Source organism: Chrysemys picta, chromosome 3, assembly GCF_011386835.1.
Source record: "Chrysemys picta bellii isolate R12L10 chromosome 3, ASM1138683v2, whole genome shotgun sequence".
Classification (NCBI taxonomy): domain Eukaryota; kingdom Metazoa; phylum Chordata; order Testudines; family Emydidae; genus Chrysemys; species Chrysemys picta.
Window position 1 is genome coordinate 205,387,980 of NC_088793.1, and position 121,896 is coordinate 205,509,875.

General features: G+C 45.0%; 1 protein-coding gene and 3 long non-coding RNA genes across 6 annotated transcripts; 1 reads left to right on the top strand and 3 right to left on the bottom strand.

Annotated features, from left to right (window-relative positions):
• Nucleotides 1–27,417: 27,417 nt before the first annotated feature.
• Nucleotides 27,418–80,849, bottom strand: LOC135982578 (uncharacterized). Its single transcript, XR_010599991.1, has 4 exons — nucleotides 80,707–80,849; nucleotides 76,683–76,784; nucleotides 74,139–74,269; nucleotides 27,418–32,338 (listed from the first exon to the last, which is right to left on the bottom strand). It is a non-coding gene; the product is annotated as an uncharacterized LOC135982578 (long non-coding RNA).
• Nucleotides 80,850–83,870: 3,021 nt separating this feature from the next.
• LOC112061490 (uncharacterized) lies at nucleotides 83,871–98,521 on the bottom strand. The gene is made up of 3 exons (XR_002890274.3): nucleotides 98,284–98,521; nucleotides 86,954–87,216; nucleotides 83,871–86,262 (listed from the first exon to the last, which is right to left on the bottom strand). It is a non-coding gene; the product is annotated as an uncharacterized LOC112061490 (long non-coding RNA).
• Nucleotides 98,522–101,765: 3,244 nt separating this feature from the next.
• Nucleotides 101,766–105,819, bottom strand: FOXA2 (forkhead box A2). Of its 3 annotated transcripts, none has more exons than XM_065589841.1 (3): nucleotides 105,470–105,819; nucleotides 104,439–104,508; nucleotides 101,766–103,547 (listed from the first exon to the last, which is right to left on the bottom strand). In XM_065589841.1, exons 1-3 carry the CDS (start codon nucleotides 105,484–105,486, stop codon nucleotides 102,321–102,323), a joined length of 1,314 nt encoding a protein of 437 aa, XP_065445913.1. In that variant the 5' UTR covers nucleotides 105,487–105,819; the 3' UTR covers nucleotides 101,766–102,320. The 3 variants fall into 3 exon arrangements, with proteins under 3 accessions (XP_065445913.1, XP_065445914.1, XP_065445915.1); XM_065589842.1 differs by having other exon boundaries at nucleotides 105,372–105,818; XM_065589843.1 differs by lacking the exon at nucleotides 105,470–105,819 and adding an exon at nucleotides 104,955–105,328.
• LOC135982579 (uncharacterized) lies at nucleotides 102,345–112,033 on the top strand. The gene is made up of 3 exons (XR_010599993.1): nucleotides 102,345–102,479; nucleotides 110,280–110,373; nucleotides 111,716–112,033. It is a non-coding gene; the product is annotated as an uncharacterized LOC135982579 (long non-coding RNA).
• The last annotated feature ends 9,863 nt before the right edge of the window (nucleotides 112,034–121,896 follow it).

Genomic DNA, 121,896 nt, shown 5'->3' on the forward strand with positions numbered 1-121,896 from the left:
TATGTATACTGCAAGAGCTGTGCAAAACAGCCTTAGTGTAAACCGGAATCAAGCCCAAAGTATATAACTGTATTGTCAACTCCTCCAATTTTATCTTGTGTCTTGTGATTTTTGGTGTTTCTTAAGGTCCCAGCTCTTGGAGTCCTGTGATTATGTGAGAATCACAGGTTTTTAAGTTTTTTTTAAATGATTTTCTAGGCCTTATTATTTCAGAGAAGAGCTTGAAAACGTGACCCAAGTATACTCTAAAGGCTTAAACAGAAAGCAAATAAAAAGAACACAGCTATTTTTATTAATTAAAAAAAACCCCTCATAATTAACAGTTTTATTATTTTGTCATGCTGTGACTCATAAGTTTTAGATCTTTGGGGCTGGCAATACTGGGAGAAGGACACAGGGAGCGGGGAGAAGAGAGGGTTAAAGCACATTTTTCTTTTCTCCTTGTCTGGTGTAGCATTAAAAATAACAAATATTTTAGGAAAAATGTTAAAGGTGTGCAAAATGCAAAACCGCTCAAAAATTTCGGCTGAAATGTTCAAAGCTGCTAAGGGATTTGAACACTCAGTTTTACTAAATTCATTTCATTTAATTAATGTTAAAGGGAAATTGGTTTCCAAAACGTATGCATCTCTGAAAATCTCACCTTCGATTTCTTTCATATTCCATCATGAACTCAGAAATGAGCCCATTTGAACCAAAACAAAAGTAAATTCCCAGCCAAAAAGAACCCATCTAAGCCCTGTGTTATCTAGGAAAAAGGATATGTTCTTTCCTAGAGTCGTCTTGTGGTGTTCAGAAATCACTCTGGGCCCAAAGTGTTTGAAAGAGCTCCTCTTTACTGTTTCTGCATCACACAACATGGGGCAGGACATCTACAGCCCCTTTCCAGACCGCCAGTCTACCAATATATATTTATAGTTTTGATTTCTACTTAAGTTCCTATCCCTGGCGTTAGGTGCTTTTACAGTTAATATATGCAATACAATGCAAAGAGTAAATGTTTTGCCCAAAACCACACCGCAAATCAGTGGCATAGATAGGATTAGAATTCAGGGGATGACCTGTGCTTACTCCACTATCTAACACCTTTCAACAGTGCTAAATTCACTTTGGAATGATGGGGTACTGCCAGTCAAGCATTCCAAAATCGTGAGTCAGGGCCCCAAAATCATGGGATTGGCTTAAAAATCATAAGATTTCTATAAATCTGGGGTTTGTTCATTTGACTTCTGCTTTCTGAGCCGGTAGAGTTCAGGTTGTCAGGCTTTTCTCTGCAACCAAGAGGGCTAGAAACATGCTTTTTAAGCAGTGAAAACTGAGATTCTTGTAATCACATGACTCCATGAGCTGGAGCTTTAAGAAAAATACTGAAAACCATGAGACTTGTGATAAAATCACATGAGAGCAGGCAACACTGGAATTACTAACTGACAATGGTGGATCTTTTGTTGTACAGCATGCATGACTGTCTGGCACAGCGATACTCAGACCTCAGTGGTTCAGGAGCCAAATTAGCATTCAACATTACCCAAAAGAGCCACCATTGTGTGAATTCCTTGTTTCATTTACTATAGCACTATATATTCAACAGCTCTCCATGAGCAAGGAAACAAGTGACCATAGTAAAAGCATCCTGATTGGTTAATAATTAAATCACACAGTGTTTTAATAGCATGCTCTGCAAAGACAAACATTAAAGAGCCACCTGCAGCTCGCAAGCCTCAGTCTGAGTATCCCTAGTCTAGCATGTTATGTTTCATGGGAATTAGCGCTGTGTCAGAGCAAAGAGAAAGCAAATTACATTGGCAAGCCACGGCTGAGAGTTTCATTGAGCATTAGAGGAGAAATTAAATATGGTGAAAAGAGGGGGATAGAAAATCCAGCAGGAGGTTATAACCGGATGAGCAGGATCGGAAAAACAAATTGTTTAATGACTGTACTATGGACTTTCAGTCTCATGGCCTCTCTTCTCCATCCCTTTCCTAGGAAAGCATCTGGCACATGGAACATTGTGCAGATAGATCAGCAATGCCCTAAGCAAACACACACACACACACACTGTGCCTATCCGGCACACAGGTGTTTGATTTTGTACTTGATAGCTAGTCAGTAGCAGCCAGATTGCCTATGCATAAACTGAGCAGATGGTGGTAGGGTGGTCAGAGACACTAGGACTCTCCTTACAGTCCCCAAAATAACAACTGGGCCCAGAAAGGGAGCCCATGCAATCGATTAAGGGCCTGATTCAAAGCCCATTGAAGTGAATAGGAAGATTCCCATTGACTTCAGTAGGCTTTGGATCAGGCCCTGTGGAAATTATTTGAATGAGCGGTTGTACATGTCTCTCTTTAGAATTGTGAATGCTTGATATCTCCTAGCCTTCTCATTTGCCCGTATGCCTCACCCCATCCTTTGTTTACTGCCATCCTGTGCTGTGTTCTCAACAGCTGGTTGGGAAAAGGATTTTTGACTTGCAGGAAATTGAGATGAAAATGGGGGGGAAAAACTTCATTTTTGTTGAAATGTTCAGCAGAAAACGGAAAACCTGGGAGAGGCGGGGGCAGGATTACATTTTGGTCCCCAAAGTATTTGTTTTCCCATCCACAAATCTTTTTGTTTGAGGCAGCTTTTGGAAAAAAACCATCTGTTTTCATGGCTTTTTTTTTTTTTTAAAGCAAAATCATACTTTGAGGTCTTGATATTTGTATCTGCTTTTTGAGCCTATAGAGTTTATATTTTCAAGCTTTTCTCAAGTATCTTCCTTGAGGAACGCCAACACTTTCTGTGCAAATATTTTTTTAATCAAACACCCAATTTTACACTGAAAGTTTTCAGGGGACCATTTCGATCAGCCCTAGTTATGTCTAAGCTTGGGTTCACTCCTGCAGTCCTTACCTGCATTCATAGCCCCATTGCAGTCGAGGGAACGGTGTGCTTGCAACTCCTGAGAATAAGGATTGCAAGATCAAATGCCTCATGGGTAAGCACCTCAGGGCACAGATCTGTCATTTCATTTGCTGTAAAGCATCATGTAGTGCCTTTGTGCGATGTGTAAAGCCACGTCTACACGACAAAATTAAGTCGGCCTAACTTACGTCTGCATACGGCCACCACAGTAATTAAATCGCTCATGGAGGTCTATGCTTTGCTGCATGTGTCGGCAGTGTGCGTCCTCACCAGGAGTGCTTGTATCGATTGTACTGTCGGTGTGGGGCATTGTGGGAAGGCTCCCGAAAGCCAGTTGACGTAAGCAGTGCAGCATCTACACGGATGCTGCGTCAACCTAACTACATCGACCTTGACTCTCCGCCGCCTGTGGAGGGGGAGTTTTTAAGTCGGCGTGGTGGGGTGGTTATGTTGGCAGGAGTGAAATTTAAGCGTAGACACTTCCATAGCTAGGTGGCCGTAAGCTACCTTGCATCGATCTATAGTGTAGACCAGGCCTAAGCATTATGCAGAGCAGTGCAGAGCCTCATAACTAATTAAATGAATCTGAGCTGACAAATCTCCGCCTAGTACAAATGCAGAGTGCAGCAGCTCCTGCTAGCAAAGGCCGTGCAGTTTGCAGGGTGGTGAGAGGAATTAGACACAATAACACTAATTGGATGGCTTTCTCTCCTGGGCTAGTCAAAATTAGGGCAGTCCGAACTTCGTGGAGTCTGCGGTTTTGTGAACGTCAACTGGTTTTTGTTTTTGCTTCGTGAAGCTAGTTTGAGACTCCTGGAATGTAAATCCTTTGGGCTTGCCAGCTCCTCAGCCCAGCTCCACTGAAGTCCATGGAGTTACACCAATCACGGAGCTGGCCCCCGGATGGCTTCGTTTTCCCAAAGTAGGAATCCGTTTTTAAAAAGGTGATAAAAGCATCTTATACACGTCAGAAACAGAACAACCCTCCAAACTAGTTTCACAAGTGGGGGCTGTATGTGGGCCTGAATCAGTGCCCATTAAAGCATGGAGCGGAAGAATGACCCAATGGTTATGGCACTAGCTTAAGACTTGGGAAACCAAAGCTTAATTCTCTGCTGTGCCACAGATTTCCTGTGTGACCTTAAGCAAGTCACTTAGCCTCTTGAGGCCTCAGTTCCCCATCAGTGAAACTCTGATAATAGCACTATCCTACCTCACAGGGGCTGTATAAAGATAAATACATTAAAGACTGAAAGCTCTCAGATACTATATTAATGAACATAAGACCGGCCAGACTGGGTCAGATCAAAGGTCCATCTAGCCCAGTATCCCATCTTCCGACAGTGTCTAATGCCAGGTGCCCCAGAGGGAATGAACAGAACAGGTAATCACCAAGTGATCCATCCCCCGTCGCCCATTCCCAGCTTCTGGCAAACAGAGGCTAGGGACACCATCCCTGCCCATCCTGGCTAATAGCCATTGATAGACCTATCCTCCATGAACTAATCTAGCTCTTTTCTGAACCCTGTTATAGTCTTGGCCTTCGCAGCATCCCTTGGCAAAGAGTTCCACAGGTTGATTGTGCATTGTGTGAAGAAATACTTCTGGGGACCACAGAAGATAGAAAGAATGAAACTTAATCACATGCATGTAATTAAACACAGGCTTTAATGACTAGAGACTGACCGGTGAATTGGGATCTATATGGACAAGCTCAATCTTCAAGTGGTTTTCCTGCATGCTATGGCATTGGGTCAGGCCCTTAATGATGTATATGCTCCTATTTGCAATTTGAATTCATTCTATACTGGTGTTAGAAAAGGTTCAGAGAAGGGCAACTAAAATGATTAGGGGTTTGGAACGGGTCCCATATGAGGAGAGATTAAAGAGGCTAGGACTTTTCAGCTTGGAAAAGAGGAGACTGTGGGGGATATGATAGAGGTATATAAATCATGAGTGGTGTGGAGAAAGTGAATAAGGAAAAGTTATTTACTTGTTCCCATACTATAAGAACCAGGGCCACCAAATGAAATTAATAGGCAGCAGGTTTAAAACAAATAAAAGGAAGTTCTTCTTCACACAGCGCACAGTCAACCAGTGGAACTCCTTGCCTGAGGAGGTTGTGAAGGCTAGGACTATAACAGGGTTTAAAAGAGAACTGGATAAATTCATGGAGGTTAAGTCCGTTAATGGCTATTAGCCAGGATGGGTAAGGAATGGTGTCCCTAGCCTCTGTTTGTCAGAGGGTGGAAATGGATGGCAGGAGAGAGATCACTTAATCATTACCTGATAGGTTCACTCCCTCTGGGGCACCTGGCATTGGCCACTGTCGGCAGACAGGATACTGGGCTGGATGGACCTTTGTTCTGACCCAGTATGGCCGTTCTTATGCTCGTGCTCTCTCTCTCTATCTCTCTCTCACACTCACACTCACACACACACACACACACACACACACACACACTCTCCTCTCTCTTAGACCTAACCTGAACACACAGCCCCGAACTTTGAAGTCCATCTTTCATATTTGTCATGTTTAAATGGGTTTTAAACGAGGCCCAACCCTGACTGAGTGTGTTAAATACACAGGATGAAACCCTGGCCCCATTGAAGTCAATGACAAAACTCCCATTGACTTCAATTGGGCCAGAATTTCACCCCAGGTCTCCCAAACAGGCTCATTCCCTGGTCGTCCTCTGTGTCCGCTTTACTCTGTATTGCCTCAGCCCTGTAATTGGATCCATACAGGGAGATCCTCTCTCCTGCACAGAGACCCATCAGATGCGGCGGGATTTAAGCCTGATCTTAAAATGAATCATGTGCCGAAGTGCTGCCCTGATTCAGGGCCATGAACTTGTGACATCCTTGAAGGGGGAACTGGGAGATCTTGTCTATCAGCTTTGCAATCCACAGAAGGAACAGCAGCCCGAGGCAGTGTGCCCATTGAAGGATGGAAATATGGCTATCCTGAAAGTAAATACCAGCTGTTCCTGAGGCTAGCAGGGAGATATTATTTGTATGTATTTTTTTTCTCTCGTTGCGCTCTGTGACACAACATCAGGATCATAATGGTGTTAACATGTCTCACTGGTCAAGAAAAAATGATGGTCAAGACGACCTCATGAGCAAGAAAGGAGAAGAACTAAGACAATGAGAATCCAGCAAAAATTGTTATTGTGTGCCTAAGCAAAAGCCGCTGTCTGTAAATTACTGCTGTGAATAAGAGTCAAAAGCAGGTGCTTAGAAAGCAGCTGTCACATAAAAGCCAATATTTAAAGCCAGTATGTTTACCTTACAATTATATTTACCTTTAACATCTTCTGGGCATTATTAATTTCCTCCATTATCGCCCAGTTTAACATTTTATTTTACATAAAGAGGCATTTACTCCTCACAGGGTCTCTAATTACGAGCTGTCAGACTAACCGAGACTGTTGCAGCAGCAAATAACAGCATGTATTCGGAAGGAGGGGGCATCTCATCAATGGGAAAAATACATTTAAAGAAAGCAGAAATATTTATTTTTCTTGGCAGCCTGGCAGGACAAAAGAATAAGGTTTATTAAAGTGAGGTTTGATACAAGCCACTTTTCTTCGAGTGGAAAGATTGTCTTATAGTTAAAACTCAGCATTAAAAGAAATGAGACCCAATACAAGTTGTGTTTATCTTGTGTGATCTTGTGTAAGTCATTTAATGTCCCTGTGCCTCAGTTCCCCATCTGTAAAATGGGAATAATGCTGCTGCTTTTGTCCAACTTGACTAGTTAGAGCATAAGCTCTTCAGGGCGGAGACTGTCTCTTATTACGTGTATGTGCAGCACCTAACACCATGGGGGTCCTGATCTCAGTGGGGGCCTTGAGATATTATTGTGATACAAATAATAGTCTTGAATGACTGTATAGGCAACTAATATGGAGATAGCACATAAGCCTGTTTTCTTGTCTTCCTACTCTCTTTCCATAGGTTAAAACCGCTCCAGGTTTCAGCATTTCTAGGGTTGTGTTAAAATGAAAAACAATTTGAGTGGTGCAAGATGTGAATGAATAAAACTCTACACAGTGTAGGATGGCTGCATTGCTCACCAATGGGTACAGCTCTCCGTGAGTTCTACAGGTCACCTCAAACTAATGCCAATAAAATCTTTATCCCACATCTCATGATCATCTCCTCTTTCCATACCTCATATTACAGAAGAACTATTTAAGGAACATTCAAGAGAGTTTTTCAAATGTTTATTCATACCATTTTTCCATCCCTCTGCCTTAAGCGCTGAGTCAGCAAAGCACTTAAGCATGTGCTTAAAGTGAAGCAGGTGAATTGGGAGGGACTTCAGCACATGCTTAAGACTAAGTGCTTTGCTGAATTAGGGTTAGTTACCATGGGTCTGATCCTGTATTTTCTAAAGTCAATATCAAAAAGCAAAGAGCCAGATTTGTCACCACAAAATTATTTGAGGTTTTGGGGGTGGAGGAAATTGTCCCCGATCAGGAAAAATGCCGACACCGCAAACATTGTCATGGAAGTGAAATCCTGCAATATTTCATTTAGAAAACACCTACGTTCCCACAGCAAGAACATTCTGGAGTTTCCCAGAAACCCCAGCTCCCTGGTAGCCTGCCAGGGGAGCGGCCGGGTCAGGCAGGTAAGCTGGCAGGATACCAGGTGGGTTTCCCAGTGGCAGAAGCAAATGCTATATGTTTCCTTTGAAAAACAGACAAACTCCTCTTTTGGAAGGTCCCAGCTCCCATTTCTAGCTCTGCAGGGAAAGGAGAAATTGGGCCTTAACTTCATGACTGGGGTTTTTTACATAGGAAAGCCATCTCCAGGGAAGGACTGCCTAAATCCCTTTTGAAAATGAAACATAGGCTCCTAAATCAGTTAGGTGTTGCAACCCCGAGTGCAGCAATCCCTAAATGCCTTTTAAAAACTGGGCCTTAACCTCTCCGTGATTCATTTCTCCATCTGTACTATGGGCATAACAGCACTGCCCTCCCTGGTAGGGGGGTTGAGAGGATCAATGCATTGAAGATTGAGAGGCTCTCAGATACTAGGATGATGGGGCCATGTAAGTACCGAAGACAGATTGCATTGTGGGATGCTAGTCTTAGACCATAGTCGTGTTTTCCTGGGAACAAATATTTAAAGCAAGTTTGAAAGCGCCTTGCAAGTTACCCTTGCATCTCTTCTTTGATCCCGAGCATCGCCAACACATTTCTGCCCTTCTCGTTTCAGTCCTCTTCTTTATTTCCACATGTTGCATTTTCCCTGGTGGCTTCCGCATAAAGCTGATTGTTCAGCTCTTAAGTAGGTTCACTGTTCATCTACAATGAAAGCAGGCTGCTAGGTACAACAATTAGTGAAGGCAGCTGACTGAGAGTGAATTTGGGTGAGAGCCATCTCTGCCCTTGCCCGAGGCACGTACACCTGCCACATAAGTCTGCTAAGCACGACTTTAATTGACTGAAAAAGAAAACAAAACAAACCCTGATCCCACATATGCAACTCCTATAAAACAGTAATAGATAAAAGCATCTGTGGAGAAAAAAGAAGGTAAAAGTTTTTTGACTAATTGAAGGCTAGTTTTACAAAACGAAGTGCCTTTATTAGTTTGTGTCTTTCATATATTGTGCTGTGTTTGGTTAAGCTAAACAAACACCTGTGCTGTGATACAGGAAAGTGGGTTTTTTTTAGTGTTGTCTTTAATCTTTTGAGTACTGAATTTATTGGTCTGTTCTTTCCTGGTGTATTATTCAAGCCCTTTCAATGGTCTGCCAAAGGAAAAGCAATCCATAGTGGGGAAGATGAGTTAGACACAAGCAGAACAGCTGACCTCAAAAAAGGAATGGGCCCGATCCTCCTCTCCCATACACTGGTGTAAATGAAGAGTAATTTCATTGGAGGCCACTTAAAACTAATGTGAGACCCAGAAAGGACTCTCACAAAGGGACCCAATTCAACACCTCTTAAAGGCAACCGGAGTTTTCCCATTAACATCAGTGGAAGTCGGATCTGGCCCTAGACCCCCAGTTCAGCAATGCACATAAGCATATGCGTTATATTAAGCCAATAAGCAGCCCCATTCATTTTATGCACGTGCTTAAGAACCCTGGTGAATCAGGGCCGAGTGGCTCAATTCTGCAAGGTACTGTGTCCTCTGGCCCTGAGCCAGCATTGTATGTAAGCATGTGCTTACTTTTAAGCACATGAGTAATCCCACTGAAATCAATATAGCTCCTCACATGCTTAAACACCTACTAAATTACTTTGCTAGATCAGGCCCTAAGTAAAGACCCAGCAGAATATAATTGCATAGGGTAAGTACAGTATATCTCCATTATATTGCAAGCACTCAGATTAGACTTGTCCTTGCTCTGATAAATTATTCCAGTGACTGAGTTAAAATATAGCCGCAAATCAAGCCTCTTTTGACTCGGACCCTACAGACACAAGAGTCCCCGAGGGTCTCAGTCTTTTTCTGCCCACTTGCCTTTATTTATTGCTAATTTCCCCCCACTGCAATAAACACATCCAAGGTCAAACGATCCCCGTACTGTTCGTGTTTTGCAGACAGCATAAACCATGATCCAGCCGGCTGCATTCTCCTTCCCTGGTTGCCGAGAACCAACAAAAAGTTCTTTATGAACCAGAGGAGGAGACAGAGGGTGTCAGAAGAAGCAAAGGTTGCTGAATGGATTGCATTTCTCTTTCCCTTTTCATGGGCCTCCCTGAATAGATTTGTTACAGGATGGCTGGGATCAGTAATAAACAGGAGGGAGTCGGAATGTTATGATATGGAAATATATTTCAATAGACCGGGGAAGCATTATGGACTCTGACATTCGTGTGTTTTGAAATCAAAAGCAGACAAATCCATTTGTGATTATTATTTACAGAGATAGTTTAGTGCCTGGTGGTAGTGATTTTTTTTCTAAAAAGATTTTTATCACCATCCAATACCATACAGATGGAGAGGCATATATGCAGATAATATACCGACACCGAGCACATGTTTTAGGTTGAGGCGTTAGAGCTGCAAACTGGAGCTTCAGAGCAAAATAATATGGGATGCTGTCCAATATCAAAGATCTATTGAATACAACAACAGTTTGTATCCTGGCCGCGTATTCATTTTAAAATTGGATTTCGATGCAGTTAGGAAAGAAATTCTGCTTCTGTGCAATTTTATTTCCTCTTGGGCACTGTGGGGGAATAGAAGGTCTTTGTGTGGAGCTGAATATGTCCTTAGTATTGTTAAAGAAATAATCTGATATTAAAACATTCTTCAAAACAACTTTAAACAATTATCCCCAAACTAATGTACATGAAATAAATTATACCAATGGATTTTTCAACTACTTTGGTGTAGGTGTGAAAATACTTTCTTTGTCGAATAAAGGAAAGGGACTCTGCTAAATTTTAACTGAGATTGGGGTAACATTTTGAAAAATGCCTACGTGATTTAGCAGCCTGAATTGGGCTGACTTTCCTGGGGATTTAGGGTCCCAGCAGCCAGATTCTCAAAGGTGCCCAAAGATGAAGAGGCACATTCTAAGATTTTCAAAAGTGCCCATATGGAGAAGCCATTTTAAAATCCCACTAGGCGCCTCGCCCCATCTTTAGGCAACTAAATACCTTTTTAAAAATCTGGACCTAGGTGCCTAAGTCACTTGAAAATGAGACTTGGGCTTCTAAATCACGACAGTGCTTCTGAAAATTTTACCTGAGGTCTCAAAATGAAGTTTTAAAAAGTGTCTGCGGGGAAGAGAAGGGTTAGGCATAGAGGGAGGTCATGGGAGAGGATCTGTTTAGTGAAATTCCACCTTGCTGGTGGACTCAAAGGTGAAAAGGGGTGAAGATAATTGAGCTCAATCCCCCAGAGCCAATGTTTGTTATAACAGGGTGATGGGAAGACTGCAGGATGGGATGTGTTTACAAATCCTATTGCCAGAAAATGATTTAAAAAAAAAACCCATTGCAAGTTTTTAAATGTAAGTCCCAATTCAGGAAAGCACTTAAGCATGCACTGAACTTGAAATACATGCTTGGATCTCATTAGAGAGGTTGATGTCAATACAGCTGCTCTGAACTGACACTGGCTGAGGCTCTGACCATAGGCTTGCTCCCTATCTTCTCTCTCAAGGATTTATACTGCTGCACATCCTATAGTCTCTGAGGCCCGGATCCTCAGAGGTATTTAGGTGCCCAACTCCCATTGTTCCCTTTGAGGAACAGGGCCTGAGCACCGTTCATGTAAAATCAATAACGAAGACCCTAGTGGATTTCATGGTCTCTCTTTTTAAGGTAAAAGCTCTGCTTGGGGTAAGAGGTTTGGGTTTCATTTTTGTAGTCTCCTGTTTTTATTTTTTTTCTGGCTCAGTCTTTACTGACTAGAAGGGGTGTCAGTGTTGTGTCATTCTCATGGCTTTTCTCTGTGTCTGGAAACATGACACACATGCCTTGTGAATGGAAGTGCTTATAGACTTCTTAATGAGGGGAGATCCAGCCACTGCGATGATGCAGGACCTGACAGTGAGCAAAGAAATTCTAAAACCTGACAAGCAGCCAGCGCTAACATAGTGTTTAGTGGCTTAGGTCTCAATTCTGCCTTCAGGGTCACTCCGTCACTCTGACATCAATGGGAGTTGCACACAAAACTCCCAAGGCAGAATTGGACCCTGGGTTTGCTTTCCAGAAATGACCTGCTGCTAATATGTGAAAGAGGGGTTCGTGCGCCTTATCCCCAGAGGCAACTCCTCAGTGCAAGGCTGAGACTGAGCATCTGGGCTGGGGGCCAGACAGAGACACAGTGGAGAGAAGGGGAGGCATGCTACCACCCAAACCCAGGGAGCTGATCCAACAGGGCTACTTCAGCCTTGTACACCTTAATGCTGCCTCAGTGTGTGGAGGTGGAGGACTGGAAGACCGTGCCCCTGTCCCTGCCTTGATGGACCATGTCCCACTTGGGCACACCCACTGCATGCTGTCATCCAAGAAGTCCGCATGGACCTTCACAGACTTTGCATAGCCCCTTGGAATCAGACTCCCTCCCTTTCCCATCGGAGCCACTCCTGCATGGAGAGACTTCAATAATGACAGAAGTGGAGACTGGATTTGCTCCTTAGCAAATGTTAGGAGATTTATTAGGCTCATTAATAGTCCTTTGAGCAAACGGTGCAGAAGCTATGCTCCAGCAGCCATGAACAAGAAGGGCCCAACCCTGCAAATCCTTACAAAATTAGCATCAGATTTTCTGGTCTGGCTGAGCAACAGCTGGTGCAAGATTAGAATGGAGGGCAAAAAGTGGTTTTGCACAGCCGTTGCTGTCCTTAGCTCTTGGGGCTGGCAGGAGGACCTGTCTGGTCCCTGGTACAAGTTAGAGCGGCCCCAAATCTGCTCTAACTTCTGTAGCTAGCCAAAAATAGCTGGATCCCAGAGCAGGGCCGGCTCTAGGTTTTTGCCGCCCCAAGCAAAAAAATTTTTGGCTGCCCCCCACCCTAGCCTTGGGCTCCCCCACACAGACCCCTGCCTCCCCAGCCCTGGGCTCCCCCCCAGTGCTGACTCTGCTTGCTCCCCCCTCACCTCCAGCTGGTCCAGCGCTGGCAGGGTTGGGGTAAGCAGCTGGGGTCCCGGGCCGTGCCTCAGCCCAGGGTCCCTCCAGCCAGGGCTTTCTCCTCCAGGACCGGCCGGGACCCGGGAGGGCAGAGCTGGGGGACTGCCCCAGCAGGAGACTGAGGAGCTGACGCAGGGTAGCCCCAGAAGGAGCGGAGTCCTGGAGAGCGGGACGCAGGCCGCGCACGGCAATGCCCCGGGCACCGGTCCCCACTATGGCCCCGCTGCTGCTGCTGCTCCTGGTCGCCCTGCCGCAGTCCCTGGGTGGCTTGGGCCACTTCACCCAGCCCCGGCTGCAGTGCTGGGGGGCGGCTGCCCTGCGGCACCTGCAGGCAGCTCCGTGCGCCCCACGCGGCGGTCCCCAGCCCGAGTGTCCCACGCTTGGAGCCTGCTCAACCCAGTCACAAGGTGCGGGTGCTGCTCCCAGACACAAACCGCAGTGGTCCCAGGGCGCCCCCCCCCCGCCCCCCCCCCCCCCGCACTACTGTTTGCAGGGCTGGCTCTAGGCTTTTGCCACCCTAAGCAAAAAAAAAAACGATGGCCGGAATGCTGCCCCTGAAAATGTGCTGCCCCAAGCACGTGCTTGGTTTGCTGGTGCCTAGAGCCGGCCCTGTCCCAGAAGCATTTCATGCCACTCCTCCTGTGCTGGGGGATGGGATGGGGAAGACCTACAGCAAGGGAAATGCCCAGTTAATGCGTTAAACAGTGTTTATAGCTTCTTTGAGCCAGCAGAGCAATGCAAAACCGCCAAAGCATAAATAGTCCGAGTGATTAATTTGCTTATTCACATGAGTCACTGCTCTTCCTGTGAATAAGGGTTTGCGGGATCAGGCCCTTTATTTGTCAAGGAAACTCAGCAGCTACCGTAACACACAACCCTCCTCTTGCATTATAAACATGCTCCTTACGAGCACACGTGTCACTAAGACACTGTTTCCTGGCTCCAGGTCTGTCAAAATAAATTTGCTTCCTTAATGAGCTATTAAAGAAAGTTAAGTTTAAAATTCTCACCTTCTGCAAACAAGTCAGTAACTACCAGACTTGACCTCATTAGAAATTCTGCCCACAGCATCAGGCACTTCCTGGTTCAAAAATCATAACAAACTGGGTTTTACTAAGATAAAATATTTTAGACGCTCCATTTCATCTTCTGGAATAAAATTAATATAGCTGGTCAGGAATTTCTTGAATTTTTTTCATCAAGAAATACCAATTTGTCAGAACTGAAACATTTTGAAGAAAGGTCAGTTTCAACAAATTTCTCAGCTTGACTAATTTTTGATGGGGGAATGGTTCAAACATCCCATTTTTGACATTTTCTAAATGGGGGAAAAAATGGGCTTTCCAGCTTGAAACAACTTTGAATTTAGAAATTTAACCTAACTAAAATATAACTTTTTTTGAAAATGGTTGACATCCAGATGAAACATTTTGAAATTATCCAAGTGAAATGTTTTGATTGACCTGACGTGACTTTTTTCTTTCCAAATTTTCCATTTGTGAAAATTTTGAATTTTTGACTTTTTGGGGGGAAATTCTGAAATCTCAAAATTTTTCATGGGACAGCAAAACCATTTCCCACCCAGCTCTTGAAACGAAGTTCTTTTCCCCGCTTCTGGACCGACTGGATCATACCCTATTCCAGCACTCTTGTCCCAATCTCTTGCATGTGTAAAAAGACACTGAAAAGGAATTCCCATTGTTTCTTTGTGGGATGCCATTAAGTACGGTAAATGTGCATGGTCTGTGCCCTCCTCAGGAGGTGCTCAGTGTTTACTGAATAAAAAATCCCATAAAAGCCAAAGTGAGATGTAAAATATAACGTCCTCTCAGCACAACTCATGGCCCAGAGGCAACGCACCTCAGGTTCTGATCTCCCAAGCTGAGGCAGGGTCAGGCAGGGTCATTTCTAGTACTGGAGTCTCCCATCACTTGCCTGTTACTACAAGGAAAACTGAGGGTGTCAATTCAGAGAGTCTAATGCCAGAAAGGATAATCTGATTTGACCTCCTGCATTTCAAAGCCTGTAGAACTTCCCTGAATTTATTCCTTTTTGAACTCGGGCATTTCTTTTAGAAAAACAGCCAGTCTTGATTTTAAAATGGCCACCACAACCTTGGTAAGTTGTTCCAATGGTTAATTAGCCTCACTGTCAACACTTTGCACCTTATTTCTAGTCTGAATTTCTCTAGCTTCAACTTTCAGCCAGTTGATCTTGTCAGATCCTTGTCTTCTGTTATCAAATTGCTCTTCCCCATGTAGGTACCTATAAACCGTGATCAAGTCACCCCTTAGCCTTCTCTTTGTGATGCTAAATAGATTCAATTCCTTGAGTCTTTCACTACAAAGCATGTTTGACAATCATTTAATCATGCTTGTGGTTCTTCTTTGAACCCTCTCCAATGTATCAGTATCTTTCTTGAACTGTGAACACCAGCATTAGACAGTGTTCCAGCAGTGGTCGCACCAGTGTCAAATACAGAGGTGTTTACCTCCCTACTTCTCCTGGATATTCCTGTTTATACCTCCAAGGATGACATTAGCCCTTTCGGCCACAGCGTCACATGTCCAGCTCATGTGCAGCTGTTTATCCACCGTGACCACCAAGTCCTTTTCAGTCACTGCTTCCAAGGATAGAGTCCCCCACTCTAGAAGGATGGCACAGATTCGTTGTTCCTCAAGGTATGACTTTACTTTTGGCCATATTTAAAAGGCCTAGTATTTGCTTGTGCCCATCTTACCAAGTGATGCAGGTCGCTTGGTATTGGTGGCCTGTCCTCTTAATTATTTAGCACTCTCCCAAACTTTATACAGAAGAATGGCCTTGTGGTCAGGCACAGGCTTGGAATTCACAAGACTTTGGTTCAGTTCCTGGCTTCCTGTGTGAATTTTTAGACAAGTCCCTTCATTTCTTTGTTCCTCAAGTCTCAAATAGGTGTAGTACTCCTTCTTTTGCCCCCCTGGTTTGTTTAGCATAAGCTAAGTATCATGTGCATCCTATTATTTTTGTTATTTTGTCTTCCCACCTCCCATCCTGATCCATTTTTTTAATCCACCTGTTATGTCTCATCTTTTAGACTGCAAGATCTTTGAGGCAAGAACTTCCATTTTCTATATGTGTGCACTGCGCCATGCACAGTGGGGCCCCAAATCAGTTGACCTCTAGGAGCAGTATAATCATAATAATAGAAAGTCCTTTGGGTCAGGGACCATCATTTTGTTCTGTTTGTACTGTGCCTTACAACAGTGAGGTCTTGATCTGTGACTGGGGCTCGTAGACACGGTAGCAACACAAATAAGGATCATCAATCATCATCTTTTCAAGGTGTGGACTGTCTCTCGTGATGTGCCTGTACAACATCTAGCACAACAGAACCTGGAGCTTAGCTGGGATATCCAGGTGCTGCTGTAATGTAATTGGTAAGTAGCTTTGGGGATTTGAAGATGAAATTCTTACCTTGGAGTCACTGTTCTGTCATCGCGTTGTGAGGACACGGCACTATGGAAGGTGCGGTGTGATGTAAAACTGAGGTTCTGACCACTTTGGGTCATTAAGATCCCCAAGTATTTTTCTTGAGATTAGTTTTAGTCTAGCCAGCTTCCAATGTGAGCAATTATATTCTGCCTACTCGCATTCCTCTGAAATACACTTCCTCACTGCTCGTCCTTAATTGTTCTGCTGTGTGCTTGCTTCCTGCTATCCTGCCAACACATTCCACTCTAGAGATGGCTACATTTCAATGGAGGGTAGTTCCAGAGGTGCTCTATAAATATACAATTTTATGAATATAGATGTTAGGGATAAGTGGCTTTATTTAACCTCCTCTCAAATTCACTCCAACATCAGGGGGTTCAAAAGTTCAACATGAACTCTCACGTGATCAGGCTTGTTTCCTGCTTAGGAGAGACTGTGAAGGAAGGAGTGGAGAAGGGGCAGAAAGAAAAGAAAAATCCAATAAAAATCTGGGTGAGAACAGAGGAGAAGGCAGTGAGGAAAAACAAACAAACAGCCTGTGAGAAAAGGAGGCAAAAGAGGACAAGGAAAGAAATCAAACCAAACAGTTTAAAAAAAAAACAGTTATATACAATATTAGAGGTAACCGAAGACCTCCAAAACTATTCCACCAATATCAGAAAATCAGCAGTCAATAAGTGGCAATGGCATTTCATCATTTTAAATTGTTTGCTGACTCTCTCGTCAGAAAGGGGGTATGTTTTCAACAGGCAGAAATGTGTGCACAAAAAGAAGGCACCGTTCTGAGAATTTCTCCATCAGGGTGAACGCTATGTCCCTGCACAAAGCCCTTAGTAAACAGAACAGGGTTTTTTGTTTTATTTTTAATAGTGGCTCTAACGGAGCTCCATCTGTCTACCTTATCAAAGACAAGGTTAAGAGGTGACTTGATCCCACTCTAAAAGTACCTGCCCAAAGAAGGGCTTTTTAATCTACCGGACAATGGCATAGCGGGATCCAATGACTGGAGGCTGAAGTCAGCAAAATTCAGATGGGAAATAAGATGCAAACATTTAACAGTGAGAGTAATTAAGCATTGGAACAGATTACTAAGGGACATGATGGATTCTCTATCATTGAGAGTCTTTGAAGCAAGGCTGGATCCAGTCCCCTGCACTCATGGCAAGACTAAGTATTATCTAGACCATCCCTGACAGGTGTTTGTCCAACCTGCTCTTAAAAGTCTCCAATGATGGAGATTCCACAACCTCCCTGGGCAGTTTATTCCAGTGCTTATCCCAGATCCCTGATCCCTGTGGAACCTCACTCAATATGCCCTTCCAGTAGGACTGTGAACCACTGATAACGACTCTCTGGTTTGACCCACTCTAATACTGCTTATCAAATACTGCAACTAACCTACCCTGGTGTTTTCCTCTTTTCCTCTGTTTCCTCTTTGGTTTATTGCCAGATACTTGCTTGGCCGACGCATCTCTTAGATTCCAAGCTTCATTTATTTGGGCTGAGTTTTATCCATTCTGGTATCTTCCGCCTTCTTCTGTTTATGAGGCTGGATGGCTTGTAATAAAATGAAAACCTGTTTTGTCATGTGCGATTGTGTTAAAGAGAATTCTGGGTGTATGCCTGTCTGTCTTTTAGACTGAACAAAGCTTTTATGACCCCTCCCCCCCCATTTAATATACAGCAAGCCTCGCCTATAGCCAGCCCTGTGCTTTAATGTGACCTTGCATCTTTATTATCTCTTAGAATGGATCCTTTATAGACTCCAGATGGAAAGTGTAAAGTTAATAACCCCTGGTAGGCAAGTGACCATATGTTTTTCACTTACTCCAGAGATGCAATTTGTAGTGACCTTTTTTCTAAAATGCAAATTAACATATAAATGAAGATACATGGTTCTTCCTGTGGACTTGCAAAAACTGGTTTGTATTAAGGTAAAGGAAATGTTGTTAAAACATGTCATTTATCAAGTATTTGATAGGAGGGTTTTTTCCTCATTTAGGGGATGATCCTGAGAGAGGCTGGGTACCTATAGCTCACGTGGTAGTCAAGGAATTGTAGGGGCTCGTTACATCTCAGTATTAGACCCTGAGTAGTGTTGAAAAGGCTCCCAGAGCCTAAGGAACCAAACATTAGAATGATGATATAACGATTAAAAATCACAGGTGCCCCATAGGATCTACCAATGTTTGAGGCTCCAGAGTACCCAAAGTCATGTAAAAAGTCTCTGGTGGAAATGAACATGATCTCCTGAAAAAAGCAACAGAGGGTCCTGTGGCACCTTTAAGACTAACAGAAGTATTGGGAGCATAAGCTTTCGTGGGTAAGAACTTCACTTCTTCAGATGCAAGCCTGCACCCACGAAAGCTTATGCTCCCAATACTTCTGTTAGTCTTAAAGGTGCCACAGGACCCTCTGTTGCTTTTTACAGATTCAGACTAACACGGCTACCCCTCTGATACATGATCTCCTGAGTCTCAATCCAGAGCTTTCAGAAAAGCCCATTCTTCCTCAAAACAATAAAAATAGTCCCCCATGCCCTTTTTTCATATACAAGGAATATTTTATACTTTAAAGGCCAGATCCTTGAGGGCATTCATCAGTTTTTATTCAATCCTTACATTTCCCTGGAGTAAGAACTGAGAAATGTCCTCTTGCTTGAAGAATTGTGCATTACTTTTTTTAAGCTTATGTGCAGAATTTCTTGTCTTTCATTTTCAAGTGATACGATCCTTTGTGGTTATTAAAATGTGACTTCTGGCCTAAATGTTCCAAAGTGAATCGTGATATTATGTTCCCAACTCAAAACACCTTTAAAGGGCCTAATTTTCAGACAATGCAGAGTATCTTCTGAAAATTAAGCCCCTTTGAAGGCAGTATGGGCATCCAAAATCACTGGTTGCTTTTGAAAAATGTAGCCCTTTATTCTTGTTTTCAGTCATAAGGGATTTATCTAGCACCCTCCCAGAGACCTTTTCGTCAACAATAAATGTGAATTTGAATTGGAAGGTGTTAATTACTTTAATCTGAATGACTAAACTGAATGCTTTTAGATGATCTAAATCCCCTTATGCCTGAGACCTATCCATGATGGAAGGAATACAATGAGTCAGATGGGAGTCTCACAAAGGATATTTACTTGGAAAAGGCTAAAGATATCGCACAAGACCCCAGGCTTTTAATGGTACTCTGTTAACTAGTGAGGGCCAAACCACAAAAAGGTTTGAAGGCTGGATTCAGATAAGCAACCCAAGATTTTGATTCTTATCTGAATTGAGCTGTACCTCCTTGAGCTTTAGAACAGTCTGGTTTCAGACAAGCAAAAACTGGTATTTTGGGTATTTCCTCTTTCAGGTCTCAGCCCACAGCAGGAAGTGCAGAAGGAAGCAGATACCTGAACCATTTCAAATGTTAACTGTTTCAAATGTCTTCACTGCAAAGTGAGCCCAGGTTCTTACCCCTGGGTTGCCCTGAACTTCCATCCCATTCACATACAAAAACCTCTCAATGGCATTTAGTGGGGCTTTCAGTCCAGGCTAGCTAGGGCTGTGGGTTAGAAGACGGGTTCCACTTTCACTCAGATTGGTAAACTGCCAATTTTGGAGTGAGGACACAGTCTAAGTCAATGGAGTGTTGATGTCCTCGAGTGCCTACCCAAAGTTCCTCCCCCACCCGCCATGTGCCCAGAAGCACAGACAAGTTCTCCCACGGATCACTGGTAAAGAATCATAGAGCAGCTCATCTTACTGCAGTACAATGACCCCTGGAATATACCTCCAGAAGTCCTAGCAACACACACAAGTGAGTGCAACACCAGTGAGGACCTGGTAAGCCAGGTATGGCTTTGCAGTGTGGCTGCTAGGTTAACCCAGATGCTTAGACCCTGGTACCAATTACCCAGGTTTACACACTGCAGTGACGACAGCCTTAATCGAGCCTCAAAGAAAAGTTCAAATTGGATTTAAGTTATAGGTGGATTTTGGGGTGTGTTGCTTCCAAAGAGGTGCCTGGAACCCAGCAGACTACCTTTCTCATGCAACATACAACATGAAAGGGATGACTCCATTTTTAGATGTCATGTTAGTTTCATGTGGTATTTACCTTTTCCATTTTCCTGTCTCCGAACCTAAAAATCTCCTTCTCAAGCAGTCTAGAGTAGCTGACGAATGTGAGTACCAACCTCAGGGCAGATTGTTACAAATCAGGGTACACACTCCCAGCTGGTTGTGGGTTCTGTGCTTAGATTTCAGCAACCAAGCATCAAGCGTGAACGCTTCAAACACTATAGCATCCTTAACATGGAGTCACAGACCATCCCTTTGAGCACTCTGGTCTATCTTGCCACCTACGCAAGTTTGCCTTTGTGATGGATGGTCCCTTACACCAAAAATCACAACAATATTCAGGTCAAAGGACCAGTCAATTGTGTGAGATCTGAGGTACAAGACCACGCTTGTAGCAAAATGTATAAAAAACAATCTAAAGATTTCTTTTCATAGTTAATAAATAAGAATTACTTACAAGGTGAAAGCAGGTAAACGTACACCCACAAATGAGTTACAGTCTTAGGTTTCAAAAGGTCATAGAAGCTGCGGTAATACGCAAGCTGTATATGCCCTTTAGGGCTAACCCAAGCTGAACAGCTGGGGATCCCTTGCTTATGCTTAGAAGTCTTGCCCTCTCCCTGAAGTCCAGGCAGCACAGGGATGCAGTTTCTTCTTGTCAGGGGTTTTTATTTCCTTCCACCAGAGTTCAAGCTAATGGGATGAGTCCTCGTGCACGTCTCCTCTTCATGGGTATGGGGGGAGCAACCAACAAAGTCTTTGTCCTTTGATGTTTTACAATAGCTCATTTGGTTTCAAAGGGCCTTCTTGTGTGCAGGACCTAACACCTTCTGTAGGAACCCAGCCTTTCCTTGTATTAATGCTTCTTTCCTGCCTGATGATTTACAGTTAGAGGTGTACAACACAAACACTTAATATAACCTGATAACGTGGGGTACAGATGTTAAGGGAGATTAACATATGCACCATCCTACAAGCATTTCATCAAGACTAAACACATTCTTATAACTCTAATATGTATTTTAACAACACTAACACACAGGCCAGCCAGACTGGTTTCCAGCTGTGCGTTTGTCAGGGTTCAGTGAGGCCACTCCTCCCACCCACCTACTGCCAAAGCAATTCTTAGGCAACCAAAGCTAAGTATCTTCTAAGGCTACTGTCCGTGATAATCAGGGTACTGAAAGGAAAGCTCGAGTTTCAAGTCCAAAGAGATTTGAACAGGTTCCAATAAGCTGCTTGGGCCAGAATCTAACCTTAAGTACGTTCTATTCGCTCATTTATCTGGCCGCACATCTTCTGGAGCCTTATCAGACCAAATCAAGTAGATTTTAGCTTGCAACAACTTCCTACCTTTCTGTTCTCCGATGGTCTCTAATGCTAAAGCTGATGCTTTCGATCCAACTTGATAATACAAAGTTGTCAAGACAGTGCCTTCCTATTTGACTGCCAATTATTTCATTTGTCAATTATATGCAAGGCAAGGGATTTTCAAATGAGCCCAAGTCACTGTGCTGCTGACATTGAGTTTATCTCATCCAGTCCAGTAGGTGTAGTCTAGCATCTCTCTCGGTATCTAGTAGGGATTGGGCAAGGGAGGAGTGGAAGATGGTTAAAGCTCAGTCGAGATAAAGGGAGGGAGATGACTGTAGGCTGGGGGAAGGCTGGGAAATCCATTCAGAAGTGGAAGCTGATATAGAAGGTGGCTGCTAGCTTGTTAAATGGATTATCTTGCTGTGAGCACACAATGCCAGTGGGGTGGAATCATCGCTGGTCCCCTGTTGGTTTCTGGGTGGCGTTTAAGGTGTTGGGTTTGATCTATGACGATCTAAATGGCCTGGGATCTGCTTTGCTGAGAGACCACCTCTTTTCTGGTCCATAGGACGGCAGCTGTATTCACATTAAATGTTCTAACTGTAGTCCCCTCTGTTGACATGAGAGGGAGCTGCTGGTCGGGCCTTCTCCACAAGGACCCCTTTGATCCTGGAATTCATTCTCCCTGCCTGCTCTGAAGTAGACCTTTAGAGCACGCTGCAAAGCCCATCTATTGCAGCAGGCATTTGGGGTGGGCTCAGGAGGTGGGGGACAGCTAGATGGCTTCATTGGGCAGGTGCGTTGTTTTTTTGGTACACTTTTGGAGGTTGGCCTCCGTTCCGCTACAGCTGGTTTTGTCCTTGTGATGGATGGCACTTTTTATTACTAGTAGTTAGGTGCCCAAATACCTTTGAGGAGCTGGGCCCTAGAGCCTGGGAGAAGCATCTTCTACGTGCAGAAACTTTTAAGAAATAATAGATAGAAAGTGTGTGAGAGAGAGACCCCAAAGATGAACGTGAGGTCTCTACCATATCTCCCCCTGGGCGAAGTCCCCTGATAAAGTAGTTTTTGTTCCTACACCCTGTGGGAAGATGCTGAAGGAGCAGCTCTTGCTAGTCTCTAGTGTAGAAGGCCCAGCTTTGTTACTCATGTAGAGCCTACTCCTGAGACATGCTGAGCACCTGATGTAAAGTCAATGACATCAGGTGCTCAGATCCGGAGCCATCTTCAACATTGGCAACAGAAATACTCTTTTTATCACCTTTGACGCTCGGAGCGTGTCTATGTTAGAAAATGTACACTGGTTTCACTACATTGATTTAAAATTGATCTAGCTATACTGGTGGAACCCCGATATAGATGTACTTAAACCTACTTTAACCCTTGCGTAAGGTAGTTTAACTTGGTTTAGTAAATTAGGCCTTGGGTCAAGTTTTCAAAAATGTCTAAGTGGCTTAGGGTCTTAAGTGAGTATTTTTGAAAATACTCAAAGGTATTTAGGAGCCTACCTGGCACTAATTTCATTGGGAGTTCAGTGCCTAAATACTTTTGAGACTCTGGGTTTTAGGCGCTTAAGTGCTACTGTCTTTCAATGAGACCTGGGCACTCTTTGACTCCTACATGCTAAAGAGACATGTTTGTGAAGGTATTTAGGTGCCCAAAGTTGTAAATAGGTGTTCAAGAGTTTCTAGCCACATCTATCGAAATCAATGGGAGTTAGGCATCTAGGCATTTTGAAAATACCACTAGGCATCTATCTACATTTTCAGACATCTACATGTACTTAAAATTTTGGCCCTAAGTATGGAATCCCTTTTGAAACTTTTACTCCTTGTCTACACACAGTTGCACCTGTTTAACAAAAATCGGTTTAAAAACTGATTTTGCTCAACTTCCTGTGTGGATACTCTGAATATAGGGTAGCCAGATGTCCAGTTTTCGACTGGAAAGTCCAGTAAAAAAGGGGACTTGGCAATGTGTGGTCAGATCTACTGACCAGACACCCAAAGTCCAGTTACTGCGGGCGGGGGAGGCACCAGATCGCCACCCAGGCCAGCCCCTACTCAGCTGCGGCCACCTTGTACCTGCATTGGGCGGCTGCAGCTCCCAACCCCGGCTCTGCAGGTGAGTCTCTCCTGACCCATGAGGGAGAGGGGAAGAGGAGTGAACTGGGGAGGAGGCCTTGGGGGGAAGAGGTGGGGCAGGGGGAGGTTCCGTCACTCCTGCTGGAGTGTCCAATTTTTAAATATTACAAAGTTGGCAACCCTATCTGAATGCAAAGACAACCTGGTTTAGTTTAACTCTATTCCTTACCAAATTAAGCTAATCGATACAAAATGGTCTTAAAATTGATTGAGTGTCCCTATTGGGGTTTGCCCCAGTTTAACTAAATAGATTTAAAGCCATATCAGGGCAACTTTGTGTCTACACAAGGCCACACTTAGATTGGTTTACATGATGCAAGCTAAACCATACAAGTCACCTGTAGATCAATATAGTAACTGTATAGAGTTCTGTACCTGTTTTAATTAATTCAGTTTGGAAGCCAATTTTAATTAGCTAAACCAGTGCAACCGCTGTGTGAAGACCAGGCCTTAATGAAATAAGCAGAGTCGATTTCAGTGACGGTTAAGCCAGTTTTAGTGTATCTATATTAGGGGGTTGCATCATTTGAATTAGATTGATTTTAATTGCTTTAGTTAAACCAGTGCAAGATTTCTAATGCAGACCTGGCCTAAGCCTTTAAAAAACAGCAGACATTCCAGAAAAGCAGGAACTAGGTAAACATGGCAATTGGCAGGTTTTTGCAATGACCACATGCCATCATAATGCAGAAAAAACTCCATCTCTATTAGGGCTTTTATTTAACATGAATTTGAATAGATTCCAGCCACTGATCACATAAGCAATCATACTGTGGGTAATAAAGAAGTGTTTACCACGCCTTTATTTGCATTCTACCTGCAATAAATCTTTATCACACATTGCATTGACTGCAACAGTATCACTTCCCTTGTTTCCCCGTCTGCAAAGCAGAGAAAATAACTCAGTATCAAGCACACCCAAACCTTCCAGCTTGTTGGCCAGTGCTGCTAAGGAGTCACTTGGGTCACAAGTGCATTCTGAGTAGTTACTTACCTGAAGAGTTGATATCATACAATGGTGAGTGAGGCCAGCAGCAGCGACATTGCAACACCAAAAGTGCCTTGGGAGTCATTCAAGAGTCAGGACTTCGGAAAATGACAATGAGCCGTGGGGGCAGCTGCACTGTTTAGGATTTTGCGTCAGTTTGTGCAGATATTTTGAGGTCCTCTGCTACTGCAGGAGAAACTGAACTACATCATAAAGATTTCCTGCACAGGGTCACTGAACCTCTCTTGCGAGTCTCTCTCTGCAGGGAATTCCTCTTTCCAGCATTCGGCAGACTGGACTGTATGGGAGTCTTACTAGATTTGGAGACTTTTAATATAATCCATTATAATCATCTAGCCTGACCTCCTGAACAACACAGGCCAGAGAATTTCATCCAGTGCTTCCTGCATCAGGCTCAGTAATTTGTATTTGAGCCAGAACATCCCTTTTAGAAAGAAATCCCGCCTCAATTAAAGACTCCAAGTTATGAGAACCTACCACGTTCCTCGGTAGTTTTTCCAGTGGTTAATTATCCTCACTGTTAAAAACAAGAGGGTTAATTTCTAGTTTGAATTTTTCAAGCTTATTATTTATTTGTATTACCGTTGTGTCTATGGGCCCTCGTCATAGACCAGCACCGGATCTTGTTATGTCTTTGTTTGCTAAATTAAAGAACCCTCATTACTATTATTGGTTTTCCCTCTGTAGGTACTTATAGACCATGGTCCAGTTACCTCAATCTTCTTTAAGCCAAATATATTAAGCTCCTTAACTGTCTCATTTTCCAGACCTCGAAATCATTCTAGTGGCTCTTCTCTGAACCCTCTCCAATTTCTCAGACCCCTGAACTAGACACAATATTACACCAATGCTATATGCAGATGTAATATAATCTCTCTTCTCCTACTCAATCTTTCCCAGGTTACCCAGCCAAGAATCGCATTAGCCTATTAGGCCACAGCATCACAGTGTAAGCTCCTGTATAATTTCAGATTAGCCACAATTACTCATGGTTTATTGTAGATCCTAACAAAACAACAACCAAAAATCACAGGATACACAATGAAAACAGAAAACAAGCCGTCACACTGTCTGGAGTGGCTCACAACTGTGAGTGCCTTTGTCAAGGCAGACTGTCAGAAAACAAGGGCAAACACCCCAAACTGATAGTATATTCTATTATTAGATTTCAGCAAGCCAGTAACAAATGTGAACTCCTGGATCACTGTACCAGTCTTACCACAGATAGTGCCCTTAGCTTCTCTCTCTCTCTCTTTTTTTTTTTTTTTTATTATTATTATTCCCAGAATTGGTTTTTTGTTTTTTTTTTAAAAGGTACAATATTTACTACCCTACAACCCTCCGGTATAGTAGCTGATTTTAAACTTCATAATTTTGTTACACCTTAGCTACTTCATTCTTATGTTCACCTGGAACTCATGGATAGATACTATCTGGACTGGTTTTACGTAGTTTCATCTCCTCTGGTGGCCTATTCTATAATTGAACACTTTGGACTACGCAATTCTCTCTCTGGTACTCATTGTTAAAATTTGAAGGAATGGGAACATTCCCCTTGTTTTTTCTCTAATTCCTGCAGATTTCAAACAATATTTTATAAATGACACCCAACATTGTTTATCTTTATCACTGTAGTTTTTCCATTTAGCAGCTATTCAGTGGAGGTGGGGGGTAAGACATGAAAGTTGAACATTCCCTGGTTGCATTGAATTCTGTCTTGTAGGAATTCTGTATTACTTTTTCAAGCTCAGTGGACATTTGCCGTTTCATTTTCAGCTGAGTCTCAAATGAGAGGTTTGGCTTTCAGAAATGCTGCTTGGTTTAACATGATTGAAATTGTTTCAAATAATCAAATTCCATTCAAAGTATATGCGCAGGGAATTGGATTGAGGGTGGACACTGGGCAAGAAATTAAGGTTAAATAGTTCTTTATCTCTACAAAACAGTCTTGGGTTTTGGTCATGTAAGGTCCTGATCCAATGCTCATTAGAATCAATAGAAAAAGTCCCTTTGACTTCAATCTAATAGCCCAATTTTCAAACCATTATGCACAGTTAGCTACACACCTCCCATCAAAATCAAAGGGAATCTTGGCTAACATCCCATTGCAAGATGGAAAAACTAATCTGACAGGGCCTAGATGCACCTCTTTATTAACCTGAGCAGAGGGGAACAAATCCCAAGGGAATCTGGGGTGAGGTGTGTGAGAATATTTATAAATTTGAATGGACACATTACTCATGAGTGGCAAAGCCACAAAGATCCAGATGCAAAGCCCATGAAGTAAATGTGAGTCTTTCCATTGAGTTTAATAGCCATTGGTTAGGGCCCCGAATGAATTATGTAGGTCATCCATAATAAGCACCAGTGGAATCTTTACAAGCCCTCACACCATTGTGCACTCTGTGTATTACTTGTATTCTTTTTTCTTAGCTGATAAACAGTAAAACTTTCTTCATACTAGGAAATTTTAGTTAAAAATAGAATTATATGAGATCTAGATGATCATGAGATGCAAAGGAAAAATTGTACTTCTCTAAACTATTATTTTTTCCCACATATACACAAATATAATGGATAAAGGAGAACATGTTGACCTAGCTTATTAGGACTTTCAAAAAAAATCTTTGACAAAAGGTGGGATTTCTAAAGCACCATAAAGGAGTTTGGCCACCAGCTCCCATCAAAATTTCCACCCAAAGTCCATCACAAGAGGTTACATAGGAAAGTAAGGACCAGATCCTCAAAAGTACCAAAATCAATGGGAATAGACACCTAAATACCTTTGGAAAAAGCAACAGAGGGTCCTGTGGCACCTTTAAGACTAACAGACTGTTAGTCTTAAAGGTGCCACAGGACCCTCTGTTGCTTTTTACAGATTCAGACTAACACGGTACCCTTCTGATACTAAATATCTTTGAGGATCTGGACTTAGGTGGCCATGGAGTGAGAGGTAAGATACGGTCATGGATCAGAAACTAGCAAGACAGTGAAGTACAGGAGTAAATTGTCAGTTTACAACATGGCAAAAGATTAATAGTAGGGTACTGCAAGGTTTGGTACTGGTGCTGTTTAATATAGCCATTAGTGACCTGGGAAAGTTAATGAACACTAAGACGGAAAAAAATTGTAGAAAATATTTTTTTAGGTTACTCTAGACAAGAGAAGACTGAAGAACTTCAGAGGTAGTTAAAGCTATGTGACTGGACAACATGATAGTGGATGAAATTATATTGACAAATCCAAAGTGCCACACATTTGAACAATACATATACGTTTCTGGGTGCTAAATTAATTGTAACCACCTGAGAAAAAGATCAGGGCATCCCTGTGGATAACTCACCGAAACTTGGCTCGGTATGTAGTGCTGGTCAAAAGAGAAAACAGGCTACTAGGATGCATAAGAACTAGAATGAAGAGCAACAAAAATATTATAAAATCAATAATACTCATCTAATAGATATTACCCTGTCTGGTTAATAAAGTCAGGTTATCCCATGATGCACCATCGTCAAGGACTCCCATGAAGCACTGCCTTCCATCTCCAATAGGGGTGAAAGTGGTGCATCATGGGAGATGTAGTCCAACCAGGGAGCCTGGTTGTTAGAGGAGAATGATAGCATAAATACCCAAATTACAACTCCCATGAGCTACTCTGTCAGCATTTCCAAATCAATATATTTCTGATTTTGGCTGAAATATTTTGTCTTTGGACAAAATGTTGTGATATTCAAATGTCTATCATTAGCTCACCCAGACCACCAGCCTGATTAGCTAATTATCTGTAATTACAGCTTTCTCTGAGAGAACTAATTGGTATCAGAGTGCAGGCTCACCTGTTAATTCCTGTCACACTCTCTGAATAGAAGAACAAGCGAACATTAGATGAAACTGAAAGGCCGCATGTGTAAAACAGATAAAAGGAAATGCTTTTATTACATAAGATGTGGAATTCATTTTCACAAGGTATCAATGAAGCCAAGCGCTTAGTAAGATTCATAAAGAGTCAGACACTTCTATGAATAATAGAACACCTATAACTACATTAGACTGGATATAATTTTAGAAAATAAGGGACATTTAGAGTTGTTCAAACATTTTTTGACAAAAACAGGCTTTTTCAACAAAATGGAATTTTTCACCAAAAAAAATATTGTTTTTGTAGAAAACTGTCAGGTTTTCATTGAAAAACTAAAAACCCAAACACTGAAAAAGTTTGCTTTTCAGCAACCAAAAACTGAGGGGTTTTTAGGTTTTTATCAACTGGATACAGAAACTATTTTTGGTTTTCAAATTGCAGTGGGAGAGGGTCAGGAAAATGTGACACATTTTGAAGAAAATATTTTATGAAAAAAACAAAAATTGTCATTTTGGGTGACCTTTTCCATGGGGGAAAAAAACATTTCCCAACCAGCTCTAGATATAAATACTCCTGCTTCAGTGTATAAATTGATCTCTAACTGCTCTATGAGCAACTTGATCCATAATTGTCCACTATAGATGTTTTGTTCACCTTTCTCTGATGCTGCTGATACAGCCCATTGTCAGAAACAGGCTGCGAGAATGGATGGACCAAGGGTCTGATAATTTCTGTGTTTCCTGCTATAATAGAGAACAAGGAGAAGAAATAAAATAGAGCTTTCAAGAATGTAGTAGAGCTGAGGAGCAGAATCCACAGTGAAGACCACCTCTGTGGATAGTAGGAGTACTTGTGGCACCTTAGAAACTAACAAATTTATTTGAGCATAAGCTTTCATGGGCTAAAACCCACTTCATCAGATGCATAGACTGGAACATATAGTAAGAAGATCTGTACACATACAAAAACAACAAGGAGTCTGGTGGCACCTTAAAGGCTAACAGATTTATTTGGGCATAAGCTTTCGTGCATCCGAAGAAGTGAGGTTTTTACCCACGAAAGCTTATGCCCAAATAAATCTGTTAGTCTTTAAGGTGCCACCAGACTCCTTGTTGTTTTTGTAGATACAGACTAACACGGCTACCCCCGATACTATACACATACAGAACATGAAAAGGTGGAAGTAGCTATACCAACGCTAAGAGGCTAATTAATTAAGCTGGGCTGTTTATCAGCAGGAGAAAAAAAACTTTTGTAGTGATAATCGAGATGGCCCGTTTCAGACAGTTGACAAAAAGGTTTGAGGATACTTAACATGGGGAAATAACAATTTGTGTAATAACCCAGCCACTCCCAGTCTCTATTCAAGCCCAAATTAATGGTATCTAGTTTGCATATTAAATCAAGTTCGGCAGTTTCGCGTTGGAGCAGACCTGAACGACTAGTTCAGCAGGTAGGGCCCAATCCTGTTCCATTGATGTCACTAGGCGGTTTGTCATTGACTTGATTGTTCCTGATTTTCCTCACCAAGTGTCTGATCCATAACCCACGGATGTCCATGAAAGGACTCTCATGGATTTCAATGGGCTTCGGATCAGGCCCCAAGGGCTTAGAATACCATATTATAAATGCATAGGCTACACAGATGCCTTTCCATGGTCCGTAAAGTGTAATACACCATGAGTCCTGGGACATTTGTTAACGGCTTATGCAGATGTAGGCAGAGTTTTGCCAAGTTCTTTAAGTATCATAGTTTCTAACACTCTTGGTAAATATCACTAGAGCGGTATCTTATTCTTTCTAGACTTTCACTTTCTGGAGTTCATTCTCTTATCCCTCGTACTTAATCTGTCTCATTTGGATGATTTACATCCAAATCTCTCCAATTTTGTCCTTTCATTCTCCAGCACGATTTGTGATGTTAGTTCCTGCTAATACAAGGGCATCAGTCTCCTCCATCTCTTCCTATTTAATGATATTTATCCATCATCGCATGGGAGAGAATTGGCTGCCGCTCAGTCTGGCAAAATAAATTGGTACTGATTCAAGCATAATCTTGCTAAATACACAGATTTTAATTTTTCCCCGAAGTGAACTACACTGCAGCTGTAGCCATTGTCCTTCATTCAAAAGCTAGGCGCTGGTTCTGAGCCTCTGTTCTTTTCAGCATTTGTGGAGTCCTTGTATATGATTGAAATTGTCTTCCCATTTTGTACCTTCAAATATTTCACATGTCAGGCCCCTAGAACATTTCTATTAAAATACTTTAGTAGAGACAAAAGGCATGTCTACACTTCCCGGGGATCAACACTGCAGCGATCGATGCACCGGGGGTCGATTTAGCGGGTCTAGTGAAGACCCGCTAAATTGACCGCAGATTGCTCTCCCATTGACTCGGTACTCCACTGGAACAAGAAGCATAAGGTAAGTCAACGGGAGAGTGTCTCCCATCGACCCAGCATGGTGTAGACACCACAGTAAATCGACCTAAGCTATGTCAACTCCAGCTATGTTATTCACCTAGTTGGAGTTGTGTAACTTAGGTCGACTTACCCCCGTAGTGTAGACAAGGCCAAAGAGACAATAGAGCCCAGACAACAGGGCGCTGGCATAGCATACAGCAGACCTGTGTTCTGTTCCTACCTCTGCTACTGACATGTAGCAGAGCCTTGGGCAAGACCCTTCACGTCTTTGTGCCTGTGTTTCTGCTCCCACCTCTTGTCTCTCTTGCCTACAAAGGAAAGTTCCATCAGTTTAACCTAAGGTGTGAATGTAGACTGGTTTAGTTTAAATTCAAACCCATGTGGACGCACTCATTTCTGCTTACATGTGGTTTATTTCAGTGTAGCTGACACCTGCTTTAAACTGAAATGAGAGTTACAAAAAGTGGGGTACAGTTTAAATTCACTCCTTAGGTTAAACCAGAGCGGCTTGCTCCTACACACGAGCCCACGTCCAGGCACAGTCCCTCATTATGGGCATGTGTAGCACCTAGTACCATGGAGCCCTGATCTCAGTTGGGGCCTCTAGGCCTCTCCAGTAGTAGTAGCAGTAGAATAAATAAATAATACACTGATGTATTTTAATAGCAAAATGCTACTATCCGAGAAAAATTAATGATAATCTCACCAGTCATATTACTCTCATTGTCAAGAAGTCGCTACGCTGTGGTACATTCATTGCCGTATTGACTTATTTACACGACCTTTTCAGATTTAGCCATATCGGCCTATTCCTAAGAGACGGGTGGTTCCCTGAAAACTGTGTCTGCAGATGGCTTCAGTATAATAACAATAATAAAATGTCAGTTAACATTTTTCCTTGAAAAAATAGAAAATTTCTTCCCTAAAGGAAAATTTGCTGGGGGGGGGGGGGGGGAAATGTTATTTTGGTTGAAAAGCTATTGCTCACTGAAAAATGCTTCAGTGACAAAATTTCAACCAGGTCTACTCCTGAGTCCTTATTTATGCACATGAATAAGTGACCTGGTTTTCAAAAGTGCCTCTAGCTGTTTGTCTTGTACTTTAAATTGCCTGAGGGCCAATGTGGGGCCAAAACCATGATTTTCCCCTAATTCTGGACCATGGCTGTTGGCTTCTCCCTTGGCTCACCCACTGTGCTGGTCATCATCCCCACAGAAAGCCCCCATGAGGTCAGGGAAAGCTGCGGAGGTGGATGAGTACCTTTCCAAGCAGGACTGAGGGATCTATGGATCCCAGGAGGAGGAGGAGTTTTTAATCAGTTCAAAACCCATTGAAATCACCGGGGCTTTTGCATGAGTGAGGCCTCCGAGTAAGAACCAAGTAAGGTCTTTAGGATTTGACCCGTTGACATCAGTGTGAGTGACAGGTGCTCGGCACTTCTCAGGATCTGGACCAGAGTCATTGTAATTGGAGCGTTGCAAAATGGCTGTCGTTGACAGGGCAGCTGGGCTTCTGGAGAATGGGAGGAGGGAACCTTTGAAAAATAGAAGAGAGTTATGAGCAAATGCGTCTGAGACACACCACGAGCCTGCTAATGCTGATGCTACCTATTGCTATGCTAGCCCATGTTGGATGCACTTGTTATGATGTTAGTCCATGATGAAAATCTATTTTCTCCACAATGGACCTCACCCTAAATCACTCCTCGGACCATGCGATGAGCCAGATTACTGGTCCATCACATCCAGTCTCTTACTAGCTAATATTAGGTGCTTCATTTGGTAGGCAGGTTCCTTCCTGTGTTCATCCCCCCCCCACCCCTCCCAGTTATACTCACGAGCTTCAGCTACTCCCTATGCAATTCGGAGAACACTCAACAAAACTGGAAGTGTTACATGACAATGGGGAAGTCCAGATCCCACTTACCTTGGCGTGGACAGCCCTTTGCAGTGTGCTTCCACTTAGTGAGGCCCTGATCCAACGCCCATTGAAGTCAAAAGGAATTTTTCCATTGACTTAATGGTTTTTGGATGAGGCCCCACGGGAGAGTAGACTCAAGAGAAGGGGGCGTGCAGGACTCTGCTCAGTGGGGTTGTGCCAGAGATTCACTGCTATGCAGATCCTCCATTCTTTCACCTCAAGGAGAGGGGGTGGTAGAGCTACAGAGGTTATTCCAGCCATTAGACTGCTGCCCCATAGCTAGATAGTGAGAACTCCTCTTCTCAGAGCTCCCCAGTACCCAGCTGAGTTCCTGAGAGAGTCACAGAGAGAATTCTGGCCTAAATAAAGGTAAGATCTGTAGAGCAGAACTGTTAAGTGCCAGAGCTGAGCCGACTTGCCATTGTCTGTGCAACATCAGAAGACGCAATAGGTCCCAGTGAATTATTTTAGCCCATCTTCCTTGAGTTAACTGGTTGACGCAAGCACAAAGTCTAGGCCAGTGTACAAAACTGAATGGCTGCAAGCCCCCTGGTTTATTCCCTCCTTCAAAGGTTGAAGAGAACGCGTTATTTAAATTCAATAGCACAGCTTGGATACAATTTGTTTCTTTTTGTCGTTAATTGCTTGAATATCAACGGGCTGATACAGTGACTATTTGTAGACAGTTATACCGTCCCAAGCCCACTTTTTATAACTTTATTTCATTTTCTGATGTTGACTCAAAGCACCTTTATCATCTCACGCTGATAGTCTGTTCTTTATTGCTGCAATGTGTTTAAGCACAGTGCAATAATACACATATATAAATATTTGAACAGGAAAAGAAAGTCTGTCTGATTTGTGCTATGGAAGGAATAAATTAAAACAAATAATACCACTAGAGGGACCTTGACTCTGAACTACAGTGCCAGAGAGGTCACACTGTACAGCAATATAGCCCCGTGTAACTTACAGTAAGTGACAGCAAAAGAAAGAAAGAAAGAAAAGAAAAAGCATCCTAATGTCCTTGTCAGGTTTGGAAGAATCCAGATAAGCCCTTTTGAGATTATTTCCTATTTTGGGTGTATTATGAAATGCCATCAAGACCAAAGGAGCGATTGTAGCAGGCTTCCATCTTGCACATGTTTTCGGTGCTGGCGCTCTGTTTGGCTAGGCTCACCGAAATAATTCTACTTGAGAAAAATGGTTTTGTTTTTGGAGTTAAAGACCTGAGCCGTTTTAATTAGTTTACTTGGGTCTTTGCATTTGATCACCAAATGCTGTTGCTGTTTCAAAGAAGAGACTGTCTGTGTGTTCCTTTTATTTTCTTTTAAACGCTGCGTGTGAATAGTTGAAGACGAGAGCAAAAGACATTGGACTTAGAAAGTAAGATCTCCAGGAAGCAAAAATGGAGGCAAACACAGGAGCTAATTTGGCCAGGCATAGCTGGTGGTGTTTGTGGTTGTCCCTGACAGCACTGCTGACTCTAAAGCACCTGTGTTTGCTCACTAGCTTTCCCCAATCTGCTAGAAAATGGCCCAAGCATGTCACATGGCAGCGAGATAGTCCAAGCACCATGGGAATACAAAAGCCTGAGCTTTTAGCAGAGTTAATCATTAATGTGCCTTTTCTTTGTCCCATTCAGGAGTGCTGACAAGCGCTTTGATATTTCATATTTGCCATCAGGTCAGTTGCAGTCATAACCAGGTACTAATGAACGCATTGACTCATAGCTCCCGGTTTCATTGCCCGCATGTGCTCTCTCTGTAGGCTGTAGATTTCATTTCACCTGGCTTCAACTTTTTTTTTAATCTATTTTTTTCCTTTTCAATTGAGCGTGCATTTCCTTTTCTAAATATTGCATTGATGGGCCAAATCCTCAACTGGTGCAAAATGGGGGTAGCTCTACTGCCCCCAATATTGCTGTGCTGATTTACACAAGCTGTGGTTATGATCCTATTTATCCAGAACTAATGGTCTCTTTTATACTCTCTCTGAGACAAAAGAAAATGTGACGTTCCCTAATTCCAAATGATAGCAAACAAATATTGCCAATCTCTAGTTTTGCCTTGGGACCCAGGAACAGGGAGATATACAAATAAATATCTGAATATAACTCTGTGTACTTGCTAGCAACTGCCACTTACTGCTCTGGGGGGTGGGGGGTGCACATACACACATGCATTTTAGAGTTCAGCAAATAATCCCTAGCAAATAACTTATTGGGATGAATTTTGCCTCTTTTTCTATTCTTGGTTTGTCAGCAAAGAGCCTGCAATTTTCTGGAGTGTATTCCTTGTTCAGAATTGTTCACTGAAGGCCAGATTCTTCCCGACTCCTACATGTGTGTGGGGGAAGACACAAGGAGCTTCATGTTTTTTCTTAGTGTGCTGAAGAGCTAGGCAGAATTCCAGCCCCGGCACTCAGGAAAGCCCAGGGCCTGCTCCGTTCTTATTCCCCGGGGCGACACACAGAGCAACCTACTCAATGTGGAGAGGAAAGGCGGTTTAGTGGATGGAGCACTGGGCTGGGAATCAGGAGATCTGCGTTGTATTTTCCCCTTCTCCCACTGACCTGCTAGGTAATGGTGGGTAAATCATTTCACTTCTTTGTGACGGTTTCCCTAGAGTGACTGATTTTATAGGGACAGTCCCGATTTTTTGAGTCTTTTTCTTATATAGGCTCCTATTACCCCCCACCCCCTCTCCCCATTTTTCACATTTACTGTCTGGTCACCCTAGGTTCCCCCCACTTTGCTACGTCTGTTTAGACTGTAAGTTCTCTGTGACTGGGACTGAGCCTGAGGATGTGTTTTGTACAGCACCTAGCACAATGCAGTCCTGAACCTCTTACTGCTACTGTAATACAAATTATAAATAATAATGAATAATAAAGAGAGCAAGGAAGGTCAGAGACAAGGCGGGGCTAGCAGCAGCAGCATTTGTGCAGAGGCTACACTCCTGGAAACAAAATGTGTCTCGGTGCTCCTCACAGGGTTCTGCAGATCCACACCTCTCCTTACTTTCTGGGCTGTCCTTAGTCTGTCAGCCAAGTCAGGGCAAGATTGTGCCATTTGTTTGCTAGCTGTGTTTTTGAGTACCTGGTTTCTGAAATTCAGAATTGGAGCAGTGTTGGTTCAGTTTGATTGGCCTCACCGGCCAAATGATCTTGTTCCTCCTCCCCGATTGAATGAATGTAACACTTAGGCACAGGTTTCTCATTAAAAAAAACCTTCCCATTTACAAAGTTAAAATTCCTGATTTCTGAGCTTAAGATCTGTTGTTTCCACAGCTATTCCTGCCAGTAAGCTCATTCACTAGAATATACACAGCCAGTGGACACAAAAGGACAAACGCAGTGAAGAGACACAATTGAAATGAATTCAGGGCCAGATTCTCATTCACACTAAGTCTCCTTTTAGACTCTCACCCACTGGAAGGCTTCTTTACATTGCCAGAGTGGTGTAAAAGGACTTGGGGTAAATGAGAATTAGGCCCTTTGTTTTTTTATTTGAGTGCATAGTTGCAGAACAATTTAGGTTGGGTTGTCCACTCAAGCTCTGGTGTGTGAGACTAAAGGAGATTTTAAAATGAGATCATGGTCAGTTTTTCTTCTCTGACATCCTAACAACAGAGGCCCATGTGGGCAGTTCTGCAAGGCTAGGTCTACACTGGGGGGGCGGAATTGATTTAAGATATGCAAATTCAGCTAGCTGAATTCGACCTATCCGATCCGACTTACCCCACTGTGAGGACGGCGGCAAATCGACTGCCGCGGCTCCCCCGTCGACAGCGCTTACTCCTACCTGGGCTGGCGGAGTACGCGCGTCGATTCAGGGATCGATTGTCGCGTCCCGACGAGACACGATAATTCGATCCCCGAGAGATCGATTTCTACCCGCCAATCCAGGCGGGTAGTGAAGACAAGCCCTTAGCAAATAAGATGCAGGTATCCATTGCAGTTTTGTATGGAAAACCCCAGCTGAGCAGCCCAAAAGAGTAGGTAGGTCTCCAGGCTTTAATCAAGGTGCTATGCAAACATGATTTGGGATAGCCTAAATAAGAATCGCACTGAAACTTCTAGGTACTTCACCAAGATCCCCAAAAGTGTTTATGTACTTAATTGAAATCAATGGGAGTTATACACCTAAATACCTTTGCGGATCTGGGCATTGGTCTTTTACGCTGACTCAATCAAAACTTCATTGTCATCTTTCCCAAGACTAGATCTGCTCCAAAAATGTGGCGCAGAAAGAAATTTGCAAAAATGTCAACACATTTTTCAATCCGAATTTGAAATGTTGACTGAAAAATTTAAAATTTGGACATTTCATGAAATTTTTAACCTGCTATACTCAAGGCATTCTACTGTCTCTGCAGATGACAAAAAAAAATTATTATATTAGCTACCAAAATGCTTAAGAAATGACAAGACCACTAAACCAATGTGAGAAAACAAATAATAAAGGGATGTGTTCTTTTGATAGCAGATGCAATTAAAATAGTATTTGCAGTGCATTTAAAGCAGGGGCTTGGACTAGATGACCTCCTGAGGTCCCTTCCAATGCTGATAGTCTATAGTTCTATCCCCAGACAGGTTTTTGCCCCAGATCCCTAAATGGCCCCTTCAAGGATTGAGCTCACTACCCTGGGTTTAGCAGGCTGATGCTCAAACCACTGAGCTATCCCTCCCCCCATCTCTTTTTGTTCTGGGTTTGTACAGCGCCTAGCACAATGGGGTCCTGGTTCACAACTAGGGCCCCTACATGCTTCAGTAATACAAATAAATAATAATAATAAATAATAAAGCATGTGTACACAGCAATATGGCTTTTTCCACATAAACAGCATGTACAGAAGGTAGCATTTTCCTCGGCTGCTATTTTCAGTTCAGATTTGACATAACCATATTTGAGTGCTACACTGAATCATGGAAATGTCGGGTTGGAAGAGCCCTGGAGAAGTCACCAAGTCCAGCCCATTGTGGGTGAGGCAGGACCAAATAAACCTAGACTATCCCTGACAGGTGCTTGTCCAGCCTGTCCCTAAAAACCTCTAATGATGGAGATTCCACAATCTCCCTTGGAAGCCTATTCCAGTCTCAACTACCCTTACAGTTAGAAAGTTTTTCCTAATATCTAACCTAAATCTCCCTGGCTGCAGATTAAGATTCTCGTCCTACCTTCAGTGGACATGGAGGACAATTGCTCACTGTCCTCTTTATAACAGCTCTTAACGTATTTGAAGCCTATTACCAGGTTCCACTCAGTCTTCATAGGCACATGTGACTTCTTCCTCTGTGTGTCTGCAGTTAGAGAAAGTAAGTAAAATAAGAGCAAAACTAAGGAGTGATTAAACAATCCACAAGCTCTTTCGGCCCAGTTCAGCCACCGTTACTCTTGCTGCTAGGCGATATGTTACTGCTCAAGTACTGATCTCAGTGAGACTGCTGGCATAGCAAGGTACAGATAGATTTCAGTGCTACTTCTCCCATAGCAAGGGAGAAGTTTTGTTCCTCTCGTTTTTACCTTAAAAAAAACTAAAATGCTCTCTTGGCACTGGGGACACTATGACTGTGCTCAAAGGATTTCAGGCAGCCAAACTCATTATTCTAGCTTTGTTAATGACACATGGAGAGCCTGTGTCCACATTCCTTGTACACCCAAAGTAGTGGTGTATGAGGAGTTCATCGCTTGTTATGCCACGTTCCTTTAGATCAAAGAGGAAAGTCATTTCAAACCTACCAGTCAAAGAACTCTCTGGATTTTAAAGGTCAGTTGATGGCATCTAAAGCTTTTTGAGGTAAACATTTTCAAAAGCACCTAAGTGATTTAGGAACCTACATCCCATTACACTTACAATGGGACTTAGGTGCTTTTGACAATTTTATGTGAAGTCATCTAGACCTGAGAATCTGTCTCCCAATATATTCTTGACACCAAGGCATCTGAGAGTAGCCAAGATATTCCTGTTAGAGGTGGGTGGGAATTGGGCTTTCCATGTTGTGGGAAATTCTGCCATTTTTAATGTTTTTTCTCTTCAAAAGAGAGCAAAGGCAAAAAATTCAAAAATTTCCCATGAAACAAAATTCCAGGGGGGTGGGGCGAATCCATTTCTGGTTGGTCAAAATGTTTCATTGAGAGCAATTTGAAATATTTTCTTCCAATTTTGACATCTTAACATTTTTTTTAAATAGTCTTACTATAAAAAAATCGTTTTGCAAAGTCATTTCAAAATGAAAAATGGATGTTTTGTTTCGACGTTATCAAAACGTTCCATTTCCGGCTCTTTGAAACAAAAATTCACCGATCTCGGGAGTCCCAAGGTAGCGCCTTAACCACAAGACGATTGTTCCAGCTCAAGCATCAGTTGCATTACTGTCAATTTTAACTTTGGGGCAGCAGGCAGCTATATTGGAATGGGTGCTAGAGAGAGTCCTTTCATTTGGGTTATAATGAATATTGTTTTCTTTTTAAAATAGATGGAAAATATCATGGCAGCACTCAGATCTTTAAGGACTAATTGGTGGCATTTTGCCTCAGTGTGGCATATGGGGGGGATGTAGAACCACACGACTCAGGGAAGCACAGGCCTCACTGGGTACATCTACACAGTAGTGGCAGCACGTCTCAGAGCCCACGTCAACAGACTTGGCCTCACAAGACTTGCAGTATGGTGCTAAAAATAGCTGGGTAGACATTGTGGGCTCTTTGCAGTGTGGACGCAGGTCAAGCCATGAACCTGAGTCAGAAGATCTGCCCAGTGCAGCATAGACACGTTAGCACAGCTCAGACCCAGGTCCAGCAATTGTAAACTCAGGTTTACGATGCAGTGTGGCACTCAACCGCAGACTTGGAAACACAGAGTCCACAAGCCCAGATCCTTCAGACCCAGGCTTACAAAGCAGTGGAGACGTACCGACTGAAACCTCACCCTTCTCTGAATCCCTGGTGCACAATCTTTATGCACTGCTGCAAGAGGTAGGGACATGTTGGACCTGTGCTTCCGTGTCCCGTACTGCCAAGCAAAGATGGGCCAGGATTTGGCCCTGAATATGAGAGGCTCTGTAAACAGGCGTGTGTTTATTTACGTATTTATTTACTTTTAATTAAAAAAATACCCAGACAATTCCTGGGATTTAAAAGTCAGGTCATGGGAGGCATCCAAACCAAATAAGGACAATCAGCTGTTACATGATGAACAGGACAGAGAGTTCTGCCAGGCAGGGAGAAAACAAAACAAGGAGAGCAGTGCACTCGGATTTATCACCTCACAGGGCTGGGATGGAGCTCGGAGCCTGACCCCCTTTGACCATCGGCACACTCCTAAACATAGGACTTTTCCCCTTCCACAATGCTCTGGGGCACAAGACACCACGAAGAGGGCAGAGAACGGCAGGAAGGAAGTGAGGTCATGTCCCTCCTCCTGCCACATTGGCCACTCACACAGGGGAGGCAATACTGCTCCAGCTGATCGGGTGCAGCAGGTGGAATCCTGCTTCTCTGAGGCAGGCTGTCTCCTCCTGCTCTCACGGAGGTGGTGCAGCTGCCTCCTATGGGTCGGATCCAGAACCCATTGCAGTCAATGGAAAGAATCCTTATTGACTTCGGTGGGCTTTGGATCAGGCCCTAAAAGCCTCAGGTAGACCGATACAGGATCGTTGCATCCAGTTCTGGTGTGTGTCTTTTTTTAAATGGTGTTGAAAAATTGGAGAGGGTTAAGAGAAGAGCCACAAAAATGATGTGAGGGCTGGAGAGAATGCCTGGCAGTCAGAGACAGAAGACGTTCAATCTGTTTAGCTTGTCAAAAGGAATATGCCTTGATGATGGGTGACTTGATTTTTGGTATACAAGTACCTTCACGAAGAGAAAATATTGGGTACTAAAGGGCTCTTATTCCAGCAGAGAAAGACATACCAAGAACCCATGGCTGGAACTTAAAGCCAGAAAAATTCACATTAGCAATAAGTAGGGTTGGCAGAATTCCACTTTTATGTTTTATTATTTCGACAGATTATATTGATGTTTATTTTTAAGCAATTTTTATCCATTTAAATGATCCCAGTGGCACAAAAATATGGCGTTTAAGCATTTTTTTTTCTTTTATCAATTTAAATTTTCATAGTTGTGGGAAATTATGGGAGGTAGACAATAGGAAGATCAGCCAATAATTATTGAAAGTAGACACTGCCATTCAAAATTTAAACTGCTAAAACACATATTGTCAACATCACATGTCCAAATATACAAAGTAAATATCCTTACATGAATCTCTAATCAGTTCTCAAGCAGCATTTTTCTTACTTTGTACATTTCAATTACTGTCGATGGAAATATATTTTTGTCAGTTTGCGTGTGTATGGTGAAATCAACATTTACCAATAGAAATCTAATCCTTCCACACCTAGAAATAAAGCACTCGTGTTTAACACTGAGGATGATGAACCATTGGAACAAACTACCAGGGGAAGTAGTGGGTTCTCCATCTCTTAACGTCTTCAGATCAAGACTAGATGCCCGCCAGAAGAAAGGAATAGATGCTTTATTCAAACACAAGTTATTGGGTTAAATACAGGGGTAACTGGGTGAATCTCTTATACAGGAGGCCAGACTAGATGGTCTAATGGTCTCTTCTAGCCTTAAAAATCTATTAATCTAAACTGAGTCCTAGATAAATTCACCAGGCTGTAGGTGGATTTTTAGGGCCGATCATTTACCCTTCAGCCTAGAAACAGGGAGCAAGGCTATGAACTAGAAACAAAAACTCATACAAAATACCCTACTTAAATATCTCCCCTCCTTCATCGCTGTAATCAGCTTGACTGTGCACCTCACACAGAGGTGGAGGCAGCCTAAAAGGAAGGTTTATTGTTGGGAAAATAATTCAGGTAATGAGGATGCTGTTGCTCCAATGACTCCCAACACTCACTGCAGGAGTCATTTCTGTTTCTGATGTAAAGCACTAAAAAATTAGGCAATTTGATGCATTTTAGAGCTGAATTTGATTCATTTATTAGCCTCTGAATTACTATATAAATATTGATAATAGCTAAACACAGTGCAAACAGAAGTGATCTACCTCTCCCTGAATGCAATGCAAAATGCACATGGTATTATATCTGGCTATGGCATACTGCATGAAGAAGGAAATTTGTCACCTAATTAGCCTTGAAATTTTCAAAGGGGGGAATAAGGGAGTTAGGAACGAAGTTCAATGCAAGTTGGGTACCTAACTGAAAATTCCAGCCTAGAACAATATGTACTCTATTTCTTTTTTTAATGCAGTCGATAAAATATTTTGTATAATGGTCATGACAGGACTGTACATGTAGTTTAAATAATGTTCTCCAAAGCAAGGCAAATAATTTCTTCTGGATTAAATCTAAAAAGACCTAAATGCCTATGTACAGTGGGGCAGATTCTGCTTTTTACTCACTCTAAGTAGTGCCTTACTCCTCAATTGACTGCATGGGCTCACTCATGGAGTAAGGTACTACTCGGCATAATGGAATCAGAATTGGGCCCAATCAGTTTTTAAAATCAGTGAGTCACCTACTACTGCTTGCTGCAACGTGCACAGAACTCAGAACTGTAGCTGTGCAAAGAGCAGATTTTTTGGGTCGCTGGCAAGTCTGAAAAATAGAAAAAAAGTTTCCGGTCAAATCAAAAACAAATTTGTTTAAAATTTTCAGCAATTCAAAGCAAATTTTCAGTCAAATAAAAATTTCATCTGAGGTCCAACAAAATGTTTTGTTTGACCTACAATGACGTTTCATTTGGCTGTCATGCCTTTAAGTTTTTGGGGGGTAATAAATTAGGGAAGCTTCTAACTGAAAAGTCCTTTGGAAACCAAAAAAAATCAAAGGTTTCAGAGTAGCAGCCGTGTTAGTCTGTATCCGCAAAAAGAACAGGAGTACTTGTGGCACCTTAGAGACTAACACATTTATTAGAGCATAAGCTTTCGTGGGCTACAGCCCGCTTCTTCAGATGCATATATCATCATCATATATATGCATCCGAAGAAGTGGGCTGTAGCCCACGAAAGCTTATGTTCTAATAAATGTGTTAGTCTCTAAGGTGCCACAAGTACTCCTGTTCTTTTTGCAAAAAAATCAAAACATTTCATTTAGAAAATGTCAAAATAAAATGTTTAAACTTTTTCTGAATTTTTTTTGGGGGGGGAGGGGGAATTTGACATGAACAATTCAGCGAAACCTGCAAAAATTCACTTTTTTGTTTCAGTGTCACCGAATCAGCATTTTTGGCCAAAAAAAGTTGTGGCCAAATATTTCCTCCAGCTCTACTCAAAATGAGGCATATTAAGGTCCAAACCAGCAAAGAATAGGCAAGATCTATGGTTCTTCTGTATTCTCTTCCCTAGAGCCCAGGTGCTGCAAATGGTCCTCTGCCTGTCTGGTTGGAGGCCAGAGCTGGGAATAAGCTGGAGGGGGGGATAGCTGGTGGATAGCGGCTCTGTCTGGTATGTCCTCTAAGGTCCAGGTGGATTTTAGAGCAGAATTCTATCCCGATTTTACTGCTGGTTGAAGCAACAGTAACTTCCCCTTTGTGACTGTGATTTCTAGTGGGACTGGGTTCTGGCAGGGCACTGAATAACATGACTTTTGAGGCACCCATGCTGCAGTGAGATATATGGAGGCCCATGGAGATGCTCAGCCTCTGTGAAGATATTCCCAGATCTTAGGCCATCTACAAATCTGGGAGATGAAATTTAGCAAGCACTCACCCTTACTCTCTGTGTGGGTTACCAGGACTTTGGATCCAGGTGCATTGGGGTAAGCAGCCGCAGGGTGCATGCTTACTCTATGCCCTCGAGCAGGACAAAGAGGGGAGGGAAATGGAACCTTGGCTCCTCATCCCATCCTCGCTGGTGTCGTAATCTGCTGCTTGACATAAATTTAGAGCACATTACTGCTCCCCTGGGGTGAATGCAGGAGGCACTGGGGCTACTCGTGGGACTGGGTGGCTTACACACCACCTCTTGGTCAGGGCTGTGCAGAAAGGTGCCATCGAGCCCAAAGAAAGCCCTGCAGTTACAATATGAAACCAGATTGCACCCCTGGACAGTTGCATAGTACATTGCACATACAGCTGTTACCGCACCCCATAAATAGGCCTTTTACTTCTGAAAATGGAAAGGCATTGAATGTATTGCTCTGCAATTGACTTAATCCATTTGTGGGAAATAAATGTAGGCCAACCAATCAGCGTGATAATTAAACAAATCTATTCTAGACAGTCTCTGATACTGTTTTCTCTTTTCCACAATGGAGCAAACAGAGACTCATAAACCTAACAAAACCAACAACCTACACAGTGAGAGAAGGAAATTTGGGGTGCCAAAATACTTATCAGTTATGCCAGTGTAAATTCAGAATTCTTTTGATACCAGTGGAATTACCCTCATGTAATTATGGATTGCAAGACCTAGCTAGCCCTTATAGAGCACCTTCCACCAGTAGATCTCAAGCATTTTGCAGGCAGGTCAGTATCTTTATCCCCATTTTTACAAATGGGAAAACTAAGGCACAGAAAGGGGAAGTGACTTGCCCAGCATCACTCAGCAGGCAAGTGGTAAAGCTCAGAATAGGACCAGTCTGTTAAGTCTCTAGGCCAGAAGAACAGCATTTATCATGTTTGCTTGATGGTTTGGGGGCTCAAGCACTGTCTGGAAGCTGTCTCTCCTTACTGGAGTTGGTGTAAGTATTTAATATGGAGATATACCCAGCGGCGGCTCCAGGCACCAGCACTCGCCTCAGAGACCTGTCTCATAGAACTAGAAGGGACCTTGAAAGGTCATTAAGAGCAGGTCTGCACTACCCGCCTGAATCGGCGGGTAGAAATCGATCTCTCGGGGATCGAATTATCACGTCTCGTCGGGACGCGACAATCAATCCCCGAATCGACACTTCTACTCCATAAGCTGAGGTAGGAGTAAACGCCGTTGACGGGGGAGCCGCGGAGGTAGATTTGCCGCCGTCCTCGCAGCGGAGTAAGTCGGCTCCGATACGTTGAATTCAGCTACTCTATTCGCGTAGCTGAATTTGCGTATCTAAATCGACCCCCCCCCCCCCCCCGTAGTGAGAACGTAGCCTGAGTCTAGTCCCCTGCCTTCACAGCAGGACCAAGGACCATCCCTGACAGATTTTTGCCCCAGATCCCTAAATGGCCTCCTCAAGGATTGAATTCACAACCCTGGGTTTAGCAGGCCAATGCTCAAACCACTGAGCTATTCCTCCCGCCCCCATACATAACAATAACTAGGATAATCATTCTTATGGGTAGAGCTGGCTGAAAATTTTTTAACAAAAATCTTGATGATCGGAAAATGTGGTTTTGTTCCAATCCAGGTTTGCCACTGAAAAATGCCAATGTTGGGAAAATCGAAACATTTTGCCAAGTGGCATTTAGAAATGAAACCTTTTTGTGTTGAAATGCTGATCCAAATTAAATGTATTGCTTCAAAGGGTCCAGTCCAAACCAGATGTTTTGGTTCAAACTGACATCATTATTCAAGCGCTGATGCATTTTGTTTCAATCAAAAGTGATGAATTTTGTGGACATTTCTGATTCAAAATATTTGGGAACTTTTCATCCTATGAACATTTTTAATATTTTGACTTTTTCTTGCCAATTTAGGACAAAGAAAACAAATGTCAAAATTTCTTGTGGGAACCAACCAACTCTACTTATGGGCCAGAATTTCTGCAGTGCCCTTTATTTTCAATGGGAGATGAACACATTCGAAAATCTGGTTCTTTGTTGAAGTGCCTAAACAGGAGCGGAGCTCTTGAAAATCCGTTCCTGTGTGTGTGTATATATCGCACTTCCTGTGTCCAGATTTAGAATTCAGATGTATAATTTCCCGATATGCGAGTACAAATATTATCGCCACCTGCTAATCAGGAAGTTTAATGTCTCAATCCTGCCTTTTGCATCCTCACCTGATTGAACTCCCCAGCCTTGCAAGGGTAAAACAGCAGGTGCAAAACTGATGTTCTGGAAAGGGCGGCCTGGAAAAACCACCATTGATAAAACCTGTAGCCTTGTGACTATTCGAGCGACAACGTGGGTACGGTAATATCCTTTATGAAAAGATATTAAAAGATAAAAGCCAATAAAATATATTGCCTCACCCACCTTGTCTCTGCAATATCCAACCCAGCTACAACTACACGGCCTTCCGACTGTGACCCCCCAGGCTCCAGCCCGAATCAGCTGACCCGGACTCGGTGACTCGCTGCCCCGAGGGGCAGTTGTTTGCGGTGTAGACATACGCGGAGACCTAGCCAGTGCTTCACTGCTCTGCCCTGGGAAAGAGATGTGATTTACACGCTCGGTCGCAGTTACTCCCCCCTCGGGTCCCAAGAGGGTAAAAATGCAGCTACTTCACACACACACACACACACACACACACACGCCCAGCCAGTGAGCGGGGGCAGGGCCGATGCTTTAATAATCCCCCACCCATCACCACACACTCCCCACCCAGTGGGGAGTATCTCTAGAGCAAAAGCAGCGCTCTGCACCAGATCTCAACCCATGATCTGGGGCGGGGGGGTAAAGTTGCTCCTTTTTAATCCCAAATTTTGCTGAGACAAGAGCCCAATCTACCTCCTAGAGTGAGTGAAAAGAATAGTATGGACTCTTTTTGCTCCCCTGCTGTCTTCTCTGGTTGACTGCCTCGTCCTTATCACCATCCGGACAGGTTCTCATCCTTGGAGAATATACCTGGTTCCCTGAGCGCCTGTAACAGACCTGCTCGGAGACTGAGTGATGGCACGAGGCGCTATCCCCCTGCTGCCTCTCGAGTCTGAAGTCCAAGCTCGTGGGTGTGGCTGGTGATAAGAAAATGTCCACCTGTCTGTAGCAGATTGCAAACTGAACTATTATTCTGTAGTTTCAGGCCAACATAAGTTAAGACTTTCCCCAAAAGCCACTGTTCTGGGGTTACTGCAACTCCTCGATGCTACTAAAATACAAGGGCTTATTGAGAAACCTGAGTCCGGCCCAAGTTTAACCCCCCACTCCTCCTTTATGATGAAGTTAATTAATAATTTGCCTTTTTACCTCCCCCCTCCCAATTCAAATAAATTCTAATTTGTGTTCTTACCAAGTAGAGAACAACAAAGGGCAAATGCAGGTAAAACTCCTATCACAACACCACGAAATTATACGTCCCAGGACAGTCAGTTCAGTAAAGAAGCAGGAGGAAAGCTGGGAGACATCACACTGAAAGCAATAATTTAGCCTGGTGGGTTATACAACTGTAGCGAAGTCGAGATTCACTGTTGTGGCGCCTCCTGCTGGTCATTTTGGGAATTAGCTCTTTTCAGCCTTCGGAGCACCCCCGGCTGGCGGGTGTCTCACATGCGTCAGGCCCCGTGTTTCTCCTGGACCCCAATGCCCCTTTCCTCAGGGGTCTGCCCCCAGCAGTACCCCCTTACTCTGGGTCTCCCCTCCCAGGGGAACCCCCAACCCTCTATCCCCATCTTGCCTCAGTGGCTACTGCCAGTCCTCATCTAGCCCCTCGCTCCACTGGGGCAGACAACAGTCTGTAATGGCCACTTATCATTGGCAAGGGGGTAGGACCTACTGCCTTTGCCTATCCCCAGGCTACACCTCTGTAGCCCCAGTACCTCTTCGTAGGCCTTCAAAAAGGCCCGCAGCCTGGGGGTTTACCAGGCTGGAGCTTCCCAGCTCCCTTTGCCCTTCCCCAGCACTGCTCTGGGGGAGGTACCCTTGCTCTCAGGCCCCTAACTCTTCCCACTCCAGGGCTAAAGTGAGACTCCTCAGCTCCGAGTCCTGGCCCACAGCCCTCTTATGAGGGCCAGCTGGGCCCTGACTGAGCTGGCCACAGCTGTGGCTGTTTCCCCAGTCCGCCTAGCTTGGCTGCTTTTAACCCCTGCCTAGCGGAGTGGGCCAGTCGCCCCACTACAACAACATACAGAAGTTGCAAACTATCCAGTTGTCACCCCTCCTTTATACAGTAGAGCTGAGCTATAAGACTCAAGAAGAGGCAGTTATATAAATGTTGATATCTGAGAGCTAGCCAGAGATCAAAGTCTTATTCCTAGAGCTGGTAACATTTCAAAATGTTGATGAAATTTCAAATTTTGAAATTCACAAAAGAAAAGTGGGGGGGGGGGGAGGAAGAGATGTCAATGAGACTTCCATGAAAATTTCCCATGTTTTTCCATCAGTGATAGAGCTGCTCAAAATGTCAACACAAATCTGGAAAATTTTCCTTAAAATTCACAGTTTTTCTCCCCTTTTTTTCCAACCTGCTCTACTTATCACACACACATGATCACAGGCAAAGGCAAAAAATTAAATGCTCAAGAAAGTACCCCTGCATGTCCATTTGAAAAAAGGAACTCTGCATCAGTGGTGTGGCCGGAGTTTTATATTTGCTTTTCATGAATATTTGTATGAATGATTTTTAATGGGACAAGAATGGGTTCCAAAAGGGAAAGTCTGAGAGATAGTGTTTGCCCAAAGGCTGTGCTAGAAATATACATGTGACTTTCTTGAATATGCCTTTGATTTCCTTTCTCCTGTTTATAAAAGTTTCAGTCCAGGAAGAGACACAATAGCACAAGACCTTGGCAAATAATCACTTATCAGGAATAACCACTAGCACATTGTCAAACAGAAGAGTTGGAGAACAAGCTAGAGGATGGAATACATTTGCATAAAATGTTAAGCAGACAGCTCTGAATAAAGATCAAGGGTAAAATTTTCAAAGGCACCTAAATCCCATTTTCAAAAATGACTTTGGCCCTTTGGAAAGTGACCCCAAATCTGCAAAAATCAAAGTCCTTTTGCATAATTCACAAACAAAGGAAAACGAAATTCATCTAAAAATTCCTTTCCACTAAGCGTTCACCCAGATTTCCTCACTAGTCTCACTGATGCTGTGGAGACGGGAAAACAAAAAATGGGTCTCCTCTCCTGAGGAAGAATGACTTACAAAGGGGATAAACATTTAAACCAATGCCCCATCACACAATGACGGTGGATCAGTGGCAACCATTTCTGAAAGCCAGCACTGCCCCAGGTCAAAGGGATACGTCTGGACCCAGATTTTTAAAGGTATTTAGGCATTGCTTTGCTTAGCTTTGCAAGGCCTATGTGGTTTAGACACCTAAGTCTCATTTTTCAAAAGTGACTTAGGCTCCCTGAGTCCTATTGACTTTCAGTGACACTTAGATTGCTAAGTGCCTAAGTCACTTTTAAAAATGAGACTTAGCCATATAACTCACTTAGGCCTTGCAGTGCTGAGAGGAGCAGTACCTAAAAACCTGGGCCCTGGTGCCTGCTTTCATATCCTATGGAAGTCAGTGGAATTGTCTGGAATTTTGCCCAGTGGCTCAGTCCCATCACAAATTGTATGTCGTTAGCTGCTTCCAGAATATCTTTTTTTTCTTACTATAGATCTGCATTCTGAATAAAGATGACCGATTTCTCACCCACTGACCAGAACTGCTCTGATTTTTATTTTATTTTTTTCAAATTTCAAGGAAATTTCAAAATACAATAAATAAATACAAGAATAATAATCTGGGGAAATGCTAATGAAACTTTCATGCCAATCTGAAATTTTATCCTGTTTCAGATCGGCTATGGAGCCCGGACAGCCTTTTTCAGATATTCAAAATTTTCCCATGTCAAAATTTTGAAGAAGAGAGGGAGGCAATGTCATATTTTTTCTCCCTTTTTTTGGACCAGAACGATTGATCGTTATCCAGAGCTACGGTCTGTCTAATCCATTATCCTCTCTCTGATTGGGGCAGGTGCCTCAAAGGAAGGCACAAAGTCTCCCCAGTCCACCTGTCTGTGCAATATACCCCACTGGGGACACGTTTTTCCACAGCTGGAGAGCAGCTTACACCCGGAAGCAGGAGTTGGTAACTCCTACAAGTTATGTCCTAGAGAGTGCAAGGAAAGGTGCTCTTCTTTCTTTCTTAGAGGCAAATCCTGTCTGTGCCATCCTCCTGGGAGAGCCATGAAATCTGCCCAAAGGGGGTAGTGCCTGTGCAAAGAGGTGGCAGTGTGCCACGAGCCCCGGCAGGATCCTCATCCCTCTTACATCACAGCGCTAGGCTCTGGGAAGCAAGCTATGAGGCACATCCATCTGCTACTCCTACCCAGCAAAGAGGGTGGACAGGACAGAAAGAGGGTACCGAGTCTGTTCTTGCAGTCCACTTCCCAGACAGGGGGAGGAAGAAATGTCTCTTCTCCCCTTCTCTTTCCCAAGCCCTCTGGAGTTGAATCCACATGCTCAAGCGTAGTGCAGAGAATAAGTTTTGGTGCGGAACAACAAACGGTAGTGAAAAGAGGTGCTCCTAGTAAGCACACGTAGTGACCGATGGCCTGGTTTCCTGAACTATTGTTCCCTTCTCCTTGCAATACCTCCTCAAGCATAGTTTGAGTCACATTGTTTGTTCTGATGTTTACCTGACAGTAGCCCTTGGCAGCTCCAGCAGCGATCAGGCCGCCAGGGTGTCAGGCACTGTACAGCCAAGAATGAGAAGGTATGTCCTACACTGCAATGGAAGCCCAAGGTTCAAACTCGGTCTCAAGCCCAACTTCCCTTCTGTCTACACAAATTGCAAGAACCCAGGGCTCGGACCCATGGTCCCAGAACCCCATAGGGCTGGAGGGTCCAAGCCTAAGTCAAGCTGGGACCCTATTGCTTTGCAGTGTAAACACAGCCTGACTGGCCTCATGCTCTGGGAGTCCTCCAAAAGTATCCCACAATCCCACGAGCCAACTTTCTTTGTCCTCTGGACAGTCAAGTTTGGTGGATAGTCAGTTTTCTCACACTGCACTATGAACAAAGGGCGAGAGTGGCCACATTTTTGGGAGGGCACTAGGAAGACGGGGATAGGGTGGTTGGACTCAGGCCGGCATAATACAGTGTAGATGTGAAGCCCCAGGTTGGGACCCAGGGTTCCACAATTCCTAACCTGGGGTTAACAAACTCAGGGTTTGTTACTAACCCTGGGCTTCCATTGCAGTGTAGACAGACCTAGAGAGAGTCGCAGCTGCAAAAATCTTCCAGGGTATCCCAGTTCGGCCCAGCTCAGCAGAGTAGTGCAGAGTCAGAAGGTGAATGGAACTCAAGAAATCTGGGTTCCACTCCCAGGTTTACTACAGGCTTCCTGCATGACCTTGGGCAAGTCACTTAATCTCTCTGCACGTGACTTCCCAGTGTGCAATATTGCAATTAGAACACCACTCTTCTCTACTGAAGATCGAAAGGCCTTGGGAGCGGGGGCTGTTTCTTGCAGTGTCTACGTGCAGCACACAGCACAATGGAGCCTATTTAATTCAAATAATCGATAATCAGCCAATACCCCTTTCCAGCTACAGTTAGACGAAACAGAAAGATCTACACCTTCTGAAACGATGGGATGCATTCAGCAGTGGTAGCAGTGTGGGTCAAAGTTCAAACAGTGTTTGCTTTGCCGGCTTGTGCTAATAATGATTTGAATGCTTTCCACAGAACGCATCACAACACAGCCTGAGCGATAGCTAAGTAGGGAGGAAGCACAGACAGCAAAATTATCCTCACATAATGCATCAGCTTTCCATGAATCAAGGTGTTCTTGATCTGTTTGGAGGGGGAGGGCCAGAGAAAATGTTTGTATTGGTGGGTGGAGGAGAAAAAAGAAGCAAATAACTCACCCCTCCGCCACACACACAAGTGAAAATGAATAGGGAGACAAAATCACTAAAGGGAAAGGAATATAAAATGCACCAGTGATCCCGATTCTGGCAGCTTGTGTGAAATGAACGAAGAATCAGTGGGTAACAGAGAGGATGTTTTGCCCAAGGGTTAAGGTGCTAGATGAGTTCAATCCTGCCCTGCCAGAGGCTTCCTGTCTGACCTTGGGAAAGTCACTTAGGGCATGTCTACACTCCAATAAAAGACTCAGGTCCACTGATTCGCGCTCACGGGATCTGAAAGCCCAGGCTCCCGCCCAAGCCTGGATGGCGACACTGTGATTTTGAGCCCCATGAGTCCGAATCAATTGCCCCAGGTTCTGAGATGTGGTTGCCGCGGGTTTTTTTATGGCAGCGTAGATATATCCTGCAGGAGCTCATTGCAGGATCACAGCCTTTGTATTTAAGTTCTTCTAACCAGCAGGGAGTGTAGCAAATTCACTCAGCTATAAAAGCCCATGTTGTTGTTGTTGTTGACGTGAAACAGAAAGTGGTTGTGGGGATAGCAGGATAAGAAACATTCAGAGAAAACGTTCGGCAGAGTAAAATTTTGGCCCCATTGAAGTCAATGGGAGTTCTGCCGTTGACTTCAAAGAGGCTAGGGCTTCACCCCTCGCATGTTTGCTCTGCAATGCACTCTGCCTTCATTGGAATTTGGAAGGGAAAATCACAAGGTTCCACCTGAACTCTCCAGCACGGCAGGACAATGAGTTCCATGGGATTCCTAGGCATGTCATTGCACGTAGATCTCTTGTCTGTCACTGTCACTGGGCTAGCAATTAAACGGAAAGGCCTGATTTGTTGGAAGAGGCCACTTTAAAGTGAACCCCATTTGTGCCACAGATCTTTATAGCTGGAACTGGCATGTCCGTTGCGGACTGGATCCAGAAAGAGCGTTAGAGGACGTAAGCCCTGCCCCGGGTGGGAGTGAGGTTAAAAGAGCGCTCGGTTACAGAGCCGCATGGCTGTTTAGGCAGACCTGATCAAACGGCAGTCGTAACGCCCATTTGAGAAACACAAGAAGGGGGGGAAGCTGGTATGTCTCATTCATTTCTGCTGTAGTGACCATGAAATAAATCCCCCAATGTGAGAGATGTCATAGTCATTTTCACATGACTCTGTTTTCCTCTTTCACGGACTGGGCCTGGAGGCCCACCATCATGGAAAGGCTAATGCCTTTTGCTACACTCAGAACGGAACCCTTCTCGTGAGCTTTTGCAACATTCCCTTTGGAGGGCGCCCTCCCAGACCTTTCATCTCCCTGCTGGTGACTCTTCTCTCCATCCTGAAAGGTCCTTGAGTAGAAGCCATTACCAGGCCTTCAGATGGCCAAAGCAAATCACTCCACAATACAGCATACACCCTGGCCAGTCCACGAAGTTTGAGATTTAGTATCACCAGCTGCAAGCATTGCAAAATCCCCCAAAATTATGAGATGAACTTAAAAATCATGAGATATAAAAACTAACAAATGTGGGGTTCTTTTTATACTTCTTCTAGTTCCTGAGCCTTTAGGGCTCACCCTTTCCAGCCTTTCCCCGGAACCATGGGGGCAGAAACTTACCTTTTTTTTAATGAAAGTTGAGAGTCTCGTGTCATCACATGACTCCAGGAGCTGGGGTTTTAAGGAAACACTAAATATTAGAACATAAGAACGGCCATACTGGGTCAGACCAAAGGCCCATCTAGCCCAGTATCCTGTCTTCTGACAGTGGCCACTGCCAGATGCCCCAGAGGGCATGAACAGGATAGGTAATCATTTAGTGATCCATCCCCTGTCGTCCATTCCCAGCTTCTGGCAAACAGAGGCTAAGGAATATTGCAAAATTCATGAGAAAAATCAAAAGAGTTGGGGGGAGGGATAGCTCAGCGGTTTGAGCATTGGCCTCCTAAACCCAGGGTTGTGAGTTTAATCCTCAAGGGGGCCATTTAGGGATCTGGGGCAAAAATCTGTCTGGGGATTGGTCCTGCTTTGAGCAGGGGGGTTAGACTAGATGACCTTCTGAGGTCTCTTCCAACCCTATGATTCTATGAAATGAAGATTTCTACCAATAAACTTCCCAGGAGCCCACCCAACAAACAAGGTAAATGCTCCAGAAATTTTCTTCACTAGTTATGTGCCTCTGAATTACCACTAATGGTAAAGGACCACACATAATTATGACAGTCAATGGTTTGCCAGTCATTATAAAACCTACATGCCAAATAAACCTTGGGGAATTTATTGTTGTGTTCTATGTGAAGGGCTAGAAGGCAATTAGCCTGGAACAAGAGACTAATTTCTTCTAGGGTAACACAAACTGATAACGGTTATATTGCTCCCTAACCTGCTGGTCCTACTAAACTTTTATTGCTTCCTCCACCCATCCCTGTGTGTGCTTCAGCAAACACAGAGCCCGAGCCTTCTAAATAACATATTGTCTGGATACAACACAACCTTGGTCATCGGGCAAGATAATATTTCTGAAATTAAAAGAAGAAATTGATATTATTATGTTTTTAATTTAAAAAAAACAAGAGTGCCTAGAGGCTGCAGATTTCTCAGACTACTGGTCACCATGTTGCAATTGCTTTCATCACACTGACTGGCATTTTCAAATTGCTTTCCAACTAGGTGTTGTAGAAACGGGTCCTGGGCTAACTCCGCATTCGGGTCTCCTTTGTGTAATGCCATCATCACTGACGATTAAATTTAAAACCACAGGGCCAAATCCTCAGTTGGCGTTAATCAATTCAGCTCCGTTGAAGTCATTTCTGCGAAGGTTGATTCACCCCAGTTGAGGAACTGGTCCATGCTTTGTTGTCTGGCCATATTTCCTTTTTTTAATAAAATCCCACAAATCGGCTAGGGTTTCGCAGGTTTTTGGGGAGGCCCGGAGGGGTAGACTGAGGAGCAGCTATTCTTTCCAGCATTCTCCCATTGCACACTGATATTTGATCATTGATATCGCAATTGTTTGTAATGCTGCTCCAAGCATGACCAGCCAGAGACCTCTCATCCCATACCTGACAGCCCGGAGAAGCAGAGCTGTAGTGGGGAATATGGGTCACCAAGAATTCTCTGTGGAGGTACACGGACGTTAGGGTCCCCGGGGTACCTACAGATCTAATTAAATCTGCACATTTAGGGACTGAGCCCCCTGCCCAGTATTCAGGAGCAGGGGAAGTCCAGTGGGAAAATCATGTTGAGAAGCATAGAATAGCTCATGGTATCTTAATAGTTTAAAAACAAACAAACCCAGTTTGGATTCTGATGCATAGGTTGCTGAAGAGGTGAGTTGGCTCTGGTTTTCTTTAAGCAAAGTATGCCGGATCTGTAGCTGGAGTAAAAGAAGTCAAAGGAGCTATACTAGCTGAAGTTTTAAAATTGCGAGTCCATATCAATATAAGCCATCTTCTAGGAATGCTGCATGGGATTGACCTTCCCTTCTCTAAGTTTTGGTCCTAAGAGAGTCCCTTTAAAGTATGCCCACTCCTGAACCAATACGGCATTGAAGAGGGACTCTCTTGAAGCAGGAAGTGGGGGGACTTGAAAGGAATGCTGGGGAACTTAAAAGAAATCGCTCACTAGGCTTATGAACTAGGCGGGTTTTGGTGTGATAAATAAATATAAAGGAGAGGCTGTTTGCCAGGTGGTTTTCTCCAAGCTCTCCCAGTTCTAGTTGTGACCACAGACCTCACAGGCATTGAATAGGGTAATGTCTTTACTGCAGAGTTAGCCTGGGCTCTTACTCAGGTGTTACCCCCTAACCCCCATCCCATCCACACACAAAATCTCTCACCTGCATTAAGTGGTGCTTTTAACCCAGGCTAGCTGGCCCCGCAAGGCAGGTCTGTTAGAGCAGTGGTTCTCAACCAGGGGTCCAGGGCCCGCTAGGGGGCCTCGAACAGGTTTCAGGGGAGCCGCCAAGCAGGGCCAGCGTTAGACTCGCCGGGGCCCAGGGCCCTGAACCCCACCACCTGGGGCTGAAGCTGAAACCTGAGCAGTGTAGCTTGGGGGGAGGGGCAGTGGTGTGGGGCCACAGGCAATTGCCCTGTTTGCTACCCCTAACGCCAGCCCTGGCTTTTACATGCAGAAACCAGTTATTGTGGCACAGGTGGGCCGTCGGGTTTTTATAGCTTATTGGGGGGGCCTCTGAAAAGAAAAGGTTGAGAACCCCTATGTTAGAGCCCAGGTTCCATTCTCACTCAGGCTGGTAACCCGCCCACTTTGCAGTGCGAATCCAGGCTAAATCACTGCCTAGTCCTCCGACGCCCTCCCACAATTCCCCGTGAGCTCAGAAGGGCAGGTAAGTTCTCCCACAATTCACCGGGAAATAATCACAGGGCAGCGGAGGTTACTGCAGCACAAAGACCCCTGGCATGTGCCCCCAGATGTTAGAGACACACACAGGTGAGTGCAATACCAGTGAGGCTTTGCAGTGTGGTTGCTCATACTGAGGTGAGGTTACCCCAAGGGCTCAGTGCCGATCACCCGGGCTAATTCTGCAGTAAAGACCTATTCCAGGAGGGCTGATTTCAATGTATACTAAGTAAGCCCAGGTCTCCCACTTCCCAATCAGCATCCAATCCGTTTGGATAGTACGTCCTGTGTTGCGGTATCGTTAAACGTGCAGGGGCTGAGCGGTGCGGACGACCCCAGCGTTGGGCTGCGCACAAATGCAGGACGTTGGGGTCAGAGGTCCCAGTTTGGGTCTGCTAGTGCCGCAGAGTTCAGATCCAACTCCAAATCTAGCAGAGTATCCAGATGCTGGGCTGTGGGGCTCTAGCTCAATGGGATGGGGAATGATCAGAGCCCCACTCCATGTGTGGGTCCCACGGAGGTGCTCCTGCAGGCTCCAGGATATCGCAGAGGTGTCTCCTTCTCTTATAGTGCCAAGCTGGGGCCCTACCAGTTTCTCAGAATCAGGGAAGAGTATCTGAGGCGTGGTTATTGAATACCAGATGCCTTGATTCGTAATCATGGGAAAACACCATTTTCGGTCCATAGTTTTAGCCAGCTCACTGCTGCCTAAGCATGGCAGTAAATGCTTTTGGTTGCCCTTTGTGCTCTTCAGACGGGGACCGTCTCGTAATTTGTGTTAGCAAAGCGTCCAGCCCACCACGGCTCTGGTCTCAATTTGGGCCTCTAGCTGCTCCTAGAATGATCGTATTTGGAATAGGAAGGAAATGACAGAAGCCTGGCATGCAGACGCACCAGTCTGGCATGAATATTCAGATGCCATCTACAGGTGCTGTCGGTGACACGGTATTTGCTTTTCCTGGTTTTATTCTTCTACTACGAATGACTCACATGCAGGCATGTAGATAGCAGTTTGGCAAACACAAAATCTGGCTTCCACGTTTAAAAAAACAAACTTTTCCCCAGCATTAAGCTGTTCCAGAAGAGGACTCAAAATGATAAAGGCTGTTTTAAAATTAATCTGGTGATACCAAGGAGATTAATCTTCCTGATAAGCAGATAGCAGAGCAGCTGAATAGGCCCATGGTTCAAACAAAGGTTTCTGTTGAGTAGGAACAGGTAAAAGACGGATGGTTTGTTAAACATTGCCAGCATATTTTCCTAGGTGCCATTCAGCGGTCACAGCTAATGGTAACAAGGGCATTGTGCGGCAGATCCATTTGCTAATTTCAGCCAACTTAAAGCTATTGCTTATCTTTGTTGGTCTTGCTGAGATTAAGGTGGTTTCTGTGTTTTGAATGCACTACACTCCTGCATGAAAAACATTCCTGAAAGTCTCAAGCGGTAGAAAAGCACACACTGTCAATGATCGTGTAGTTGCAGAATTCAGGCTGCTTATCCGAGGCCTGATCCAAACCCCACTGAGGCCAGTGGAAAGACCCCCCCCCTCCTCGACACCAGTGACTTCAAAGGGCTTTGGGTCAGCTCCAGCTGTATGAAATGACTTGAATCCTTTCCTTTCTCCTTTTGTTTCCGAGAGCTAACAGTGGCAACGCTTTACTTTAATTGCACGTTAATTATCACTGAACTCAAGCAGAGTTATTAAGGAAATGTGGACAGCAGACACTTTAGTAGCCAGGAATTCAGTATGAATTTATGATCAATATTATGACTTCAAATACTAATTTGCCAGTCTTGCTTAGGGGAGCAAATGCGGTAATAAGTTCTCTTTGGTGAGTTACAATGCGTATGCAGTTCAAACTAGCAGCAGTTTTCCTTGGGAAGAGGGAATTTCTTTGTCTTTTCTTTTTATATCAGAAGGAAAACCGAGTTTCCCCTTACAGACTTTGGAGCCAAAATGCAATGATTTCACTAGGGCGTCAACTCTAGCTACGGCTCTGGGGTAACGTTCCTGCTCCAAAACCGGAAATTCTTCCAGCAAGATTTGGAAAAAGGGGAACTGTCTGAAATGCGCTGGATCATCTTGACCTTGGGCCCACCCACTTAATTGAGCCCTTTTAAGTCCCCCTACACATTTGGGAGGTTTCTACGCAGTGGCTTATCAAAACCCTGGAAGTTATTATTTTCTCAGCAGTAGAAAGTTTTTGAACAAAAAATGGCATCATCGCATTAGTTTACGCCCATTTCGTGTTTTCCAACTTTTCTCCAAAAAGCTAGAGGCTGTGGTATTAATTGTGACTGTTTAGAATCGCTGCTCAAGGTGGCCACTGGGTCTCTGAAATCTCTACAGAGACTTACTATTTTAATTAAAACTGAGATTCTGGACCCCGACCAAGCACCTTCGTGCTGCCGGACCAGATGGAAACCCTGCCACAGGCAGATATGAGGTCTTCTGCTCCCATTACAGTTTCACCCTCGCCTATAATAGTTCAGGAGTAAGCTCTGAAGAATGATGTTTTATATCCCTTCTAAAATTCTTTTTTTTTTTTTCAGAAACATTGATTATTATTCTGAATATTCTTGTTCTCCATATAAATGTCCAATCCCTTTTTTAGTCTTATGTTCTTGATATCAGTGACATCCTGTGACAATGAGTTCCAGAGTCTAATCATACATTGTGTGAAAAAAGTATTTCCTTTTATCAGTTATGAATTTGCCAACTTTCCATTTCATTGAAAGGCTCCTTGCTCTTGTGTTATGAGACAGGGAGAACAGAAGCTCCCAATCTACCTCCTTTAGATCATTCATCATTTTCTATACTTCTATCATGCCCTCTCTTAACCATCTCCTTTCTAAAGTAAACAATCCCAACCTTTTCAATCTCTCTTCATATGAGAGCTTTTCCCTGCTCCTAAACAGGTTTGTCACCCTTCTCTGAACATCCTCTAATTCTGCAATAGCCTTTTTGAGATGAGGTGACCAGTACTGGGCACAGTACCCCAGAAGAGGCCGCACCATTGATTCATATTATAGCATTATAATATTTTGGTTTTATTCTCTATCCAGTATCTTCTGCATCCTAATTTTCTGAATCATTCCGGGATAGATGAGGTATCTATAATCATGCTGAATGATTCTTTGGGGAAAGGGATAGTCATATGGATATGGTGGATATCCATATGGTGGATAACCATAGTACAGAATCCGTCTCTAGCAGCGCGGTAAGATGTGATTTATTCTGGCTGTAGTGCCATTTTTTTTTCAAACTTCCCTTTTTATTTTATAAATAATAAAAAAGAGGAACCTTAAAACTGTTCGAGAGACGTACAAAGCATCGGACTTGGCTGAGCCCCTACGGACTGATTCAATATTACAAATAGTACTAGAGATTTCTGAAATCCCAACTTAATGCGTGCTGGGACATTACTGACAAACCCTGCCTCCCCGGGACAGTTTTGTGGAACACAAAGGTATTTATTTTAAAGGTTGGCTTATATGTTGTAAACGGGGCAGTGAGGCATTTATCGTCTGATCCAAAGCCCATCAAAACCAGCAGGAGTCACCACTGACTTTTATGAGCTTCGGACCAGGCCTCCAACAGGCGATCAGACCACTCCTAATCATGCTCGCTCTCATCAAATCCCTTCTCCGCGCGCCACCATTAGAGAGAAGGACAATGAGATCAGGGAAAATACAACGTAGCTCCCCACACACAAACCCCCACGTTTGCACTCTCTTCTGGGTCACGCCGTGTGTCTTGTTTTATCTGTTTCTGCGTCTTATGTCTACACTGGAATTGCCGCTTGAGTAGACATACCTGAGCTTGCTTTGATCTAGCTAGTGCCGGTACCGGAGCCACGTGGAATCCTGTGTAATTATTCACGGGCCTACCCCATGGTGAAGTGTGCCTTTCCGTAGCTTCACTGCTCCAGGACCCAAGCCCGCTGGGATACGTGCACTCGAGCTGTGATTGCAAGATAGACGTCCCCTAAGACTCTAAGCTCCTCCCATGGACATGTGGCTCCAGAAGAGGACTCCAATGTTTGATGAACATTTGGATGCTGTGAATACAAAGAGCTATCTACTTCTCCCAGAGTAGCCATGCATCAGATAGGACAGACTAGCCAGCCCACCTACCTACAAGGGGAGATTGGGCTGCCATCAAGGAGAGGATAACTAATCTCCAAATCTCAGCCTGCTTGTTTTAATTCCCCATTGATGGAGTCTGTAACTCTCACATACATCTTCAAACCGGAGGAAAAGCATTTCCCATTTTCCCAGCCGCGTGCTCTTATAGGAAATCGGCATTTTTCTGCTGACTACCACGGCCCTTTGAACTTATGAGATTGAAGATTAGTTGTTGGAAGTGAGGGAAGAGAAGAAGGGGAGTGACTTTGGGAGAGGAGTCAAATGAGGAGCCGGATAGGAGAATGTACCGGGGGGGTTCATCAGTTCCCCCTTCCTGCAGTCAGGCTTGCAAAGCATATCAACCCCGAGACCCAACCGAGTTCTAGGGGTTCCACATTAGCACGGCTTTGTTAGGGTGATTCATGATCCACTGGAATAGCTGGACACAAACCTAAATTCATGTCGGAGATGAAAATAGCTTGGGGAAGAAAGGAGATTAAGAAGGACGTGGCTCAGAGCTCTGGTGTTGTCTGGATTCCCTGCATTTCCCAGACCCCTTTCGACCTGACTTTCAATACCTGGGTTACAATACAGAGACTCTGCTGGTTTCTCTGAGCAACAGTCTCTTTCTGCCAATGGGTAAAAATCATCTGTCAGTGCGAATCCTTTTGGCTCTGTCATCTGATGACCAGGGGTGATTTTCTACTGTGGCAGAGACGGAGGGCGTTGCGCTGCCGTGGCTGTATTCATGGCGTTGGGAGATTTCACTCAGCTGCTGTAAAGGTTGCCTCGTTGGGGATGCCACGTTCTGTCCCGGCTGTCCTGCTCGTTGGGAGACCACGAAGGGAGATAGCAAGGTGGTTTGGGCTCCAGGTCTCTTTCTTTCTTCAGGCGAGAATGGTGCCTTCTCTGCTTTACCAGTGCTGAGGTGTGGATGAGGCAAGCGGGAGCTGACCGAGCCTCTGTCCAATCAAGAGAGCTGGGATGCTGGCGGGAAAGAGCGACAGAAGATGGAGGGTATTTGGTTCCCATAAGTCAATATGTTAACTTCCTGTCCATGTGCTCGAAGGCCTGAGCCATGTGCACTTTATGAAGCTAAAACCACATAAAATAGCTCACTTAATAGCCAGCTTTCTTGGGTCAAGTGCATGTAAATCTGGTGCCAGGCACCCAGATGGCAGACCTGGAGACTCAAATGCCCAGTTCCCATGGACTGTAATGAGAACTGGGTGCCCAAATCCCTTAGGGAGCTTTGAAAATACACTACAGCATCATCTTTATTTACAGAGCGGATCCAGCCGAGAGCACAGGGGACGTTGCCCCACGTTGCCCTTCCAATGTCTCAGCTCTGAACGGAGAGCGACAGGGTTGCTCCCTTTGTAACTCCATTCAGTCCCTACCTATAGGCAGCCGTGCTCATTGAGCAACCAGCTTCAGCGGCGGTGTCTGTATCACGTCCATCTGACCACTAGGACCAAACTCATTTCACGACGGCCACTGAATACCTGTCAGGTGGCTTAGGACTTTGGTTACTACTGCTCTGAATTTGAAATTGACACTTCAAGGTGAAAAGCACCAGCTCCCACTACCTTCCAAGGAACCATCCATTTCTTTTTCCAGGGTCTTTCCCCCCCCCCCCCCCCTCCTGTCCGGTTTGGCTTCTTGATCATAGAAAGGCCAGGGTGCTCCTGTTGTGAATGCGCTTCCTCCATCCCAGTCTCAGAGACATCTGTGTAAAGGATACAGTCCTGCTTAGAAGCAGAACTGCTTAATGCAGAGAATAGTTTATTTTTAATTTCACCATTTTAATAATAAAACAGGCCGGGTATGGACTGTCTCATTCCAAGAGGTGATGCCTCTGGGGGTTTGTCTACACACAAAAATTGTACCACTTTACCGATTCTAGTGTAATTAAAGTGGTACAAGCCCACCCACCCCTAATGTGGACACAGTTATACTGGTATAAAAGTGCTTAAGCTAGTATATCTCATTCCCATATGTGCAGGGGAACAAACTATGCTGGTATAAACCAAATTCATACCGGTGTAACTGCATCCTCGCTAGAGATTGTCCTAACACAGGGGTAGGCAACCTATGGCACGCGAGCTGATTTTCAGTGGGACTCACACTGCCCAGGTCCCAGGGCCGGCTCCAGGCACCAGCACAGGAAGCAGGTGCTTGGGGCGGCCAACGGAAAGGGGCGGCATGTCTGGGTCTTCGGCAGCGGGTCCCTCAGTCCCTCTCAGAGGGAAGGACCCGCCGTCGAAGAATGCACCGCCGCTTGGGGTGGCAAAAAAACTGGAGCCGGCCCTGCCAGGTCCTAGCCACCGGTCCGGGGGCTCTGCATTTTAATTTAATTTTTAAATGAAGCTTCTTAAACATTTTAAAACCTTATTTACTTTACATACAACAATAGTTTAGTTCTATATTATAGACTTATAGAAAGAGACCTTCTAAAAACGTTAACGTATCACTGGCACGCGAAACCTTAAATCAGAGTGAATAAATGAAGACTCGGTACACCACGTCTGAAAGGTTGCCGACCCCTGTGCTAGTATAACTATATCGGTTAAAAAAAAATCACACACCTAATCAAAATAGTTATATCCGTAAAAATACTGTATAGACCAGGCCTAAGATAATTTTGTAGCACATCAGCCGCAGGGGAAAGTTTGTCTGGCTATTTCCCAAAATCTGTCTGTTCTGCGGATAAATACACAGCCCAGTAATTTGGCAGTTGGTACCTTTTAAAGGCATTAAACTCACTTTAAAAATAAAATGAAATTGCCAAGTATATTGTTCCGGTAAGGGTAACGAAAAGGAGAACGGCTCTTGCCAGGTTAAGCAGCTCCAGTTAAGTAACCCCTTCGGGGTTACAGTTAATACCTATTGTTGTTCCAAGCACCTATGTTCTGATTCAGGAGCACCCAGCTTTGAAGTAGGTTAGGCCGTTTTAAGTGCTTTCCCCACCCCCAAAGCCCAAAGTTCATGATTTAGGCTAGAAACAGATTGTTCAAAAGCAGCAGGGAAACGTTGGCAGGAGTTAACAGAATAAATCAGATTTTAGTACAAATCATTTTACAAGCAGCATTTTCAGTTGTCTTTATTAATGTCTCCTTTAACTGAAAAAACAATTGGAACAAAATGACCAGGGCTTTCCTTGGCCTGTGATACAAACGTTAGCTGTTCAGTATACAGTGGCGGTTAAGGTAAAAGAAAGCAGTTTGCTCCTAGGACAACAAGAATGAGAGTTCATTCCAGGAGGGCCACTTCTGACTCCCTTTATGTCAGGAAAGAGTTGAAGCAACCTTTGATCCAGACAGCCCTCTGTCCTGAAATCCACACAGAACAGTGGCCTTTGTTTGTTACCTGTAACTGGGACTGCATGGAGATTAAATCAGTGCAAAATTTGGCCTACTGGTTGGAATCACCCTATGCTGCTGGGCGGGTGTATCTCCAAAAGACCAACACTGCATTCCTTGTTCATCCCAATCAAATCATATCAGCAACACTAGGACATAGCAATATTCACAATAGTTTATTAGAATATAGGAATATTAGCAAACATAACGATATTGCCAATAAGTTGTTAGGAAAGGTGGTCCAGTGGGAGGGGAAGGATGGTCCAGTGGTTCGGGGTCTAGCCTATGATTTGAGAGACCAAGGCTTAATTCCCTGCTCTACCACACATTTGGGAAAGTTGCTGTGCCTCAGTTTCCCATCTGTATATGGGGTTAATAGCACTGCTCTACCTCACAGGGGTGTTGTGAGGGTAAATCTATTAAAGATTCTGAAAAAAGAACAGGAGTACTTGTGGCACCTTAGAGACTAACAAATTTATTAGAGCATAAACTTTCGTGGACTACAGCCCACTTCTTCGGATGCATACAGAGTGGAATAAATATTGAGGAGATATATATACACACATACAGAGAGCATAAACAGGTGGGAGTTGTCTTACCAACTCTGAGAGGCCTGGCCTGGTAAGACAACTCCCACCTGTTTATGCTCTCTGTATGTGTATATATATATCTCCTCAATATTTATTCCACTCTGTATGCATCCGAAGAAGTGGGCTGTAGCCCACGAAAGCTTATGCTCTAATAAATTTGTTAGTCTCTAAGGTGCCACAAGTACTCCTGTTCTTTTTGCGGATACAGACTAACCCGGCTGCTACTCTGAAACCTAAAGATTCTGAAGCACTCAGATACTATGGGGAGAGGGACCCGGTAAGTACCTAAGATAGATAGATAAAGCACATTAGCAATAGTTTAATAGGACATAAGAATATAAGCTATAGATTGAGCTGTGGCAAACATGGGTTTGATCATCATTTTTTAAAATTTCAACCTTTTTTTTTTAAAAAAAAGCACAAAATATTGAGTATTTTTAAGTGACCACTAATTCATCTAACAGCTTTCAAATGGTGGGCACATAACTTAAGCCTGCACCATCCAAGTCAATTAAAGCTTTGGCATTGACTTCAATGGGCCCTGGATCAGGCCCATGAATTGTAATCAGATCTTTCTGGGAAACAATGACAGAGGTTAGCTTTGAACTTGGCATTGCTCACAATGAAGTAAAGTCAAAGGTGCATCAGTTGTGAATTACAGGTGTGTGCTGCTAAGGCGCCTTGATCCAATGCCCATTGAAGTCAATGGAAAGACGCCCATTGACTTAACTAGGGTTTGGATCGGGCCCGAGAAGTCAGTGAACCAAAGGTGGCTGCAATGGTAACTGTGTGAGCAGCTGAGCCAGTCAAAAATGAAAATGGATTTTTGTGAAAATGTCTGAAATGTAGAAGCTGTTCTTGTTTGGTGGGGGTAAGAATTCTTTTTGTTTTGTTCACAAATATACCCTGCCTTTCCTCCCTCCCCCCCCCCAAAAAAATTATGTTGGATTTCAGCCAATGATTTTTTTATATCATTTTTTTAAAAATAAAATAGCATGGAATGTTTAATCAAAAAATGAAAGCCATCAACGATTTTGTAGTTTGAAAAAAGGCTGGGTTTTGAGGGTGTGATGGAACACACCCCTGTATTCACACACTACACACTACTGCAATAATCTTGGTAAGGTATTATTTGAAAACTCATAATTTACTGGTCAGTATTCTCCTGGTAAAATGTGTGTGGCAACATTGCATGTAAAGTTGTAAGATTCTCTGTGTGGTGTTATTAATACATGTTCCAAACCCCACAGTCATAGAATATCAGAGTTGGAAGGGACCTCAGGAGGTCATCTAGTCCAACCCCCTGCTTAAAGCAGGACCAATCCTCAGACAGATTTTTTAGTCCAGTTCCCTAAATAGCCCCCTCAAGGATTGAACTCAGAACCCTGGGTTTAGGAGGCCAATGTGCAAACCACTGAGCTATCCCTCCCCCCTCCTGCCCAGGCAGAAGGCAGGTCTGTCCTAAACAAAAGAAGGAAGGCCTGCTTGCCTTAATTTGCATTTAAGCCATAAATAGAGTCATCAAACAGGAAGGGAAGACAGAGGAAGTTCAAACAGGTGAAAAAAAACAGCAGGGAACATCCTTCCCCATAGACTCTTTGTCTCCTGGGTCTCAACAGGAAATGTTTTTCAAGAGGGGGGCTGAAACTGTTAAAAGCAAGGGCAAACACCCCAAGGCACCGCCTCTCTGCCCCTGAGAAGACAAAAGGAAACCGCTGTTGGACTTTGCGGAAGGGGTCCTGACATGAGGAGTTTGATCAGTAACCTTGCTGGTAGCATGTGGCGAGAAATTTTGCTTACATCTAACATAGTTTAAGTTAGGCACTAGTAAGCATTTTCTCTCTCTTTTTCTTGTGACCATTTCTGACTTTTACACCTCATTACATATACTCACTTAAAATCGCTCTCTTTGTAGCTAATAAACTTGCTTTACTGTTTTATTTAATCCAGTGTGTTTAAACTGAAGTGTTTGCATAAATAGTTAAGGTACTAAACTGGCATATTATCCCCTTAAAGGAATAATGGACTTAATATATTGTACTGCCCAGGGGAGGGCTGGGCAGTACAGGACATACATGTCTGGAGGAGGATCAAGGGCTGAGGGGGAGGGGAGAGGGTGTTGTGGTCACCCTTCAGTATAACCCAGGCTGGTGAGAGCCAGGGTGTAGCTGGGCAGGCTCCAGTTACATATGACACCTAGGGTGTGTCCTGCATGCTAGAAGGCTGTTTGCGAGCAGCCCAGAGGCGGCTACCAGAGCAAGGCACCAAAGGCATCCAAGGTTGCAGGGCAGGGGTGACACAGACTCCCACTAGTCTGGATTGTGTCCTGGTCTGTCACAGATGGGAGGGAAAACACTTTTTGTTCCCAAACCATTGTTGCTATTCACTGAATATGTGCTGAAGGACTTTGATACTGGTCTCCTCAAACTTTGGTGGGTGTTAGTGATTATTAGCAACTTGTATAGCATTGTGTACATGCACAGCACTAGGCAAGCGCTGACCAGGTAGTGTCCGGTCACAAAGGGCCTGAGATCTACAATTAGTTAGTTCTCATGCTGTCTAGACAGCAGGGTGGCCACCAAACACATTTTGTGCCTCCATGATGTTCTGTCCAGAACCAAATCTAGTGCATAACAAGGTAGAATGCCTGTAAGGGACAGGTGTCTGTTGACATCATCCAAACGTCGTGTTTTACATCTTCCAGGGTGTCTTTTCCATCCTGCCTTCATTGGGTCGAAACTAGGATAATTCTTGCCAGGAAGCTGGTATGTATTCGGAGCAGGTGACCAGACCACTTTAAAGAGAATTGGGCAACCGTTTGAGAGAACGGGACATGTTGCGTTAGAAGATGGATCTCTTCATCCAACCTGAATTCGAACCATTTGATATTTTCAGTCACTTGGAGATACTTCATCTGAGTGGCATCCAGCTTCCTTTCAATCTTGACAGTGAGGGAGAGAATACTGGCCACCAAGGCATTGTGTAGGCACAAGACAAAGAGTACGTGGGAGAACGTGGACAAAGGGCCAGATTGTGCTTGTAAGAGAATGGGCAGTGAAGGCAACACAAGCCACACTTCCCCAAGGGGAGCTCAGAATGGCATTGTGCCCCAGGAGACTCAATTTCTTTCCCAACTTCCCAGCGTGCAATGGGAGTGCAAAGGTTGCACCATCCCTTAAGACCACTCTGCTGGTTGTGTGGGGAGATTCCATGATCTGGGTTCCTAACCCTCCAAGGGGCATGAAGGGAGAGTCCCTGAGCTAGTGACTGGCCTAGTCCTCCACTGGGAAGAGTAGGAAAGGGACAATTTCTTGCACTCTGTCTCCCACTCTGCACCTGCACAATGGCCAAGGACAAGTGAGGATTGTCCATTAGTGACCAGGATGCTGAAGGAGAGCTCTGTGTAGCTCGAAAGCTTCTCTCTCTCACCGTCAGAAGTTGGTCCAACAAAAGATATTACTTCACCCATCTTGTCCCTCTAATATCCTGGGACCAACATGGTTACAACAACATTGCGTAAGTGAGCTATTCATTTCTGACCTAATTGACTAAGATGGGCACTGGGCGAGATTCAGGAAACTTGGGTTCTAATTCCTGGCTCTGCCACTGGCCTGCTGGGTGACCCTGGGCAAGTCACTTCGACTGCCTATGCCTCAGTTTTACCATCTGTAAAATGGAGATAATGATACTGACCTTTTTTGTAAAGCGCTTAGAGAGGTACTGATAAAAAAGCTGGATAAGAGCCAGGTATCATTATTATTATGCCTAATTTCGTGTTCAAAATCGAACAATTTTTCATTTTCTTAGCATAATTTCTGAAATCAACTTTTCCCACTCTCTGCCCATTTTTGCCACCGAGTGGGTTAGCCCACTTTTTCCTTTTTCCTGTGTCCTAGCTTTTCAGAACTTCTCCAACTTTTGAAAAGTAACAGAATGGCAAAGTTTCTGTGTTTCATTTTTCCATTTGCAATTCTGTAACTTTTTCAAATTTGAGAGAGTTTTGAAAAGTTTTTGGGGGGGAGAGGAAAAATAGAAAAAAGGCAGAAGTGGGAGGAAACCCCCCAAAGTCCTTAAAACGTCCTTCATTCTGTTGTATTCCGAAAGCAGAAAAACACAAACAGACTTTTTGAAATTTCAGGTTAGCTTTTGGAAAACAAAATGAAAGTAAAATTCCAATTTAAAACTAAATGAAAGGCAGGGTTTTGTTTTTTTTTCATTTCCAGATGTCCCATCAAAAAAATGAAAAATGTTCATAAAAAACCTTTTCCCATGGAAATTTTCATTGTTGATTAAATCCAATTTTTTGGCAGGAAAATATTTTGAATAAAAAAGTTGAAACAGCTTCGATTTTCAGCCGCGCTCCCTAACTGTACAGAGAAGGAGGAATTCATTCAAAGAAAGTCAGTAGCCCTACCTAGCTGCTTGTATCAAGCACTTGCAAAAAAAAAAAAAAGATTTCCTATCCCAGAGCTCGCAGGCAGGCGGTCAATCCTCCAAGCCTGCCTGGGTTCTTTCATAGATCCCTGTTCATTGGCCTGGTCCTGCACCTCTGATGCAAATGGCAGCTTTACCACTAACTTCAGTGGGAGCAGGATCAGAGCATATTAGATCTAGTTGAAAACCGGGACATACGTTTGTCCTGGTCTAAGATGAGCCTCTAGCAGAGGTCCGGTGTTTCCTACGTATGCCGAGACTCCGGTGGCAGTGACGTGACTTTTTGAAGCTGTCGTGTGTGGGATCAGCCATGTTCCTCGCCATATTTTGTATTAGAAGAATGTGGTTAGGCCCAGTGCCACAAAGGTATGTAATCACCTAATGGTTAGGCACCATGTACCTTTCATGATCCGGGCCTTAGTGTCACACAGTGCTGTTGGTCCCTCATTTTTCAAAGGCTGAAACCCCAGAGAGATGTGGGAACACAGATGATTTTTTTTTAATAAAATAATTCATTTGAGATCTTATTATCTTTGGGTTCAGAAGTATCCAATATTTTCCAGTATGATTTGTATAAAATAAAATATCATTGCTATGTATACTTTATGGAGTTGGAAGAAAGGAAGTTGGTTGGTTGCAGGGCCGGGCAGGGAAGTGGCTTGTACAGTTGTGGGCGTTTATGAAACTCCATCCTCATTTCGATCATACCAGAATTCATTTCTAAATTGTTGAAGTGCCTTTTTCAGCTGAAGGGGAAGATTTTTTTTCAATGGGTCTTGGGTTCCTAAATCCTTTAGGTGCTTTTGAAACTCTCCTGCAAATTCACGCTGCAGGAGTGAACTGATGCATCTCCTCAGTCTATGTGCAAAATATAACCCTGATCCTGCAACAGGCTGTCGGCAAGCAGATCAGTGCCCCAGTACAGAGCCCCCTGGAAAAAGCAATACATGGGCACATGAGTCCGCTCTTGAAGACCCAGCCACAAGATTGAGGCTTAATAAATTGTGGGGTTTTTTTTCAAAGGGATCAGCTAGAGTTAGGAGCCCAACTCCCAGGTACCTAATCCCCCTAGTTGACTTTGGAAATGCCAGCCGTAGTCTGCAGGGCACAGCTAAATACACTGTATCACCTACACTCTGTTGTGCAAGATGAGCTACGTTGTGATATTTGTTGAACCGACAGTCAGTTAATTTACATGTGCAATAATAGAAAAGGAGCAAAGACCTTTCCGACTGTTCTCCCATGCCAACTAGAGCATGAGGAGAGCCTATGAGCCATCTGTCACCGTGAGGTAGACATGGAGATAGACCGAGAATGGGCATGCAGACAGCAGCATGTTATCTGGTCATCCAAGGCACACACAAAAACAGCTTCTTATAATCTGGGGGTTCTGATCCCTCATTGTACCCAGCCCATCCATGAGCACTCCTAGGGAAGTATTTGGGTTACAGTAACCCCAAAGGGCCTGGGCAAGGTTAGGGCCCGTTGTACTGAGCTATGTACAAATACATAGGGAGGGACAGTCAGAACTTCCAGTTGGAATAGACAAGCCAGGCAAAGAGAGCAAGGGGAAGCAGTGAGGGGAAGTGACCTGTCCAAGGTCAGCAGTAGAACCCAGGCTTTCTGACTCCCAGGCCCTGGCCACTAGGCCATCCTGCCTCTCTGAATTAGTAATAGGACTCTCCACATGCTTCAGTCAGCTAGGAAAAGGGAGCGAAATGACCCTAGAAATGTACGTGGTGGGTGAAGATTTCCAAAATATTTCTCTTTGCACATGTTCCTGTTTAATCTCCAGTAACTGGGCATTGCAATCGGGGCTGACTTTGGCATTTGAGGGAGGGGGGAACATTACACTGACAACCCCTCCCCAAAACATACTGACTCCTGCCTCACCCAAGCAACTCAAAACTAGAACAGCCCTACTTCTTGTCTGTCATCCTCCCACCCAACTCTGAATTCATGTGAATGAACAACAAAGTCTCCACTTTCATATGGGCTTGTCTACACTTGAAAGTTAATTCGGATTAAGGTAGAGTGTGAATTTAAAGTGCAATAGCTGTTCCTGACTAACTCCATTCTGGACAAAGAGTGCCTTCTTCCCTTTTCGCTTCGTCCACTCTGATTCCGGAATAAGAGTGTGCACACATGGAGTTAGGGCTGCTCGATGTGGGGAAATCATTTCTGAAATAAGCTAGGATGTGAATGTGAAGTACAATAGTTATTCCACATATGGACACGTTTGGGGGAGGAACGGGGGGGGCAGCTTAATTCCCCTTGAAAGTGGATCAAGCTAAAGTGGACAAAGGCACTCTTGGTGCAGAATAAGAGTGTCCACATGGGGAGTTAGTGCAGAATAGTTAGTCCGGTTTATTTCCCGTGTAAACAAGCCTTTCTTCAGGAATAGCTATTCCAGAATAACTCCATCTGTGGCTAAACAGCATATAAATAGCTAGGAGTCCCTGAAGGCCTAAAAGGTCCCTCTTTCCAGGGCCTATCCTGTGTTCCCCTTCAGTTGTACTGGAAATATTTTGGCCTTGACTCAACAGAGGAGTCCTGGGGAGGAGAAGGGGGGGGGGGTCTTGTGGTGGAGGCTCAGCTGACCTGAGTTTAATTCCCCACTATAGCAGAACATCCCTCTGTGAGGTCATGGGCGTGTTTCTATGTCTCAGTTCTCTAGGGGTAACATGGGGATGGATACCTACCTCATGGGAGCCGTGAGGCTGAATTTAGTAACGTTTTTGAGGTATTCAGCTCTTATGGTTGTATAAGCAGCAGGTGACATGGGGCACGGGTCACTTGCAGCTTTAAACTAGTGTAAATGGGGGATTCTCTGTCACTTGAAGTCTTTAAACCATGATTTGAGGCCTTCAGTAACTCAGCCAGAGGTTAGGGTCTATTTCAGGAGTAGATGGATGGGTGGGTGGGTGAGGTTCTGTGGCCTGCAGTGTGCTGGAGGTCAGACTAGAGGATCACGGTGGGTCCCTTCTGACCTTAAAGTCTATGAGACGGACAACTGGTGCTAGGGGAGCAGCGAGGCATCAGGGAGACTGACCCCAGCTGTGTTAGACAAACATGTTGCCACCCTGACACCACCCAGTGAGCATCTCCTTGAGCCCGTCCTTCCCACTCACACAGTCAGGTCCATGTGGAGTCGGTAGCTCTAGGCACTGCTGGCGGCCCCTGGCATCCACCGGGGAGCTTGGAATCGGGACAGGGTATTGGAGGGGTGGGAAGCAAGGGTCTGAGGGTGGATGCGCTAGAGAGAATGAATAAACGTGGCAAAGGGAGACTGGAAGGAAGAGTGAAAGGGGACAGCAAGGGGATGGAAAGAGGTAGAAGAAATAAATGAGGAAAAGGAAACAGAAAACGATTGTATAAAGGAAGGAATGGGCAGTCTCGCGTCTCCTCTCCTGCCCCGCCCCAGCTCCCTCTTCACACTTTCCTAACCCCACTAATAACAGCACCTGGCTCTTTCCATCAATAGGGCTCAAAGTGCTTTGCAAAGGAGGATGGCAGCGGCATCCCCCATTTACAGAGGGGGAAACTGAGGCACAGAGCGGGGCAGTAAGGTCACCCAGTACCACAGTTGCAGAAATAGACCCCAGCTCTCCAGAGCCCCAGTCCAGTGCTCTGCCACTAAACCACACTGTCTCCCCAAACCCTCCACCCAGGACAAGGGGACCTGGGTTTCCCTCTTAAAAATCTGGCCACCCTATAAATAATTGAGTTTTCTTTAGTAAATGCAAACCCTATCTCAGCCGATATTCCTGTCCCTCGCTGCCCTCAATTCTGCATTAAGTTCACTTGCCCACCTCAGCTGGAGAACACTAGACCCAGGGCAGCCTCCTAGCAAGCTGGCGTCTCATTCCCTTGGGAGAACTGAGGGTCCCGACTCCGTCCCAGTGCATTCTGGGCATCTCAGTCCCAGATTGGCAAAGGGCAAGTGCAGTGGCTGTGTGCGGACCAGAGGGCTATTTTGGGGTCCCATGGTGGAAGTGTGAAGGAGCTGGAAGTTCTCCCACACCCCTAGAAGATGCAGAACCTGGAGGATTTAGGGGAAAACAGACTTACAAGCCCACCAAAGAAGCAGAAGAAGGGAATAGTCCAGATGACTGCCCCCTATATCGCTAGGAGAGTAGAGGCAGCCAGCCAGGTGCTGCCTGGAGGAGTAGGCCACTTCTTTGGATGACCAGATGTCCTGATTTTATAGAGACAGTCCTGATATTTGGGGCTTTTTCTTATCTAGGCTTTTATTACCCCCCACCCCCTGTCCCGATTTTTCACACTTGCTGTCTGGTCACCCCACCACTGCTCTTCCAACCCTCCTTCCTCCCAGGCAATATAAAGATCAGGAAGGGATCTTTGGAGTGGCAGTGTTTGTCTGGCAGCTGGAGGGTGGGCAGAGTTCCAGCACCTCCCTCTGACACGGAAAAAAATGGGAAGGTCCCAATGTATCAAAACATTTTGAAACGTCTGAAAGGCTTGGGTCAGTTCAGTTCTAAAAGGGTCATGCCCGCTCTAGTGTGTCTCCTCGAGTGGGAATCACCTCCCCCCACCCAGACATAGCCTAAGGCTCCATGTGCCTCAGTTCCCCATCTGTACAATAGGGACAATAGCACGGCCCTACCTCGCAGGGCATTGTGAGGATAAATCCATTAAAGATTATAAGGCACTCAGATACAATAGCAATGGTGGCCAGAGAGAGAGAGAGAGAGAGCACAATTCTTTTCCACCCTCCTGTAGCTTAAGGATTTTATCCAATTTAAACGATGAGGATTTAAAATGCCACCTGAGTGAGAGAGACCTGATTAAAACCGTAGCCTGCTCAGATTTCTTAAACACGCAGTTGCATTGCTATATTTACATTAGTGTCTACCTTCATTTAAATTCTGCATAACTATATTTGCTCCCTTAAATTCATTCACCAGGAACAAAGCACAAATTACTTTGCATTAACAGCACTCTCTCTTTGTCTATTGCAAAGTGTTTTGGAAATTAGCTCTGTAAGTAACTGGTGGTAAGTGTCATTCAGTCTCTTTAATGTCTCATTAATTAACGTGTCTTAGCCGCAGGAGGGATGACCAGGAACAGGAATATATGTCAGATCAATATTCCGTGCTCGCCATGCTTGGCCAGCTCTGAGCCAGATCCTTAGTTCCATCGATGTCATTGGAACTTCACTGATTTCCAGAAGCTCGGGACTGGCCTCTAGTTTTTAATTAGTCACTGTTTGTACAGTTATTTCAATGTATCCTAACTCCTTTACTTCATACCATCATTAGCTAGACCTGGTCAGAAGCTTTTCGTCGAAGCCGTTTGCCGTCGGAAAATGCCCTTTCAAAATAGCCAAAAATTGTTCCGCGAAATCGTATCATGGTTGGTGAAATGTTGTTTTATTTTTAATTTGAAAATGGCACAATGTCCTGCTTCAACGTGTTTTTGGAATTCCAAGTTTCAATCCTTCATTGTGAAATGAACTTTCCGTTCGAAGTGTATTTTCTGTTAGATCTTAAACATTTTCAAACTAGACTATTGAAATGAAATGTTTTGAATTTATAGAAATGAAATGTTTTGAGTGACCTAAAACAATTTTTTGAGGGAGGAGGGGGGAGGTTGTTTTGTGAAGGAAAAAAAAAAGATTTAGTTGCCTTTTTTTTAATCTTGACCTTTTTTCACATGATGGAAAATCCGTTTTGCAGCCAGCTCTATTGTTAACCCTTAATGGAAAGAGATGGCTGAGAACTTGCAGAGGTTTAGTTCCCGAGTGGTTAAAAAAATAAAAAACAACTGCTGAGTCATTAATGGATGTGCACTGGAAATATGGTGAAATGATCCATGTCAGGACTTACCTATCTGGGAGATCTCCTCTCTCCATGTGCCATACCACCGCAGCTGAGATCAGTGGAGATGCTCAGCCTGGAGCCCCGGCGAGATATAAAGAGGGGGCTGCTGCCGGTTGGAATTCACTCCCTTAGTTGATCTGTAATAGCAGGAAACTTTCAGGGCTGTTCATCTTAACCAGCCCCCACTCCCATCGCGTCATGGCACTTTCCGATCTTTAGTGTATTTAAAGGCAGGGCGGTGCTATTATACCCATTGTACAGATGGGGAGCGGCGAGGCAGAGGGTATATCTACACTGCAGCTGAGAGCAGGTCTCCCAAGCCACGTAGACAGACTCACGCTAGCACGCTAAAAATACTAATGTGGACGTTCCGGCTCAGACGGTCAAGCCCACCGACCCCCTAAGATTCTGAGCCTGACCCAAAATGTCCACACTAGCTCCAGCTCTGCCAGCATGAGTGTGTCTACCTGGTCTGGGAGGATCGTTCCCGGTAGCAGTGTAAACATACCCAGAGATGCTAAGTGACTCGCCCAAAGTCCCAGAGCAAGTCTGTGGTCGAGCAAGGGCGTGAACTCGGCTTTCAGCTAGTGGACTAACCACTGGAGCAGCCTTCCTCCCTAGGAAGATGCATAGGCTGGGATCTCAGCTTTTGCGTTGCCTGGTTTCCTGCGGCTGGGTTATATTGCATTGTGCTGCTGTGCTTGAGTTGTGTTTGAGCTTTTGTTGTGTTGCATTTTTACATATTGTGAAGGCTGCCTAGAGCACATGGGTGGCTCCCTTCTTTAGTGTTTTGTATAAATAAATGTCTCCTGATGGCCAATGAACTACCTTGCAACTAAGGAGATGACCAATGGGCCCAGTGGGACAGAGATCTGAGTTATGGTTAAGCAGATGAGGGGGAGGGATAGCTCAGTGGGTTGAGGATTGGCCTGCTAAATCCAGGGTTGTGAGTTCAATTCTTGAGGGGGCCACGTAGGGATCTGAAGCAAAAATCAGTACTTGGTCCTGCTAGTGAAGGTAGGGGGCTGGACTCCATGACCTTTCAGGGTCCCTTCTAGCTCTATGAGATAGGTATATCTCCATATATTTAAAAGATCAGAGTTACAAACATGGACAGGTAGTGACCTGGGCAGAGAATCAGTGGCCTAATGGGTGTGTTTTCTTTAGTATTGTGCAAGGCCCCTGCAGCAACTATGGGATTAGGAATATATATATATATATAAAAAATAATAATTTTGTTACAATGAGTTTTATTATATCCCTTCCGGTGGGCAAACTTTACAGTAAGGTAGGGGATGACTTGTTTACAAACCCTTCAGATTACTGTCTGGGAATGTCACATAAAAGTTTAAATTTTTCAGCATTTAAGTGGCATCAGGACATGCAGCCTATTGAAACAGAAATCTGGTTTTATCAGGGTGTGACAAAGAACCCAATTATTCATACAGGACGCATCATTCTGAAGATAGTGTGGCCTAGTGGCTAGACAAGCTCTATTGCCTCATTTTTCGGTGACCTCGAGCAAGTCACTTCACCACTCCTTGCCTCAGTTTCCCCTTCTGTAAAATGGGGATAATGATTAGCACTTCCTTTGTAAAGTGTTTTGAGATCTAAGTTAAAAAGCTAGATATTACTATTAAATAACTCTTTCCACAACTTCATTATTAGTATTGGTATCACAGTAGCACCTAGCAGCCCCAACTGAGGTCAGGGCTCCATCGTGCTAGGTGTTGTACATACACATAATAAGAGACAGCCCCTCACCCCCCAAATCTAAACATGCAAAAGGGGGACCAGAATCACAGAAAAGTGCAATAAATCACCCAATCTCAGTGGCAGAACCAGGCCCAGAACCCAAGTCACCCCGGCCCCAGACAGTAGCTGCACCACTAGACAACACTGTCTCCCTCCATAAGATGAGTCTGTATGTCTCATGGAAATAATTCCCAATGATGAAAAAGACAGGGATCCCTGAATCTGTGTAGGAGGGAAGCATCTGAAGGGAGCGACGGCCCTCCAAACACGGGACATGTGGGCAGTTGTGATTTGCAATGCTGCCACTGAACTATACTCAGTGAGAATATGGATGTGGGGGGAAAATGTACTCTTTTCTCCTATGCACCATGAAGGTTTGAGTGCCTGGTGAAGGGAGAGTTCTGTGCTCCCAGAAGCATGGGATCACTGGAGATAACAGGTGCTTGTCTTCTTTACAGACACGTGAGGTCAGTTCTTAAGACAGCCTAGAGACAATAGGAGTCATTTTGCTTTTCAGTCTTTCTTCCTGACCACCCAGTAGGGGGGAAAAAGAAATACCCAGAGGTTTCCAAGATTGTGTGAGAGAGAAAGCAGTGTTTAAACAAGGTGTGCTCCTTGACGACCAAGGTTTAATGCGATCTTAGCAGGCTCGTCCTTTCCTTTAGTGTTCGGCATTTTGCCTTTTCACCCCGTAAAAAACCTTTCAAGGAAATCAACCCTGTTACAACAGAATTAAGTCTTGGATCCCTGCTCCCAAAACCAACAGCGGGGGGTAGAACAAGTAAAAATACTTACACAACACTGTCAGCGTTTCAGGGAGGTTTGAACTTCCAGCGCAACTGCATGGGGGTGGCTGCCTTTGCCACCGACGTATTTTTAATTACAGCATTCTCTGAGCTGCAATGATATCATGAGAGCAAATCAAATTCTGCCCTTATTGGGTTAGATTGGAAAGGACGATCTTCACAGACAAAGTATATATTATAGACATACGTTATAATGGAGAATAATATTTATTAGGTGTTATTTATATTCTAGTAGTTCCTCGAAGCTCAACCATGTGTCTCGGGGGCGGGGGGGGGGGTAATATTTTGGGATCACTTCGGAGCTGGCTGTTGGGTTTCTTCCCATTTGCCGCAAACTGAGTCACATCCGCCTGTCTCGTGCGATGCTACTTTATTTTCTACGGTGACTTTCATAAGTACAGCATCCGCAAATCAGTACTAGTTCGAGAGTTCAATAATCCTAGAGGGAGGGACGCCCGTTAATAGGTTTAGGCAGGGGAGAAAAGCTCTGATTTCCTCTGAGACTCGAGATGAGTCTAAGCAACCCCAAAAGCTGCACTATGGACCAGCAAGAACCGTAGAATAGGCAGAGATTTAATTGCATTTCAAAGATTGCAAGTGAATACAGTTCTGGCTTCCAAGTAAATACTGAACCACATAAACGAGGGAAGGGCGTTTGCAGTAGAAAATACAGTAAATGTGCCATGAGATTTACGTGAATAAGTCTCAGGCCTGACTTAACTGCAGCTCTGCAGCTGTGTTCTTATCTGGCTAGAGGAAGAAGACGAACAACAAAAGGGCCTAAGAAGCCCCAGTTGATGCATGGGAAAGCCATTGGCCGACCATTGTGGCTGCCCTTCTGCTGAGCAAATAGTTCAAACTGTTCATTCCCATCTTCTATTCTCTCCCTGGTACATTGTTTGTGTCCTTGCATTTCATTCTGCAAGGAAGATTGCTCTCTGGGCCTATAAGCAAACAGTCCAGAAAAGAGCCAACTCTGCTCTTCTTTTCCCTGGAGAACTAGCATTTTTATTTCAGCTCCAAGCTGTCAAAGAGCTGGAGAGTTTGTCAGTATCGTGAATTAATTGCTTTAAGCTGGAGCAGCCTATATGTGCCTCCAAATGTCCAGAAGATGTTTATTAATAATGTTTCCTCTGGTTTTGTTCCAAGCTGTTCTTTCCGATGCAGTGGCCTCTATTCACAAGCTAAGCAGCACGCCTGCCTCTGGGTTAGAGTGGCTGAATGAAAGCTGCTTAGGGAGAATTAATAATCGCTCACAAGGTATTGCCAGACTAAGCTATAAACATGTATATGTTTTGCTGCTGCAGGCATGGTTGTCAGGTCGGAAATTCCACGTTAGGACATGACATGGGGAACAAGTCGAAGAAGATGGATGGCGAGGGGGGGTGACAAGGAGTAAGCCCTTGTTTAAACACAAATATCTTTGATAATTAACAAAAGTGGCAAGGAAATTACCCCAAAAAAAACCCACACAAAAGGTAAATGGATTTGTGTTTAAATATGATATATTTTAAAGAGTTCCCTGGTGTTGAAGTCCCTCTTTAAGGGAATGAAATAATAAAGCAATTTATATACCAATAGAAAGCCGAGCTCCTAAGTGCCATTGTGTAAATTTTCCACTTGACTTTTCATTATCTACCTGAACAAAATCAATCTATATGTATGGGATCAACATACAATTCAAGAGATAAAAGGCGAAATAAATGTGCTTTGCATATCCTGCAGATAAAAGGCCCAGGGCTCCAGTCTCCTCTTCCTCGTCAGGCAGATGCATTTTATAAAATAAATCATCTTGGAAAGGAAAAGGAGCAAGGCAGTGTTGGATCTTAAGTGTTTACTCCTTTGCTTGAAATATTGATCCTGTCAAATGAGCAGTGGTTAATGAGTAACTCCGAAGGGAAAGCCGCTCTTTTGGTTCCCCGGTCACAGGATGGGCCGATCGCTCTCCTTTTCGGCTTGCAATCTGCAGCCCCTTTTATCCTAGCACTGAACTCTTAGTGCTGTCTTCATGGAAACGCATTGCAAAGTTCTAGACACAGGCACAAAGGCACATTGGCCCCATGGGAAGCTTGTGAGATGAAGGGGGACAGGAAATCCAAAGGGAGACATTCTGGATCGGATTCTGCCTTCCATGGAAGACCCCACAGGGAGGAAGGGGCAGGGCTAGAGATACTTGGGAAATTCGGGAGGTGTAATCCTGGCCCTACTGAAATCAACGGGAGTTTTGCTATTGACGTCACCCCAGGTGCTTACACTCACGAAGGGCCTGATCCAAGGCCCCTGGGAGACAGTGGGAGTCTTTCCATCAACTTAAATGGCCTTTGGATCAGGCCCGGCGTTCCCCGGGCCTCATGCAGTAGGGAGGTAGTTTTCCCACCCCACAGTGTGGCTGAAGAGAGTGGCCCATCTAATCCCATGGTCATCCAGATCTCCGTGGACAAACCTAAGGACTCAGGGCATGTATGGAGTCCCTTTATTCTCATGGAGGGGAAGTCCAAACCCAGCAGCATTTCTCCCTCTGGATCCAAACTCCCACGGCCTAATCCAATGCCCACTGGAGTCGCTAGGAGCATTCCCCAGCTTCGCATCCAATTTCGTGTCTCTCCCAGATAAGTCTTTTAAGCCAAAGTTTTCGGAAGTGGCCACTCGCTTTTGAATGCCTTGATTTCTCAGCTCCCCTCTAGAAACCTAGAGAACCCAGCTTTCAGAAAAGGCTTCGCATCCGCAATTCGGATTGAAATCAACAGGCGCTGTGGTTGTTCAGCACTTCAGGAAAATCAGACCCAATTAGGGTGACCAGACAGAAAAAATTGGGACAGGGGGTGGGGGGCAATAGGAGCCTATATAAGAAAAAGACCCAAAAATAGGGACTGTCCCTATAAAATAGGGACATCTGGTCACCCTAGACCCAATCTGGGCACCAAAAAGAAATGGAGGCCATTTTGGAAAATGTCAGTCTTACACCCTCTGTGAAATGGAGATGATGATAATGACCCATCGTGCAGGAAGGTTGTGAATCTAAGGCCTGGCGTACATTTTTCAGAAGTGCTCAGGTGACGTAGGCTCCTAAATCCCATTTTCAAAAGTGATTTGTGAGCCTAAATTGCATGGGTTTAGGCCCCCAAAGCCCAGGTCTTTGAGGTATTTTGGTGAAATACCTTCACTGAAATCAATCAGAATTTGGCACCTAGATATCTTTGAAGATCTGGACCTAAGTACCCGGGCCAGGTTTGAAAATGGGACTTAGCTGTCCAAGTCACTTAGGCATGGCAACACTGAAGCAAACCTAAATACCTTTAAAAATCTGGGCCTCAAGGAGTCTAATTCCCATGGACTTTCAATGAGACCTAGGATCCGCAGAGCCTGGGCCACTTTTGAACATGGAACTTAGCCATCTAAGTCAGGCACAGTTGGAAAATTCTGCTGCTTTTCTATGCAAAAACATTACACCGACTTCACTTAGGTTTTTAACCCGACTTAGTTTAATCCAGTGCCAACGCATGTGGGGATGCTCTTGTTTCAGTTTGAGTGGCTTATTTCAGTTTAACTTCAACTGTTTCCTAATCAATTTAAACATAACCAAAGTAAGCCTGTTTTGAATCTGAAATAAATGTTCACACAGCAGTTTGCACCAGCTCAACCAAATCTGTTTAAAACTGGTGCAAGTTTCTTGTGTAAATAAGGCCTTAGCTGTTCTGTTATTTCTACACTGCAAAAAACCCCACGGCAGTGAATCTCATTACAAAATTATGTCGACCAGCCACCGCGGTTATTAAATCACTTTTGTGTGTTCACGCTTGGCTTCTTGTGTCAGTGATGCGTGTCCTCACCTGGAGAGATTGTATCGATTGTACTGTCAGTGTGGGGCATTGTGGGATGGCTCCTGAAAGCCAGTAACAGTCGACGTAAGCACCGCAGTGTCTACACTGACATTGCATAGACCTAATTACATCGACCATGACTCTATGATGCACAGGGAGGTGGTGTTACTAAATTGGCGTAGAGAGACTTACGTTGGTGGCAGCATAAGTGCCAACTCCATCGGTGCTCCAAGGGAAAAAAAATAGTGGGGGTTCAGCACCCACCAGCAGCCCCACCAATCAGCTCCTTCCCAACGCCTCCTGTCTGCTGTGATCAGCTGTTCAGCGGCGTGCAGGAGGCACTGTGGGGGAGGGAAAGGAGCAGAATGAGGTGGGAAGGGGTGGGGGTTGGGCAAAGGGGTGGAGTGGAGGGGTGGGGGTTGGGCAAAGGGGTGGAGTGGAGGGGTGGGGGTTGGGCAAAGGGGTGGAGCGGAGGTTGAGCCTCCTTCCCTCCCACCCCCGGGAACTCGTAAAGTCGGCACCTGTGGGTGGCAGCCAAATTTAAGAGAAGACACTTCCACTGCTAGGTCAACACAAGGCAGCTTATGGTGACCCTGTAGTGTAGATAGGTCTCAGACCCCCAGGTCTCAGACTCAGGCTCACAAGGCTCGTGCTACGGCACTAAAAATAGCCATGTAGCTATTTCCTCTCGAGCTCTGCGATCAGGGCAGGGAGTGAGTATGTCTACACTGCACACTAAGCCCAGGGGCTCTGCTCACACACAAATCAGTCTGACTCGGGTCAACAAGCATACAGGACCCATGTCCTAGGGCCTTGCTACGAGCGTGGATCAGAGCCAGAATCCCGCTGGGACTCAGGTCCAAGCCTGTAATTTTGCAGTGTGAACACAGGTCAAACCATAGATCTGAGTCCGAAAGTCTGCATAGTGGAGTAGGGTTGTGTGAGATCCGGGTCTAGCAATTGTAAACGCAGATTTACACAGACCCACAGACCCGGCCTCAGTGAGCAGTGTTGACATAGCCATAGTGATGCATGCAGGAGAAACGCCTCCAAATATAAAATGAATAAAGAAGTAACTTTGTGCCTTCGGTTACTCCTGTGCATCCCCCCGGTGAAATCAATAATCAGGTGGCTGATTTCCAACGGCAGCAGAAAAAGATAAAATTAGGGTAAAAAAATTGTTCCTGAAAGGTTATAACAATGTTTTTTTTTATATGAGAACTCTATTCCAATTTCACAGATCGACATACATCGCCTTAGTCACTAGCTGGTGGGATCTCAACCTGGGGGAGTGCCGCCCTCTCTCTCTTATGGCAAGATTGATGGGAGGGGGCCCTATTTTTTTTTCATTTTCATAACATGTAGTCACAGTATGAAATCACACATTTATGAACCTGAGGGGTAATATAGAGTCTTATTTCTGATCAGCTACCAGGGTACATATGTCTTCCCCGTTGTTGCAGTATCTGAGCACCTCATAGTCTTTTAACAAATTTATCCTCTCACACACACCCATGAGGTAGGAAAGTGCTGGTGGGGAACTGAAGCACATAGCGGCAAAGGGCTTGTCTACACAAACTTTTAGTTCATGGCAAGATGGTGAGCAAATCTACCCCGCACTAGCCTGCCACAGACAAATGGTTCCTGTCGAACCTGCTTCTGCATGTTTATAGTTAATGCGCTTTGATCGTGTCCTCATCGAAATGGGACTAGAACTGTTAATGCGCATGAATACGGTGCACATGGAATTAGAGCACGGTAGGCTAGTTTCGCACCCCAGCTTGCCGTGAACGAAATGTTTGTGTAGACAAGGTAACAGTACTGGTGACTCACTCCCTTGAGGATACGGCAGGAGGAGGGCAACTTTAAATGAGTGGCAGGTCTTCTTAGGAGTGGCACTAGCTCACATTCGAGCTGCTTGGGAGTTTCTGATTGAAGAAGAAATCCTTGAAATAATCCCTTTTTTTTTTAAATTTCATACCAAATTTTTTCACCAAAAGAAATAAATCAAAACCCGGGGGGGGAATATCTTGTGCCGCAGGGGTCAGTGTGAGTTTTGCCATTTATTCTGACGGGAGCAGGATCAAGACATTAAATTCTTACGGTGCTGATCACAGATGCTATATTGGCTCCGGCCTCCTACGGTGTCAGACCGGTTTGCCCACCTGCCCAGCAGGGTTAGTTGGGCCTTGTGTGGGGGGGAAGAGATTTGGCTTCCAGAGGCTGATCTTCCATTCCTCACAAACTCGACCTTCCCGCTGAAGTCAGTGGGAGTTTCAGAGGGACAAGGAATGCAGCCTTGGGGCATCTGGTCCCATTTCATCAAGGTACTGAAGCAGATGCCTAACTTTGTACGCATCAGTGGGACTACTCATCTATCTAAAACTAGGCAAGTGCTTCCATACGTTGCTGAATCTGGACCTAAGTCCCTTGCTCTACCCATGTGAAGATGCACATGCATATCGAATTTTCTCCAGGAATCTCATAATGGTTCAGAATATTCCTCTTAATGAGGCATTTATTTCCCCCCATCAGTGAAAAATGTATGGCTGTAGATACCATATGTGTTTAATCTATCATATATGACCATGGGGGGCAACAGTTTTCCTCAGTAGGTGACCAAAGGTGGAAATCCCCTCATATTTGGCAGGGGAAGATTTATTTTTCCATTAAAGAATCTTCAGCAGGTGCAAACCAGCATAGAGTCACTGAAATCATAGAGAAGCAGTGAGACCCAGTGGATCGGTAAACTGGGATTAAGGAGACTTGGATTCTCCTCCTGCTCTGCTATTCAATCTGCTGTGTTACCTGGAGCAAGTAACTTCACCTCTGTTTCCCTTCCAATCTTTTGTGTGTCTTGTCTATTTAGACTGCGATCTCGTTGGGGAGAGGGGAGAGACTGTCTATTATATGTACACACAGCACCTAGCACAACGGGGTCCTGGTTTGAGCTGGGGCTTATAGGCGCTGCTGTGATTATAAATAATAAAAACAAAACAAATCAAAACATCAGTTGAGCATCTGGCTCAATGGGCCTCAGTCACACCTGTATCACTGCAGTTTTACCCTGGTGGACCTTCGTTGAAATCGATGAATTTCCACCAGTGTAAAACTGGAGTATCTCAGTGGTGACTCAGATGCTCTGTTTTTTACCCCATGCCAGACACTTACTGCAGGTGGGACTACACCAATTTACACCCGCTGAGGATGTCCCGGAGCAATGCATCAGTTCACATTTAAACTTGCGGCTATAAAGAGGTATAATATGTTTATATGTCTTTGAATGACACACAGACTAAACTTCAAGGTATTAAAACAAGAGTCACCATAACAAATACAGACATCAAAAGGCAAACTGAGATGGTATTTGGGAATTTAATAAGAAATACATACAGCAGCAATAACATCAGTTAGTTACATATTTTCTACAATGCTTATACCTACCATAGACTTCTTCTGGGATTATTAAAATAAGAAACATGAAGATTAATACATACCAATTAATTTATCATTATCCTAAATTGCAATGGGTTTACTCTAACCTTGTTTCATATTTATGTCCTCAGTCTGAAACTGGAATCACAGCCAAAACATCACATTTATTCTAATTCACTCTATGTAACACATATTTACTCAGGTTTCTTCTTTCCTTCCAGCTGAAGTGAGAGAAATCATTTTTGTTCTGATAATCTTTACATTTAAAAGATGTCTAGAAAGGAAGTGCGTCTCAAGAAGTATCTCTGTAGAGTGCAGTGAATTGCTCTGTTATACATATTGGGCCCGATTCTCATTTACAGGAAGTTCCACTTCCACCACGCTGGCAATGTAAATATGCCTTAAAGCACGGGCTGTGGGAAGGGATAATGTATGCACACGTCAGTAAGGCCATTTCACACTCCCATAGAGGTGTAAAGATATCTTAGTGTCCACAAGAACTTACATCCTGCATGCAGTAAAAATGTATATGAGATTCCATTTTGTATTTAGTCAATTTTCTGGATTGTTAACAGCACGCTTTATTACAGAAAAATCACATTTTAGACCAGTGTAGGCATATTTCTGTAATATCTACACATGCCGTCCTTTCTAGCAGTTTGCAGTAGCATGCCTGGTTTAAAATGCATTACACAATTAGAGATTGTCGCTGCATGTAGTGATCATGTCAAATGTATTTCAAATGCATTTATGAACAGAACCTTAAAGTTTAGAAATGCATTTCATGTCCCAGGGAGACACCCAAAATATTGCTGCATGAACCCAGGAATACAAAGAGACACATTAAGTACCCTATGTCACGTCAGTTGTCAATTAACTGAACAGTCTGGGCTGAAATTAGTCTGACTGTAATAAAAAAAGCATTTACGAGATTAATGTCTGCAGTACAGAAGAGAGCAGAGATATTAAAAGGAAACATATGTGCACTAAAAACAGTTACTTAATTCAAGTTCCTACTGTTCATTTTGAAATCACACAAAGGATATTAATAAGACTGTCACTTTTCCTAGGTAGCCCTTCCTTTAAATGATGAAAGCAGGAGGCATTTCTACAAACACAAGCTGTTTCTTTTCTTTTCCTAGGCTGAGATACTGGATGATGGGGCAATAAACACATTCATATCTTTGCTGCTGACCACTTATTACTTTTTAGACTGATAAGCCTCTATTTTCAACTAATTTAAGGGCTGGGAATGGCTGTGGTGAAGATATGTCAATACAAGGCTTCCTGGAAACACTAAAGTTGATTCAAACAGCAAACATGGAAGTAGTATTTCTATAAAGTGATACTTTTTCCCCCCCACCGAGAAGGACAAACAGTGATAAAATTCACTAGGGCAGAAAAGAACTTAGCAGTAAGCTATTCTGCTGGGAGCTAGGGGACCCGATCCTTTCTACTATTTGAAGTCAATGGGAGTTTTGTTATTGCCTGGGTGTGTCAGGGTCGGGTCCTCGATGGCAGAATAATTCAACAATGCTGCATTTCCAAGACATCTTACTCAGTCCTTTCAAATGAACCCCACTGGAGGGATGGAATGGCAAATGTAACCATCCATCATCTGCACTGAGGAAAACGTTCTATATCCCAGGTTGTGTCACATGCTGTCTGGACACGTTTGTGTTGAATAGTTCTGATTGGGCTCATCTACAGTTTCCTCCTTTGTTATCTCTCTCTTCCTTTCCCCTCTAGGGGTTTGCAGGTTTGGGTTGGTGTGCAGCCCCATGCCCGGTATTGCAGCCTGATCTACTATTGCTATGTATCAATGACAATTGGGGCACCTTCTCAAATGGAAAACATCATTGGGTTCTAGCCTGATGCCAGCCTGGAGTTCCCAGAACAATGTCTCTTTGGGGGGGTTTCTGGTGCAAATGGCGACACCAAGCAGCCCCGCTCTGTATGAGTCGGTGTAAGGTTCACAATGTAGTTCTGTTTAGGCTGACAGGAAAATTAAATTAAACGAGGCTCTCACTCATTGTCCCCGGTTAACAGGCTGGGGGGAATGGTGGCTCTCCAGGGAATAAGGAGAGAAATCCGAGAGAACGTGGGAATTGAGTGAAAACTATTCCCTGGTCAGTTCCCTTCCCTGCTGGTCCCTTTACAATTCCAGATCCTCGCTCTGCTCTGAGGCCGACTTACTTGCACAGAGAAGAAAAGGGAACTCAGCAGCCATCACTGGGGGGGGGGGGCACAGCTCCCAAAACCCAGCCCCTCAGCTGTCTCCTCTCCACTTTGCTGTGAAGGTCCCAAGGATTCCTAGGAGCAAACACAGGTTAGGTGGATTCTATGAATGTCACCGCCACAGATCTAGGGAGACTCCCACCTGGAGGGGAGGGGGGGTTGTTGTGCGGGGGTTGGGGTTGGTTTTGGTTTGTTTTGGTTTGTTTGTTGGTTTGTTTGGGGGGGGGTTGGTTTGTTTTGGTTTTGGTGAGTTTATTTTGGGGGTGGTTTTGGAGGAGCGGTTGGTTGGTTTGTTGTGTTTTTTTGTTTTTTTGGGGGGGGGTGTTTGGTTGGGGGGGTTGGTTCATTGTTTGTTTTTCGCTTTTTATTGACAAAGCCTTTTGGCAGCTGAAGGGCTTTTTTTGTGTGTTTTGTTTTGCAGGTGGCAATTACCATTAGGCTTTGGAGTGGAAACTAGGCTGTCCCAAACTCGGTAGGAGCAGGGTGCTTCTGGAAGGAGACCCAGAAGAGAGGGGCTCAGCAAATATTTAAAACTTTTACCATGTGACAAAACTGGGGGGGGGAGCTGGAGTGGACTATGGGATGGGGAGGGAGCCGGAAAGGACCCGTTTTCTCCAGTTCTGAGAAATGATCGTATTTTGTTAGTGCCGATTTCCCGAAGAGGTTGGGAGGGAAGAGGAGGGTGCCCATTCAGATGTCATCCAAATTAAACCAGTGTCCTTTTATTGAAACAATAAATCATACATGCGCTTTAATCTCCGCTTACATTCGCTTCACTGTATTCCAAGTGCCGGCTTCATTCCAAAACGGGGGCGCGTTTGCAGAGAATCTCCCTTGTCTTCGGCAGAATGGCTTGTGTCGGGTTTTATCACAATGGGAGGGGCCCGATCCCTCACCCAGGGGCCGAGCCTGGAACCACTCCCAGGATTTCAGAGTACATCAAATTGCTGGAATCGGGGGAATTCACACCAGTAACCGGTGTGACTGAGAGGAAAACCAATCCTTCCTTCTCTTCAGCGGGAGGTTAGCCTGAAATAAAACCCCAAAGTCAGGCGCTAATGTAGGGAGTGGTGGGAAAGAAAGAAAGACCGGTTTAGTCTGTGGCAAAGTAGTTCTGGAGACATAGTGATATCTGGCTAGATCCTTCAGTGAAGGGTATTAAATAATTCTGTATTAATAAAACGAATGCAAGCTGTATTGCACCTATGGCTTTACTAGATAGTATTTCAAAACTGGGCATTTCATTATCCTTGCCAGATTATTGTTTTAGGATGCACCCCTTGGCTCCCTTCCGTCTTTCCCACGATTTTATTTTGCCATCCAAATTTGGCTAACAACGTTTTTTCCAAACAAAACCCATTGTTCTGGTAACTCCTGTCCTGTGGATTGTTGTCCAAAGAACGGCAATGGGGAAAATCCATTGTTGCCTCCTTACCCAGCCTCTACCATTGCAGTCAGAGGACCAAATGGGGGGATTCCCCCCGCGAACTGGGTGTGCGGCAGGATCCGTGGAAGATTTACCTGAACAAACTTTTGTGTGCGGCAAAAGACACCATCCTTGTAACGTTTGTGTGTGCACTTAGCAGCCTAAATCTGACAGCTGTTCCCGAGGCAGCGGGTGGGTTTACTGCACTGTACTGTCAGTATAGCTTTCCCGAGCCAAACTAGAGGGACATGGGTGGGGGGGGGTAACTCTACATGGGGAAAGCTCCCCTCCTGGTGTGATCCTGGGGGTGAGAATCGCGGAGCGTTCTGTGCTTTTCTGGCTAACTTGGGTAACTTTCGCAGGCTCACCCGTTCTCCAAAGTTGACATGAGGGTGAGATTCCTCTGTCATGGGGGGAAAGAAAAAGGGAACAAAAAGTTCGTGTGGGAAAATAGAGAGCGGTTTAAAATAGGTCGGGTCCCCGATCTCCTTTCCATTTCTCTCTAGCAGCCAATTCTCCCAGGTCAGCTGGTGCTTGTGTTTTAATGCGATTTGCATTTGCTAAAAACTTTTTGAACATTCAATTTCATGCTTGGCTACACCGGTAAATACAGTGCCACGTCACCCGCCTGCCGCCCGGCTGTAATGAACAAGCAGAGAGATGCTTATTTAAAATCACGTTTCCAGCGAAAGGCATTACCCGGGTGCTATCAGCAGCCTCCACCTGAAATAGTTTTGCAAGACGGAGCGTATCTGAATTGCATTGTCCTCCGCTCATGCACGGCGGGACACTTATGCGCCGAGCTTTGTACGGGGCTTCCTAAGGAGATTTTGATCCCTTTTTTTTTAACCGTTACTTTGCCGATCGCTGGGGTTGGAGTTGCGCTAAACGCGCACGAACAGACACACACAGACACACACCCCAAGTACAACTGAGCAAAGATCAAACTCGCTCTTACTGCCTCCAGATTGCATCCAGTCCCGGGCTACTGACTCAGGCAATGAATTCAGGGACTCGGGCTTCACCCTGTTGAAGTCAATGGTAAAGTGCCCCTGGACTTCAGTGGGGCAGGATCAGTCCCTAAATTACCAATGTCCCGTATCCCGTAACGGGATCTGCTGGAACAATGGGGCCAGCGGGTCCCGGTGCAGGATTCTGGTCTGGATTCTTTCCTTCCACCCCGACCCGCCAGTCTGTCAAGACACATTTAAAGTTCGGCTTAACATTAATGGACTTGATACAGGTGTGTGTGTGTGAGAGAGAGAGATACAAAACACGCACGTGTATTGGGATACCTATGCGCACAGATTAGTTTCTTTCTGCGTGTGTATTTAGCCAGAGATGAGGGGCTGCTTAAATGTTTTGATCTCTGTTTAATAGCCCTGGGTGGCAGTTTCCCGCAGTCCTGGATTTGTTTTGGCTGGAGGGGGGTGGTTTTGTTTGGGGTTTTTTTTTCCACGTGAACACAGGCGAACGTCCGGCGTTGTACTTGACACATAGAGGCCGCCTCGAAAGCACCTGTGCAAAAAAGTCCCGCACAATGACGCGGCGCGAACAATCCTTCACCTGCCCCGGTGTCATCGCCAGGAGAGGCGAGCGACAGGACGTTCTGTCCGATTAAACAATAACCTGATGGGCTCACTCCCGTTCTTCTCCTCGATCAGTGGGACTCCCCGTGGGAGTAAAGACCTACATTAGGTCGGGTCTGGATGGATTCCTAATTGACATCTGTGCCCGGCCGTTTGTGAACTAAACTCTGTCCGTTCCTGCGCAGGGCTAGACTGTGTCAGGTCCGGAATGCTGCGGGGTGAAACCCTATTTTCAATCGCTTTTCTATCCCAAGGCTCGGCGAACCTGGGAGCTGCGCTATCGGGGTCTTTAGAGGGGTTAAATGGAAGTGGGAAGTAGTCAGAAAAGACCCTTGAAGCCAAAGCCAGGAGTTAGGACGTTTCTTGGTTCCGTTTTATCTCCAGAAGCGGTGACAACTGTGGCGAATAATGTACTCCTGCTTTCCCCTCCAAGTCTGGCCATAGACAATTATTGGAAGCAGGATCGGGCCCCGTATTTCCCAACAAAACTCCCCAGCAAATCCACCCTTGGCAAAGAGAATTTGTTGGCTGGGAGGAAACAGCGCAACTGTCTTTGAAACTCATTCCCGTAAAAAGAAAGTTTATCCGAAAGAAAAGAGAAGTGAATCCTAAGGAACCCTTCCCCTATGTTCTGTCACAGGTCCCTGCTTTTTGTATTGCGTGAAATAATGACTGAGGGATAAAAACTACTCAATCCCAACTGGCTTTATTCATCACGCAGCGCTGATTATTGCTATTATCGATCATAAGGGAAATGATTCTGGCCATCGCTATGTATTCCTCGCAAGAGAAAAGTGGGATGAGGACCTACTTTGGGATATGCTAGCCATGCATTTCTTTGATTAATGGATAGAAAATCTATCCATCTAAGCTATTAATACTATGGTTTAACTCCCTTCTATATAAAACTAGACTGTAGCCCACGTGTCCTCACTCGGATTTAGCTACTTTCTTGATTTCCACCGGTAAAAGTATCAGTTTCTGTCCCGGGGAAAAGGTTTCCTCTTCCTCGGGTGACTGTTTCTATTTCTGGCACTCATCCCACTAGCGATCTGGGGGCTCTTTTTTAACACAAAGCTCCTGTCTGATTTCAGGGGTGTCTCTCTCTCTTGCAAAAACGGAGGGCACCCTTATGTCCTCCTCGCTGCTTCCATTCCTCCCGGGATTTTCCCCGCGTGCCCGTCTCTCCCCAAAGCGCGTAAAGCAGAGAATGTTGCCCTCAACTTTCATGCGAATGTCCCCGCTCCATTGTTGATCCTTGCAGTTACGCAGGTGCTGGGGACTTACGATGCGGGATCGTCAGTAAGAAGTCACCGTCTATAAACAATCATCCTTGGGCAAAATGTCAAGCTGGTTCTCTGCGTTTGGGGGGCAGCTGATTAGTAGGGTGGAGAAGGACATCCAGGGCAAAGCATCTAACCCTCCCGAATTTAGCATCGCTCTGCAAAACAGCTGTATCTGGAGGGGGTCCTAAAAGCAAAAGCCACCGCAACTTCTATTTCCTCCGCTGTTCACTTCTCTTTCCTAGAACCCGTTTGTGCCGGTCCCCCACCCCTCTCCCTCATCGGATCTGCTACTTTGTTCTTGGTCCCTTTTACATGTATTTCAGCAAGCAAACGAGACCCAGGTGCATGCAGGCTGAAAGTGAGCGAGGCCGCGATTCAATGGGGTGGAGAGGGGGACAAGGGCAGGTTACTTTTCGTTGTTGACAAAGGAAGGGCAGAATCTAAACACCGCTCCAGACAATCAATGGACCCTTGTCTCCGGTTACAGAGCCGAGCTCTCTAAATGAGTCTGGCATGCTGATAACGGCAGGTTAGGCACCTGAGATAAACTCCGTCCAATGGCTTGATGGCGCAGGAGATAGAAAAGGATCTGGGGCTGTGGAGAGGCGCTTTGATTTGCCTATAAAAGAAAAAAGATCGGTGCACGGTCTAATTGACAGGAGCGCAGTTGTCATTGTATCCCGGTGCTTATTTGCGGGACTGATTATCATTACAGGGCTGGGCGAGGAGCTGTTTGCCCCATAGCTCGTTCCTTTGGCGTGCCTAGGACTTCTGAAGGGCCGGCACAAAAGCTATGCCTAGCGATTCCCCTCCGGACAGTTTCCACTTCAAAAGCTTTCGGTCATGTTGCGGGTAGTGGGGACAGCTTGGGGTTTCGGGGATACCTGCTGAACTAGGGGCAGCTCTGAGTTTGGGTTTCCGGGCCAGAAAGGTAACGCGAGCCCTCCTGGGCCAAACAAAACAGTCAAGAGGTGACAGTCCAGCTTGGGGGATCTGATGGGGAACACGCTAAATCAATGGCAATCATGTCTTGATTGCCAAACCTCCAGAAACAATTCGGAAGGGAAGCCCCCTGTTTAGCGACACTGTCCTGATCCGAAACGATCAATGGTTTAAATGGGTTCCCCTCTTCTCTGCCGCCCTGGCTGACGTCTTGAATGACACCGGGTCAATGTGTTGGTCTAATGATCTCTTCCTCTTGCAGGAACACCGCCAGCATCTAGCAATGGGAAGCCCCCGGTTCGCTTGCCCTAGCTGGCTAAATAGCTCTCCTGGGCGCTTTAAGGTCCCGGGGAGTTTGTGAAGCTGCAGGAGGAGGTTGAATAGACGCGGCCACCCGCGGGTTTGCGTTTGATTTTGGAAGCTGGGGGCTCCTAGGTATGACAGCCAGATGCACGCGCAAAGTCTCTCCTGGTTTCCAAAGCGATTAATGCCTCAGCCCTTATTTAACGAGTCTTCCAGGTGAGGGTCAGGCAGAGTTCAGTGGGAGACACCTCTCCCGTTCCAGCCTACAGATTCCATCATTCCCTGCGCGCACGGATCGACCACATTTTCAGATCTAAGAACCCCCCCACACACACACACACTTCCAGTGCGCTCTCCAAGCCCCGCCAGATGTTCCCCAGCTGCTGCGTGGTTTTTTTCAGCTTGCCATCTACAATATTTTCAATTCCACATACACACACAAAAAACCCCAACCCTGCACATCAATCAATAAAGGAGAGGCGAGATCTGGAAAATAAGAGCGGTTTATGAGCGAGGGGGAGAGGTTTGTTTTGGTTTTTTAAAGGCTAGTTTTGATGCCTTTCCAAAAAACAGCAGCGGGATAAATAGACTATCAATAAAGGGTTAAAAAACAACCTGATTATTCCACCCCCTAGAACTTCCAGCCCGAAGCAAATTGTGGCTTGTCAAAGCCTGGTGTTCTGTCTGGGACTCGGGAATGGTTAGCCACAGCAGAAACAGCGGGAGCTTGTGTTTTCAGCGTCCCTCTTCTGTTTTGCCTATAGTGGACCTCCAAGTTACGGTCACTGCTAGAAAGTGGCTCTATACCTCGTGACAGCACCGCATTATTTCCAACCGACTGATTCAGGAACCAGGTGGCACAGGGATCAAAAGGCGCCCCCAGATTATTGTCCCTGATGCCGGTGGGGAGGGGAATAGTGTTTAAATATACAGCAATGGAGGTATTTACAAATAAGGTCATTAATGGGGACACGCCATTCGAACCTTCAATAGCATCATCTGAATTCTTCAGGGCCTGACCCAGAGGCCACTGAAGAAAATTTTGAGAGTCCTGTGGAGTTCCCTGATCTTTGACACAGGCGCTTTTCAGCCCTAGGTCTCAAAGCGCTCGAAAGAAGAAGAGCCAAATCGTTAGCTCCGTTTTATAGATGGGGAAACTGAGGCAACCTGGGGGGGGCCACACGGGGGGAGTCGGTGGCTGAGCCGAGAATAGAATTCGGTGTAAGGATTGCTCGTCCTTGCAGGGAGATCTAGGAGACCTTTAACACATAAATACGGGATTCCAGATAAGGTGAGGAAGGGCACTATGAAATGCGGTGTGAACAGAAGAACAAAACATGAAAACGAATTTACTCCAGTGTCCTATTCTTGCCAGCTCAAAAACTGAAGCGACCTGCTAAGTCATGACTTTTAAACACAACCGAATACCCGCGGTGTTCACCCTTCTGGTTTCATATCATGCTATTTCCCAAAGCAACAGGGTTTTTCGGGTTGTTTTAATGTAATTGCCATTAGAAGCAGCAACCCTGGTGCCATCTCTTTTTCTACTTCCGCAGAAGCCTGCATTGAGATCCAGGAAGATTTCGCCTTTAAAACGGATGGCAGCATGTCCTAGTGTGAGGATTTTACATGTTCAGTTTCTCTAGTCATATGCCAGTGTAGTCTTTGAGGTGAGATTAATGCTTAACTCAGCAAAACTGTGATTGGAAAAACTCTCCTGTGTTATATGAATTTAGAAATGGTTTTAACTCAGATTGTGAATGCTTATTATCAAGGACGTTAGGTTTAAATCCCTGTATTTTAAAATTACGATTTAAAAAAAACAATTTTTTCCAGTGCCGTAGATTCATTAATATTTTGAATGGATAAAACATCTGTAGCGAACGAAAGACAAACATTCTGCATTTAACTTCTTCTATATTCTCCCTTTGCCATATTAATTGGAAGTTTATTTCCTGAGTTGTCTTATGCTTTTACCGACATTGTAACGAAATGTCTTCTTCAAAAGGAACTCTCCTTATTTCCAGAACAAAATCAAACCTAGCAATGTTTTTTTGTTGTGCTTATTTCAACTCCCATCCTCCCAAATTGCAAAATGACTTGGAATCCTAGACTCATAAAGTTCACACGTCCGATTCGACGTGCAATCAGGTACCATGTTTCTCCGGATGAATCGTTTTCCGAATGTTCTCCACAACAAACCATTTCCGTTGCGTTGACTAGTTCATGAATATTACCACACCCCCAGGAAAGCAAAATGCAAAGGCGCTCTTGAAAAAAAAATGTCCCCAATAGAAAAATAGAAATTGCGTACTCCTTTTCCAGAAACCATTTTTAGCTCTATTGGCGAGGAATCTCTCAAGAAAATAACAGGCCAGCAGACTATAAATCATCAAATGGCATGCTGTTTAATATTTACTTATTTGAAGGTTATACACTGCATAGGTAGCAAACTTGGAGGGTTTGCAAAAAGAACAGGAGTCCTTGTGGCACCTTAGAGACTAACAAATTTATCTGAGCATACACTCTCTCCCATACCTGGTTTTAGGCGGTTTACGGATCAATATACCATGGAGGAGAAGCGAGCTTCTCCCCACCGAAATATCGGATTAGAAATATTTCTAGAAGAAAGAGGATAATGTGAACTGACTTTAGCCTGCAATAGTCTAAAGCAGAATTACAGCTTGTAAAATAGGTCTCCATCAGTCTCCCAGGAGACCGGCTCAGCCTCTACTTGGGTGTTCCACTCCTTGTTACCCCGACAATAATTAGTCTCATCTTACCCGGTTTTTTTAAGATTATCAATAAATGCATTTTTTGCATAGAATTATAAAAGGCCTGGCGCGGTGGTTTCCCTGGCTGTTTAGAGGGCAACACACTTTGCGAAAGTTTGACACAAGAGGTTCACAGCAGAGACCCAGGCAGTTCTCTTTAAAAGTTGGAAGTGTGACTTTCTTATCAAACTGCTGGATATGTCATCTTCTTTGTGCTTTGATGTCTGGTGTCTTTTGAGACCATCTCTGCATGTCATTACCAGGCTCAAACAATTAAAGAGGTGGCTTTTTTTTTTTTTTTTTTGGACGGGAAATAAGAAAAAAAAAGTGCTGGACACAATTAGATGATTTTTGGCCTCAGATCTTAACTCTGAAGAGTGAAACTCACTATTAAACTGGCTTTTCATTTCTTAAATAGACCAGTTAAATACACGGAGCGCTGCAGATATTTGGGGCCTTAGATTTTCACTGTGGGGTAGTGAAACTCGTGATTAAATTCATAAATAGACACGTTTAAGTACATGGAGCCGTGATTTTAGCGAATTTTATCCTCTGGGATGATTTCGGCCGTAGAGAGCTAACCATGATCGCTAGAGAAAGTCATTATTACACTTTCAACTGATTTTTCATAGCAGGCGAATTTGAATACTTTGATTACTAGGCAACCACGTTGCAATACAGCACTCGATTTTTGCCTTTAATCTAACTGTAGTGATTAGAGAAATTGACTTTGCATCTTCAGACAAGTTTTAATGTAACCTAGGCCCTTTTGGCTGGATGAGCTGAACGGACTTTAGACTTCACAAAAGCGATTAAGTTTGATTGGACGGGCCCTGTACTCACTCCCCCCCAAAAAATTCACCCTGATCCTGGAGTATAACCAGTTCGGAAGGCTGGGTGGAAACAGGCGTTAGCTAGCGGGTCAAACAGAGTCCCGGATCTCTGGTGCCGTTTCATCCAGCGGGAATACAGTCTGGGGGAGGTGGGGGCTGGAGAAGGCCTCGGATTTTGTTCGCTGGAATATGCAAACCAGGGAGGGCCTGGCAAGCCGTGTCAGTAAACCGAGTTACAAAGTTAAAGGGAAAAGGTTGCACTCGCCTGGGGTTGCCATGGCCCTGCAGACGCGTCAGCCTGTGATGTCCCCAGCTAAAGGCATTCGGGGCCTGCGCTGTGACATTTGAAACCCCGCTCCTCTTATTCTTCTCTTCTTCTTGTGAGAAGGGGAGGGGGTGTCGGGCAGGGAGAGGGGCGGGTGAAAAGTGCCTTCTCCCCCTTTGATTGATCAGAGTAACCTTGCACATTGGCAATCCAGTTGGGGGCGGGGGGGGGGGGGGAAGGAAGTCCATTCTTTTTGCTAGAAGAAATGAAAATGTGTGTGTGGGGGGGGGTGCACCTGAGGTGTCTTGTCAAATCCTCTGTGAATTAGGTGCATCCGCGTGCGCCCCACTTTGGAAAGGTTATGCTGGTGGAAACCTGTTTTATTTGGGGGGCAGGGCGCAATGAGTCTATTCTTTCTCACCAGAAAAGGAGGCTGGGGCGGCGGCTTTCTTGAGGCGAGGGGCCTCTCACACTGATCCCACCGCAGGCCCCCACTAACTCAGGCTGTTGGGACTCCGAGTCAGGGAGCGGCCGATGGCCCCCTCGAAACGCCGCCGGTTCTGAGCGCTGTCACCCAGCCGTTCTCTGCGTCTCTTCTCCTACGCGGCGCGAAGCGAGGATGTATTTATTTGTGTCGTATTAATTAAAAAAAAAAAAACAGGGGCCGAAGTGGGGGAGAGCCTCGACACGATAAAGATCAGGCGCGTAAATTGGCCATTTGGCAGATTAGATCTCTTTAAAACGCTAGCTTTCTTTCCAAAGTACCATTGCATTAAGGGACCGCCTAGCTGTGAACCAATATCACAAAGGCCATTCCCTATTTAATTCAGTCCTGGAGTGGTCTTGACTTGAGGTTAATTCCCCCCCCACACACACACACACACATTCACACACAGCCCCCCGCACCCCCGCAGCAAAGGATCCCAAGTTCAGTACGTGGATAGACACTCATTTAATGACAACTAATTGAGGAATCCGAGGAGCAGCATTACGCGTGGAACGGGGAGGTTATTAATTATTTAAAAACCATTAGCCTCTCTGTGTGTCCTGCCCAGATCTCATCTCGTTCGGGAAATATAACCTGTCACATCCGTCAGAGCGAGGGGGAATCAGAAGCGACTGGCCCCTTCGCCTCCCTTTTCACGTGGAACTTATTCATTGCCATCTCACGTGGGAGCTGGGTTAGAGAAAAACCCCGGGCTGCCCCCACCATTTTCAGAACGATACCACAGTGGCCTCTTTGTACCGGCGATCTGTTGTGCAGGGTGCCCGAATACCCCGTGTAAGCCGCCTTCAATGTCTCACCCATCTTGCTTCGGCATGAAATGAAATCCGTTTGCCAAAGTCAGATAGCGGCTGCAGAAACCGCTTGCAAACGCGCAGCTCCTGGAACCCGTTCGCAAGGGGATAAAAGAGATCCCCGAATCTTGCTTTTCTCTGCGCCTCGATTTTTAATAATAATCCTTCCTATTTCCGCTTGGGAGAGAAAAGACACATACTAGCGATCTGGAAACCCTTTTCTGCAAGCTCCAAGCACCCTGGCTCCTAGGGGCACCTCAAACACCGCTTTAAAGAGTGGCGCTTGCTAATGCTATTTTTAATGTGGTCAATTCTGTTTCTGTGGGATTTATTGGAGGACTCCCCCCTCATACCAGTTAAAATCGATTTTCCTGATATCCTCTGTCAGGATAATTCAATGCATATGGATTTGTATATCCTAAGAATGAGAATACGTTAAACAGTTTTAGAATCTCCTTTGCCTTTTCATCTATAGTAAACTCTATTACATTGATATTAATATCTAGTAAACTCTATTACATATGCACGTATGCCTAACACGAATTCCTTTAAATTCACCACCACGCACTGAAAGTTATCACCGAGTAAACTGAGGGCCGGTGTCGGGTCTGTACAGGCATTTCTCGGTTGTGCCTTGCCTGAAGTTTTCATAAACTGGCAGGCTTCAGGAGTGCCCGTGGAAATGCATGCTCGGATTTTCTCTATACTGCTTTCATCCCGTAAACCTGTGTTTGGGATAACACATCCCAGTGTGTGGGTCGCGGGAGGGAGGATTCAAATAGCTCGGATGGGCATTAACACCAAAGAGCATGTTTTAGATCAATCAGCGGGAAAGAAAGCGAAGTGAATCGATATGAAAACAATTCCGTGTGCTATAAAACTCAGTCGAATGCAACAGAGCCCCGCTTGTCTCGGATGGAGCTGGCTACGGCGTGGTTTGTTTTCCGGGAAAGAACTCGCAAATGAAATGCGAGCGAGACTCGCGGATTTTCAGCGGATTAGTCCCTGAGAAATCAGTTTCTTGTAATGAACTGTCCATAAACTGAGCCGTAGAAAGACCCTATGTAGGTTCAGGTTTTGCCTGCTTCCTCCTCTCTTGCCCCCCAGTCGGGAGAGTTTCCTTTTAATTGAATTTTAAATTTTAAATTGTAATCAACTACTACTTAAAATACACAACAATCCTTCCAAGATCATTACGCGTGGGGTATTCCCTGTTTCAGCCTCCTCCACTTCAATCCAAGAAATTAGAGATGGCAAAAGCCCTATTCGATTCCCCAGGATCGCCCCCCTGTTTATCTCGCTGGGTTTAATTGGAGGGGGGGGTAGAAATGGGGAAGCTGGAGATTGGAATTAAAAAAAAAGTGATGGAAATCACCTACCTGCTGCCCCCTGAGCCGCACATGGCGATGACAATCCAGCATTAAGCAGCCTCGAGCAACTGCCACGGCTAGTGGCATCGCGGCATTTATTGGAGCTCAAATTGTGCGACTGTTGACTTTAGCACAAAGCAAAGATTTCACTGCCCGCTAGTTTAAAAATGAATATTTTACCAAGATATCGATCAGCTTTATAAAATTCAGTTAAGCACAATGGCTCGAAAGGGAAAAAAAGCGGAAAGGGACGCACTCTAATATCTGTGTAAATTTGCCGAAGTATGACGTGGTGTTGAAAGTTTACCCTCCTGGAATTTGGATCTAGATTTTTTTTTTTTTTTTTGGTTGTTTAGTGACTTTTGTTTATTCGCCGATCACGGTTACTTAAACCAGCAGCAAGAGCTTGGTGTGGTGGAGAAATAAATATATCGAGCGGGGGAGGTTGTTTGTTGGTGGGTTTTTTTTTTTCCACCCTGGGTGTGTGCACGATCCATGGGGAAAGGGAGCGAAGCGAACAAGGCAAGACATAAAGGATCTGCTTCTAAAGCAGGCATCCAAATGACATCCTTTTTATGTATGCGGACAGAACTATATCTTATCTGCTGGGATCAGCGGAGTGAGAGACGCTAAGTAGTTTAAAACTACCATTTAACAATGGGCATGTGATACAGAACATAACAGGTTAGAGCATCGCAGACTCGCGTCATTGTTCCCAAATCAGCCTCAGTCCCTGCCTCTATTCTCCTTCCCTACGGGAGCCTTTTATGTGATAATGAAACACATTTTATGCTTTGGTTCACAACGTGTGTGTCCTTGCAGTGCAGAGACGGACAGATTTCTGGCTGGATCCTAGTTTTGTTTTGTTTTTGGAGGTTTTTTTTCCTACCCCCGCCCTCTTTCTCTTCCCCTGAACAATGCCGAATTTTAAGAAGGATTTGAATGTTATTTTGGGCCGCAGATCTATTACTCCTTAAACGCGTGGGAAAACAACAAGTGGTTGGGAAACGGGGTGAATTTATTGCGTGAAAAAAACATTTCAGCACCGGGATGCGTTTTAATCAGGGACAGGACTTGCTTTCAGGGCGAAATGTTTGCTGGGTTCAGACCACCAGACGCTGTTTTTAAAAATAGCACCTCCTTCTTGGTTTGTAAAATAAAACTTGTAGGTCATTTGATTCTACTCTCTGAAAAACAAGTGACCACCAGTGTGTATATTAGATATGATTTATTCCCTACACAATGTCATTTTTATACGGACCTGTAGTGCTGCGTGTCTAGATACAGACGTAACAGTACTCACACAAACACTAATTATATTGTAATCAGATCCACGAATCTCTCATCTATTGATATGTAACAAATCAACAACTAGACGGAGTTTTTTCAATGCAGCGTCGATTATTTTTCTTGAAACCCTGTCATATTACTTGGTTAAACCTTCCATGTGTATATGGATATTTCTGGATATAAAAATTGCAAATCTACCCCAGGTGAACGTTATTTTTCCCCTAACAAGTAAAATATGTGAAGAAACATATAGACTGTTGGATAGGTAAACTACAGAAGTCTGGGAACATTTTTCCCCCCACAAAATATGCCATACATGAAATCCACTGTATTTTCACATTATAGTGAATATATTTTCACTCTCTCCACTGGTTCGTTCAGGGATTAAAGATTTGAAATTATACACACATACACTGCTCCTGTTAATTGTAGTGTGTGGATATGCATCTAGCAAACTGTTTTCATTATGATCCATAAATATTAACATTTTCATTCTGTCAGTTCTCTATGTACACAATTAACTGGAAAAATGAAAACCTATTCAGATGTATGTAATATGCTGAAAACAGCTTTACAATGTTTAATATATATTTTTAACACACACCCCCTCCTTTTTTATCACCTCAATAGACTCAGGCGTGGAATATGTGTTAGCGGCACATTCAGGGTCTTCTTCAGTTTTAGTGTGATAAAGGGAAAGTATTTTGTCTCAACAAATTCGGGCCCAATCCTGCAGGTATCGAAGTCACGGGTAAAATTCCCAGTGATTTCCGGGGGGGGGGGGAGGGAAGGGGTTGGGGAGCGAGCCCTGCGTTTATATTGATGGGTGTGGAAATATTTCGCGTTCTAGGGTGCACAGTCCCCCCTTTTCTCCCCAAAGTAGCCCGCAGTGAGTAAACCGAGAGAGGGATTGTAACATTGTGTGTACATGGCCAGGCCTGTTCCAGGAAGGGGACAGTGTTCAGGGTCACTCAGAACTTTGGGCTGCGGGCGCTCAGTCAAGGCGAAGAAGTTGATTGTATCTGGGTTAGGTCCCCTAGTCCCCTAAACCGCATCTTGCCCAGCCTTCAGGCTCATCCACCTTTCTCCAGCCGCCTCTCTAGCTTCTCAGAGCCGTTGGTTCGCCCGGCTATTCGAGCAACTCAAGGGGTTAAGGGAGCTCTCGGCCGCCCTTCGCTCAACTGATCCCTTTCAAGGTTTCTGCAAACTCCAAAGTTCATGACATCAAGGACAGTCTGTGCGGCGTGTCACCTGGCGCCATAGAGACCGACCAGTGTGTTTTACACGGCTCCTGCATTTCAGATGGAATTCCGTGTCTTTGAACAGTCTCAATAACTGGGGGGGGGGAGGTTGTGTCAAGGGGAAATGAGGGAGGGGGTGGCTTTCAGTAATCAGCTGTAAATTCCTGATTTATAAGACTAACATGATCTATAATTGTTGGAAGGAGCCCAAGGTAAATGCGGGTTTATTAGTAATGACGCCTTGTTTTGTTTCCTTGCTTGCTTGTTTGAAGAGCGAAATCCAATATCAAATGTTCCTTTTGGTTAGAACTGGAGTGACTACAGCTTGGGACAAATCCGTGTCACTTGTAAAACTTTTCAGCTAAACATGAAAAATATCTAAGATGCACATATGGGTATAGGACAAGTCATTTACTCCTCTTATGTGTGTATTTTATATATATATATATATATATATATATATATATATATATATATATATATATATATATATATATATATATATTATACTTATATACATATCTATCTTTTAATCGATGTGTATTATATATATATATATATTCTTTTCGCAGATGTATGTGTAGAGATATAGTTTATATTTTTCATATGTGTATATATTATATATCTTAAATAACAGACGTTATCTTACATTCTTTTCCATATATATTTTCCCAATATATATGAATGTATACTATACAGAGAGAATAAATATACACAGAGATACAGGACTATGTAGATATCTTTTTAAAGTATTAAATAAATGGAACCAATTTGTTTTCCATTTTCCCTGTCAGTGTTTTCCCCCTCAAGTGGGAAAATTTTGGAAAAATCCGAAGAAAAAGATTCAGGGGGGAAAAAACGCCAAGAACACTTTAATATATTTTTGTGAAAATCTGGCTGTTTGGGACCAGAATTCACATTTATAAGCCATAAATAAAGCATACAGAAACGATAAATTAATCAGATCCAAGTAGTTTACTCTCCCGGTAACATCAAACGTTTGCATCAATTACAACAATCTAGCCTGACTTTTTTTTTTCTTTTTGTGAATTTTTCTCCCTTTTTTTTTCTTTTGTGATTTTTTTTCCTCTCTCTTTTTACAACGTGACAAGACTTTTGGTCCTCGGTTTAAAAACTAGCATTGTTTCACACTGAATAAGTTTTCCGTCACTTTCACACACACGCACAAAAAAAATAGATATATTTATAACTCCCTGCAACAAAAAGGTTTACCCCACCCTCTGCTGCCCGGGGAATAAAATAACCCCCCCCCCCCCCAACAAACCAACCAAATATCCCCGCTTGAAATCGGTGCTTAAAGAGGCCGGGGCAATTCCGGGGCCTGATCCCACAGCCCATTGGACTTCGGATCAGGCTGGGTGGGTGGAAATTTGTCCTTTGAGGATGGGGGTGGGAGGCTTGGAACACAAATAGACACAAGAGATTGAGCCAAGGACATCACCAGCGTGATCCACCATCCAGCCCCCCGGGCCGGCTGGGCTTGGCGGGGGAGCTTTAGGACGAGTTCATGATGGGCCGGGAATACACACCTTGGTAATAAGAGGTGTCTCCGGCCAGCGGGGAGGCTTCTAAGCCACTTTTGTTCGTGACGGGGCCCATGGCCAGGCTGCCGGGCATGGGGGAGCCGTAGCCGGAGTAGTGCATCACCTGCTCGTAGGCCTTGAGGTCCATTTTGTGGTGGTGGGGGTGATGGTGCGGGTGGTGGTGATGGGGGGGCGGCGGCTGCTCGGAGGAGGACATCAGGTTGTTGATGGAGAAGGGGTGGTTGAAGGCGTAGTGGTGCTCGGGCTTGAGGTGGGCCTCGTGGGCCAGGTGGTGGGGGGCGAGCAGGTGCTGGGCCGGCGACGGGGCCTGCTGCGGGGGGGTCCCTTTGAGCTCGGCCAGGGCCCGCTTGTGCTCGCGGCAGGGCGAGGCGCCGGGGTGGGGGGACTCGGGCCCACCCGCCGAGCTGTCGGAGGAGCCTCCTTCCCCGGGTTGGGGGGGCTGCTGCTGGGGGGGCTGCTTCTTCCCCCCTCCTCCGCCGCCGCCCCCTCCGCCGCCGCCCCCTTCCTTGCTCTTCTCGCACTTGAAGCGCTTCTGGCGCCGCAGGTAGCAGCCGTTCTCGAACATGTTGCCCGAGTCCGGGTGCAGGGTCCAGAAGGAGCCCTTGCCCGGCTTGTCCGGGGAGCGGGGCACCTTGAGGAAGCAGTCGTTGAAGGAGAGCGAGTGGCGGATGGAGTTCTGCCAGCGCTGCTGGTTCTGCCGGTAGAAGGGGAACAGGTCCATGATCCACTGGTAGATCTCGCTCAGCGTCAGCATCTTGTTGGGCGACTGCTGGATGGCCATGGTGATGAGCGAGATGTAGGAGTAGGGGGGCTTGGCGTGGGTGTAGCTCCGCCGGTAGGTCTTGGGGTCCCGCGAGCGGTTGAGGTTGCCTTGCCCGTACATGGGGCTCATGGAGTTCATGTTGGTGTAGGGGGCCAGGGCGTTCATGGAGCCGGCCTGGGCGCCCATGGGGCTCATGCTGGGGCTCAGGTGGGCCCCCATGCCGCTGCCCATGCCGGCCATGGCCCCCGGGCCGGGAGACATGCCGGCCAAGGACGGGCTCATCCCGGTGCTGGCGTAGGACATGTTCATGGAGCCGGCCCCGCTCATGTTGGCCGGGCCGCTGCTCATGGCCGACATGCCCATGTAGCTGTTCATGCCCAGGCCCGGGTTCATGCTGCTCACGGAGGAATAGCTCTGCAAGGAGAAGGGGGGAGAGCGGAGGGGGTGGTTAACCTCGGCTGCCACGCAGTGCCCGCCACCCCGAGGCTGCTCTAGCAATGGGGCTGCTGGCTGGGGGGCGCCCCGAAAGCCGCCCCGCAGCGCCCGGGATGTGTAGGACGCGGCTGCCGGGGCGAGCTGCTCTCTGCTGGGTCCGAAAAAGCAGCAGTCAGCCGGTGGGGGGCAGGGGGCAGCTCCCCCCAATCGCGCCGGGCAGGGGGAGCGGCCGCCCCCGGCTGGGACTCGGTGTGGGGGATGCTCCTGCCCCGAGCTGGCGGGGCCCAGGAGTGTGTGTTAAATCGTGACGAAATGTGCCGCCCGCCAGACCCCTGGATCAGCAAAACGACCCTGCGATCCGGAGGGGCTGGGCTGCAAACGACGTGGGGAGGGAACACGCCGCGGGGCAGGCGGCTGGCTCCGACCCCGGCCACACGAGTCCCATCGCGGGGAGCCCCACCCGAGGCGGCGCAGGACTCCCCGCAGCCCAGCCAGTCGCGTGTCCCTCTGCCACCCTTCTCAAAACCCAGATTTCCAGCCATAAACTTGCCCCCCTTCTGCCTTGCCCCCCCGCCCCCCTGTTTTCTTCGCCCCCCCCCCTTCCCGACAGTCCCATGCCAAACACAACTTTGTTAGGAGAGCGCGGCGCGGGCAGGGCAGAGGATTTGGAGGCGCCGCAAGTCAATATTTGATCACAAAGTTAATATTATCTCAAGGCTAACAACGGTGTCGTATAAACCCAGCGCCCTGTTTTCGCCGAAGGAGGGGAGAGCGGGAGGCGGCTGGGGGACGGGAAGGGGGTGTGGGATGGGCAGGGAGGGGGGGACAGAGACACACACACACACAAATAGAGGCAGAAGTTGTCCCTACCTCGGGTTCTGCATAGTAGCCGCTCCAGTCCGAGTGCTCGTGCCCTTCCATTTTCACGGCTCCCAGCATACTGGAAGCAGAGTGCATGGCCGTTTAAAATTTAACAGCCACAACAACCGACGACAAGAGAGAACAACCCCAAAAAAAAAAAAATTCCCAGCCCTCCCTCCCCTCTGCCTCACTCCCTCTCTGCCTGAGCCGGGCGGAGGGGGAGGGGGCAGAAGTGGCTGCTGCTGGGTTGGGGTGGCTGCTTCCCCCCCCCCCCCTTGCTCCTGCTGCTGCCTGGGTGGGTTTGTTGTTTTTCTTTCTTTTCTTTTTTTCCTTTGCAGCCCAGAGTCGCCCGGCGGCGCTGGGGAAAGGAGGAGGCGGAGGACAAGCGCTCCCGTCACGGAGTGATATAGAACCGGGCGCCCCCGCGAGCCTCCAATCCCCACATCCTGGGGAGCCTATTTGAATAATCAGCTCACACCTAGGCGGGGGCCTCCTCGCCTTCGCCCCCCCCCCCCGTGCACACACCTGCCCCGAGCGGCACGGGAGGCGGAGGGGCACAAATCCTGACCCAGGGAGAGCGAGCCAGCGAAGGAGAGAGGGTGGCAGCTGGACCCGTCTTTATTGGCCAGTGCCTTGTCATCTGGCTAGTGTCTGGGAGCCCGGCTGGGGGGAGCGGGGTGCTGCCATGTGGGCAGGGACTGCAGGACGGGTGGCTCTGCGCTTGTGACTGCAGCTGGGGAGGGAGAGGGGCCTCCCCCTGCTTGGGTGCCGGTGGACTGCTCGCGGGGCTGGGGGCACCGGTTTGCCACCAGCCGGGCTCCGGGCTGGTTTCTCAAGTCCGGATTTATGTATCCGGGGCTCTCTCTGCGGGCTGGAGCTCGCTCGCGGCTGGGAAGGAAATGTGCAAAGCCCTGTCCTGGTTGGAACGAGCTGTTTACACACCTTTAACGCCCCCGGTGCTGTTCCTTGCCGGAGCGCCCTCGCTGCAAGCCAGATCCAAACCAAAGTCACGGGAGAGGGGGATATAACGCAGCATTTACCTCTGTGTCCAAGCCATGCCCCGGGCTTTCTTGGTGTTTTAGTAAGGTGCTAAATGACTTGGGATCACCCATTTGTCTGTGACAGAACAGGCAGTTCCAAGGTTACCCAGTCACAGCCGAGGTGCCTACAACATTTCGTAACTAAAACAAACAGGGGGAAGGTGAGAGGAGCCAACAGAAATAAACCAGGGAATCACTGGTAAGGACCTGGGATTTTCTACCATTGCCCCTTAGCTGCCTGTAACCCCACCACGTGCCAGTCAAACTGTGGCAGTAACAGCAAGGTCAGAATAATTATAATAATTAATAATTAACAATAATAAAAAAAACCTGAAGACATCAGGAAACTAGACAGAAAATCCCCAAACTTCGACCTCGAAACTATCTATATGCATGGGCAGCACACAGCAGACTCCAAAGGAAAGGTGATGCTATGTGATCTGCTGTGTACAAACTCTGCCACTCTTTCTCGCGATGGCTGCTAATTGTGTGTTCCTTTCCAATCTAATGATAGAGAGATAGAGAGATAGAAATAAGCACCCACTATTTACAAAACCCACACAGCGACCTGCTTCCGTTCCTGCGTCAGTAGCCGACCAAACGCTGCAACATGTAGTTATTCTAGAGGATACCTTAGCTGTCTGAGATATTAAACGAAGTCAAGTTTATTTAACAGTGTTGGTTCATCAGGGATTTAACGGGTTTTTCTCATGCAATAGAAAACAGCGATTCTGTGAAGTGGAATGAATCTTGACTATTTCGTTGCTAATACCCCGCAGACAGTTCTACTCCATCAGAATTCCGCAGTTATCATTGTAAAGAGAGAAAGTGACTCTAGGCTTGGCTGACAAAATTCTGTCATACGAAACGGGACTACGCCATTGCATCCATTTTTTTTCATGTACAACTTTCCATATCTATCTATCTATCTATCCCCATCCACCTCCTCTATCTATCTATCCCCATCCACCTCCTCTATCTATCTATCTATCTATCTATCTATCTATCTATCTATCTATCTATCCCCATCCACCTTATCTATCTATCTATCTATCTATCTATCTATCTATCTATCCCCATCCACCTTATCTATCTATCTATCTATCTATCTATCTATCTCCATCCACCTTATCTATCTATCTATCTATCTATCTATCTATCTATCTATCTATCTATCTATCCCCATCCACCTCCTCTATCTATCTATCTATCTATCTATCTATCTATCTATCTATCTATCACTTTCAAAATGAATGGGGCAATGTGGCCCATTTATTCCAGATAAGATAAACACTTCTAGCTCTGACAATGAAGGTTGGTACTAATATAAAATGTTAATATAGCATGCCCGAGGGGGGTTTCGTTTAACCGCAGACACTCATCAAATGATTCATATAAACAGGGGTATAGACTTTGCTAAATAAGCCACACAGTATATTAAATAGTAATTTTGAAAGGCGTCAGAAAAAATACCAGCCACCCACCCTTCTGATTTAAGCGAGGAAATGAATATTTTGAAAATAAAAAAATATTAATGTAAATTTTTGTTCTGCAAAACTAGATGCTTTTCTTCTGGCTTTTTTTAAGTCTATAGTTATTTTTCAACTAAAAGATAACAATAAAAAAGCCAAGCTACTGTGTCCCCTAGTGAGCGAGGCCAGATGAGACCTTTTGGGAATAAGTGTGGAGAACCAGGATCTGATTAACACTATTTAAACAAAAATGGATAGACTGATGCTTCTCCTGTATCTTACTTGATGGAAATAGACCATCTTCCAAGCGTCCGCTCAGGGTCTTACAGATTGAAAAATAGTGGTAGAGCGCCCCCTGTCGTTTGTTCAACGGAGCGCCATATTGACTCTGATTGGGGGCCTGATCCAAAGCCCATTGCAGTAAATGGTAAGACTCCCATGGATTTCACTGGTTTTGGGATTAGGCCCTAAGAGAAGGGTGCAGAACAGCCGCCTTCTTCGCTTTCAAACAATGGCTTGCTGCATGATCCCTTTAGTGCAATCAGATGCTTGTAATGTGCTTTGAGATCATCAGAGGAAGGGCACACCAAGTATTAGCATTTTCCATCTCATTAAGACTAAACTTTTAAAGAATCCTTTATATTAAACAGCAGCCATATCCCTACAAGACAGCTACTTATAATGAATAATCATAAATAGGTTAATTGGACTATTTAACTAGCCCCGGCACATGAAAACAACACAATTGTACATTTTAAAGGTGCCTGTTCCTGTTAGATTTCTCTTATCTTCTGAACACTTTGTCAGCCACAAGTTATTTGACTTGATGAACTCACTGGGTAAAATTCTATGGCCTTGTGTTGTGCAGGAGTCACAGTAAATGATCAGAATGGTTCTCTCTAGCCCTTAAGTCACTCTCTTCAAAGGGGCTGAAACAGCAGCAAGGGTCCCTAAAAGCCACCTGTTCCGGCTAGGGTGGATTCCTCCTGCAGAGGTTTTTGAGGAAGACAGGTGCAAAGCCACCTTCTGAGGGTACTCTTGCAAGCTTTGGTGTAGAGGTGTAGAGGGCATGCCAGGGACAGGCCTGGAGGAGGAAGGGGCATGTTGGGCACGTAGCAGCAAAGATGGAAGAAAGGAAGAAATATTATCCCCATTTTACAGATGGGAAACTGAGGCCTAGTGAGATGTGAGTTATGGGCTCTTCACATAAGTGGCAAATTTGGGGCAAATAAGTGTCTGTTTTCTGGATGGATCAACTTTTTTTTTTTTTTTGTTCTTTTAATACACCACATTAGAACATTTCATAAGGCATGCACTTAAGCATTTCCTTCCCCTTCCCCCCTCCCCAGTTTAACAGCATACAATACAACAGACAAAATCATTGTTTAGAAGGGAAAATATAGGGAGAATTACCATAAGTAAAATTAATTAAGAGGCTGTTGCGTATAAATAATTGAGGGTGATCAATCCAAAGTCAAAAGATCATCTATATTTAGCTTAGTGTTTGTAGTTAAGTTAAATCAGTACATACCAGTTAGATCTCTTTTGGTATGGTTCTGGTGGGAGTGTGGGGTTTGTTTTTTTCCCTCTATGAAAAAAAAATGGCAACAATACAATGAGGGATTATTATGCAATCTTGTTCTAACTGGTGCCAATAGCACAATAATTCCCACTGAATTCAATAGTAGTGGGGGCAAGTCCTTAAAGAGGATTTTCTAGCACCAATATGATCTCCCAGCACACACCTACACTTGTGCTTAACGCATTGTAGGACTTGCAATTGATCTCAGTGGGACTCCTCACAGTGCATGAAGTTAAACACATATATAAGGCTTTGCTGTCTCAGAGCCTAAATTTATCCTAGGTCTGGCCTGCACCTAAAAGTTAGATCAGCCGAACTACATCACTTAGGGCTGTGAAAAATTTCGCCCCCGGTATAGATGCAGCTAAGTCTTCCCTTGACCAAGCAACCCCCTCTCGGGGAGGTCAATTAACCACGGAGATGGGAAAAGCCTTTTGCTGTTGTAGGACACGTCTACACGGCCATGCTACAGCGGCACAGACACAACTGTGCTGCTGTAGCTGTTGTAGTGGAGACATACCCGTAGCCTCGCACAATCCATTGTCTTTTACTAGGTTCGGGGTGGTTTTTTTTCCCCCATTCAAATTAGCAGGAAATTTACACGTATAAGATTTTGATTGTGCACACACACACTCACCCCAGACTGGAAGACCCAATGGGGTCCTGAAGGCATGCATAGTATCCTTAACCGGTGCTAAGATTTCTGCCCTGAATATTTTAATTTTAGGGCATTTCCCAACTATGGAAGAAGTCCCCATTGCTGTCCCTGCATTCAAGCCATCAGAATTCAACGTTTAACCAGAAGTGCTCTGATTTCACATTTTGCATTGTTGGCTTGTACTGTGCAGATGTCCCTAAAATGTTATGTACTCTCCAGAGGTCAAGAGGCAGTCCTGAGATCCCAAGGTTCTGGTGCTCATTTTCACTAAGGCCCCGTTACATGAATTTGCCAGTGTAAAAGTATAATTTGCACCTTAAAATAGGCGTAAATTGCATTTCCACCAGTTTAAGACCCCTTTACACTGCCAGAGAATGTAACGGGGCATTTGCAAATCGGGTCCTACACCTTTATAAACTGATCTGGGAGAGCTTCTGAGTAAGACATGAGAGTCAGAACCTTTTATATCCTACACTGTGGTGCTTTTCAGAGTGCACATGCTGGAACTTTCAGTCCTAGCAGGTTGACAGACAAGCAGCTGGTGCCTTTCCATTGCCTGTTACTCCATGGATATTTGGTAGTAACTGTACTGTTTCAGAAGTGTCTAGGACCCTCAGTCCTGGACCAAAGCCCCATTGTGCTAGGCGCTGTACAAACACAGAACAAAAAGACTCCCCCTACCCCAAAGAGTTTATTCTCTGTCAAACATTCTCAATGCAATGAAATACGGACGTAGCAAATTCCAAGGGCCCGTCGCCTTTTAAGTACAAGATCCCATTAATTTCAATGGGGAGTTCTGCTTAACAGAGCAATGGCAGAGTTTGTCCTGGAAGCTCTCTCTGTACTTTAAAAGAGTGAGAACTCATTAGCCTGCAGGTGTCTTTAAGCCGCTTGGTCCCCTAGATGCCTGCTAAAGTTAAAACACTGCTTTATCCCAATCAAGGGAAAGGATCTACCAGAAGTGTCAGAAGGAAAACAATTGTACCAGGAAATTTCAAACCAAGGCCCCTTTTCTCCTCAAGGAAGCTTGTCCTCCCAGCACCCCCAGGGAACAGCGGAGGTGTTAATCTTTGTTTTCTTTCCACTTTCTGCATACAGTGACGCAGAGATTCACATCACCTGCTTTCCATGAATGCAGCCCCAGGGGGTCATTTGGGAAGTAAAAGAACCCATCATGCCCATCCTATCAATGGTATCCAGAGTCTGATTAATCCTATTATGGTTTTGTTGTTATCAATAAACATTTGAAATAAGGTTTGTGTTTCTCGCTTTGGAAAAACCTCAAATGTCAAAAGGTAGGAGGAAATTATTTCCTTTCCACAGCGAAAGCTTGAACTTGTCCTGAACCAGAGCTTCCTATCATGTGAAGAAAAGAATGGAAAAATAAGGGCCTGATCTGAAGCCAATACTCAGCTGGGAGCCTTTCCATTGGCTGACAGCACAAGCGATTGGCATTTATTTCATATTGTAGCAGGAAACTTGACATACCAGTCTAATGAAAGGCAGCTTAGGGCTTGTCTACACGCTGCCAGCAAAGAGCACCAGAGGGGTGTGATGTGTAAAGCACACGAATGTGCTTCATTCTAGCTGCCCCTTTGTAGACCTGACTGGTGTGCTCTAAAAGGGACTTAGTTCACATTAGTGTAGACAATGTTAATGCGAATTAAGTACCTTTTAGAGTGTGCCAGCAAGGTCTGCACAAGGCAGTCAGAGTGCAACACAATGGAGCACTTTATAAATCACCCCTCTGGCACGCTTTGCCAGCGCCATGTAGACAAGCCCTTCATTTCTCAGGGCCTGATGCAACGCTGACTGAAGTCAAAGGGAGTCTTTCCATTGACGTTAATAGGCGTTGGATCCAGCCCTCAACTGGCAATCTCTTGACCCCACCAGATTGACAGGTGCTGTAACGTAATAGACATTAAAGCTTTTTAAAAAAATCCTAGCTCCAAGTGTTTCCATGGTCTTGTATCTCCATGAGGGAGTCCCCCCTCCCTTGTAGCACTGTTTGAAATGTGAATAAGATACGAGGCAAATTTAAATTACGATGAAATCCGTATTGAGCTCTTCCTGGTTCTAATGGACGCAGAGTGAAATTCACCATGGAGAAGGTCTAGGCACTGCTTCAGATACATCTACACAGCAAAAACAAACCCAGGGCAGCAAGTCTCAGAGCCTGAGTCAACTGACTCAGGATTGCAGAGTTGGTGCCGAAGACTAAAAATAGGAGGGCAGGCATTTGGGTTTGGGCTCAGCCTGGGCTCTGAGACCGTTCCCCTTTGATGGCCCTAGTGCAAGCCCAAATGACCACATGGCTATTTTTAACTCCACAGCACAAGCCCCGTGAGCCCAAATCTCGTGAGCTGGGCTCTGAGATTCACTTCCACAGGTCTTCTTTGCTGTGTAGATGTACCCTGAGATCTCATGTAAGCCTCATTTTGGCGGCTGAAGTGAGATTTTAATGGCACTAGGTCTGTGCTGCCCCTCAGCATGGGGTGAATTGTTATTAATTTATTTCATATTTTGCATTGTAGTAACACCTAGGAGCCCCAGTCATGGACCAGAGCCCCGATGTGCTAGGCGCTGTACAAACAGAAAACAAAAAGACATACTTCGATTGTGAACTCTTTGAGGCAGAAGCTAAGACAAGAGACAACAGATGGAGAGAGAGATGAGGGAGTAAAATGAAACAATGGGACAATATTGGTCACGACTGGCAGTGGTCACAACAGCCCAGCCGTTTAATTCTAGCCTAGAGAGCATTCCCTCCTTCAAAACCATACGATTGTGAAAAATCGCTACCCCACTCATTATTTCTGTATCTATTGTTTAATTAAAATGGCTAAGAAACATTCGTTGAGATTTTTTTTTTCCCTTTGGGAAGAGTGAGAATGATGCAGCCTTAGGAAAAAAATGGATTGAATTTGGCAAAAGGATTTTGCTTCCTGTTTTTCGAAGGTTAGCCCTTATGTTTGTAATTCTTCTTTCTTCCACCTGTCCAGTGCTTAATTTGTGCCAGGACTTGCCAGACCTGAGCCCCAGTACATCTAGGCTTGGCCATTCATAGTTCCAGCACCTCTAGGCGGCCTGCATCAGTTATGAATGTAAAAAAATTGCTTGAGCCCCAGCACCTCTTTCATTACAAATTAAGCCCTGCCCCCAGTCTCTCAAGCTAATCCCTTTGTGTTCAATACGTCAATACGTCAGCCTCATAGTCCTGTCTACACATTGTTTTTGTACCATGTTTTTGTGGGGTTTTTTTTACCATAATAGTTACTCCTGAGACAGTCCCCAGTGTAGACGCGATAAAATCAATCCCCGATCACGCTGTTGTCGACTCTGGAATTCCACCGCGGTGAGAGGTGGAAGCGGAGTTGACGGGGGAGCGGCAGCGGTCGACTCGCCGCCGTCCTCACAGCCAGGTAAGTCGACCTAAAATACGCAACTTCAGCTATGCTATTCGCGTAGCTGAAGTTACGTATCGTAGGTCGACACCCCACCCCCTCCCTGTAGTGTAGACCTAGCCTACCACGGCTACCCTTCTAAACCTCTAAACTGTGCCTACCCAGGAAAGGTGGGTTTTGTTTTGTTTTTTGTTTGTTCATTTTGATTCATTGAGTGGCTTTGTTTGTTTTGTTTTCTTTGTTGTATAACCTAAGGCATGACTGTAAACCAATATTGTTATAAAAATCACATTTTTTGTTAATATCGTTTTTTCAAGCTCTACAGAAGATTTGCTTTAATGGTTGATGTAGGGCTTAGGCATCTGCCCATCCCTAAATAAAATGGTGATAGGACTTGTCCAGTTGCCAAGCCTAATACATTGCGTTCATTTAGGTTTGTTTTAGAGGGAAAACAACCCTTTTTCTTGCCTTTTTCTTCACAACATACAAAGTAGTTAACTTCCTTCTGCCGGTAATTATAATAATTAATCCAAGACAGCAAACGCTCCCAATTGCACTAGTGCTGAATAATTTTAAAATAAATGTTCCTTGTACAGAGGCATGTACTACCTCTTCCTTGCAATAGAAATAAATGATTTGCCAGTAAGTAGCATGGTATTTTAATAATGAAAGGAAGCAGGGAATGAGGACAAAAGAATCATCATTAAACAAGTAGATGAGGGAGGCATCATTGTATTCTTGTACAGTGCTGTAATCGTTATTGTCAGGATCAATTGAGACGTTCATCTGATAATGTATTAAAATTATGGCTGAATCGACTTATCTGGGGATTTGAGGAAGTAATCAAGTTGGAGTGTGATAAATCTGACTAACAATGGCAGCAAGTCTCTCGTATAATAGCACCCTGCTTCACTGCTTTTATATATACACAGGGCTTAAATTCCCATAGAGTATTTCCCAGAGCCCATCACATGCACCCCCCCCCCACATACAACATGCTATGGAAACTCCAGGGGGGGTGGAAATATTTACCAGAGCTCCGCTCCGGACAGCTCCAGCTGAATTTAAGCCCTGCATATACACATAACTTTAGATAGCTAGACAGACAGACACATGCCCCACATATCCCCAGCCCTGCCCTATTCCAGGGCTTGCAAGGTGGTCTTCAGGAGACAGCCTGCCACTGCCTTCCTCAGTGCCTGCTCTGGAAGATCATAGGGCCGTAGACAAATATCATGGCTGGAAGGGACCTCAGGAGGTCATCTAGTCCAATCCTGTGCTCAAAGCAGGACCAATCCCCAGAGAGATTTTTGCCCCAGATCCCTAAATGGCCCTCTCAAGGATTGAACTCACAACCCTGGGTTTAGCAGGCCAATGCTCAAACCACTGAGCTATCCCTCCCACATTTCTGCCTCAGCCAGACCCCGCACTTTCAGAGCCCCTTTATGTCACTCCAGCCTATTAGCCAACATACAGAGACTGGAGCAAGGACGAGAATCTAAGCCCTTTTTATATTCGAAGTTGTACTAGTTTATATATAAAATTAGGGTACTGAGCCCCAGTTTCCAAAGGTAGAACGTTCCCTTTGCTAGCCTATCAGAGCTGAAAAATACCCAACATTTGTAGGTATAGAAAAGCTGGTAGTTTTGATGTGGGCTGGCAAAAACCCAGTGCTGCTGGTTTCCTGGGAAATGCAGAATGGTTTGTATATCTCTGTAGATTATGTTGCTACAACACAGAGATTTTGCTACAATGGCACGGCATTGCATGCAAATCGGGGCAGGATTTGGCCCAGAAAGCTGAAATGGAGCTATTTTGGATGCTGTATAAACCTGCCACAATCAGTAATATTCTTGTTATTTTTATGACGCGCTATTCACATTACAATCACACTAAAAAGCCCATAGTGAGAAGGCCCTATGGTGCAAGGCCCTCTACATACCAATAGTAAAAGACAGTCCCTGCCCCAAAGAGCTTCTCATATAAATAGACAAGACAGGTGAAGAAAGTATTATTATCCCCACTGTACAGATAAGGAACTGGGGGAGAGATTCAATGACTTGACCAAGTCCACCTAGACAGTTTGTGGCAGAAAGAGACCTGAACCAGTTCTCCCAATTCACAGTCCAGTGCCTTAATCACAACTGTGATCTTCATTTCTGATAGATGACTCCATATTTCAGGACTGTTTTTCAAAGAGATGTTTGTGAAATTCCTGAAATACATGCTTATTTCCGAGAGGTACGTCAGAAAATAACTTTGCCTGGCCACTTACAGTCTCATCGATTCAAACCGGAAACTATTTCAATATGCGACACTTGCGGTGGGTAGAATTTTTCCCATATCTGTAGAATTACCCTGGCAAGAAGAAAGGTCCCTGACAGTGGTGCCATAAGGGAATTACTACAATTAGGTTGTATAATATTTACTTAACTATTTGAAGAACTCCACAGCCAAGTCTCTCCTAATTAGATTCAACATTTAATGGGGCTTCATAAATTTGTGAAAATATTTTCTGAGGCTTTAACAAGGCCGAGAAAGCAAGAGTCTGGCGTACGCAAAAATTTTGTAATTTAAATACTTTATCGAGAGAGCAAGGAGAGCTAATCTCCTGAATACATGTGGCGTTCCTGCTGGTTGCCACACCTCGCCTGGGTTGCCCCTGCAATAACCACAGAGAACACGGGCCATACTTTCCCATTCACGTTAAGGGTTTATATGATGGTTCTCATGAGCCTGAGCGGGGTTGGAAAGGGTGGGCATCTGACACAACTGCTTGGTGCCAGGAGGTGTTATGATTGATTGACGCTCCCTCGATTGGAGGCTGATCTCTACCATGGATTTATGGGGCCTGAGATGACTCCCATAAATATCCCATCCGCTAGATGCCCCAGCCTTCCAAGCTCCTCGGTATTGGGAGGCAGATTACACCTATAGGTAGCTATATCCCTGTACTCCCTCCCTACTACCACCCCCCAGGGAACCTACACAGAAGAGGCATAAAGATGGGCCTAGCAATTCTTTGGTGTCCCACCCCTCTCTCTAGATCTCGGGTGCTTTGTAGTGGATGCCCAATGATGTACGTTTTCTTATATAGCAGGTGGTGTCTCCAGGGCCGGCTGCAGGCACCAGCGTTCCAAGCATGTGCTTGGGGTGGCACTTTTCAAGGGGTGACACTCTGGTTTTTTTGTTGTTGTTTTTTGCTTCGGGTGGCCAAAAACCTGGAGCCGGCCCTGGGTGTCTCCCAGACGAGCTGAAGACTCAGTGTTAATGTAAAGATCAATCAGCTTCATTGGAAATAGCTACTCCAGCTGGAGTGTCAGGTAGGAAACTTCCAAAGTCATGTCTGACCATGTGCTAGGCCTTGTGCGCATTGGAGGCGGGGGAGGAGCGGGGGATCCTGGCCCCACTGAAGTCAAGAGGCGTTCTATACCATTCACGCCAATGGGACCAGGATTTCATCCCCGGTCTTAAGCTATGGATGACATTTTGGAGTGTGGTTTGTAAAACAGCTGCTGTTTGAAAATCCTTGCCAGGAACAACAGGGAGCAGGCACTGCCAGCAGTTATCTTCAAGGCACGGGGCAACTTTCATTCCTCCACTGCTGACTACGGCTCTGATAATGTCACTGACTAGATCTGGGGGCAGAAGTGTGCTTGCCTCCCACAAAGTTAGCTGCAGGATTGGGGCCTAAAGTTAAGATAAGAGCCAAGGGCAATGTCACTGATTAATCAGCAGGGCAGGAGGAAACCTCACATACTCCCTTAAAAGGTGGTTCTACTCTGAAAAGTGACAGTCCAGATGGGTCAGTTTCATGTTTATTGTTTCTCAGTGATGCCAGATCAAGTAGGTGCTGCTCACAAGACAAAGTTGTCTTGATAAGTGCCAGAGATCTGCATACTCAGCATGGGATATAAAAGGCTAGTTTTCTTCCCCCTTCCCCCTCCCCACACTTTTCATGCTTCATTGCCAGTAATGAAGAATCTGCAGGTCAAATTAGGCCTTCAGTTGTACAGGTGTCTTTGTGGAGCATCATTTGAAAACAATGGAGTTGCAAAAGATAGGATTAGACTGGAGTCATCTCTAGACAGGGGATGATGTATAACAGGGGTGGCCAACCTATGGCTCCGGAGCCACATGCGGCTCTTCAGAAGTTAATATGCGGCTCCTTGTACAGGCGCCGACTCCGGGGCTGGAGCTACAGGCGCCAACGTTCCAATGTGCCGGGGGGGCTCTGCCCCAGGCCCTGTCCCCACTCCACCCTTTCCTGCCCCCTCCCCCGAGTCTGCAGTGCCCTCACTCCTCCCCCTCCTCCCCAGAGCCTCCTGCACCCACGAAACAGCTGATCAGGAGGTGCGGGGAGGGAGGGGGAGGCGCTGATCAGTGGGGCTGCCGGTGGGCAGGAGGCACTGGGAGCTGGGGGAGCTGATGGGGGGGCTGCTGATGTATTACTGCGGCTCTTTGGCAACGTACATTGGTAAATTCTGGCTCCTTCTCAGGCTCAGGTCGGCCACCCCTGATGTACAAGGAGGAAGGAACCCAACCTGAGGTTTAGAGACCAAACTGAATTCATGGGAATTACAAAACCTTTTTTTTTCTGTGAAAACTAGAGCAACTTTGAGCTAAAAGTCATGGAGAGACAATCAGCATGAAACATTGCTTTTTATCAAGTCACTTTTTAGAGAACCACACTTTAAATTCCATTGAACATAATGCACAAGGGAGAAAAAATAACATTTTTACAGCTATGCTTTTTTTAACCAAATGTGGAAATATGGTCAGGTAATAAACACGTATGTTGCCTCTTGCATGTGAAAATTGCTACATGCTCTGAAATATCCAATTAATTATGCCGCACAACTTGCATTGAGCAAACAATTCACGTTAATGAATTTAGCCCTTTTTCCGACCGAGGAATTGTCCACAAACTGACTCCACTTTTTGCAAATTTGCTGAGTATTCAGCATTGCACAACAGATGTTTTGCACAAACAATATTGCTTGAAAACTGTTCACCAGTGTGCGAAAGCTAAGTGGTGTGATTGGTCAGCTAAATCACACGATGCTAGGACTGGTCAAACTGTTTTGGAATTTGGAATTTCAATGGACATTTTCATTGACATTTAAAATTTCAGTGAAAAACAGGGAGGTGGAGCATGAAATCTGCTTTGAGCAGTGCATAGCAGAATGAACAGGGTTGAGGATCTGGTCCTATGTGTGGCTGTACCGTTGCTGAAGGAGTGGCAAAAGCAAAATCATTCAAACTAAGCCTGCTTCCCCTTGGAAATCCTTAAGTGATGCCGCTTCTAATACACTGTATTTTTGTTTTATTCTGGATTTTAAATATATTTCCAGTTCACGTGGGCCCTTTTCTTAAGTGACCACAAATGTAACATAACAGCAAAAATACCAGCAGGTATCACTATTTTAGGGTAGTCAATGTTCCAGGCACTACTGTGGTGTTCTTCCCCTCTGTAATTATTGGCAGTCCCATAGCAGCAGCTTACTGAATGAATTACAGGATTCAGTGCTGACACTACAGGGTAAAATAAGGCACAAGAACAATTGGAGGTGCCTGAGTTACATGAATAACAAAGTAAAGACGTGCCAGCTGTGTCCTACTGCCTGTCTGGATATATTGCTTGTGTGACAAGAAACTTTTGGGGGCTGAGGAAGGAAGGGAGGTGAACTCTATAAATGTCTGATCCAAAACACATTGAAGCCCTAATGCTTAGATTCTCAAAGGTATTTAGGCACCTAACTCCCATTGATATCAATGGGACTTTGGTGCCTAAATACCTTTGAAAGGAAGGATGGCTCAGTGGTTAGACCTGAGTTCAATTACCTGCTCTGCCACAGGTTTCCTGCATCACCTTGGGCAAGTCTCTTAGGGTATGTGTACCCTGCAGCTGGAGGTGGAATTCCCAGCAGGATAGCACGTTCGGGATAGCAGGCCAGTTGTCTGACTACAATCCTAGCCGAGATGCTAGGTTCGTTCTCTGGTCACAGGCGGTTCGCCTGTGCCACCACCACTGCTGTTTTTAGTCTCTTTTGGGGAGAAAAGGCCCCGGTTTGACAAAACACACTTTTTGTGTGAAAAGTGTTGACCGGCTCTAATAAACAGAATGATAAACAGCCATGTATCTACCAGGGGAGAAATGCCTAGTGAGACCCTGCAGTGATCAGAGCTACGCCCCAGCTTCTTACCATCTTCATTTATGATCACAACGTGGGGATAAACAGCGTGTTAATTGTTTCCCCTGGACTCATTAAATGCAGTGCCTGAGATTCTGTGCGGTGCCACTCAGAGGTGCTGCCCAGCTCTCACAGCCCAGGGAGTAGTGAGGGTCAAGGTGGCTTTATGCCACCTTTGTGCCATCCTAATCCGGGGCTGGACCAGCCCCTGGCATAGCTAGGAGAGCCCTGAAGGCCTGTCTAAGATACAGCAGTCTCCCCAGGTGCAGCGCTGTCTGGAACCCCATTCAGTGTTACATGCATCAGTCCCTCCCCACCCCATCTCTCCCAGCCCCAGTACACCCCCTAGGCCGCAGCATGATATGTCTCTCTTCTGCAGTGTCTGCACTGGTGAAATCCTTCCCCTTTACACCACTCCAGCCCTTTTACATGGTGAAGGAGTCACTCTTTGACTTCAGTGGAGGCACCACAATTGACACCAACTAAGGAGCTGACCCATGATGCTTATGCCTGGGGAGTGTAGCCAGTCGTCGGCTCATGCGACAGGTGGGATCCCATTGGCTGCCCCCCGTTTCTGTCATACGCACTGGCAGAGGAGCAGGACAGGGTGCTGCCTACGCAGACTCACCCCATCGCCCTCTGCAGAGCAGAAGCACAGTGGTCCTGGAAGCCGTAGGACTGCAGTAGAGAACCCCACTCCCTGGGGACGGAATTCCAGGGTTTGCCCATTGTTGTCACTGGCTCCTACAAGAGGATTTACAATTGAGATCTGGAAAAGCCACTTGGATCTTGTGCTTCATATGAATGGACTGTTTCCTGGGCTATTGTAATAGAAGAGCAATACCAACGTGATGAGCTGACCTGTCAGCTGGTTTCAATGGGCACGGATCCTTTGAAGTCCGTGGATCTATCACACCAGCGGAGGACCTGGCCCATTCTTCTCTCCATTTGGCTCTGTTATGAGCACCATCGTTCAGCTGGTGGCTGAGAACAGGTGCCGACTGTGATTTAGAAAGCCAGTACAGAATAAAGGCCCCTCTGAGAAGTCTATAAGCAAAACAACTGTTGTGACTTATGAAAAATTATGAAAAGGCTCTACAACAAAATAAATACGCTGCATCTGTTGGTTGTTTACTGTGGCTCACCTGATCTCCTTCTATAAGTACTCTCAACTACCACATTTAGTTAGGTAAACAAGATGTACCGGCGGCTGGGATGAGGTCCGGAACAAAAGATTTGGTATTAAAAATATTAAGTTAACATATTCATCAAAGTGGCTGTGTCGTGCGGCCATTTTATATATATTAAAGAATTTAAAAGTGTTAAAATTAAGGGGCCATCTCCTCATCTGGTGGGACGTAGGACGCGCCATTGACTTCAAACCCCTTACTAAGACAGATAAAAAGCGTCCGCAGAAGATGCCGAGAGAGGCACTTGGTGTTTCCAAGTTTAGCTGCGTAACAAAGTCTCCACAAACTTGTTTAGAGTCCTGGAATGGGCTACAGACACTTTTGGTTTTCAGCAAACAAAACCAGAAAGATGTCGGGGGGTTAGGAAAATGCTTTTGGTGAAACCAACATTTTTTTCACCGGGCCACTAAATTTTTTGTTTGCAGTTGCTAAAAACAGAAACGTGTCCAAAAATGTTTTGTTTTCAGTTCCCAGAAACTGAAACATGTTGGGGGTTTTCAATGAATATCTAAAAAATGTCATTGACAATGGCCTTTTAGACAAAAGAGCCATTTTTCACGTAAAAAAATCATTTGGATGGATAATTTCCAAGTAGCTCTAACTCAGACATACCTTAATCTCCACCTGGGTCGTGGCAGGAGTCAGGGGTGCATTCTTTACCTTTCACTGAAGCAGTAATTCTCCAACTGTTCCATGCTGTGAACAATTTCTTGAGTCAGCTATTTTTTCATGAACACTTTCCATGTCAGTTGCCAGATCCCACACTCCTTCCCTGCTGCAACCAGCGTGCATGGCTACAGGCAAATGTAGTACCAAGACAGTATTAGGGGTGATTCAGTGAAAATAACCTCACTGTCATGGAAGGTGAACTGGCCGATTGGTTACCTCCCCCTACTTTTGAATCTGTGCTACTTTGTCCTCTTCCATCTTTTTGTGCCAAATCTCCTTTTGTTGCCTGCATTTCCCCCGTGCTCTGATTTTTCCATGTTATTTAACAGCTAAGTTCTGTCCTTCAGTGGGTTTGCCACCCTCCCAGTGTTGGCGGCCTCCTCAGATTTGACCCTGCTTGTATTTACCCTGAAAACAAACCAGACACTGGGTACATTTGCACTGGAGATGTAATTTCCACCCTGGATGCAGAGGCAACGTGTGGAGGAAGAGGGGCATGAGGGGTCACATGCCCCCCCCCCCCCCGACTTGCCGTTTGGCTTGTACTGAGCATGCTCACACAGACTGAGCATGCTCAGTAGCACTGCTGAAGCCGGTTGCCCTCACTCTGCCTCTGCCCACGATCAGCAGACCCGGGTGGTCTCTGCTAGCCACCCAAGTACAATCCAGCCTGGAACCCGAGGTACTTACTCGGCAGCCCACCACCTGCGCCACGGCAGCTATGGTGATATTTTTCAGTTGACGCTAGAGTGTGTGTACATCTACCTAGACTGGACGTTACCTCTCCAGCTGGATAGCCGATGTACATGAAGACAGATATGGAGCTGCACAGGATGCAGGGAGGTACATGGTGGTAGGACACAAAATGACTCTGGCTCTGCAAGCTCTCAAAGATGCCTGGAATGGGCGATTGACAGAAACTGCCCCAATGGGACAAAAGCTGCTCCTCACACCCCTTAGACGTGCTATTGTCCCCAATGGCTCATGGACCGTGGTTTGAGAACTACTGCTTTGAAGCACCAGATGTAGGCCAATGCTGGAAAGTGGAGAGCATACTTGATTCAACTCGATTGTTCCACTGTGATGTGGCAAATCTTGCGTTCTTATGCACGCGAGTATCTCATTCCATTGCATGCCAAGTGGGCTCTTCCAACATTTGAAACATGAGCACCATATGAGAGGATGTCGATTAAACTTGAAATATTTCAGAACCCATTTTCACCATACTGCATTACTACAGGAAATTTACCAGTTGTGC

Excerpts from the sequence above, each read along its gene's own strand:
- FOXA2 (XM_065589841.1), bottom strand. Across the intron at positions 103,548-104,438 it reads GCTACTATGCAGAACCCGAG|AGCTATTCCTCCGTGAGCAG; the intron begins GTAGGGACAACT and ends TTCTCCTTGCAG.